General features: G+C 40.1%; 3 protein-coding genes and 1 long non-coding RNA gene across 4 annotated transcripts; 3 read left to right on the top strand and 1 right to left on the bottom strand.

Annotated features, from left to right (window-relative positions):
• Positions 1–14,036: 14,036 nt before the first annotated feature.
• On the bottom strand, positions 14,037–36,193 carry LOC110216947 (uncharacterized). The gene is given in 4 exon segments (XM_078151696.1): positions 14,037–15,135; positions 15,138–15,485; positions 29,326–29,540; positions 36,184–36,193. Coding segments are annotated over 4 exon segments (1,428 nt in total). The 3' UTR covers positions 14,037–14,280.
• LOC110217097 (uncharacterized) lies at positions 29,318–73,550 on the top strand. The gene is given in 12 exon segments (XM_078151695.1): positions 29,318–29,504; positions 36,740–37,217; positions 43,861–43,984; positions 44,741–44,851; positions 52,289–53,148; positions 67,104–67,234; positions 67,913–68,004; positions 68,200–68,373; positions 69,949–70,065; positions 71,776–72,504; positions 72,507–73,483; positions 73,485–73,550. Coding segments are annotated over 11 exon segments (3,777 nt in total). The 5' UTR covers positions 29,318–29,504; positions 36,740–36,821.
• LOC144456780 (uncharacterized) lies at positions 61,363–64,739 on the top strand. The gene is made up of 2 exons (XR_013485875.1): positions 61,363–61,442; positions 63,359–64,739. It is a non-coding gene; the product is annotated as an uncharacterized LOC144456780 (long non-coding RNA).
• Positions 73,551–81,790: 8,240 nt separating the features above from the next.
• LOC110216946 (uncharacterized) lies at positions 81,791–100,362 on the top strand. Its single transcript, XM_020999031.2, has 5 exons — positions 81,791–81,926; positions 84,796–85,305; positions 89,924–90,050; positions 93,292–93,399; positions 95,403–100,362. The coding sequence occupies exons 2-5, from the start codon at positions 84,910–84,912 to the stop codon at positions 96,860–96,862; spliced, it is 2,091 nt and encodes a 696-aa protein (XP_020854690.2). The 5' UTR covers positions 81,791–81,926; positions 84,796–84,909; the 3' UTR covers positions 96,863–100,362.
• Positions 100,363–103,455: the final 3,093 nt, after the last annotated feature.

Here is a 103,455-nt window from a genome sequence, read left to right as displayed (position 1 = left end):
ATTTAGAGACATCTCCACTCCAGATGTTCATATGGACTATTTGTGCCGAACCTGTGGTAGAGCTTTCCAAGCTGGCATTAGTCCTATCAGCCACAGTCAAACACATTGTACCTTGACCCCAACATAGTGATGCCATTTTAGTCCTCTTCAAGCACAACAATCATACCTTTGCTTCACTATCACTATTCCCCTCAAAACATTTTTTCTCCCCAAGTAAATGCTCTCTCTTGTAACAAGTAAAACAAATCAATGTTGTATTGGTTGTTTCTAAAAATATATGTCTCAGTACAGTCCTTTACCTTTCAACCAATAGAAGGGAAATGTTTCATCATCAGTCTTCTGAAGTCATGTTTGCATTGGTCACACGTTCATTAAGTCTTTCAAATTTGTAGTCTGGTACAATATAGTCATTCTATCAATTGTTCTCCTGGTCCTGCTCACTTTACTATATCACTTCCAAGTCTTCCCAAGTTTCTCTGAATTCATCCATTTTTGTTATTTCATAATAATAAAATAATATTCCATTACATCACATCCTTTAATTTGTTTAACCAACCCTCAAATAACGAGTACCCTCTTTTTCCATTACTTGCTACACTTTAAAAAAAAAGGCTGTTATGGATATTTTTGTAAGTATGGAGAAAGGACCCCTTTCCCTCTGTCTTTGATCTCTTTGCGGGGCTATAAGACAAGTACTGGTATGACTAGGTCAAAGGTTATGCACAATTTAGTGCCTTTAAGGGTATAACTCCAAATTACTCTCTAGAATGGTTGGATCAGCTTTGATAAATTGTGAAGAATACTTGAAGATTGAGAGACTTCCCTAATACATAAAAGCACAATTGTTTGAGTTTTTTCCCACCTTATAAACAGGAGTGGTGCAGCCTCAAATAGAATCCCTCACATGAAGACCAGTGCTTGTATCAGCAGAAACCTTACAGGCCCACAGGCCCAGAATGCAACCAAAGGTGCCACGAGCTACATTCACACTCCAAATATGGATCTGAGATTTAGCTACCTGTAAAATTTATCTGTACAATAATTCATTCTTCTGTAAAGCTCACCAGAATATGCATGGACTTTACTTTTGGTTTTGTGTCCACATTTTATTGGTGTGGGGGTAATGATTACCACATATAAATACCACTTATAAATATTCATTTGGACAGCATTAGTTAAGTGCTTGAGAATAGGTACCAGAACTCCCTTACCTTTCTAGCCCTCAGAATTAGCTTCATGCAGTTGGAATACCTAGAATCCCTGGCTTTACTGAAGACTCAGCCCAAGCCCTCCCGAATGAAGACATTCCAGCTCCACCCTTCCACCCCCCAGCCATTAGTGCTTTCCTCTGGGCTTGTGCCTCTGCCCCAGGAATCACTCACAGCTCTGGTAAATGAGCTTTCTGCCTTTTTTTTTTTTTTAACAAGCCTCTTTCCTTGCCAACAACCAACCCATGCACCCTACTCCCAATTTCAAATTCCTCTTTAAGTGTCTTGTTCCTCCTGTGGAATGTAAGCTCCTTGAGGGCAGAGACTATTTTCCTTGCTTGTATTTGTATCCACAGTGCCTGACATGTAATAGCGTCTACTAAATGATTTATATCTCTTTGTATCTCTAAGATAGGAATTCTTAGCGGGGGGGGGGGGGGGGGGGGGTGTTCACACATAAATTTCAGAGGTGCTGTGAACTTGAATGGGAAAAAAAATAACATCTTTATTTTCTTTATTTAATTTCTAACTGAAATTAAGCATTTTCTTCAATTATGAATTTTTTAAAAAACACATTACTCTGCAAAGGAGTTTATAAGTTTCACCAAATTGCCAATGGGTCCATGACATAAAAAAGGTTAACCCCTGATCTAAAGTTACCCTGAATCTATCTATACATATTTAGATATAGATAGATAAATAGATCTGTATATCTGTGTGTGTGCCTCTCTCTCTCTCTCACATACACACACCTTGTAACTGTAGCTGGGACTTACAGAGGATGTAATTGTTTGATTAGAAAAGCACTAGCTATTTCTTCTTCTGGGTCTTGGGAGAAAGTGACTATACCTTCCCAGGAGAGAGGGAAAGGGGAAGAATGAAGCCCTTTAAACAATTTCTGAAAAGAATAATGAGGGAAGGAATTGCTCCAGGGCACTGCCTCCACTAACCCTCCACTGACTCCAATTTCAACTTCTTAAAACCTCTTCCCAAAAGACCTCTGCTGACTCAGTGTCAAAGAAAGATTCTTTTTAGTTCCAATTCATTTACTCTATTCTCTGCTTTGGGGGAACTTAAATAATACATATCAATAAAAAAAACTTTCTATGATTTCTCTTGATCCCACAGATGATAAACTTAATTAGAAAACTAATTTCCTTATGTGTAATGCATCATAGCTTCTCTCTCAGCCAGTTTCCTATATGGAAATGAAATATAGACTATTAATGTATTAAGTTAATCACAGTATTTGCTTAATATTGGCTTTAGAAGCTAACTAAACAGTAGTGCAAAATAGATTATAAAGAAACAGGTAAACTTTGGAATTGATACATGCTTTCCCTAGAGGGAAAGGGAAAAGGAGTGTCACTACCACACACACTACTATAATTCCAAGCAAAGATAGCAGTCCCAGGTGGCCCTGAATTGTTCAGCTTCGATCAGTCCTTTCCTGAACATCTCATCCCTTGTTGGAGGCAATAGCAACCACCATTCCAACAGTCGGCCATTATCTCTTCATCTCAGTCATACCTCTGAGAGACTTAACATTCTTCTCCTTCTGGTGGTCTCCAAAGTTAAAGTTACTTGGGCACAGAGGCAGGGACTGGCTTCGGCTTCCTTGCTTCCACACACTGTCACCTGTGATGGGTCATTCATTGTGGAAGCACAATGAGCTGGCCATGCTTGAACCCCTGGGGCTTCTCCTGAGATTTCAGTTTTTTCCCTTCCTTATGGTTACAGTGATCACCGGTTCTTGGATCAGAATATGGGGAAGGCTATGGGTCGTATACCCTTGCAGTGTTCCAAGAGGCCTTGAGATAAGAATTTCAGGAATGGGAAACAGTCTATGGTAGTTGGAATGTTATGTATAGGAGACACAGGTTGGTTGTAATGCAGAGAAGATGAATGAGAATAATGTGAAATCAGTCCTTAAAGACAAAACAGAGTTCGATTGTAACAGCATCTAAATGCCAGTAATAGGAGCAAAAGTTCCTTAGCAGACACATGACTAAAGTAGAGAGGAAAAACCCTGGGTACATACCAATGGGAATCATCTGCATAGAGATGACACTTTAACCTAGGATAAGATCGGACAATAAAAATAAACTGATAGAAAGGGAGAAGAGCAATTTGTTGTCATGCCAATTTCATCTATGGATTCTCTTGTGATGATATGGTTCATTTTTGTTTTAACTGCCTTTTTTGTTGCTTTATATGGAAATCAGGTTTATAGTCTTCTGCAATACATCTCAGTAAAGTTTTACAAATGTGTGTGCATGCTAAACAGTGTAAGTATTGCCCTTGACTGCAATCTCTTCTTGTCAAATCACTTTCAGTCAAGAAGAAAACTAGATTAGGCAGTTTCTGGGTTCTTCCGACTTCCTCGTTGTGATGATCATTTCATGTTGGTTAAACTTTTGGGGAATGTGTTGCTAAGATTTTTTTACTAGCCCAAATCAGCCTTCTCTCCTTCCTACTTTTTTCTTTTAATCATTTTTCAGCATCATTTGAATATTTCATTTTTAAGATTATATGAAATACCTTCTTATCTTTATGGTATCTTTTAATGTGATGTTGATTTTTTACCTTTACCATAAATTCTACTCAGACATCTGATTCTAATACAACTCCAATATCAGGAACTAGTCACATCCAACCTATTAAGCTATGATCAAATTTTTGTGATGTTTGGTGCTTGCCATGTCAAATGCCTTCTTTCTCTTCTTTTGGAAGAAAGCATTCATGATATATGTATAAGTTCTTGTTTTTCCAGTCTCATTCAACTCCTTGTAACCCCATTTGGGGTTTATTTGGCAAAGATACTGGAATGGTTTGCCATTTACTTCTTCAGCTCATTTTACATCTGAGGAACTGAGGTAAATAGGATTAAGTAACTTGTCCAGGGTCACATAGCTAGTAAATGTCTGTGGCAAGATTTGAACTCATAAACATGAGTCTTCCCGACTTCAGGCCAGACACTCTATCTATAGTACCATATAGCTACCCCACATGTATAAGTATGAACTTTCTAATTTAAAGCCTTTGGCTTCTTTTGTTTTCCAATCCTGAATTATATTTTCCAACATATTATTCACCATCTTGCCATATGTTTAGGGTTGTATTGAAGTAGGTAGGTGTCAAAATATATTTTGACTTGATTTGGATGATATAATCAGGTTTTAAATAGTATTTCTTTACTTGTTTGACCTCTACAACATATGTTGGTACATGAACTGCAATTTCTTCATAGTGGTCTTTCTTTTGGTCATCATAAACACTTCAAAACAATAATGACCAAGTGTCCCATGAAATATTTCTTACTGCCAGTAGCCCATGCTGAAACTAACTCCACAAGCTTCTTTGTATTGCCTCTCCAAAGAGAAACTGAGCCATTTCCCCCACTTAGCTGCAATTTGCCTTTGATTGTGGAAATACAAATATTAGTGATTCAGTTCATTCAATAATATCATTTGTCATAGGATAAAAACCTCACAATTAAGACTATGTGTGGTTAACATTTATAGATAGTCTAAGAACTGTTCAATTCCTAGCACTTCAACTCTGCTCCTAGGAAGCAAAATAGTGCAGCAGAAATTTGGAGCCCTAAGAACTACGTTTTAATCCTGACTCTGCCACTTTGTGACCCTAGACAAGTCATTTAACCCAAGTGAGCCTTCATTTCTGTATCACTTAAAATGTAAAATAATGGGGGAGGGGAAGGGAGAAAGGGAAGGAGAGAATTTGGAACTCAAAACTTTTTTTAAATGAATGTTAAAAATGCTTTGGGTTTGTTTTTTTTTTTTAACAATTGGGGGGAAATCAAATAGTAATTTTTTAAAACTGTAAGATAATGGCATTAGGCCAGATAACCTCTTAAATTCCCTTCCAGCCCAGGGTCTATAATCCCACAATCTTTTCCACCATTCATGCTGCCCTCAGCATTGCTGTGGTTTCAAAAGAGAGCCACACAGAATTAAGGATCATTTTGAATTCTTACTTCTTGCATTGTCATGGCCAAAGACTTTAATCACTTGGCAACCAGTATACTGGCAGTGAGCCTCTCTGTTCCTAGTTGATTGGTGCTCGGAGAATGGACTGTCTTTCACTAGGATCATACTCATAATGATTGGCCTTTCAACACAGTGCTCAATCAATATTCATTGATGGAATGAGTAATTGGATATGAGGAATTCGATATACTGTGGAGATTAATCCTCTTAGGGATCACAACCTTTGTAAATGTGAATTTCTGACATCCTAGCTTACTAAGAACTTTATGAGTTCAGGTAGCAAAGACCTGATCACCCAGAATAGGTACTGGATAGTAAGCTGAAAAGGGACCGTGAGGGATTTGGCAGAGTGGTGGGGTGGGGTCACAGTATTCTAAAATGTTACAAGTGGAAAAGATCATAGAGATCATCTAATTTTAGCATTGTTTAGTGAAGATCAATCAACCCATATTTATTAAGCCTATTTTAGATGCTAGGTATACCAAGACTAAACAAATAAATAAAATGAAACAATCCCTACTCTCAAGAACCTTACATCCTATCAGGGGAAACAGTATGTACACACAAATGTAAGTAAATACATACTAAAAAGTAGTGAGGGAGGGCAACAATAGTTGAGGGGATCAGTAAAAGCTTTGCATAGAAAGCCATCCTTTAGCTGCCTCTTGCAGGAAGTAAGGGAGGATTCTATGAGGACTCTTTGAGATGGAAGTGGGGGGATAGAGTGCATTATAGGATTGAGGGATGGCCAAGACAAATACACTGAAACAGATGGGGAAAAAAAAAACTGCTGAGGTTTAGAGTGGAGCTGTTCAGTCATTTCAGACTCTTCATGACCCCAGGTGGGGTTTTCTTGGCAAAGATGCTGGAGCAGTTTGCCATTTCCTTCTCTAGCTCATTTTACAGATGAGGAACCAAGGCAGCAGGATTACGTAACTTGTCCAGGGTCACACTGCTAGCAAGTGTCTGAGGTCGAATTTGAACTCATCTTCCTAAATCCAGGCCATGCACTACATCCACCTAGCCACCCTAAGGTGTAAATCCCAGTTCTGTAAAGTACTGGCAATGTGTTGTTCACAGGCAAGCTATTTCACCTAAGCATTTCTTCCTACAAAAGTAATTTGTATCATCTACCTCACTGGATTAGTCTGAGGAATAGATTTTGCAAATCCTAAAGAGCTACTGAAATGGGAATTTTTGCAAATGAGGAAATGGAGGTTTACAGAGGCTCATAGTCACATAACTATTAAGAGGTAATCAAAACTGGATCCCAGGTATTTTTTATATGCTGCCTTTCTTTTATTTTAACTCAATATAAATCACTAGTGAGACATGGCAGCCAAAAAATTTACACTAATACAATTACACCATGGAGGAGGAAAATGATATTCCATACAGTCAATGCCTAGGCATACAGTATGTCTAGTACAATTTTCAGCTCTGGGAATATTTTAGGAAAAACATTAACAAGGTAGAGCACTACCAAAAGCCAACCAGGATGGGGAAAGATTTGGAACCCTCCCAGAATGAAAAAATGTGGCACAGTTAATCTAGATGAGGGGTTGGGGAACCCGTGACCTCAAGGCCATGTGTGGCTTTCTAGGCCCCTTAGTTCCTGGCCTTTTGACTGAGTCCAAGTTTTACAAAACAAATCCTTTTATTAAGGTGATTTGTTCAGTTAAAAGGCAGTACTTGGGGACCTAGAGGGCCATACCTGGCTTCCAGGCTGCAGGTTCCCCACCCCAGACCTAGATCAAAAAGAGTCTACATATGATATCCATTTTTAAACATTTGAAGAGCGTTAAGTGGAAGAGTAGACTTGTTTTGCTTGCAAATCACAGAGGGGCACATTTTGGCTCAATATTGGGGAAAACTTCCTTGCAACCTAATCTGTCCAAAAATGTAATGGGATACCTTGAGACAGGTAGTAAGTTTCCCACCAGGAAGGTATCACAAAACTTTGTTAGGGGTAACTTTTTTTTTTAAATAAAATTTTGAGTTCCAAATTTTCTCCCTCCCTCCCCTCCCCCTTCCCTAAGACAGTAAGAAATTTTATATAGGCTATATATGTGCAATCATGTAAGATATTTCCATACTAGTCATGTTGTGAAGGAACAGAACAAAAGGGGGAAAAACATGAAAAAACAGTGAAAATAGTATGCTTTGATCTGCATTCAGATTTCATCAGTTCTTTTAGAGGTGACTTTCAAGTAGACATTCTGCAGAAACATGAAGTGGACAGACAAAAGGACTTCAGTAGTAGCTGTCCTGTTTCTAATATTTGTTCTTTAACTTGTCAATTTAGAGACTACATTTGATCACAGAACCTAGGAGTTGGGATTCGTGAAGTCATCTAGTCCAACTCATACACCAAACAAGAATCTCCTCCATAATGTTCTTGAAAGAAGTCATTTAGTTTCTGTTTGAAGACATCTAGTAATGGGGAACTTACTACCTGTGAAGGCATCCCATACATTTTTTTCCCCGACAACTCTGGATTCTTCTTAAAGACTATGCCAGCAGAGCCTAAGCTCTAGCAGGTCCTACCAAGTTAGAATGGCTAAGTATGGACATTGTTAAAAACCAAAAAACTGGCAATCACCTCAAAATCAGCTTAGTTAAATATTGAGGCCCATCATCGTGTTGACCAGCCACTAGATAAATATTTTTGGCCACATTTAATTCACAAAACCACAAATCAGTGGAGGAGAAGTAATCTATATTTATGGAGGGAAGACTCATATTAATGAAATAGATTTTTGAAAAAGTATTTAAATAAAAGGAACAAAATATGGGGAAATCACACCCAAGAAGCAGTACAAATGATGACTTGAGGACCAGCCTTGCTAAGGGCAGAAAGATCATCACCATGCACTTGGGACATAAGGGAACCGATGGTAAGTGATAGAAGGATTACTTAGGTGAAAAGGGGGAGTCCTGGCCAGAGCTATGTTAGGCTGAGGGGCAGGTGAAATTGTAGCTAAATAAGAAACATAAATAGGGAGTTTTCAGAGGAAGATATTAAAGCTATCTATCGTCATATGAAAAAATGTTCTACATCATTATTGATTAGAGAAATGCAAATCAAAATGACCCTGAGGTACCACATCATACCTATCAGATCGACTAACATGACAAAACAGGAAATGATAAATGTTGGAGATTTGGGAAAATTGGAACAGTAATGCATTGTTGGTAGAGTTGTGAACTGATCCAGCCATTCTGGAGAGCAATTTGGAACTATGCCCAAAGGGCTATAAAATTGTGTATACCTTTCAACCCAGTAGCAATACCACTTCTAGGTCTGTATCCCAAAGAGATCATAAAAAAGGGAAAAGGACCCACATGTACAAAAATATTTATAGCAGCTCTTTGTGTGGTAGCAAAGAATTGGAAATTGAGGGAATGCCCATCAATTGGGGAATGGCTGAACAAGCTGTGGTATATGAATGTAATGAAATACTATTGTGCTATAAGAAATGGTGAGCAGGCAGACTTCAGAAAAACCTGGGAAGACTTGTATGGTCTGATGCTGAGTGAAAAGAACAGAACCAGAACATTGTACATAGTAACGACGACATTGTGCAATAACTGACTTTATAGATTTAGCTCTTCTCAGCAATGCAAGGATCTAAAACAACTCCAAAAGACTCATGATGGAAAATGCTATCCACATGCAGAAAAAGAACTATGGAGTCTGAATGCAGATGGAAGCATATTATTTGCTCTCCTTTTCTTTTGTTGTTTTATTTCTTCTTTGTCATGATTTTTCCCATTAGTTCTAATTCTTCTATACATCACGACTAGTGGGAAAATAGCTTAATATGAATGTGTAAGTAGAGCCTATATCAGATTACATGCTATCTTGGGGAGAGAGAAGGAGAAGGAAGGGTAGAAAATTTTAAACTCAAAATCTTACGGAAGTGAATGTTGAAAACTAAAAATAAATAATTTAAAAAATAAATAAACATACACCTGCTCAGGAAAAAAAATCAAAATCAATTACAAAATCAGTCTGTTAGAGAGGTCAGTCTAGTGTAATGAGGTGCATGAGATCAAGAATCAGAAACTTTGGGGCAGCTAGATGGCACAGTGGACAGAGTACTGGCCCTGGATTCAGGAAGACCTGAATTCAAATCCAGCCTTGGACACTTGACACTCACTAGCTGTGTGACCCTGGACAAGTCACTTAACCCCATTGCCCAGGCCAAAAAAAAAAAAAGAATCAGAAACTTTACTTTGCTACTGACTACTCATTACCTTAAGCCAGCTATGTGACTCTGGAGAGTTTTCCAAATGCTAAAATGAAGGGGTTGTCAAAGATGATCCTGAAGATACTTCCCAATTATAAATCCTATTAACAACTGCAGTGAGAAGAGAATGGAATCTAGTGTTAGAGAAGGTGAGTTTAAGTCCTGTCTTTTGCCCCCTGCCTGGCTTTGGGCAAATTTCTCCACCTGCCTGGAACTCAATTTTCTCATATGCAAAATGAGACTGTTGGACCAGATAACCTCTCAGGCCACTTCCAACTCTACATCTAGAATCCCAGAAAGGATCTTTAATCTCTGGAATGCAAAAACACTACATAGCAAAGGATTCTGGATTATAATAGAGGCATCTCACAAAGGTACCCAGCTCTGCTACCCCATTGTGGAAGACCCTTGAAAATAGGGATTACTGTTTTTGGGAATTGATAGGAACTCCTTTCTGCAGAAAATAGGTCTGATTTTGGAGTCAGAAGGAAGGGATTTAATTTCCAGACCTAATTTAGCATCAGTGAGTCTGGAAATCTAACTTTTGGTTGTAAAGTTCTCCATAAATCCTTAAATAAAAAATAAAAATAAAAAATCGGGAGCTATTATTAAGTTCAATATAAACTGGGTTTTTGTTATTAGTTCACATTGAGTCTGCCTAAGGGCTAGAAAAGGAATCAAAAGTAATACAGGATAATATAAAAAGAACATTGGCTTTGGAATCCACAAAAATTAGGTTTAAAATGCAAACATCCTACCTCCTGTGCTTCCTTGGTCATCACCACTACCTCTTTGGGCCTTAATTTCCTCATCTGTAAAATTAAGTTTTCAACTAATTTAAGGTCTCTTCAGCTCTAAAACATAAAATTCTAAAGTCATTCCTTACTACCTGGAAATCAGGAGACCACTCCTGAATCACAAGCTCTCCAAGGTCTGCTTCACACACACAAGCTATGGCTCCAGGAAGGAGATAAGATAAAACGTATCCACTCTTCCCCTCAACGCAGGGTAGAGAGAAGAGGGATGGTTTCACTACAGTGCCATCTTTGGAATCCACATCATAGAATTACCTCATAATTTCTTCCATTCTTCAGTGTGATGTGGCTGACTTCTAGAAGCCTAGTAACAAGAAGCGCCTTGCCTAAATCTAAATCTGCCCAGTAGCAGGGGGCTCTATCTGTTGACAAGAAAAACTTATTTTCTGTATATGTGACTAACCCCTATGGTTTCTGCCCATAACCTTGAATGTTGCAAGTTAAGTTGCCTGCTTTGTGACCACATCCGTGAACTGTTTTGTAAAGTACCCAACACACCTGTTTTTCCTTTCCTGCCTCCCCTTACACACCTGCTTCCCCTTTCCTGACACCCTTCCCTATGGTTAACTGCCCACGTAAGAGCATACCCCTCAGCCCTAGCTGAGTGCCCAAAACTTGGGTAATTAAGTAAGCGCCTGTTTTATCTCAGGCTGCTAGTGCTCCTAAAGACTAGACCAAGGGCAGAAAGATCACCACCATGCATTTGGGACATTAAGGGACCGATGGTAAGTGATAGAAGGATTACTTAGGTGAAAAGGGGAAGTCCTGGCCAGAACTATGTTGGGCCAAGGGGCAGGTGAAATTGTGGCTAAATAAGAAACATAAATAGGCAGTTTTCAGAGGAAGAAATTAAAGCTATCTGTAGTCATATGAAAAATTGCTCTAAATCCCTACTGGAGAAATGCATCAATAAATCTCTCTTGCCTAGGAGAACCTCTGCGCCCTGAATTCTTTCTGAACAACCTGACTCCAAGCATCTTCTACCTTGTCAAGTGAGCCTCATGGAATCCTAGGATCTAAAACTAGAGGAGCCTGAAGTTTATCTAGTCCAATCCCCTAATGTCATATTTTAGGAAAAGGGAACCTAGAGAAGTTCTGATTTATTCAAAGTCACATAGCCTTTCTGTCACAGGATGAGAAATGAAAATGGCTCTCACCTCTGCTCTGTGGCAGACAGAAGCATGATGATAGTGGTTCCAATATGGGAAAGGGGAAGCCCTGTCAGGCAATCTCTCTTGGGCTTAGTTTCTCTATCCGTAAAACAAGGATGTCAGACTAGTCTCAAAGGTTCATTCCTCTTCCTTCTCTAAATTCTATTAGCCAATTACACAAGCAGTCCCTTATTTTCAACACTCTACTCACTTGATCCTATTTAACAAATAGCCATAGTTCACCTCTGCCACTTTACCCTCTTATTTGACTATTTCTTTGATGATACCAAATACCCCTAAATAAGCAAATGTCAGCAAAACATAACCAGGTGGTTTCATGATGATGTAGCTTCTGTTCATTTCCAGGAATGTATCAAGCAGTAAAATCATGATCTACCTGTCTAAACCTAGGACATTCGACTTCCAAAAGCTTATCCTTTTCTCTTCCAAGGAACACCTACACACACACTACATCAGATCATTTATCCCCACTTTACAGAAAAGGAAAGTAACACTTAATACCAGTTAAGCCCAAAGTAACAAAGCTAGGATTTGAACCTTGGACTCCAGTTTTCTGCCACTCAGAGTTCTGCTAATAATCTCCTGTTGTTGAACGTTGTACACAGTAACAGCAATATTGTAAGATGGAGAACTATGAATGATTTACCTATTATCAGCAATACAATGATCCAAGACAATCCCAAAGGACTCATGAGAAAAAATGCCATCTGCCTTTACAGAAAGAACTGATGTCTTAATACAGACTGAAGCATACTATTTTTCATTTTTTTGTTCGTCTTCTTGTACAAAATGACTAATATGGAAATATTTTATATGATTGCACACGTACAAGCTATATCAGATTGTTTGCCATCTCAGGGAGGAGGGAGGGAGAGGTAGAATCTGGAACTCAAAACTTCTCAAAAATGCTAAAAATTGTTTTAACATGTAACTGGGGAAAAAATTAAAATTTCAAATAAAATATACACCACTTCAAAAAAAATCTCCTGCTATCTTCAGTAGGTAATACTTATGGTGGGTACTGTTGGAAAACATACAGTATGGTGTGCTGGAAAGAAAACTGGCTCTGGAGTCAGAACTGGGTTCAAATTCCACCTCTAACTATTACCACCCTGTGTGACCTAAGGTAAGTCACTCAACCTCCCTGGCCTGGTTCCTTATCTGTAAAATGAAGGGGCCAGAATAGATAGCCTCTAAGGTCCCTTGTAGCTCACAACTATGATACTATAAACACCCTCCTGGTCCTCAGGGAGCTTCCACTCTGATGAGAAGAGACTGTCCCTGCTATTCAGATTGTGAGGAGTGATACATTCATCTCCTTGTAAAGCTGGTGTAGTCATAATCAGAAAGCATTTAGCATGGTCCCCTGTGCAGAATAATTGTCTAGATGTCCTTGGAAAGAGAAATTTCCTAACCACGGAACTTATAATCTACTGGGGAAGCAAAATACATAAATAAAACATAAGAATTGCAAAGTAACAGTTTAAAATATGGACCAAAAAATAGAGTGCCAATTAAATATATAAATGCCGAGGAAATTGGATAAAGTCCGAGTCCGAGTGTCCAACTTGACAAAGGAAGAATGGTTGAAGGGGAAGACCTTGGGGAAGAAATGCATTTTCAGTTAGATCCTGAAAGATGCCACAGATCTAGATTGGCATGAGTGTGAGAAGGAGTGAAATAATTCAAAGGAAGTGGTGCATGAAAAGGCACAGTTGGGTGATGGTCAGTCCCATGCTAGAGACGGTAACTGGGTGAGCTGGCAGCTTGGCATAAGACAGAGCATGGAGAGAGGCAGAAGAACACAACAGAGTGGGAAGCAGATAGAAGGAAATACAGTGCTCCAAAAGCTATTAAAGCTCATAACTGCGCTAAGACTTTTTGGGACAATCTGTACACATATAGTTTTCAACGAAGGACAGATAATGCTGCCTGACTGGCTAGACACGTCAGAGGAAAAGAATGTGTCAAAAGCAGAAAAATATTGTCCCTATCCTCCGAGAGAGTACAATGTACTTGGGGATATACAACACATACATGAAAAACCCTCATGAACATTTCCAAAGGAACTTGTAAGGGTGGGGAAGATGAATGTTTTTGGGTTTCCAGTAGTGAGGGTGGTTTATGTTGAATCTCTAGCCTTTGATATCAGAGGCACACATTTGTGAGATCTGCCAAAGTCACTATTCTCTGTATGGCCGTGGGAGATTTTCCCCAATGTAAACATTAACAGGGAGCAATCCCATTTCTTTTTTTTTAATTAATTTTTAAATTAATTAAATTAATTTAAATTAAATTAATTTTTTAAATTAAACAATCACTTCCATATGCTTTTGAGTTTAAAATGTTTCTCTCCCTTCCTCCCCCCCCCAAGATGGCGCATAATCTGATATAGACTTTACATTTACATACCCCATTAAACATATTTTCACATTAGTGAAGTTGTAAGTAAAAATTAAAACCAATAGGAGGAACCATCAGAAAGATGAAACAAAACTCAACAGAAGGTAAAAATAAGTGATAGCGATTCGACTACCATAGTTCTTTCTTTGGATGTGGACAACATTTTCCATCCCGAGGCCTCTGGAGATGTCTTAGATCCTCATAATGCTGAGAAGGGTTCAGTTTAACAATCTTAGTCATTGCATAATGTGGCTGTTATTGTGTACAAAGTCCTCTTGGTTCTGCTCACTTCACTCAGCATCAGACCATATAAGTCTTTCCAGGTTTTTCTGAAGTCAGCCTGTTCATCATTTCTTATAGCACAATAGTATTCCATTACATTGAGCAATCCCATTTCTTGACTTCATTAGTCCGTTGTGCTAATGAATTAAGTGAAATGACTCAAAGGATTTCTCACCTATATGGATTCTCTGATGTACAATGAGGTATGAGCTCTGACTGAAAGCTTTGCCACATTGATGGCATTCATAGGGTTTCTCTCCAGTGTGGGTTCTCCAATGTACAGTAAGGTGTGAGTTACAGCAGAAGGCTTTCCCACACTCATGACATTTATAGGGCTTCTCTCCAGTGTGGAGTGGCTGATGTTGAATAAGGCTTTGGCTCTGACTGAAGTCTTTCCCACAGTCTTTACATTCATAAGGTTTATTCCCAGTATGGATTCTCTGATGAACAATGAGCAGTGAGCTATGACTAAAGGCTTTCCCACACTCATTACATTTATAAGATTTCTCCCCTGTGTGGATTCTTTGATGTACTATAAGAGATGAACTCTGACTAAAAGACACACCACAAAAATTACATTTATAAGGTTTTTCTCCAGTATGGATTCTATGATGGGCAATAAGGCTTAAGCTGTGATTGAAGCCTTTGCCACACTCATTATACTCACAGGGCTTCTCTCCAGTGTGCATTCTCTGGTGTACAATAAGGTGTGAATTATGACTAAAGGCTTTCCTGCAATCATTACCCATATAAGGTTTCTCTCCAGTATGGATTCTCCGATGCTGACTAAGGCCTGAACTCTGATTGAAGGCTTTTCCACAATCACTACATTGATAAGGTTTCTCCCCCGTGTGGATTCTCTGATATACAATAACATGTGAACTATTACTGAATGATTTTCCACATTCATTACATTCATAGGGTTTCTCCCCAGTATGAATTCTCTGATGCTGAATAAGGCTTTAGTTTTGATTAAAGGCTTTTCCACACACACATTACATTGATAAGGTTTCTCCTCAGTGTGGATTCTCAGATGTTGAATAAGATTTTTGCTCCGACTAAAGGCTTCTCCACACTCAATACACTCATGGGTTTTTTCACCAGTGTGGATTCTCTGTTGTTGAATAAGGTCTGAATTCCAACTGAAGTATTTTTCACATTCACCACATTTATGTGATCTCTGTCCTTTAGGATGTCTCTGATGTATGAGGAGTTTGGAAGTAAGACTGAACCCTTCCTTTGGGCCTCTCTCTTCTCTAGGACTTATCTTGTCCTTAACAATCACTTCCAAGAAATTTCTCTCCTGTCTCTTTCCTGCATGTGCTCCTATCACCTCTCTAGCCTATCTTTCCATTCAGTGGCTTCTCCCAACACGGGCTCCAGAGGTACATCCTTTTGGATACATCCTAGTGTCCATGGGTGTGAGTCTTCTTTGAAAATTTCCCCCTCTGAAGTCTCCTTGTTCAAGTCCGCATTCTTGGTCCTGGCATTGCCATCTAACCAAGAAATAGAAAACATAAATGTCATTTCTTCCAAGTGCTCTAGAAATGCAGAGCTCATATATATCAAAATTGGCTTTGCAGAGGAAGCCAAGATTAATCCAGTTAGTTAGAAAAAGGGAAAATTGAGGATGGATAATTAAAGCATCCAGAAGAAAAATCAGGGAGAGGTAAGGAGAGAAAAGTAACACATGGCTATTTGGGTGAGGAATAAGAAAAGGAAATGGGTCAGAGGGATAATGAGTAGAAGGGAGGCAGAGTGGGATAACCTGAAAGGTAGAAAACTAAGGGAGCAGTTATAGGTGGAGAGGGCAAGAACCCATCTCTCCCATTATACTGACCAGGAGAACAGGATGATTTAATTTAGTCTAGTTCTACTGGCTTCAGGGACACACACACACACACACACACACACACACACACACACACACACACACACACAAATAAGATCAGTGTCCTTGACAAATTTTCAACAAGTTCTTTTAAAAGTTCAGTACAGACAATTGGTCTAGTGCTCCAAAATGTATTTAGACTATCAATAGTTTATCAAGCCAACATTTTAAAAGTAAAGATACAGAAGAAAGAATAGTTGGCATCAGCACTAACAAAGTCCGTATCACTCACTGTGATAGGCTTCCTTTGGGTCCTTTTTGTCCAGAGTTGTATGAAGATCCTGGACCCATAATTCCTATCCTTGCCCAGGCTGGGAGATCATGGCAGTTTTAGGAAACAGAAATCATGCTTATGAAGAAAAGAGATAGGAAAGAAAGGTTAACAGAAACATAGAGCTGTTCTGGAGATTCACAATACAGTATTTAATACATACTTGTTTACTGAACCCAGTATTATGGTGGAGGACAAGGACAAGAGTGAATAAAAGAAAGAAGCATCTAAGACATACTGGCTACTCTCCAACAGTTTTACAGCTAAGATATGATGAGAGCATGGCTAAGACTCCAGAAAAGAAGTAGTCAAAGGATATGAACAGTTTTCAAAAGAAATGCAATCCATCAATAATCACATATATATGTGTGTGTGTGTACATATATATAATATACATACATATATACATATATATGTATACACACACACACATATATTTGCAAGGCAATCGGGGTTAAGTGACTTGCCCAGGGTCATACAGCTAGTAAGTGTCAAGTATCTGGTCTGAGACTGGATTTGAACCTAGCTTCCCCCTATATATTTCTTTAAAAAGCCAAAAATCTGGGGCAGCTAGGTGGCACAGTGGATAGAGAAGCGGCCCTGAAGTCAGGAGGACCTGAGTTCAAATTCGGCTTCAGACCAAACACTTGACACTTACTAGCTGTGTGACCCTGGGCAAATCACTTAACCCCAACTGCCTAAAAAAACAAAAAACAAACAAAAAAAAGCTATAAATCACTAATAGAGAAATGGAAACTAAAAACAACTCTGAAGTTTTACCTCATGCTCTATGTGTCAATAAAGACAACAGAAAATCAACATCGAAAGGGCTGTAGGAAGAAAGACACAGTAATTCACTCTTGATAGAGCAATAATTTATCCAACTATTCTAGAAAACTATGAGGAACACTGAGAAAATGTACAAACTTAGTCACACTCTTTGATCCCAGGATCCCAGTTTTGGGCATATACTCAAAGGATCTCAAATATGGAAAGGTCCCATATATACCAACATATATACAACATCACTTTTGGGGATAGCAAAAATAACAGGAACACTTGGGAAACATATGAAAAAACTGTGATCTATGAATATAATAGAAGAGTAATGGGTAGAAAAAAATAGGTATAAAGAAATCAGAAAAACCATGGCAATACTGGAAAGGAATGATGCAGAGCACAATCAGCAGAACCAAGTGAACTACATATGCAATAACTGTAGTAATATAAATGAAAATATGAAAGGGAAGTTGAATGTTGACATACTGCAGAGACCAATGTTGGACCAGGGAACAAATAATTAAACACATTTTTCTCCTCTTGGTGTGGTCCCAGGAGACTGTTGGACCTGGTGAAGGGGTCCAGAAAGAAAGAGTTTTTATTGGATCTGTTTTAAGTTTTTAATATACTGCTTACATATTTCTGAACTTTCTTATGTGATGTAATGTGGTAAGCAATTATATTAGTTACGTTGCTGGAAGGGCAATTTCTTTTATAATCTAGAATGTTGTTAAATTAATTGTGTCTTCAGAGAAAAGAGAAAAAGGAATGATCGGGGCTGTTGGGCGGCATTCTATAGATGGTCGTCCTGTTTTGTAAATTTTTTTAAGTATTGTAATTTAAGAAATGAGAACTTCCAAGTTTTGTCTATGTTTAAAGGGAAGTTTTAGCTGGGATTATCTGGTTTTCACTTATGGAATTCAAAATTGTTAAGTAAGCTATTTGGAGTTATTGTTTAAGTCAAGCACTAGTAAAAGTATTTTGTGTATGAGAAGAAACTTGGTAATTATGCAAAAAAAAAGGAAGGAGAGGTTTTGTGAAATCTCATAATTCTCATACAGATACCTTTTAACTAGAGAATTTAGGTAACTCAGAATTTTATGGTAATTAGGGAATCGTAAGCTGTTTTTGAGAAAGGGAGACACTTTTATAAAAAAAAAAAGGGGGGTTTTGATAAAATCTTTGATATTCTTTTAGAGGGCCTACTAAATTTCCTTTTGCAAGCCTAGGTATGTTGTGTCCTGGAATACCACAAGAAAGGGCACTGGTTTCTCAAATGTAGGTCTGAAAGGTTCAATACCCCACTCTAAGTTTTTAAGAGGTATGTGTGTGTTAGAAGTGAAAAAGTTAAGACAGCTAAAACATTTTAGCAGATGCTGGAAGTTTTGAGATTGATCATTAAGGAGTTTTTAAAACACCTCCTTACAATCTTGTCACTCCCTTCCCCCACTCCCTCCCTCTGAATCAGGAGGGTTTCTCAGTGTGGGGATTCCAAACAGCCCTGGGTTTTCTTTTTCTCTTAATCCCTTTCATCCCAGATCAGATTAGGAAGAGAGTGTTTTACCCCCCATCTCCCTTGCCTGCAAATTCACCTTTCCCTGCCTGGCTATAGGAAGGAGGGGGAGGGGCAGCAGCTACAGCTGGTATCTTCCAGCACACAGCCATGGGGAGAGAGTAAAAGAGGATGAGTCAAGGTAAAGAATCCAGTTTGCATCTGTACTTGGTAAATCAGCCCATCCTTCTATCAATAATTTTACATGATCTGGAAACACAGTTGTTGCCATTTGAAGTTTATTGTTTATGTTACAGCTAAAACAATTTAGTTATCACTTATGACAATTGTAAGATTGTTGGTTATTGTTTTAATGTTAAAACTTAAAACTGGTAATTGATTACTCTGTGTGTGTTGAAAAAGAGCAGTCTGAGGACTGCCCCTGAGGGGCTAGTTAAAAAAAAAAAAGAGAAAGAAAAGAAAAAGCACAGCCTGTAGAAATTCTAAAGTTAGAGGAGGTGGATGGGACAGCCCCTTCTCTGGGATCCCTGTTGATCCTCCTTAGTTTTGTAAACTTGGCCAAAGAGCTTGTTTGGATCATGTAGTTCCTAAACAAGAAACTTGGCCTTCTGAGAATTTGCAAGTATATAGAAATGACTTCTAATGATTGGCTTTTACACCAAAACAAGTTTAAATTTGAGAAGGAAAGATGTAAAGTGAAATGTCTTATGTATGTGAGTCCTGGTAAATTTGTATTGCTTATTGCAACTCCATGAGAGTAAAATTAACTGTATCTGGCTTTAAGCTGTGATTAGTGAAACTTGCTGTTTGAGGTAAAAGGCTCTTGGGACTATAACTAATTTTGTTTTGAGTTTGAATTTGGGTATAGTTGTCTGCATTAAATCAATATCTGAGAGAAATGCCACAAGAACAGGTGGAGGTCTATACAAAGGGAATGTGATTCATTTGGGAAAAGGCTGAGGGGACAATCTTAGCTTCAATCTAGGATGGGATCCTCCTGGCTCAGTTTCTCCATTGTGTTCCTTTGGAAAGGAATGTTTCCCACCTGACTGTTCCTGAGTCTGGCTATGAGGAGGAACAGATACTGCATGATTGGAGAACTGTGACTCTATCTGAATTTAAACAAAGCTAAGGATGTTTTATCCTGTCATATTTGGTATGTCACATGTCCCTGCTCTTTTTCCTTCTATAGTAAGTTTCTACAATCAGAAGGTTTTGTAAGTACAGTAACAAATTTACTAAAATAATTGATTATGGAACATCTTAGGTTACTATAGAACTGGGACTAGTGTTCCTATGTGTGTTCCGGTATGAGTTAGGGTCCTTTAATTCTTGGTAATGGTATGGAGACAATCAGGGGCTTGTGAGAATGTTATTTTGTTATTTGGTTAGTATCATACTTGTCTAAAGTTTTGTTACAATTAATAATGTTAAAAGAAGAATGGCTTGTGGTTTATTTTGTAAATGCCATCAAAGAAACATGGCATGACTAAAAGTTTAAGATCTTATATGTACAGTGTTAAAATTGATTATTTAATATATTTATGTATGTACTGGAGCCTGTTATTAATCCCTTAGTGAAATCTCATCCTCCTGGTGAGGAAATTAATAATGGATTAATGTAAAGTATAAGACACTGGGTTCTGATGTGAATTTCTTAAACATGACAATTGGTCATGGTTCCAGTTTTGAGTTTGTAAAAATGATCAGGGTTATAAGGACTAGAAATAGTAATTTAAAATTGTGCTAAGGTCACTTTTGTAGGAGAATGGACAGAAAGTTGGTTCCTACAAGAAGACAAGAAGAAGAAGATGCTGAGATGCTGTGCTGGAGATGGCTGGAACAAATACCAAGGACCAGAGGACTTCATTGGCAATGTTCCCTGCCAGACAGCTGTCCAGTCTGAGACCACCCTGATGGTTATTAAGATTTAGTGGGGTGTGAGGAGGCTTCAAGTTGTAAGAAATGAGAGGGGGAATTATAAGAGATGATCTCTCAAAAGTGAAGCCTCCTCAAGGGATCAATAGTTCTTGTTAGTATTTCTTGATTGTTGCTTTCAAAACCCTTCCCCACTCAGACCCTGTTTTTTTTTTTAAAGGCTTAGCAGAAAGAATAGCCCTGCTGCCTTTTCTTGTCTCTGGCATAAGGGGGAAGAGGGTTAGGGAGGAGAAATTGCAGTAAATTTCGGTTTCCTAGGAATTACCTAACTCATGGGAATTTGGCCCTAAACTCCCTCCTGATCACCACACTACTGTTACGTCAGCATTAGGTTTACTAAATAAGGACATGTATGTTTGGATTGGCTATACCCTGTTTCCTTCTTCTTTGTCTTTGAATTTTCGAGCCTAAGAATGTAAGCCCACATCCCCAGCCCTTGGGAATAAGGGATAGTGGTGGGTGGAGGTTTGTTTGCATTAGGGTATATAATCTCATTTCGCTTTCTGTGCCTTGCCTCTCTCCTCCTGGAAGTGTACTGGGGAAGCAGACGCCCCTTCTCTTGAGATTTTAATAAAAAGTAACCTTTGCTTCCACCTTGAGAAGTTTCTGAGTTTAATTGATTTAGAGTGGATGTCCCACACAGTAGGAGTTGGCTATGGGGAACAAGGGTGCAGAACAGGGTATACGGAGCCAATTAGAGTCAATTTTACTTAACTGTTTTTCTTTGTTTCAAAGGAATGGGTCAGTGGAAGTTGGCTGGTATCCGGATATGCCTGTAGTATAAAAAAAAAAGGTATCAATAAAATTTAGGGAATAGAAAAAATTGAGAAGAGCAACTAAAATTATGAATCAGATAAAGAAATCCCCTAAAAATAGGCAGAAATGCTTAAATACTTCACTTAGCAAAGAGTTATAAATAGAAATCGTAAAATTATCATAGCTTATATGTCTGTGCTGTACTCTAGGGTTAACAAAGTTCTTTCTTCATAAATGCCCTGTGAAAGTTATTAAAAGTATAATTAACCCCATTTTTCAGAGGAAGAAACTGAGACTTGAAATTAAGCAACTCATCCAGTTGCCACTAGTACATACCTGTACACACACACACACACACAGACACACACACACAGACACACACACCTCAGAACTAAATTTCAGGACTAAAATTTGAGCCCAAGTTTTCTGATTCAAAGGTCAGTGTTTCTTCCATTTCATCAAGTTGCCATGTTCACAAAGGAATATAGATTTGTTTCTCAATTTCCAAAATATTACCTCTAGTAAATACTATTTTATGCATGAATGAATTATTTTTAGGATGATTAAAATATTACTTTACTTAACAGATGGTAAATACAGGATCTGCATGAAGTCCCTATGTACCTTTAAAATCTTAGGGTTACAGGCAGTCAATTAGTAAGCATTTATTAAGCTCCTAATACGTATGTGCCAGGCAGTGTCTTGGTGCTGGGGACAGAAATACAAAAAAAAAGAAAGAAAGAAAGAAAGAAACAACTCCTATTCTCAAGGAGCTGATATTTTCTCTGGGGGAATAAGCAGAATAGAAACTATTTGTAAAAATAACCAGTCAAAGAAAATTTATTAACATTTAAGATGACTACATAATTTAAAGCACAGCTCTGAATGTTGTTTTAGAGGCTAGGTGGCCCAGTGCATAGATCTGGAGTCAGGAAGACCTTAGTACAAATCCTGCCTCAGACATTTAGTGACTGAGTGACCCTGAAAGTTGCTTAACCCCAGTCTGAGTCAGTTTCTTCATTTGTAAAATGGGAATAATAATAGTATCTACCTCCCTGGGTTGTTGTGAGAATCAATTCAGATTATAATTGTAACATGCTTTGCAAACCTTAAGGCAATAGAAACACGATTTTTATCATTGTTATTTGTATTGTTATGCCCTGTCAAATGTAGTCATTGTGTTGCTAGGTTTTTCTCTGTTACAAAGTGACATTTGTAACTCATCTGTGTGTGTGGCAGGAGGGGGAAATATCCATAAATAACTTTGATATCAAAAGACAACCAATCTTGAGGAGAGAATAACATACACAATTGGGTATGGAAATCTATCTTACTCTTCAGGAAAATAGGGGGAAAGGAGATAAAGTAGGGGAGAAGAATAGAAGGGAAGGCAGATTGGGGGAGGGAGTAATCAGAAGTAAACACTTTTGAGGAAAGACAGGGTCAAAGGAGAGAACAGAATAAAAGGGAGGTGGGATAGGATGAAGGGAAATATGGTTAGTTTTTCACAACATGACTATTATGGAAGTGTTTTGCATGACTACACATGTATAACCTGTATTGAGTTGCTTGCCTTCTCAATGACGGTGGGTGGAGAGGGAGGAAGGGAGAGAATTTGGAACCCAAAGTTTTAAAAACACGTGTTAAAAATTGTTTTTCATGCAACTGGGAAATAAGGTATATAGGCAATGAGGTATTGAAATCTATCCTGCCCTATGGGAAAATAGAAGGGGAAGGGAATAAGAGAAGGGGGGGGGGTGTGATATGCAAGCAGCCTTGGGGGGGGGGAGGGGAGAGATAGGGAGAAAATTTGGAACTCAAAATCTTGTGGAAGTGAATTTTGAAAACTAAAAACAAATTAATTTACCAAAATAAATAAATAAAAAGACAACCAATATGGGTATTTGTTTTGCATGATCATGTATATTTATTTAAAAGCTTTTGTTTTTTCCCTTTTTTCCCCCAATGGAGGAGTGGGAAGAGAAAATGGATTTTTGATAATAGGGAAAAACCCCCCAACAATATTAAACTTTAAAAAAGTATTAAAAATCTATCCAGCTTATATTTTAGATAAGCAAAAAGCCTTACTCTTGAGCCTGTCTTTATGACAACATTATCAATAACAATTGAGGAGGGGTAGGGTCTAAAAGGGAGTAAGGGGAAAGGAGCCATTCTTAAATTAGAGACTTGCCAACATTTATCTTGTTATGAGTGGGCAAAGTCAAGTCTGGACTATTTGTGTGAAAAGGGACTATTCTCTCATTTTTGGTGGAAACTGTCATTATAACTTGTAGCATTACAGAATTTACAACTGAAAAGGACTTTTAAGATTATCATATCAATCTCTTCATTTTGGAGATAAGGAAACTGACTCTCAAAGGGTAGACATAAATTGACCAAAAGTCTAGAGATAGTAAATAGCACTGACAGGAGTTGAACCCAGATCCTTTTAAGGCTAAATCCAATGTTATTACTGTCACAAGATGCTGCCTGTTTAGAAGTAAAAGACAGGATCAGCCTTAATCTAGCTCTAGTAAGCTGTAAATGCCAGCCAAGGTCCAAAAACATGACCTGAACACTGTAAATATTCTTCCCCTCACCAGGTTTAAAGGTTTGAAATTCCCAAAAGGTTCCAGTCCAGATTAACAAAAAGGCCTTTTCAAATGGAAAACTCCCCGAAAGGGTTCTCTTCATTAAAACCGGGAGGCAGCCTCCACTAAAGTCCTCTTCAAATTATTCCAAGGAGAATACCGGTGATCCTGAAACCTGGGCCAGCACCATGTAAACTCTGATAGGTGTACACGTGGTCGGTAAATACAAGCAGTCTGGTGACAGGTTCTGTGTGCCTTTTGAAGACATTCCTAAATTAGGAAAAGCTCATCCCCAGAGGGATGCTCATCAGGGAACCACATAAGCTCAAGAAGACTCTGTTCTTTAGGGTCTCCTGGTGGAAGCAAATCTCTGGACAACGAAATAAAAAACCCCACAGTGCGCTGCGGGAACCCTGAATTTGCACTGCGATAGCAGGGGAGAACGAGGATGAACTTTGGAGCGTTAGCCACTACTAGGAAGGGGCCCCAGGTTGGGACTCTGGACAGTTTGAAGTGCCCAGGGAGGAAAGGTGGTCAGCTGTGGTGGAGGACCGTGCGCTGGACTGAGAGTTAGAAGAGACCAGGAGTCTGCCAGATAATTTCTACCCCTCCCCCCCTCCCGCCCCAGTTTCCTCAAATGGAAAATTTAGATACTTGCATCACCAACCCGAAGGGTTGCTGGGTGAATTTTACAATCCAAGAGAAAAGTGAATTATAGTTACTATTATTATGCACAATTTGGCTGGGGGCCGGGATTACCCCGCCCAAAAAGGATTGGCGGGTGGAGAGGCCCACGTGAAGGGGGCAGGGAGGAAGGGGGAGTAGCTCCTCCCAGAGCTCCTCCCCTCCAGTCAGCAAGGTTCCCCAGCGACCCATCAGCAACACCCCCCCCCCCCCCCCCCCCCCGCCTAGCCGTAGTCCTAGGGATGATGGAGGGAGCCCTCAGACCTCGCCTTCGGGCTAGGAAATCCCCTGGGGGTTGCCACTGCCTCGACCCCGTCGGCCCCAGGTCCGAGACCTCGCTATTCACCGGCTGCGAGAACCCCTGGAGCAGAGGCAGGGAGCCCCCAGTTCCGAGGGACCCCCCCCCCCGGGCACTTCGGGTACAATGGGCAGGCCCAAAGCGCAGCCGAGGGCCCTGCAGACTTCTTTCCTCTGCTCTCTAGGAACGCCGGAGGTCTTCTCCTAGGTGGACTCCCTTGGGCCTCTCCTTCGGGAACTCCCCGCGACCCCCCCCCCCGGGGCTAGTGCACGCGGAGGGGGAGGGTCAACCAAAGGCTAGCCAGGGCCTGCCCTTGTGGGGTGCCTACTCTGTGGGGTGGAGCCGCGGGCCGTCTGTGCTCCGAGGGATGTTAACTGTTCAGTTACTTATAACGCATAATATGTCATTATGGCCATCATCATTCTTTCAGCCAGAAATAATGGTCATTTTCCTATTGATCATTGTGAATTATTACGTTCATTCATTATATTCAGTTATTCGTCTTTCAGCTATAAATATTATTTTCATCATTTTAGTATTCATCATTATGAATATATTCCTTATATTCAATCACATTGTCATTATTATCCTATCAGCTATAAATATATATTCATTATTTTCATTTTATACTCATTGCATTTATTATATTTCATTCTATTCATTATTTTTCTTTCAGCCATAAGTAATATGTTCATTATTATTTTCATCATTTTATATTCATCATTATGAATTATACTCTATTATGTCATATTCAATTATATCCATCGTTTTTCTTTTAGCTATAATGTTTATTATTTTCATTTTATATTCAGCATTATGAATTAAATCCATTCATTATACTTAATTATTCATCATTTTAAAAGTCATAAATATATTCATTATTTTCATCACTATTTTTATATTCATCATTATTAATTCTATTCATCCATTCATTATAGTCAATTATTATTGTTATTGTTAATTCATTTTCAGTTGTATTTGACTCTTCCTGACCCCATTTCAGATTTTCTTGGCAAAGATACTGGAGTGGTTTGCCATTTCATTCTCCAGCTTATTTTACAGATGAGGAAACTGAGGCAAACAGGTTAAGTGCCTGGCCCAGGATCACATAGCTAGTAAGTATCTGAGGCCAACTTTGAACTCAGGAATATTAGTCTTCTAGACTCCAGGCAAAGAGTGCTCTATCCACTGTGCCACCTAGCTGCTGCATTCAATTATTATAGTAATCATTTTTCTGTCTGCTACAAATAATATATTCATTATTATTTTAACCATTATTTTATTTTCTTCATTATGAATCATTCTACTTGTTCATCATATTACATCTGATTATATATTAAGTATTAATACAAATTATGTATATAATATTCTTTTGGCTATAAATAATATAGTAATTATTTTTGTAATTTTACATTTATCATTGTGTTCATCTTTTTTGGCTGTAAATAATATATTCATTATTATTTTCACCATTTTATGTTCAACATTGTGAATTACTATATTCATTATATTGAAATTATGTTTATCATTTTTCTTTTAGTTATGCAGATTATAATACAAGGTGTCCCAAAAGTCTTAGTGCAACTTTAGTAATATTAATAATAGCTGACATTTATTTAGCACCAGATGCTTTACAAATATTATCTCATTTGATCCTTATAACCACCCTGGGAGGTTATTGATAGTATTCTTTTCATTTTATAGATGGGGAAATTGAGGTTAAGTGACTTGCCCAGGGTCACACAACTAGTAATAATCTAAAGCTGGATTTCAACAGGTAGGTCCAATGTGCCACCTAGCTGCTCTTATACTTTCCTTGTCTTCCTTTATTAAGCTGTTGAAAGAACTTGTTAGTTCAAAGCAAAAGGCATTTAAACAGTGTAGCAAAATGACTGACAAAAATATTCCCCAGGAGGACATACATGGAGGACACGGAGGCAAACACTGTATAAGCTACACTTGTGGTCAGGGAACATGAGTCAAAGAGGGACATAGGGTAGGTGGTGGGGAAGACAATAAAGGAATGGGAGTATAGACTAGTGCCTGTAGGGATCTAGGATTCTGTCCTGGTGGGGCCTGAGGAAGGGGCAAAGTAGAACTGAGAACCGAATCCCCAACCTTTCTGCCCAAGGTTAAATAGCTAATTGAAAAAAAAAATAACAACAATCCCAAAATGGGGTCATGGTGGAAAAAGACTGAATACAACTGAAGGGAAATCTCCCCAACTTCAATGGTTCTGGCTAGACTACATTTCATGGGGCATCTTTGGAACTGGGCACCCTCCAATGGGCCACAGATGTTCTGGCTCAGCAGAAAGGTATGGCACTTTGGGATGATACAGAACATATTGGGTGTTCCTTTGGTGACAAGAGGTTAGCTGTGTCAAAGTTGTATCAGAGAGGGCCTGCCACTAAGCCAAGAACTGTAAGGCCTATTCAATAAACCTTAAAGTGAATTAGCCTCTAGACCTCTCTCTTCCAAAATTTCTGATGAAGAACTGTCAAACTTAATTTTTATAATGCTTGTTCATAACAGCTAGAACATATGCTGGCCTACATGAGCTTAAGGCTAGATCACAAAGCCCTTGATAATTACTTCTTTTTCTTCATGTTTCCTTCTTAAGCTTAAGTGAGTCTGAGATCATCATTTCCAGTCTTGGAGACAGCTTTGTAAATTGAAGAGGTATGGGCCCCTCTGTTGGTGCCATTTGAACAAGTAGTCATTCACCCTTTGCTTTAAGACTTCCAAGAGGAGAGGGAGGAAACCCAGAACCTTTCCAGACAGCCCATTCCACTTTTAGACAGCTTTAACTGGGAGGAAGTTTTTCTTGACATTAAACCTAAACTTAACTTCTTTCAACTTCTACCTATTAGTTCTGGTTCTGCCCTCTAGAGCTAAACAATGAGACTAGTTCCTCCTCCAGATGACAGCCCTTCAAATACTTGAAGACAGCTATCATGTTCCACTGAGTTATGTCTTCTTCATGCTACATATGCCTAGTTCCTTCAACTAATCTTCATATAACACAGACTCAAGGCCCTTCACAATCCTGGTAGCCCTCCTCTGGACACTTTCCAACTTATCAACAGTTTTAAATCATGGCACCCATGACTGAACACACTCCCATTTGGGGAGACCTTGGACATCAGCCAAAGCTAATTTTAAATTATTTTCTCCAGGGCTCTGGGGTGGGAGCCAGAGAGCTCCAGAAAAGAGGCTGATTCTCGCTCTCTCTAGAAACTAATACTGAATCTGGTCCCTGCGTGCATGCATATGGAACTTCAGGCCCCTGTAAAACAGAGAGGGCAAGCACTTCAGCCTCCCTGTGCCCATCAATGGTTGTATATGGTTACCTCTCTCCATGCTGCCACAGCTTCTTCACACACATACACACACACACACACAGTGGGCACCTGTTTTACCTTAAGTTTTGGTGAATGTTTAGATTCTATAGAGAGGTATCTCTTTAGTGCAGAATAGGAAGAGGCTCAGGGCTACCATAAAGGATAGGTGTCAGGATCCTTATTCTTTTGGATCAGTAAAAGAACATTACAAACTGCTGATGGATACAGCATTTTGCTGTGATCAGTCTTTTCTCAACAATTCAAGGATCTAAAAGACCATGCTGATACCCAACAAGGGGTGGTAAAAGATAATTGGCATCTGACTTCATTAGTTGCCAAAGGCTGGGGAAAATGCAGTTCCAACACATGGAAATACCAAGAGGCTAACTCTGTCCTAGGCTTCCAGTTGTCTTTGTGACACCCTAAGATAAGGGTTCTTAATCACAAATCTGTGAACTTGCTTTTGTTTTTAAACATTTTGATAGCTATATTTCAATATAACTGCCTTCTTTTGTAATCCCATGTATTTAATTTTACACCTTTTAAAACATGACTCTGGGAAAGGGTCCCTAGGTGCCACCAGACTGCCAAAGGGGTCTATGACACCAAAAGATGAACAACCCCGCCTTTAGGAGAGCCGCAAGAGCAAGCGGCATGTGTGGTTACAGAAGAAGCTGGGGGTGAAACAATCTCCAGCTTCTCCTAGGACTCTGAGACCAAGACTGCTTGACAAAACTTCTATGAAAAACCTGCTGGAAGCCTTTGTCTCCCCCTTCCCTGCAAAGTCACTTTACGTAACTCCAGTTTCCCCTAAATTTGAAGGAGTTTGCATAATCGTCCATCCCCTATCGCTGGACATAGCATTTGTTTCCAGCTTTCTGATGTTAAATATGATGCTGGCTGCTTTAAAGGATCTGGTCCTACCCCCCCCCCCCGTATGTCAAAGACGAGGAAACTGAAGCTCAGGGGAGAGCGCCGTAGCTTAGAAAGGGACAGGTGGGTCCAAACCCCGGTCCTCTGACCGTGCGGCCATCCCTAGGCTTCTTCCCCATTGGACTGCCCCCTTCCCTCCTTCCTTCCAGTTTCCCTTCCAAAAAGCAAACGAGACGCCGACACCTCCTGGGCTGCTAGAGCGTAGCCGGAAGTTGCTGTAGAGCCAGGGGATGACCGCACCCACTTCCGGTCAACCATTTTTTTTAATCCTTCCGTGAGTGGCGGAGGTCTTTGGTCCCGTGCCCTGCCCTTTCCTCTGCCTTCCCGTCGGAACCTTGGAGGTCGCTTACTCGCTATTCCCTGTAAGTGTGGGCCCGGGTCCCGGGGAAGGGGGCACGCTGCAGTGAGGGGGTGTCTGCAGAATTTGCGGCTTCCATCCTGGCTTCAGGGTCGGGTCGAATCACTCTCTTATCTCCCCCTGCCCCCAGCTAGAGTGGGGTGGGGAGGAACTGAAGGAGGGCGGGGGAGGAGCCCCCGCAGGGGTTGCTGGGAGGAGCCACGCTCTAGCTCTAGCCCCACCCCCGCCCCCTCTCCCTCCTCCGGGACCTTAGGTGGAGGCGGGCTTGGGGTGGGTGCGGAGGGACTGACTTCCCGCGTTCTCACGTGTTCACCCCCAGGGACCACAGAAACCGACGTTGTCCTTCACGCTGCCTCCAGTCCTTTGTGGGATCAGAGGGAATCTGTGTTGTGTGTTTTGTAAACCTTGAAGTCGATTTTACGTAGACGTCAGCTGTTATAATTATTACCTGGCCAAAGTAGCTTTACGGAAGTCAATCAAAGAAAGGCAAAAAACTGCATTCAAGGAGCTCACAGTCTAACGAAAGAGACAAAATGCAGACAACGGTACAGACGAGCGTTATATACGGGATGAATTGGAGATAATCGGTAGAGGGAAGACACCAACATTAAAGGAGATTAGGATGGGATTTTGGTTGGGATTTAAGAGATGAGCAGGAAGGATAGTCTAGACTAGGGGAGCAGCCACTGAAAAGCCTGGAGTTTCTCAGTGGGTGAAGGAGGGGCAGGAGAGAGGGAGAGAATTCAGAGCTCAAATTTTCCCCGAAATGAATGTTAAAAATAAATAGTTTATTTTGAAAAGAAAATGCCAGGAGTCTGGAGTTGACTTGGAACAGCAAGGAGACCAGTGTCACTATAGGCAGAGTACTTGGAAGGGAGTGGGGTAGAAGAAGACTGAAAGGGTAGGAGGGGGCCAGGTTGTGAAGGACTTTGAATGCCAAACAGGATTTTAGCCACTGGAGTTTTCTGAGCACGAGGGTGACATGTCAGGTCATCATCCTTTTAAAATCAGCCCCTCCTTTTCTTGACTTCTCTGTTTCAATTACTGGTATCTCCTTACACTTTGGGAAGATTAATTTGAGAGCTGAGTGGAGGATGGATTGGAGTGGGGAGAGACTTGAAGCATTTTCTAAAGTTTGTACTAGAGGGCACCAGGTAATAGATTTCTTGGGCTGTAGAGCCAGAAAGATGTGTTTCTCAAGCTTTAAGCCTCCGTGGCAGTGTGCTAGCCAAAGCAAAATTTTTAAATAATTAAAAACAGGAAACAAAAGACAAATAAATGTAGGAGATAAATAGCATTTTCTAGTGAGATCGAACTGACAAGGAAGATAAAACAGAGAGAATTTTGAATTCTTAGTACTGAGTATTCTTGGGTTCCCTGAACCTGGATCTCCCAAATATTTTAGACTGCCTAAGGGAACTCAGTTTAGTAGATATTTGTTGAGTACCTTCTACATGCAAGTAACTGGTAGGCTGTGATGAAGAAGAGGAGATGACAGGTCCCTGCTTCAAAGAATTTAAATTTTCTGGGGGACTTACTTAAGCTTTCTACACAAATAAATGTAAAAGTACAGAATGTAGTAATTGTAGATTATAAGGCATAATGAGAATCTAGAAGTGGTAGAGACAATTTCCTACTGCAGTGAGCCCTGAGGGAAGAAGTATTTGAACTTCAGTTTGAAGAGTAGTGGTGGACTTGGCCTGTGGTGGCCTGGGAATGGAATGAAAAGTGTTTAGTTAGCTCTTATTATGTGCTAAGCACTAGAAATACAAATAGAAACTTGAGACAGTCCTTACTGTGAAGGAGCTCACATTCTAACTCCAGGGGACAGCACCTGAAGGATGCCCAAACTTCCTGTTCAGTTCCTGGATGGTGGAATAGGCAGATAGTACTTAGGTTCTAAGATAAAGGATCAGGGCAGTAACTGGGGAAGAGAGTTGGGAATAAGTGGTAAAGGACATTTCAAGAAGATAGACCTTTGAGCAAAGACGGGGAGGTGAGAATATACATGATGTACTCAGGTTAATGTCAAATTATGAAGGGCCTTGGCTGCCAGATAAGGAATTTGATCTTTTATATTGCAGATAGTATGGAATTCTGGAAGGTTTTTGAGCAGGGGATCAAATTAATCAGAGCAGATTAGACTTTTTGGAAGAATGTGGAGATTGACAGGTTGAATGTTAGAATGCTAGAGTTTTTGCAGAGGTAAATTGAACAGGAATTGTTAACTGATTGGATGTGGAAGGTGAGAATGATTAGTTGAAGATGTGAAGTTATAGTTTTGGGGAGAATAGAGATATCAGTAACTGAAAGAGAAGTCAAGACCACGAGGAGCTGATTTTCAAAGGATGATCTAGACTTTTGTTTTGGATGTGTTGGTCAGAGAATTTCCCAGGCCAAGGAAGCAGGTAACTGTAGGTTGTGAAGGACAGCCTCTTCTAGAACTTTGGTGTGTGAACATCTACTACACATTATTTTTAGAAGCACATCACTTTAAATCAGCAGCATCTTGTTAGGAAGAACTGGGTTTGAGTCCTTTAACACTTAGCAGTGTGCCGTGGACAAACGCTGCTTAACTTCTCTGAGTCCATTTTCTCATTTTTAAAGTGGGGATCTGCTTCACAGAGCCATGAGGAAAGCATTTTATGAGCTGTTAAACACCGTGTAACATGATTTCTGGTGTGATATCTTGTATTTGTATAGTACTTTACACTTTCACTTGCATTTGTTTCATCTTACCTTCAGGAAATCCCAAGAGATATAGAAAGGGCTTCTCTTCGTTACTAACTCCATTTTAGAAATGGGGAAGTAGAGTCAGAAAAGTCAAGTAATTTATTCAAAATTACGTATCAGATAAGCTGAGAATGGAACCTGTGTCTTCTAAATTGTAGTCCAGGGTTCTCATCATACCATCTCTTTCTGCTAACCCATCTATATTTAAAAGTGGCCTCTTAAAGTATCATATAAAAAGTGTGTCAGATAACTTTACCTGGGTAGAATAAAGCCTAGTTTGGGGAAAAATAAAATCATTCACATCAAGTTTTGAATACTTATTAGAAATAATGTATTTTTGACTTTTTACAATTTGATTTCAAAATACAAGAAACCTAGGGGTGAAAAAAGCACAGTGGGAAAATTCTTGCTCTCGGTTTAGAGGCAGTGATAGATGTATGAGCGGGAAGTTATTGTCATTTCCTGCATAAGCACTCGAGGTACAAGTTCGTGTCCCACTGAAATTACAAAAAGGGCTCATAGTCCGTAAACAGAGACAGAAAATCATAAGGCACTTCACAGAAGCTCGGAAGTGAAGCTCCCCTTGCAAAGGAGCCGAACTTGGGGTTGCTGTCAGGTCATCTTTGATATTAGACTGAAATCCCTTTCTCCCACAGACATCTATCTATGTAGTTGCTCCCAGATTTGTAGTGCAAGTCTGTGGTTTAGCCAATGGTGTCAACATAGATAATTTCAGTTTGCTGTTTTCTAAGTCAGTGTGGGCTTGCAGGGATCCATTTCTATTGAGTTTGACACTACTAGTTTAGATTTTCCCCCAAAAGGCTGCTGAACAAGCATTCTTGTGAGTTCTTCTTTTCACTTCCCAGGAATCTATACATTCAACTTTCCGGTACTATTCTGAGACCTTGGACTCTTAGGGCAGGGAAACACTTAGGGCTGTCAACATCCCCTGCTGCTGTCAGCTCATTGTAATGGTAGGGGTGACAAGATCCGGATATTTTTTACCTTTTCCTCTCCCCTGTTACAACCACATGGCTTTTCCTCCTCTTGTACTACTTCAGGGGCCACATGAACAATTCTTCTGTTTTTTTGTTTTTGTTTTTCCAAGGGGGATGTTGCTCAGGAGCTTCCTGCCCTGCTCTAGAAGTCAGCCTTCTGAACTCTTGAACTTGGCAATCTCCAGGACTGCTATTGCCCAAAGAATCTACCTTTTCTGTCTAAAAGGCCAGATTCTTGAGTAATGCTGCCTAGGAAACTGAAATCCTTTCTCCCTTCCACCAAATAATGGGGTCAGAGAACATCGCACATGAAATCTCTTGAGCACAATGAGCAAGCACAAGTCTGTTTCTATGGGAAATAGTGTTTTTGCTGCACCATAGTTTAGGCAGGGAAAGTACACGCTCTAAAATTTGTCTGTTCAGCCAAGTAAATAGTGGGAAAGCACATGCATTGCCTTTGTACTTCTGCCCCAAGTCAGCTCTTTTGAGTTTCTGGGGGTGAGGGGACAGGAGGAGAGTAGATAGAGGACTTCACACCTCCCACCCCCCCAAGAACACAAGTGTGACATGTACAGTCATCCAGGGTGTTAGGGATCTTTCCCAGTGTTGAGATAGCTAATTTTGATTTGCAAAGTTGAGAATACCATTCATGCCTTTATCCAAGTTATTGGCTTAAAATGTAATACTGTAGAGAACCAGGTATAAGTCCCTGGGGCAACTCTCTGTAGACCTACCTAGTTGACACTGGAGAGCCATCAACCATTCAACTCTGTCTGAATTAATCTGATTGTACTGCCATCTAGCCTACATCCCTCCCATCTTTTGCTTAAGTATGAGATACTTTAACAAAAGCTTTGTTAGCATTTAGGTAAATTATACATACTTTCAGTATTCCCCCAATCTACTAGGTCAGTAATCCTGTCAAAAAAGGTAATGAAGCCTGGATCTGATCTGTCCTTGATGAAGCCAACAATGAAGTGTTCTAGAATTTTTTCCAGGACTTAAAATCAAGTTCACTGGTCTTTAGTTTACAATCTGTTCTTTTCCTTTTGTTGAAAATTGGGCCATTTGTCCTTCTCCAGTTCTGTTATCTCTCTATCCTCTATGATCTTTCAGTGATTCAGTGACCCAGCAGTCACATTGACTAAGTTTTTTTTTAATCTTCTAATTTGGTATTTTTCAATAAACAAATCTATCCTCTCCCCACCCCCATTGAGAAAAAGAAGTATGTATAGTCAAGCAAAGACAGCTCCTAGTTCTTCCAGTGCCTGATGGTGTAGTTCATGAAATTAGGTATCTTGAATCCATCAAAAGCAGGTATGTGTTTTCTTATCTTGGGTATCAACTCCTCATTAGCTGTTTTTCCTTTTTTTCATTTCTAGTATAAAAGATTCTCCTTGACAAATAAAACAGAAGTAAAATTATAATTGAGTAACTCTGCCTTCCCTCTGTCTCAGTTATCCGGATCTCATCCACTCGAAGTGGTTGTCCTGACCCTTCTTTGATCTTTATTCCCCCTGAATACTTAAAGCAAAACCTTTTTCTGTTCTCCTTACTTTTCTGCGTTGATGTCATCACTTTTTTATCAGACCTTGCCACACTTTTGTATTTACCCTTTTGCTTGTCCTTGCTTCTGTCTTCTCCATTTATCTTTTAAAAATATAAGTTGGATGGTTCCGATGACTAACTATGATAGACTTAGCTGTTCTCAACAGTATAATGATCTAAGACAATTCCCAAAGACTCATGATGGAAAAAGCGATCCACATCCAGAAAAAGAACTATGGAGTCTGAATGCAGATTGAAGCATACTATTTTATCTCTCTCTTTTTTCTTTCTTTCTCATGGTTGTTCCCTTTTTTCTGATTCTTCTTTCACAACATGATTAATGTGGAAATATGTTTAATATGATTGTTGCTGCTGTTTGTGTGTCCTTTCTTCTCGAAGAGGACCATGACCTCAGGGAGGTGATGCCATCACATTCAGCTGAATTATGTTTAAGAGAGAGAGGGCTCTGCAAAGTCACTAGCGTCATTTTCTCCTCCAGGGCCATCTGAGTCGAGTGGCTAGATATTGATCAGGACAACTGGAGATGGCCCAGGATGCAGTGGGGGACCTTGGCCTTTTAAGCTAGGGTCTTTAACAGGTCTCAGTTTGACTGAGGCAGCACCCATTCAGTGTTTAATGCATAACAAGAAATGAGGCAAAGAATGGCCTCTTAAAAAAAATTGATCTGGAAGAAGACCCTCAGGATTTCTGCCCAAAACAGAAACAATTGTCATGTACATTAGTTCTGAGCCAGTCAGGGCCCAAACAGTGACCAGGTGGGGCTTAGCCTGGGACCTGTTATTGACCAATCAATGAGAAGCTAAAGTGATTAGTGATTTTGTTTTTCTTTTTCCTTTTTTTTCTTAAAGACCAGCCTTTAATATGATTGTACATGTATAGCCTATATCCTATTGCTTGCCATCTTGGTGATGGGAGATGGGATAAAGGGAGGGAGGAGGGGAGGAAAAGAGGGGGGAAAATTTTGGAATTCAAAATCTTATAAAAGTGAATGTTGAAAACTAACTTTACATGTAATTGGAAAAAATAAAATACTATTAAGTGGGGAAAAAATTTAAAAAAAAAAAGTAAAAATCCAAATTGGTTGGTGAGTTACCTGTATGGCCACATTGATCTCTTTAGGTAATTCTTGTTTTTCTTCCTTTAAATTGTTTCTTATGTCTTAAAATTTGTATTCTCAAGAATTTTGCATCCCTTCTGAGAAGACTTCTGTAGAATTTTAGTCCATGAAATTTTACCTATCTTTCTTCTAAACCCTTTGAAATGTTTTCTCCAGATTTAGGTAGTTTTCGGGTCATGCTATGCCTGGCTTTTCTTTCCTCTGTCACAAATTCTGAGAGAGTCAAATGCAATCAGGAACTGTTGTCTGTCCTGTTAACAAGTTACCAGTGGACATGCTTGCACTCTAAGGGAAGAGATAGACTTATCAAATTGAGCTCCCTTGATTAATTACCCTACCCCATACATAGCATATTGTGGAAGAATCAGTTAGGTGGTTTTCTGATAATTAAGTGAACACAGTTGTGATACTGTGAATAATGTTGAAAGAAGGATATGCTTTTGCAAGACAAGTGATTACCCATTGGCAGAGGCTGGATGGCATGACTTTTGTAAGGAATGAGCATTGTGAGAGCCAGCATGGCTGAGTGGATAGAGAACTAACTGGTCTTGGAGCCAAGAAGACCGGGGTCACATCCTGTCTCAGTTGCTTTCTGCCATTATGAGGGCTGGTCACATAATCTCTTTGCACCTCAGTTTTCTCATCTGTAAAATGAGGGAGTTAGACTAAATAGTGTTGTAAGGTCTCATCCAGTTCTAGATCCATGATCTTATGGGAAATATTATTTTCCTTCCAGTGAAGATAACTTTGTTAGCGTGGACCTGAACTCTCTGCCACTTGGTTATTTCTCAGTATTAACTGTGATTTCTGACATACCTCTAGGTGAAGTCATCCTGGGGCTGAGATATTCAAGACAAAGTTCTGAGACTAGAGGTAGACGCAGGGACTCTGGTGAGAGGCTGTGATGACTGCAGAGGTGAGGAAAGCCAGATGTCTGGCCCCTAAGCTCTTGGGCGTCCAGAAGAAGAGGGACAAATCCCGGGGACCAGGATCAAGCCTGCAGCAGGACAGCCAGATCAGCTGTGAAGTCTTTCGGCAACACTTTCGGCAGCTGTGTTACCATGACACCTCTGGGCCCCAGGAGGCCCTGAGCCAACTGCGTGACCTTTGTGGACGCTGGTTGAGGCCAGACATGAACACAAAGATGCAGATCCTGGAGCTGCTGGTGCTGGAGCAGTTCATCACCATCCTGCCTGGGGAGATGCGCGCCTGGGTGCAGCTGCATCGTCCAGAAAGTGGAGAGGAGGCAGTGGCCATGGTGGAGGACTTCCAGAGACACCTTAATGGACTGGGACGGAAGGTGAGAAGTAGAACCATTCATGGCAGAGTTAGGGTGTAGTCCAGAACTGCTTTCTTAGCAGGTGAAACTACCTTAAAAACAGGAGCCCTCAGTAACCATGGCTTGAAGACATTTTGCCTTCAGGTTTTCTAGAGCAGCTGCATGTCTTAGTCATAAAACCTATATTTGGGTCCCAGCTGTGTCACTTAGCTGTGTATCCTTGAGGAAGCTACACCTCATTTTGTTCTCATTCATCTCTCTATTTATGTTATATTGCATTTTTATTTATTTTGTTAAACATTTCTTAATGACATTTATAAACATTTAATTGTTAAGTTTTTTAAAACTTTATTTTCAGTTCCAAATTTTCTCCCTCCCTCCATCCTCCCTCCCCCATTTAGAAGGCAAGAAATATGATACCCATTCTACATATGAAGTCATGCAAAACACATTTCCACATTAGCTATTTTTAAAATGAGGAGAGTAATACTTTTGTTATCCGCTTTGTAAGATCAAAGTGGTAAGTGCCTAAAACTCTTCATAATATAAGCAGTAGTTATTATGCATAGGAAATGGTTCTTGTAGTAGCTGACATTCCCAGACTCATAGCTACAGAAGCATCATATAGCCAATTTAGCTTAGATATCGTAATTTCCAAAGTAGGAGATTTCACAGTCTGTCTGGAAATGGATGTCTGTGCTTTTATAACAAGTGATAGTACTACCACCGTACATTTGGATAGGAATTTATTTTCACTGAAGACAGTGTGGTGTTTTGAAAAGAATTGTGATATTAATTAAAAACATTTGGGTTCTTGTCTGTGCTATTAACAGTTCCTAGCTGTGTAATCTTTAATAAGTCTCTTAATGTCTCTGAGTCTCCATTTTTTAAAAATCTGTAAAATGGCAATAATCTTGTTGTCCCTATGTCATAGGACATCATAGGGCTAGGAGGAATTTTAAGAATTATCTGTTCCAAGCCTTTTGTGCTATAAAGCTCAGAAAGATTATGACTCATGAGGATAGTGACTGGTAAGGCTTGAAGTAGTGTCAAAATGGTACCTATTTGCAATTATTTTGTTCTCACCCAGACACTGTGAAGTGGACAGGAGTAGTATATTACCTCTGTTTTGTAGAAGTAACTGGGAATTAGGTGGCAAGACTCATTAGTGGCTAAAAGTGGGACTGATGATAACATCTGGCCTTTATATAGCACTGTAAGGTTTGGAAAGTACTATGAACATTAGCTCATTAGTTTATATGGGGGGGAAAGGATCAAAGAAGGGACAGGACATATGTTTGGGGTGGGCTGACAGTAGGGGGACACATTGCCCCATCTTTCTTATTCCTCTTGTTTTCTCTGTGTAGGAGAATGACCTTTGCATTAGACATGACAAAACAAAAATGGTTGACAAAGAGTTGATGCCCAAGATAAGTAAGGAGACAGTGAGAAAACACCCAGTTGCCCTTGATGAATTCTAACCTTGCTGAAATTGAGCTGAACTATGTCCTTGGACGCTGAAAGCACTGGCAGATGTGATTGCTGAGCCACTGTCAGTAATATTTGAAAGATTGTGGACAAAGGGAGACACACCACAAGGTTGGAGAAGGGAAAGTGTCCTCATCTTTCAAAAGGGAAGAAAACAGACTTGATAGTATAGGTCACTGAGCTTGACTTTGACTCCTGGGAAAATTCTAGAATGAATCATTAAGTCCTGATCATTGGCAGACATCTATAAAGAGGGATGGTCATTTCAGAGAGCTAGCTGGCGTGACTTTATCCAGAACTGGCCATGCTAGACTCATCTCATTTCCTTTTTTGACCAGATTACAAAACTAGTAGATGAGGATATGCTGTGCATGTCTGAGCAGGATTGTATTCAGGCTTTTGATAACTATCTCACCCTGTTCTTGTGGAGAGGCCAGTTAGTATGAATAATGAATCCCCTGAAGTGTTCACATGGATTCTCATTTGCACTGTGATGTATGATTATGTAAAATATGGTATTTGGTTTCAGCCCAATGGAAGTATACAGTGTGAATTTGAATAATGCCGTCACTTCAAGGGGTTCATTATTCCAGCTAAACACAGCACCTAGCAGTAGTAGATGATGATGCAGTTTGATCATTTCAGAGCTGGTTGGATGGCTGGCCTCAGACTAGTTGGTTATAGTTAATTGTCATCATGGCAGGAGGTCTCCACTGAAATACCCCATCAAATGAGCCTGTGCTCTTTGACATTTTAATTAATGACTTGGATGCAGCCATAGGAGGCTTATCAAGCTTGCTGATGATGCAAAAGCTAAGAAAGATAGATGACAGAGTTAGGATGCAGAAAGATCGTGACAGGCTAGAACACTGGGCTGAATCTAATGGTAATTCAGTGGGGATATTGTAAAGTCTTGCGTGTGAATGCATGTTAAATTTCACGAATACTGGGTTGAGGAGACATAGTTAGAAGTTGTTCTGAAAAAGGTCTGTGGATTTGAGTGGACTTGATGCTGTGGCAGCCAGAATTCTGGGCTTGGTTGAATGGGGCCTAGCCTCCAGGAAAAGAGAGCTGGCAGTGCACTGGATTCTGGCCTCTACCAGCTGACTTCTCCCTTCTTGGGTTCAGGTCTGGATGCCACATTTTAAGAAGGCTGTTGATATTCTGGGGAGTTTCCAGAGAAGGGCAGTGAGCCAGAAGAGCAGAGGGCCGCTAGTAGTGAGGGCCTCCCCGGGAGGGTGAATTGGTCCAGGGCTAGCCCATGTCCTAGGAGAGTCAGTTGGAGGCAATGGAGATGATTCGCCTGGGGAAGAGAAGACTCAAGATTTCATGGCGTGCTGGGCTTAGAGCCAGGAGGACCTGGTTTAAAATCCTGCCTCTGACACCAGCTGCGTGACCATGAGCAGGTCACTTAACATTTCAGCCTTGGTTTCTTCATCTGTAAACTTAGGGGCAGCTAGGAAGAGCAGTGGATAGAGCACCAGGCCTGGAGTCAGAACACCTGAGTGTGACTCTGACCTTAGACACTTCCTAGCTGTGTGACCTGGGCAAGTCACTTCACTTCTGTTTGCCTCAGTTTCCTGGTCTGTAAAATGGGGATAATCATAGCACCTACCTGCCAGGGTTGTCATGAGGATCAAATGAGATGGTAATTGTAGAGTGCTCAGTACAGTATCTGGCACATGGTAAGTGCTGTTTGAGTGTTAGCCATTGTTGTTATCATTGGGTGGTGTCTCTTCCATCCCCAGATCTGTCGTCTTTGGACACTACAGCCATCTTCAGGTATTTGGAAAGATCATGGAGAAGCCATCAGACCTTTTCTGTCTAGCCCCAGAGGTCAGAACCAGGGACCATGGGGGGAAGTTTGGTGTTAGGAGAAATCCAACAGTTCACTGTCCAGATGTGGAACGTGGGCAGAGGCTGGGTGACACCCCTTGTGGGGTGTGTTCTAGTTGGGATTCCTTCATGTATGTGTTGAACTTGATTTCTGCTGAGGTCCCTTTGAGTTCTTAGATTTGATGTGACGTGAGTAATTCTGTGGAGAGAGCTCCTAAGGAGTTGTCGCTGTTGTGCAGACCAAGCAGCTGAGGTTCAAAGAGATTAAGTGAATGTCAGAGGGGAAATGTGGAAGTAGGTCCTGACTCTAAAGACCAGTGCTCACTGGGCCACATCATTGCCGGAAACCAGAGGTTCTGACTCCCACACAAGATATTTTTCCATTCTAGAAAACCAATATGTGGTATATTCTTAACTCACCAATGCAAAGATTTCTTAAAACGTTAAAACAAAATTCTTTTAATGTTTCCAAGTTCAAAGAGAGTTGGTTTAGTTTAGAAGCACGGAAATGTCCCTTCCTTCCTCCCATTTTTGTCAGGACCATGCACTCTCATAAGTTATTCGCGAAAGTTTTCCCAAACATATTTCTTGTTGTTCAGTCTTTTTAAGTTGTTGTGACTCTTCATCACCCCATTTGGGATTTTCTTGGCAAAGATGCTAGAGTGGTTTGCCATTTTCTTCTCCAGTTCATTGTACGGGTGAGGAAACCGAGGCAAGCAAGATCATGTGACTTGCCCAGCGTTACTCAGCTAGTAAGTGTCTGAGGTAGTTTTTCAGCTCTGGTCTTTCTGACCCCAGGCCTGGTGCTGTATTCATTGAGCTACCAAACATATACAGTACTGTGATTGCAGCAAGGTTCCAGGAAGCAACTAGATTTGGAGAGTAGAGCGAGAAGATAGAATAAGGTATTTTTTTTATATTTAAGCATATAGTAAGTATGGGTAGAGAAGAGATCAGATAGACAAGCATCCACATATATATGTAATGATGAAATATGATCAGTTCAGGATGGTTTGATGGCTGGCCTCAGGGTAGTTGGTTATGGTTTGTCGTCGTCATGGCCAGTCGTCATACAGACAGATATAAATTTTCATTCATTCATTTATTCATAGGTAGCTGTGTTGCATGGCGGATAGAGCCCTGGATCTGAAGTCAGGAAGACCTGAGTTCAAATTGCAGCCCAGATACTAACCATTTATGTGACTCTTAGCAAGCCACTTTAAAGTCTGCCTATCTCAGTTTCTTCATTTGTAAAGTGGGATAATAACAGCCTTTACCTCAGGACGTTGTTAAAGAGACAAAATGAAGGGGCAGCTAGGTGGTGTAGAGGATAGAGCTCTGGCATTGGAATCAAGAGGACCTGAATTCAAATGCGGCCTCAGACACTTGACACTTACTAGCTGTGTGACCCTGGGCAAGTCACTGAACCCCATTGCCTCACAAAAAAAAAAAAGACAAAATAAGATAATGTTTGTAAAGTGCTTTGCAAACCTGTGCTATATAAATGTTAGCTATTATTATCATTCTTATTATATTAAGGGTGGTCAAAGGAAAAACACTGTTGGGGCATGATTTCTTGCAAATGGCAGGCACTCAAAAATGTTAGTTGATATACTTTGTTGTTTTGGGGGGTTTTTTTGCTTTTTTGCTTTTTGCTAGGCAGTTGGGCTTAAGTGACTTGCCCAGGGTCACACAGCTAGTATGTGTTGTGCGTCTGAGATCGGATTTGAACTCAGGTCCTCCTGACTTCAAGGCCAGGGCTCTATCCACTGCGCCACCTAGCTGCTACCTTGTTGATATGCTTTGAATTAAATTACAGTGTAGGGCTAACACCAGATGGTAGTTGTTTGACACCAAAAGTGTAGTCTGTAGGCCTAGCAGAGGAGAAGGTCCACAGTCAGATTCACCTAACCAGGTTCCAAGGAACTGTTTGACCCAGAGTGGGAAGATCCCTGGTCCAGAAACCTGGAAAATGCAGAGGCAGAGTTTCTTTTCTGACATTGCTCCTATACTAAGGCCCTCAGTAAGCCTTGTCATCTCCCTGGGCCTTGGCTTCCTCAGCTGCCCGCTGGCCCACAGGGCTAGACAGTGGTCAGGAAAGTTAACATTTATGTAGTGCTTTAATAAGCTCATACTTTTCCAGCATTTTAAGGTTTGCAAAGTACTTTCCCCTTGACGACCTTGTAAAGTAGGTAGTTGTGAGTGTTGTCATCTTACTTTTTTTGGAAGAGGTAACTAAGAGTAAGAATTGCTCAGGGTCACTTAGCTGGTCAGTGACAGAAGTGAAATTTGACCCCAATTCTTCTTTCGTCAGGGCATGTTCCACTTTGAAGTCTTTAGACTTAGAAACATTAATTGATTTTCATGGCAAAAATTATAACCTCTCCATAAACTTTATTTCCCCTCATTGATATGAGGGCAGAATGAGATAATTGATATGAAAACGTTTTGAAAAATTAGAATTCTATGAATATGACAATAAAAATGGGCATCTGCCTCCAGAAAAAGTAGTTTTCATGTCAGTTTGCTATGGAAATTAGTAGGAAGGAATTGAAGAGGAATCCTGATAATCTCATTACCTGGGTGGAACCATTCACTTTATGACATACACTTTAATCCTGGTGGGGTGTTTCACGCCTGGAATCCTTGCTGCTGGGGAGGCCAAGGTTGATGGATCTATTAAGTTTGGGAGTCTTGAGTTGCGGTGGGGCTAAGGCAGAGTAAGTATGTGTCTGTCACCAATATTATGAACCCTCAGACACAGAGGACCACCAGGCTGTCTAAGGAGGGGTTAACTTGTTCAGGGCAGAAAAACAGCAAGTTTAAGCTTCTGCGCTGATCACTGTTGGGAAAGGACCCATGAATGGCTGATACACTTCCAAGTATGGGTGAGATAGGGAGACCCAGTCTTCAAAGAACAAAATTTCCAGTTATGTACAAAGCACTGTGTTAGGTACTAAAGGAGATATAAAGTTGACATAAAACAGAGTCCTTACCTTTATGTAAGATACAGTCTAGTAGAATCATATTAGCTCATTTATTTGGTACATAATGAGCTATATTTGCTCCTTTTACATTATAACATTCTTTGACTTGGTCTGCCCACAAATGGCCCAGTCAGGTATCTGTCAGGAGTCCAGGTGACTTCTCTAAGTGCCTGGACCCCTTTTGCTGAATAACTCTATCGACCATGACAATCTCCTGTATATTATCTCTTCACTTAGAATGTCTACCAACAGATATGCCACACACCCTCTCCCTCCTCCGTGGTGATGTAGGACATAGCAAGGAGTTGAGCCCTGAAATAATACTTAGAACATAAAGAACTCATTGTTTTCAGGATTTGGTGACATTTGAGGATGTGTCAGTGGACCTCCCCAAGAAAGAATGGAAGAGTTCAGCAGCTGCTCAGAGATTCTTTCGAGATTTGATGCTGGAGAATTATCGGGATGTGGTATCACTGGGTAATGATTCTGTTGACCCACTTTAAAATCTTTATTTTGGGACTTTGTCTTGCTTCATACCTGTTGCTAAATAAAGAGTTTTTGTTAATGCTATTAAGAGTTAATAGGGGGGCAGCAAGTTAGTGCAGTAGATAGATCTCTGGCCTTGGAGTCAGGAGGACCTGAGTTCAAATCTGGCCTCAGACACTTGATATTTCCTAACTCTGTGATCCTGGGCAAGTCACTTAACCCAGACTGCCTCACTTAAAAAAAAAAAGAAAAAGTTAATAGGAATCAGAAAGTTCTAAACCTCTATTTCCAAGGCTTTTCAGGTCCATAGCGAAGTAATGTCCCAGGAAATTATTTCTTAAAACTTTCTGTATTCTTATTGATCCTTTGGAAGCTTTACTTTATACATCAGTGGTTTGACATTCTCTACCCTTGTCCCTTCCTAAAGACCTTATTAGGGTACCCTTTCTCAGCTTTTCTAAGCTAAGTATTTGCCGCTAAGATTCCTAAGTAGTTTGCTATTGATTTTTTCCTACCTAATTAGGAAGGAGAGAATAAAATAAGCTAATTTTGAATCTGGTTCTAAATCATTGGATTCTGCCTCAGTCTTTGTGGTTTCCAAGTCCCCCGTCTGAGGGTCATACAATTCCCTCTTGCTTTCTCTGGGCATTTAATTGCCTTCCCTAGATGTTCTTTCCAGACGTAGGGATTAAATGGATATCTGTGACTCTGCTAATTATTATTCAGTCTCATTTTCTTCTGCACAAGCAGGATTTCCATTTTCGAAACCTACAGGGATCTCCCGGAGAGAGGAAGAACCATGGGGCCTAAATCGTCAGGAACCTCTGGACTTGGAAGGTGGCAGAAGCACCTGTACGGGTAAGTGAGAGAGGACTGTCCTATTCTTACACCTTTATATCTTCACATTTACTTAGTTATTGAATTTTTTTATTTTTCTGGATCAGATGTGATTTCATTAGCATAAAGAACTCCCAATTAGGAAACTGTCTACTAATACAAGGTAATACCTTCTTTGCTCAGAGTCTTTGAGAGTTGCCTGTGGCACTGAGAGATTGTGGTTTGTCCACTCCCACACAGTCAGTAGGTGTCAGAAGTAAGACTTGCAGCCAGATGTTATTGACTCAGAAACAGCTGTCCACATCCACAGTGCTTGTCTGCCTCTTACAAACCTAACCAACAACAAAGACAGATAAATAAGTATGTGTGTGTGTGTGTGTAAAATTAGGCATAAAACTGTTTATGCCACCCTCTGCATTTGACAAAGTAGATTTGAATTAATTAACAATCAAAATAATGAATCTGGTGTCCTTTTTTTTTTTAATTTGGTTAGGCAATGGAGTTAAGTGACTTGCCCAGGGTCACACAGCTAGTAAGTGTTATGTGTCTGAGGCCAGATTTGAACTCAGGGCCCAGGCTCTATCCACTGTGCCTCCTAGCTGCCCCCTCTGGTGTCTTTTTGAAAGTCAATCTCAAATTCAGAATTTTTTGGTGCATTGTGTGTGCCCACATGAGACACCCACAACATAGTGAGACCTTCGTCTAGTAGATAGAGCTGACTTTGGAGTTAGAAAAGGAATCCCTGGGGGCAGCTAGGTGGCCCAGTGGATAGAGCACCGGCCCTGGATTCAGGAGGACCTGAGTTCAAATCTGGCCTCAGACCAAACACTTGACACTTACTAGCAGTGTGACCCTGGGCAAGTCACTTAACCCCAATTGCCTTTCAGAAAAAAAGAAGAGGAAGCCCTGGCTCAGGTTGTGCTCAGGGTTAGGGCTGAGTATAAGGCTATCAGGGATGGAGACCGTGCCTCAGAGTCACGAGGACCTGAGCTCAAGGCACATACTCTTTGGATACATACTGACTGTGGCATTGTCAAGACTTTGAAGCGTTCAGTTCCCCGTACAAGTCCCTCATACCATAGACATTGCAGAATAATTGCTGATCTTTACTGGTAGAGAAAGTTTCTTCACCAAGGAGGTTCCTGCCTCAATGAAATCACAGGTCTGGGCATATACATACATACATACATGCATACGTAGATACATATGTGCCAATATCTAAATATCTCTATAGAGAGAGAAGTGGGAATTGAGAACTACTCTAATGATTTTGCTTTTTTTGCTTTGTACCTTTGATATAGATCTGTTTCCTTTTCTGCTTCGTATGTGTCTTTTTTATGACACTTTAATATTCTGTTATATTAATGCCCCTAACTTATTCAGCCATTATCCATTTAGTACCTTTAAGTCGTTTCCAAGTTTTTACTATTACAAATAAGGAAGTTCTCAGTATTTATTTTACAGATAGGTCCTTTCTGTGGTATTAATTAGGATAAAATTCAGTTTTTAATTCCTTGGATCAAGAGTCAAGATTAACCTAGATTTAGTAGTGCTAGAAGGGACCTTTGAGGCCATCTAGTCCAGCCCCCCCTCACTTAGGAGACTGAAGCTCAGCAAAGTTAGTGATTGGCCCACAGTCACCTAAGTAAGAAGTAGAAACAGAAGGCAGCAGGGTTCGGTGTCCTTGGATTTGGAGTCAGGAGGGACTTTTATTTGGGGCCTTTCTCCAGGACCATGGGCTGATCACGTTACCTCTGAGCTTCAATTTTCTTGTAAATAATAGTAGGCTTAGCAGAGGAATTTGTGTATCAATTGAATTAACATATGTAAAGCGTTTTACAAATCTCTACGTGCCCCATATATGCCAGCTGTGAAGAGTATTGGTTTTAGGATGGCATAAATGGCCGTGCTGCTACTCTGCTGCATTCTTTGGTTCCACTCACAACATGGTCAGAGGCAGCTTGGGGTTGGGCAGAGAACACTGGATTTGAGTTAGAGATCCTGGGTTCAGGACTCAGCTCTATGGCCTCTTGGGCCACTCATCTCACCTGTCTGAATGCAAGGTTCTTTCTCTGTAAAAGGAAGGGGCTGCCATGGATGACACATGAGGTCCCTTCCAGTTCCTCATTCTCTGGTCTTTGTATTACTGGTGTCTCTTCCCCTTTTGCTGCGCCACATGAGTTTTTTATGACTTTTTTACCTGTTTTGTACTCTAATGGCTGTTGTCTTCATTTGTTAAAATCTTGAAAATACATTATTGAGAAATGTCATAGCTCATAAAATCTTAGAATCTGTCAACTGAGAGACAGTTTGGTCTAGTGAGATGAATAGCTAACTTGGAGTTAAAGGACTTGAGTTTGATTCCAGCTACTTTTCTTTCTTTTCTTTTTTAAAATTTATTTATTTATTTTGATTTATCAACAATCACTTTCATAAACTTTTGAGTTTCAAATTTTTCTCCCCCTCCCTCCCCAAGACAGCGTGGAATCTAATATAGTCTCTACATATACATTCCTATTAAACATTTTCATACATTAGTGATGTTGTAAGGAAGAATTAGAATCAACAGGAGAAACCACAAGAAAGAGAAAACAAAACGAAGCAGAAGAAAAATAATAGCAAATAGTGTGCTTCAATCTGCATTCAAAACTCCATAGTTCTTTCTTTGGATGTGGATTGCATTTTCCATCATGAGACTTTTGGAGATGTCTTAGATCCTTGCATAGTCAAGGAGGGCTAAGTCTATCAAAGTTAGTCATTGTACAACGTGGCTGTTACTGTGTACAATATTCTCCTGGTTCTGCTCACTTCACTCAGCATCAGTCCATACAAATCTTTTCAGGTTTTTCTGAAGTCTGCCTGCTCATCATTTCTTATAGCACAATAGTATTCCATTACATTCATATACCACAACTTGTTCAGCCATTCCCCAGCTGACGGGCACCCCCTCAATTTCCAGTTCTTTGCCACCACAAAAAGAGCTGCTATGAATATTTTTGTACATGTGGGTCCTTTTCCCATTTGTATGATCTCTCTGGGATATAGCCCTAGAAGTGCTAATGCTGGGTCAAAGGGTATGCACATTTTGATAGCCCTTTGGGCATAGTTCCAAATTGCTCTCCAAAATGGTTGGATCATTTCACAACTTCACCAACAGTGCATTAGTGTTCCAGTTTTCCCACATCTTTTCCAGCATTTATCATTTTCCTGTTTTGTCATGTTGGCCAATCTGATAGGTGTGATGTGGTACCTCAGAGTTGTTTTGATTTGCATTTCTCTAATCAATAGTGACTTAGAGCATTTTTTCATTTGACTATAGATGGCTTTAATTTCTTCATCTGAGAACTGCCTGTTCATATCCTTTGACCATTTATCAATTGGGGAAAGACTTGTATTCTTATAAATTTGACTTAGTTCTCTTATCAGAAATACTGGTAGTAAAAATTCTTTCCCAGTTTTCTGCTTCCCTCCTAATCTTGGTTGCATTGGCTTTCTTTGTGCAAAACCTTTTCAATTTAATGTAATCAAAATTATCCATTTTGCATTTCATAATGTTCTCTCTCTCTTGTTTGGTCATAAATTCTTATGTTCTCCATAAATCTGACAGGTAATTCCTGTCAGAGTTATTCCTTGATATCCTAGTTTGTTTGTAGTATCAACCTTCATATCTAAATCATGTATCTCTTTTGACTTTATTTTGGTATATGGTGTAAGATTTTGGTCTCTGCCTACTTTCTACCATAGTATTTTCCAGTTTTCCCAGCAGTTTTTGTCAGATAGTGAGTTCTTATCCCGATGCTGGGGTCTTTAGGATTTATCAAACAGTAGATTACTGTGGTGAGTGACTTCTGTGTCTTATGTACCTAACCAATTCCACTGATCCACCACTCTATTTCTTAGCCAGTACCAAGTAGTTTTGATGATTCCAGCTGCGTTTCTTAGGCAAGCTATTCTCCCTAGACCTCAGGCTGCCGATCTGTAAAATGAAGGTAGAGGAGTATATGATTTCTAAGGTCTCTTCTGCCTCTAAATCATATGGCCCTTTTCTGATTTACGAGTCCCTTTTATATTTCTCAAATAACTTCTATTTGAACACCCCTAGTGAAGAGAATTTCATTCTCTCCTGAGGCAGCTCATTCCATACAGCCCTCATTTTTAGAATTTAAAATGCGTGGAAAACTGGCTCCTTAACTTCTCTGAACTAGATTTTTGTTCCTCTCTTTGGAGTCAAGTAGTTCTTGTAGTAGTTGAAGAAATGTATCATGTCTAAGACATCTCCAGAGGCCTTGTGATAGAAAATGCTATCCACATTCAAAGAAACAACTATGGAAGTTGAATGGCTATCATTTTTTTCCCCTTCTGTGGAGTTTTGTTTCCTTTTTGTGATGGTTCCTCCTGTTGGTTTTAATTTTTACTTGCAACTCCACTAATGTGAAAATATGTTTAATAGGAACATAAATGTATAGCCTATATCAGATTGTGCGCTGTCTTGGGGAGGGTAGAGGGGAGGAAGGGGGAGAAAAATTTTAAACTCAGAAACATATGGAAGTGATTGTTGATAAATCAAAATAAATTAATAAAAGAAAAAAAGAAATGTATCATGTGTTTTATATATATATATGTAGAGGGGGGCACAGGGTGAGTTGAAGATGAAGGAGTCAAAAAAAAAGATGAAGGGGTCATATCTGGAGAATAGAATTAAGGGGTGAGAGGGGATTGTACTGGGAGAAGGAGAAAGGGAGAGGTAGAATGGGGTAAATTATCTCACAAAAAACAAAAGAAAAGGCTCTTACAGTGGAGGGGAAACAGGGGGAAGGTGAGAGGGAATGAGTGAAATCTTACTCTCATAGGATATGGCTTAAGGAGGGAATAACATACACACTCAATTGGGGATGGAAATCTGTCTTACCCTACAGGAAAATAGGGGGAAGAAGGGGACAAGAGAGCAGGGGAATGATAGAGAGCAGGGCAGATTGGGAAAGGGGATAATCAGAAGCAAACACTTCTGAGGAGGGACGGGATCAAAAGAAAGAATAGAGTTAATGGGGGGGCGGGATAGGATTAAGGGAAATAGAGTTAGTTTTTCACGACATGTCTACTATGGAAGTGTTTTGTATAACTGCATACATATAACCTATATTGAGTTGCTTGCCTTTTCAATGAGGGTGGGTGGGGAGGAAGGAAGGGAGAAAATTTGGAACCCAAAGTTTTAAAAACACGTGTTTAAAAAAAATATTTTCACATGTAGCTGGGTAGAAGGGGAAGGGCGTAAGAGGAGGGGGGGAGAGATAGAGGGGAGGGCAGACTGGGGAAACAGATATTCAGAATGCATGCTGTCTTGGGGGGGAGGGGTGAGATGAGTGAAAATTTGAAACTCAGAATCTTGTGGAAGTAAATGTTGAAAACTAAAAATAACTGAATTTTTTAAAAAAAGTATCATGTTCCTTTCAAGTCTTATCACTTCCAAGCTAAACATTGTTCCTTCAGTTGTTCCTGATTATGATATAGAAGGGAGTACCCACACCTAACTGTTCTTCCTTTGGAAAACTCTAGTTAAAACCCTGCCTTGGTGTACAAAAGAAAAGAGTTAAGTAAAACCAACCAAAGGAGTGCCTGTGTCTGATGGTTTGATGCAGTGTTTCACGTCCTTGGTCCAATAGCTTTCTCCTGTGGCAGCACTGTTGGTACTGCCTTTAATCTGAGTTCAGCTGTCTTTTAATGGTTTTGCTTACTTTATTGTAAACGTTGTTTACTGCATATCATTCCTGGGGTTCTGCTTTCTTCATTGTCCATCAGTTCTTATAGGTTTGAAAAAGTCCTTGTATTTGTCTTTTTCCTCTTATGGTGCAGTAATATAACATTACATGCATATGCCACAATTTGTTCAGCCATTCTCAGATTGCTGAACACTGATTCCTCCCACCCCTACCTAAATGTTGTGCTTTCACAGAAAATGCTACCATAATATTGGGAAAATGTGAGATCTTTCTTTTTCCCTTTAATCTCCTTGGGGTATGTGCCGGATAGTGGGAATGCTGGGTCAGGGTATTATGACTGGTTTTGTGACTTTCATCGTGTAATTCCAAATTGTTTTACAGAACAGTAGGAGCAGTTTAGTGTATCTGGATGTTTTTATCCTTTTGGCTATTTGATGGGTATGAGGTGAAGCCTCAGAGTGGTTTTCATTTGCATTTTTCTAATAGTGATTTATAGCATCTCAAAAATACAGTTGTTGATAGTTTACAGTTTTCCTTTGAAAAGATTTGTTCAGATCCCTTAACCACTTATTTTTGGGGCAGTGGCTCTTAGTCATATATTTGCGTCAATTCCCAATATATCTAGGATATCAGGCTTTTATTAGAGACCTTAGGATCATAGATCTATAACAGAAAGGACTTTAGAGGTCAATAAAACCTCCTCATTTTGTAGATGAGAAAACTTGAGAGATTAAGTGATCTGCCCAAGGTCATTCAGATAGGAATGGAGCAGAATTTAAATCCATGTGCTCTGATTCCACATCTGGCAATTTTGATGCTTCATGTGATACACACCAGAGCTGAGGTTTGAACCCAGGATTTCTGACTCACAGCACATCAGCAGCCCATGGGATCAGGTAGCACTCTTCAGTCAGCACGTGACATTTCTGTGTCATATTTCCTGTAGGACAGAACTGGGCACTGAGCCCAGGGCTGAGCGTATTGTAGGCCCTGAATAAATTCACTCAAACACTTACTGAGCAACTCGGTGGCATAGTAGATAGACCTCTGGACCTGGAATCAGGGTGACCTGAATTCCAATCTGGCCTCAAGACACCTGCTAACTGCATTATTTTGGGTAAGTCGATTAACCTTTGCCTCAGTTTCCTCAGCTGTAGAAATGGGGATAAAAATAGCACCCACCTCCCAGGTGAGAGGTAGATGTGAGAGTCAAATGAGATGTTTGTAAAATGCTTAACATAGTGCCTGACACATACTAGGCACTATGTCATTGCTATATGTTATCATTATTAGTATTAGTATTACAATAATCATCATCATTTATGTGAGCAAGATATTTGATGGAAGTATCCACATACCTCCTACTCCCACATTGACCAACTTTTCTTGTTATTCTAGTTTAGTTGCATTGACTTTGTTTGTGGACAAAGTTTTTGATCTTGGTGGGTGTTTTTCCCTTTCGTCACACTGTCTCCGTCTAATCCCTGCAGTTTCCTCTGTCCCACTATTGCTGACTGTCTATACCTGTGGCTGTCATTTTTGTCCATTTCTGAACAAATTGCAGCCCTATTTTGCATTGTTTCTGCTGGGTCATCTCATTCCATGCTCACACTATCGATATAAATCCTCTTTTCAGACCTATGGAATTCATGAGTTCCTAGAGCATGTTAATATTATATGATATGCTTCTGTTCCTATTGCCAGAATGTAAATGGTGACAGTTGCATTTTCTATTTTCCAGAAGGTGATAATGTTACTGAGAATGAAAAGTCCACTTTAAAGCAAGAAATTTTTGTTGAATCAGAATCACATAGTAGTTCATCAGAAGGCCTCCAGAAAGATCTTTTCCAGGCATCTAAAGGAGAAGGCCGTGAAAGAGAAAGCATGTTAGAGCAGCCACAAGGAGCACTCCCAGAGGAAGAAGTTAGGAGAAGTGATGGTAATTTTATGGAAGTGATAGTGCAGAATAAGAAAGTCCCTGTTGAAGAGAGAGAAGAGAAATGTAAAGACTTTTGGAAGAGTTTCAGTCTTGTCTCAAGCACTGTTACACAGGAGAAAATTCCAAGGGGACAGAAGTCTTATCAGTGTAACGAATGTGGCAAATACTTCAATAGGAGCTCACACCTTATTGATCATGAGAGAATTCACACTGGAGAGAAACCTTTTGCATGTAGCGAGTGTGGCAAGGCATTTAGCCTGAGCAAGAGCCTTATTCGACATCAGAGACTTCATACTGGAGAGAGACCTTATAAATGCAGTGATTGTGGAAAATCCTTCAATCAGAACTCACACCTTATTATTCATCAGAGAGTTCATACTGGAGAAAAACCCTATGAATGTAATGAATGTGGCAAGGTCTTCAGTTACAGCTCAAGTCTTTTGGTACATAAGAGAACCCACACTGGGGAGAAGCCTTATGAATGTCATGACTGTGGAAAAGCTTTTAGTAAAAGCTCAAAACTAATTGTGCATCAGAGAATCCACACTGGGGAGAAACCCTATGAATGTAAGGAATGTGGGAAAGCCTTCAGTCAGCGTTCAACTTTTAACTATCATCAGAGAATTCACTCTGGAGAGAAACACTCACCTTTGGTCCACTCAGTCTTTTAGATTGTGGAGCTCATGATGGAGAACAGAAGATTTCCATTGTATAAGAAAAAAACTTGTTTTTTGATGAAAACTCTAATCCTATTTCATCCAAAATCCTAAAAATGTTTGCTTTATTCGTCAGGAGATCAGGTGTGAGAGTGTGGATAGTGTGGTCACACTAGTGGAAAATGGACAAGACATTAAAGTTATCATTCATAGCTTGTTTTGTAAATATCTCAAATCCATCCTTTGTTTCTGCTTTATCTCCCCAAGCACATTGTAAGCTGTGCAAGGCCAATCTCCTTTCCTTTCTATTACCAGTGGGTCTTCAGTGTTTTTAAGAGTGTGCTTTATTTTTGTGTCACTACATCAATGATCTGTGATTTTGTCTGTGATGGCCACAGATTGCAACTTACCCAGCAAGTGTTAGTAATTTGCCATGTAAAATTAATTATATTTTTTACCCCAAATGGAGTGGGGGTTCTTTGATAGCAGGGACCACCACTTTCCAATCATATTTACACAGTGATTGACAATAAAGGTCCTCTCTAAACATTTTAATATTAATACATGATATAATTAATATTGTGATTATCCAATGGTGGGCTGCACATCTGCATTAGACTGGGAGCTTTCTGAGGGTGAATGATGTTTCCTCCTTTCTTTCCCAGGATATGTTTATGTATGGAATGGTCACAAGGGATAGACTGACCTTTATGGTAAAGAAGCTTACCTTATTTTAATTTTTGTTATTTTAAAGCATTTATTTACATATTTTTGTTACCTTTATTGTCCTTACCTTATTTTATAGAGCACTTTGTATATTCTGTATCATTGTTCATCTTTATAACCTCAGGCACTTATTGATAGTTGAATTGATTAGATAAAATGTGGGCCCTTCTTTCATGGAGTTTATAGATTTGTAGAGGGATAAGAGACATATACAGAGCTAAATAACCATTACTCCATGAATAGTGCTGTAGAGAATGGGACAGAATTGTTTCAGCCAGAGGTGTCAAACTGACCAGCAGGCCTGCAGAATTCCCAGGTGCATCAGAACCAAATTAACATATATTTGGGAAAGGCTTAAGAAGATAAATAAAAATACACCCTAATGGGAACAAGTGGCTTTCTAAGTGAATATGTGGCTCACAGACAGCGATCCAGTTCTGCTTCGCTTTGACACCACTGCTTTAGACAGTAGCAAAGTCAGTTAAATTTACCTTTATAGGTAATTAAGCTTAAAGATCTTTATGTTGTGGATAACTAGTACTTTTCAGATACTCTGTCTTCTGTTTTTGTCAATGACTCCTGTTACAAGCTAAGCAGATGCTGATCCTGGTTTTACTTTCTCCTCTTCTTCATGATTCCATTTTTCTTCCTCAGGGAAACAGGTGTTATTTTTCTGCTTATGTGGTGCTGTGGGCTTGTCTGTCTGCCTAGTTGGATACAAATAACATATCTATGAACAGACCAAGTTAGAGCACAGACAAAACCCTTTGTCTTCATCATTTCTGATGGCTTAAGGAGAACAGTTACTCTGCATATTGGGACTTGTTATATTTCCAGCGTGGAAATTTGTTGTGCTTGACTATACCTGTTTGTATTGGGATTTATTTTTCTTGCTTTCTTGATATAGGGAGAAGGCGAAGGTGAGGAGAGAATATATTGTTTCATCACCACTGCTGAGACCCTAGCTTCTGCCATACTGTGATGGCTGAGAGTATGGATGGACAGATATCAAATAGGTCTGGACTCAATAGAACAGAACAGTGAGGCTTTCACCAAATGATGATGATACCCCTTGATTAGCAGTCATACCACTTTTGATCCATGGCATTTGTTGCCAAAACAAAATGTATACTAAAACCTCTTTCTTAAGATTATTTCATTTTACCCTAGAAAGCAAAACAAAGCAGTGGGTAAATGTTGCAAAGTGTCAAATTTTGCATCAGAATTGATGTCAGGAAAAGCTTCCTAATGAAGTTTTCCTAAAGTGTAATTAGGAAGAGGTTCTCCACTTTTGGAGATATTTGAATGGAGGCTGGAAACCCATTTGTTGAGTATGTTATAGCAGTTGTCCATTTGCAACTAAATCAAAAGGTTGCTTTTGTCCTACCTTCCTCCCTCTATCCAAACTGCCCCCCCATGGCCTCATCTAAGGTACATCATTGTGGTTAGTGACCCGTATTTTCTGCACCTAAAATCAGGTCCATCACCTGTCTCTGCAGTAAATGTGGGAGTCATGTTAGCTCACTGTTTTTGGAATCATTGCCACCTCCAAGCATCAACATACATATCTCTGGATGTAGAGACTAGTACACCCACATTTTTGTGAAGTATTTGTTGTTCAGTCTGTGACTCTACTTACTTTGGGACTCTGTCTTAACGTCTGACTTGAATCAGAACTCAGAAAGTAACAGTTATCAATGGCTGCTAGGTCCATTTACTTCTGTAAGGTATTTCATTTGTAGAATGGTACAGGCTCACTCCCACATGGATACAAAATGGCCCTCAGTCCTCCTGCAGCAGTAGTAAGTGCCCCAAAAGGGAGCAGAAGGTCATACAACAGATTCTCGGGTGTGGCTGCTCTTTCACCCATTGCTCCTGATCCTGCCTTTCTGGGGAACGTTCTCTACATGGTAGCTCTGTTAACTGTTTGAAGACTGCTAGTGTCAAAGGCTTATAGATTTTAAGCTCCACATCACCCCCCAACCCCCATTTATTTTTTACCAGTTTATCTTGCTTCTCACGATAATTAAGACTGAATTGCAACAAACCTAATGCCAGAATATATTTGGGTCCCAGAAACACATTTATCCAGCTGTCTGAATTTGGGTTAATCTGGGTGTCTACAAGGCATTTTTGTTATTTAACGAACTTGTTTTTTTTTCCTCTCTGCCTCTGTAAAACTGAACCAGAAGTAATCAAGTATCCTTTTAATTAACCTGAAGTAGTAGTGTATATTCAAGAGGATCAAAAAAAAAAATGGGGTTCATGTCGGCTCTGCACTTGCATCTTTGTAAGATAAAATATTTTATCAATAAATGAACAAGTTTTATTCCCAACCCTTAATAAGGATTCCTTCAAAGTATAAAGTCATTCCATTTTTATAATAAATGCTTTTATTTTGGTTAACTAACATTCAAGCAACAGACAGTTTATGAACTATCAGGCCAAATGTTGGATGGCTATCAAAATACCCCATTTCTATTACAGGATACCCCTAAGTCCAGGCCAATGACCCTTTATTTTCTAAAATAAATTTTTGATCTTTTAATACCTTTTAAGGATTGCCAGTTTAAAATATGCTCTGTAAATAATCTAAGGCTCCTGGGCCAGTTATTCTGTGTATTAAGATCCTAAAATGTACCAGCTGTAATCAGGGACGCCAACAGAACAGCTCAACAATCTCCAATAGATGTTGCATTCCCCTCAAAAGTACTGCTACTTTATAATTCAGTAATGCCTTAATAGGTTATTTATGTAACACAAGGCTCGTAGAGATTTTTAACTCCTAGTTAAGTGTTACCTTGTTGCAGATTTTATATCATCTATATTGGTTCCCTCATTTTCCCCAAGTTTGACAAGTTATATGGGGCAAGTGAAACACCCTCAACTACTATTATCCCTGTAAAGTCCATTTTAGGGGAATAAGATCTGGCTTAGGAAACAGCAAAACACTCCAGTAACCAGTAACTTAAGGCAAAACTCAATAGATGCAAAAAAAAATCTCACCTAAAAAACAAGCGTATGGTCCAGTATATCTTGCTCCCTTTTAATATATGAGAATGGCTAAGGCAATTACTTCAAATTAGTTGTTTTCCACATGGTTTGTCTCCAGTCATTGTACAAAGACTATTGACAATACCCAGCTTCCCAACACCATGGAATAGGATTGATTCTATGTTATAGTTAAGGACCCTACACTCCCTTATGCCACACACAGCTTGGAGAGTCATCTACCCAGGGTATCAAATTGGATTACTGATTTTAAAAGGTGGTATCAATGACACAGTATCAAACTAAAGTAGCACAGAGTCTGACACAGGGCATGCAAGATAGATAAAATCACCCAATAATGTGAAACAACTCCAAGGCTTCAAATTGCTACCATATCCCGTCAGCACTGCCTTCCTAGAGACTGGTGTACCATGTTCACATCCTTGTATGTCTTGACAAAAGTCCATGCAAGGATAAGATGAAAAGAACATGTCATCTTCCACAAACCCAGAAGTGGAAAGCTCCCAAACCAACAACCTCTTTAACACTTGTGAATCTGCAAGAGAAAAAAATGCCTGTTATCACAACCTGCAGTGGTTCCTTAAAACTTGTTTCTGGAAGTGAAAACTACAGAGCAAGAGGGAAATCAATTAACTAACAAAAAATAAAGGTGAAAAAGTGGTCTAGAAACATTAGACATTATTACTGCACAGTAACGGTATTGTTTCCCATATGGCTTGTTTCCTCGGCCACAGTTCCAAAAACCCTGAGGAGGTTTAGAATGCATAGATGTAGACAGAAAAGCATTATGGAATGGGACTGTACATCCCAGGGTAAAGCCCTATGCTCCCTTGGACCAGTCGGGCAGAACCTGCAGAGTCAACTACCCGGGGTATCTACTTTGGAATTATGTTTAAAGGGGTGACCATCAAACCGAAAGGTGATAACCGTGATCTGACGAAAGGTTCGTACGTTGTGGACAGGGCAGAGTGCTGGCCTGGCGTCAGGAAGACCCTCTGGTTTCTACACTACCTCTAAGATCAAACTCCCCAACGTAACTTTAAAGCCTTTCCCAAACTGGCTCCAAATTCTTCCCTTTTCACCTATCTAGTCCATATTGTTCATTCCATCTCTCTGCTCCTTTGCACAGGTTGCTTCTTCATGCCTCAAAAAAGCCAAGTTCTCAGATTCCACCTTAAGAATCCCAGAACTGGATGGCCTCCTAAAGTGCCTGGCACGCTGCAAAAGCTTAATACTTGTTCCTTTTCCCACGCCTCCTCTTCCCCCTCCAGCTCTAAACCTTCCACGTATGACTAGTTTTTAAAGGTGAAGGAAGCCCCTGCAGGGCTGTAAGTTTACTTCTAGCCACTGTACCCTGCTCCCCGCCCTTCCATCCGTCCCGCGCCCCCGACTCCGCAGAGTCCTGCACACAGTGAGTTATATTTCAGTCGGCTTTGCTACAGGGTTAGGTTACCGAAGGGCGTTGGCGCCCTTTGGTGGGAGCTTGGGGGCGCCGAGGCCGGAGGAGGCAGCTCAGGATGGTCCAGATCTGGCCAGGGAGATCGCCACGCCCCCACCCTGTTCCTGCGCATGCGCGTGGCCCAGTGTTCCCTTAAAGCAAGTTCTCCTGGAAGGAGGAAGAACATGAGAGGGTGGAAACAAGGCGTGGTGGGAAGGCAGTGAAGGCAACGTCGCTGCTCAGCCATAGCTAAAATATAGCTGTAGGCTAATTTCGTGGAGAAAATTGTACTACGAACCTAAACATTCCCATTTCTACGGGACGGGGAAAGGGGGTGGAGAATGGAAGGGGGAACTCGGAAAACAGCGGCTTCGCCCAAGGGCACGTCTTGGCAGAGAGGGATGGGGTGGCTTCTGTGCACGTGCACATCTTGCGCATCTTGACCGAGGGGAGGGGCAGGTTCTGCGCAGGTGCACACCTTGGAACCTTGGCTTCCAAGGCCGGTGCTGAGCTGCGGGTTATGGGTGTCTGGGTGTTGGGAGATTTTACTGTTGAAAGCTCACCTGCCTGAGAGCTAGAGTGGTGCAAGTAAGTGTCGGAGCAGTGTTCCCTATTGACAGACGTGGCATTGAGTTGAGGGAAACGAAGCTATTCCTTCCTTTAGTCTGGTATCAGTCTGTACCAGAGCACTGACATTCAGTTCAATTCAGTAAGCATTTATTAAGTGCCTACTGTGTGCCAATCACTGTGCTGATCTCTGGGAATGTGAAGAGAAAAATGAGAACAGGTGTCCTCAAGGATCCCATTTAGGGCAGTCGTAAGTTTTTGCGCAGAACAGGAATCTGAGTGACCATTAATCCATCCTCCTCTTATTTAGAGGGGAAGAAGAGAGAACAAGTGCTTGGCTCCAAGACACAAAGGGAGTGAAGATGTTCAGGACCCCTGCCCCGCAACTTCAGTGCTCTACTCCACCCACTGACCAGTCAGACTGAAGGAGAAGCAGGCCTGGGTTGCACAGACCCTGGAGCCTTGCCCATGGTCCCTTCTGGACCAGAGTCCTGAATGCTGCCCTGCCTCCTTTTCAGAGACATGGGAGGAGCAGGCAGAAGTGACAGTCCTGGCACTCCAACCCTTTCTGTGCCCCCCTCCAATTACCTTTCATTTACTCTATTTATTTTAGGTAGTTATTTACATATTGTCAGATCAGGACTAGTTTCTCATTACAATGTGTGCTCCTTGAGAAGCAGAGACTATTTTTGGTTTTTGTTGTTTTTTAATCCCTAGCATTTAGTACAGTTCCTGGTTCATATTAAGTGTTTAATGAATGCTCGTTGATTGTGATAGTTTGGCTAACAGCTTTTCTATTCATCTGTCACTTATTGCTATGGCTAAGACTAACAATATCCCACCACGTGTATCTCTTCCTTTCCCTCTTTTATTAATCAATTACTGTGGTGGAATAGGAGCCAATTATCCCCAATCTCTGTCTTCAGTCCTTAACCATAATCACAGCTCTCTTCACATCCTCTTCTCCAACTTTTGAGAGTTCACCAAGGTTCTGTTGGAGTTACTGTCTCTTTTCTCTCTATATTCTCTCTTTTGATAATCTCATCAGCTCCTAACATGCAGATGAATCACAGATTTGTATATCCACCCCTTCCCTCACCTGACATTTAGTCCCTCATCACCAATTTCCTATTGGAATTTCCAATTTCATATGTCCAAAACAGAACTCATTATCTTTCCTCCAAAAGCCACCTGGCTTATAAATAGAGGCTTTGCTACATATAGGGATACAAATGCAAGCCAATAAGGTATTTCCTTCCCTCGAGGAACTTAGATTCTAACTGGAGAAGAGAACACAAAACTATATATGAAGTCAGTTGCCAACTCTTGCTGTTTCTATCTTTACAAAACCTCTGGCATGTAATATTTTCTCTCTACTGAGTGTCTCCTCACTCCAGTCCATCAATAGTGGCAAAATGATGTTTTGAAAGCATAGATCCAACTGTGTGTTCTGCTCTCAACACCCCCTACCCCACCACTGATTGCATGGCTAATATGATTGTACAAGTATAGCCTATGTCAGATTGCATGCTTTCTTAGGGAGGGGTGAAAGTTTAAAACTCAAAATCTTATAAAAGTGAGTGTTGAGAACTAAAAATTAATTAATTAATTTTTTAAAAAGCTGGACACCGCAACAGTCATCTCCAGTGATTAAGATGGCCCCTTTCTCGTGTTGGGCAAAAGAAGGTGGTCCAGAAGTACAAAAAGAAATTGGGGAACTTTCCATATCATGCTGATGTTTCCCACCCATGATGTGTTTGGTCATCAGCATTGTGGTGGTTAGGTGAATAAACTTCATAACCGGTAGTTCACAGCTCTGGGGCTTAATGTACAGAACTTATAATCATTACTGCTCTGGATTTGTATCAAACTGATTAATACTGATTGGAATAAAATTGGGCTCTAACTGATCACCTATCACACAAGTTATATAATTTCTGGACCTCCATTTCCTCTTTTTAAAAATGAGGTGGTTATGCTAGATGGCCTCTAAAATACCTTCTATCATTAAATCTATCATTCTTACACAGAGTAAATTGAAGAGTGAGAGCGAGAGTACTGGAAAGACTCGCATGGGCTAATGCAAAGTGAAATGTACTGTGTACAAAGTAACAATATTGTAAGATGATCAGCTGTGAATGAGGACTGGATAAAGATGGGTTAGAATACCTACCATATAGTAGGTACTTTAAAAATTCATTTTGACTGATTCTAGGAGGAAAAAAAATTGGGTTAGAATGCTAGCTCTGGTAGATGATGGGGCCAGCTGGCTGGCAGGACTGTACGTAAAACCGAAGTGGGGTCCCAGGCCTCATCCCCATCCCCAGCCCCCTCGCCAGAGAACTGGGAGCCCAGCACCTGGCACTCCCTCTTGCCCCAGTCTTCTGACATGTGAAAATGAACCATGAGTCGCAACCTTCCCCAGATTTCCTAGAGAGCGCTCTGCTGTTGGATCAGCAACCGGAAGTCCGTGTTCACGTGCTTCCGGTGCGGCCATGGTGTTTTCTGGGGAGGAAAAGGCACCCAGGCTCCCGGAGCTCCCTCTCCTTCTCTCTTGGTGAGTCTCGGGATGGGTTCCGAGGACCGGGAGAGGAGGGGTGGAGGCAGGGATGGGCGGGATGGATGGAAGGAAGCTCTCCACTCGGGCGTGTCTTGGCCGCTAGGGCTAGGAGATGGAGAGCAAGGGGAGGGCGCCCCGGGGGCTGCTGGGAGGAGCCACTTCTCCCCACCCCCGCCCCCTCTGGACACTCCTCCAAGGAATCGCGTAAACGGAGTCCATCAGAGTTCGGAGTGGGAGGTACCACTGAGTTGGACCTTCCAAGCTGTATGGGAGTTAAAGACCGCATGGACAGGGCCGGAGAGGACGGAGGCCCATGGTGGGAAGTGGGCGCCTTGCCAGGGTTTGGAGTCAGAGCCAGTGGTGGCTGGTCGGGTTTGGGGATGGGGAGAGGTAGTGAAGGGAAAAGCAGGTCCCTGAACACCAGGGTCGAGAGGCCGTACTTTATGGATCAAAGAGCGGCAAAGGGTCGGGGTAGGCCTGGAAGGGTTCAAGGGAAGTGACCAGTGAGAGACTGAGACAGCCGAGGAAGAAGCTCGGCCAGGTGTCCTCTCCCCGTCCCTGGTTTATGGCCATACTACCGTTGAAGAGAACAGAGAATGAGGAACTGATGAAGGTTGTGGTGATGAATGGAAGAGCAAGAACCATTTTGATGTTGGAGACGTGGGAGGGAGTAATGTGGATGAGTGGGCTGGAACAGGATGAAGTATAACATAGGATTTATTCCAGAAAAGGGGAAAGTAATATAGAAACAGGGATAGACACACACGCACATACATATACACAGAGGTATCATGAAAGAACATGACAAGGAATGGGGAAACCTCAGGTTGACTTTTTGTTCTGACATTAACTTTCTGAGAACTTTTGTTCTAACATTAACCATGGGCAAGTAACTTCATTTCTCTGAGTTTTAATTTCCTCATCTATAAAATGATTGGGTTGGACTAGATGATGTCCAAAGGCTCTGGTAGCTCTAATGTCCTAGGATATTACATTACATACAGAATAGAACACATTAAAAAAAAATGCCCCCAGGTAGGGTGGGTGTTGAGGAGGAGAGGAAAATAATGATTGAATAAGTAGTAGCATGGGTCCAGCTTGTTGCAGTCTTTGAAATCTGAGAGTTTGGACTTGATAACTGCAGGCAAGAAGACTCATTGACACTTCCAGAAAAAGAAGGAAATTACAAAATTCCTTTCTTCTGGGTAAAAAGGAACAATAAAAGACTAGAGACAAAGAAGCCAAATGGTAGTTTTCTGTAGTAACGAAGTGTGTCCTGGTAGTACAAATGTAAAAGGGTAGAGGATCCCACAAGTTGAGGATCTAACAATACAGTAATCCAGGAATTAGATGTTAAGAGCCTGGATGCCTAGCAATCAGGCTTCGCCAGTAGCAGAGCACATACCCTGGATAGCTGCTGGGGATGAACTTAGATTTCTTGTAAAAATCAAGAGTCTCAGAGCTGAAAGGTCTGTCATCTAGTCCTAACCCTGCCAAAATCACACATTTCTACAGTGTTCCTGAGAAGAGGTAATCTGGTAGGACTGGATAAAAATGGGTTAGAATACCTGGCACATAGTAGGTACTTAATAAATTAATTTTGACTGATTCTGGGGGAAAAAAATATTGGGTTAGAATGCTAGCTCAGAAAATAACTAGCTCTGTGACCCTGGGCAAGTCACTTAACCCTTTGAGTCCCACTTCCCTCATTTATAAAAAGAGAGTGATACTGCTTTCAGTACCTGCCTCAGAAGGTTGTAAGGAAGATGTTTTGTAAACCTAAAGTGCTTTAGAAATGGGAGCTATTGTTTCAGAAGCTTTTCTATCAGAGAAAGGCCCTGACTTTTATTACCATAGATACTTGTTTTCACAGCAGACTGCTATGTTAACAGTATTCTTTCTTGTCTCGGTAGATGATACATCCTTCCCAAGCCACTTTGCTGGGGAGAAGCCAGCTGAAATGAGGACATCAGCTCTTAAGTAAAGACAGTAACTACTGAAGTTGCAGCCCTGATTTCTCAAGTCGTGGGTGCCCAAGAGCAGGAGGAGAATCAGTCTTGGAGACAGAGATCCAACCTTTGAGGGAATATCACTACTATTAGTGAGATCTTCCATCAATGACTTGGAGAGTTTCAATATCAGGAGACATATTATGGGACCCATGAGACCTGGAAACATCTCTGAGAGCTCTACCAAAGGTGACTGAGATATGACAAGCACAAAAAGAAAGAGGTCCTGGGTTGGCTGATGCTAGAGCAGTTCCTGACCATCCTGCCAGAAGAGATTCAGACCTGCGTGCAAGTGTTATTGTCCACACAATACAGAGGAAACTGCCTTGTTAGATGATTTCCAGAGACAACTTGATGGATCAGGACAGAAAGTGAGATTGGAGAAGAAAACTACTGATTACTTTGGGAAGTACTAGTCACGTGCTGATTACCCATTTCAGCCAAATATACGATGACTTTAAATGTGAAGCAACCTTCCTTCCTCTTCAGACTTCAAAACTCCAGGGCTCCTTCAGTGTGGGTGCTTCCTCTGCTGATAAAGATCTCAGTCTTCCCAGCTTAATTGATGGCATCTTGTAGTATTCTGATCATCTCTTATAAAGCCTTCCTAAGCTAGATGGATCCATAACAACCCAGCCACTTGCCAGCCTTTTAAACAAAGTGCCCACTCTTTGACAGATCATTGTGCAAGACACTGAGGGAAATAGAATCTAGGTTGGATCCGTTTCCTGCCATTACAAATCTTACACAGTGCATGGGGAACAACTCTGAGACAAAACAGCCAATGATATGCATTCAAGAGGTTTACAGTAGGGTTTTTTAAAACTAATTTTGAACTTAAATACATAAAGACAAAAAAATCCATTTTCATGTACACAGCACAACATAAAAACAAGATTCACTATAAAACCATGAATTTACATTTCAGACTTGACTTTTTTTGAAAAACTATATAATAAGTACTACAAATTGTTTTCAAAGCTACTCTGCTTTCTGTGCTTCTTTCTAAAATTTCTTTTATTCTCTGCTGTGTACTTTTTATATTTTTTCCCTCCTTCCTCACCCCACCCTAGAGATGGCTACCATTAGGCACAAGTATGTGTGTGTGTGTATACATATATGCTATGTATATATAACCATAATATACATACTTCTGTTTATCTTTTGTTTCTATGGAGGCAGATAGCATCTTCCTTCATATGTATTTTGTAGTTGATTTGAGTATTTATAATACTCAAACTGATTTAGTCACCACAGTTCTTTAAATAATATTGCTGTTACTGTATACAGTGTTCTCTTGGCTCTGCTCATTTCACTCTTCATTATTTTATGCAAATCTATGTTCTTCTAAAATCCACAAGCTTATCATTTCTTATAGCACAGTAGTATTCCGTCTTGATCATGAACCACTATCTTATTTAGCCATTCCCCAGTTAACAGGAATCCCCCAAATTTCCTGTTCTTTACCATTACAAAGAGAAGTGCTATCAATACTTTAGAACATATAGGCTCTTTTTCCCTATGCCTCTTGAGAAACAGACCTACTCTTGGTATTTCTGGGTCAAAGGGTATAGAGAGTTTAATAATTCTTTGGGCATAATTCCAGATTGCTCTCCAAAATGGTTGGATTAGTTCACAGTTCCACCAATAGTGAATTAGTGTCCCAGTTTTTCCACATCCTCTCCAACAATTGTTGCTTTCCCCCTTCTATCATTTTAGCCAATCTGATAGATATAAAATGATATCTCAAGGTTTTAATTTGCATTTCTCTAATCCACAATAATTTAGAGGGGTATTTTTTTGGTTTTGTTTTGTTTTTTGGTGAGGCAGTAGGGGTTAAGTAACTTGCCCAGAGTCGTAGCTAGTGAGTGTTATATGTCTGAGGTCGGATTTGAACTCGGGTCCTCCTGACTCTCAGACTGGAGGTCTATCGACTGCACTACCTAGCTGCCCCAATTTGTAACATTTTTTGTATGATTATAAATTCTTTTTATTTCTTTATTGAAAAACTGCTTTTTTATATCCTTTGACTATTTTATTAATTGGGGAATGACTTGTATTCTTAAAGATTTGACGAAGTTCTTTAAATATTTGAGGTATGAGACCTTTATCTCAGAAACTGTCTCTAAACTTTTCCCCAATTTTCTGCCTTCCTTCTGCTCTTGGCAACACTGGTTTTATTTGTACAAAACCTTTTTAATGTCACATAACAAAAATTATCTATTTTACATCTAACTTTGCTATCTCTTGTTTGTTCATAAATTGTTCAACTATCCATAAATCTGAGAGGCAATATGTTCCATGTTCTTCTAATTTTCTTGCGATATTTCCTTTTATATCAACACAGTAGTGTTTATTGAGGTCTGGGCAAGGGAAAGGCTGCTGCTGACAAATTGTGGCGAGGGGGAGGAAAGATGTTCTAAATACTGGTAACAAACAAAACGCTTAAATAGGCCTGGTCTTGAAGTTTGTACTTTTTGGTAGAAGCTGCTTGAATTTTTGCTTTGCTGGCAGAACTTTTGAGCATCTAGGAATTCCTCCAGGGTCCATTGAAAGCCAGAAAAACCTTAGTGGCAGAACTTACTGAAGAAGGCAAATCTTTTTAAGTGGGCAAAGAGTACTTAACTTCATGTCTCGCTTTGATCTTTGGCCCCTCATAATTTTGTTTATTCAACAAACATTTTAGAGACACGTACTACATAGAGGCACTTGGGTTGATGCTTGGAATGCAAAGGAACAAAATGAAATAATCCCTTGTCTTGCAGAAGCTGACATTTTCCTGGGGGGTGGGGATGGGGAGGTGGTGTGTATAAATATGTATAATAGAAGGTGGGAAAGGAGGTGGGGGAGATTATGAGACAGGAAAATTGGAGAGTACACTAAAAATGGTGGGTAGGGGATGATCAGGAAACTTCATTGGAAAAGTGAAACCTGTGCTAGGTCTTGAAGGAAGGTACACGTGGCAGGCATTGTGTAAAGCTTATGTGAGTACATAGAAATGAGAGTTGGTATGCCTAATGGGGAACTAGAAAGGAAGTAGTCTTATTTGGCTGAGACATGGATTGCATGTGTGAGAGTAATATGCAATAAGGGTACAAAAGGAGGTAGGGGCCACATGGTAGAGGTTCTTGACTACTATATGAAGGCACAAAAATCCAGTGAAGAGAGGAATGCTTGAAAAGCAGAATTGGCCAAATGGATGTGCAAAAATTCACAAAGCATGGAGGATCATGGACATGACTGTAAGTTACAGTAGGGTGGATGCCAGTACTAATAAAACTGAGGTAGAAGAAATTATTGCTAGTACAAGTTCCTAGAAGAGCCTAGAGGGGGAGCAATTAAGGCCACGAAGTATTGATAGCTTAAGTCATCTCCTAGATTGGATAATAATAGCATTTATGTGGTACTTTAAAGTTTGCAAAGTGCTTTACAATTATCTCATTTTATCCTATTATCATATTATCTCCATTTTACAGATGAGGAAACTGAGGCAGGCAGGTTAAGTGACTTACCCAAGGTCACATGAGTCAAATATCCTCCCTACCCTTCCCTGTTCTCCATAGTGTCTCTTCTGAGGTTTAGGGGATAGTTTTCACAAAGATTTCCTTACACTCATCCCATATATTTACATTTCCCATTCTCTTCCCAGGTACAAGAAGTGCTTTTGGCAGTGACAGCCATCCTGGAAACAGTAGATGAGGTACTTCCAACAGTATCCCTGAGAGGCTGCTCATCAGCTGAAATCTTCCTAGATCCTTATAATTGTGGGGCTGTGCCATGGCAAAGCTGTAGTCTGTATGGTACTATCTGCACCCTTTCCCTGGGCTTTCATTCCCAGACCTCAACTTCACATTTACCTTGGAATCATACGATATAGAACTTGAAGAGGCCTTAGAGATCATCTCTTCAGCCGTGTCATTTCTCCTTTTGTCCTGTTGAGTATCTTCTTTTCCATCTGCTCTTCAGTGGAAGTCACTGGAACGCTGCTCCATTTCTGTACACATTTGGGTGATTTCCCATTCTTTCTGTCCCTTCCTGTAGCTTTCCACTGTCTTTGCCTTAATTTATTGGGAACATTGCCATAAACATAGGCAATAATTGGGAGACAATTTTGACAAGAGATGGCAATATAGTGAATGGGAAGAGAGTTGAATTTGGAATCAGTGAGCCTGATCTTGGATCCTGGCTCAGCCACTTAATACACATGAGACCATGAGCAATTCGATCACTTTAGTTCTCAGTTTCCTCATTTGTAAAATGAGGGAGCTGGACAAGATGATGTCTGTGGTCCTTTCCAACTCTAAATTTATGATACTAAGAATCCTAATTTCATAAGTCAGTTTGGTAGTAGGGAGGACAATTTTCTAGATACTTATGAATCCACGCTGTGTAAGAAAGACAGCTATCCTCATTTGGGAATTTCAGGTGAGGATTTACTCATGTTTCTTTCTCCTTCAGCTCTTCCTACTCGCTAGATTCCTACCTTTCCCAAAGAGAGGATTCAAGAAGACCAGGTGAAGGTGGTCATGCCTCTGATGGCCAGGGTCTTGGTGAGTTGTGGCTCCCTCTGGCCTTCCTAAGATCCTATGTAGCATATTTCCTCATCTTGAGGTTTCTCAGTCTAATAACAGCCCACCTCAATGTGTGATCCTCATACTAGATAGCATCTTTCACATAGGGTGCTCTCTTGATTTCCCCATATAGACAATCCCGCCTTCATGATGTTGCTTCTGTATCTCATGCAGAAACTGATAGATCAGGTTGTCCCTGGCATAGCAGGAACATGTTGCAGGAGTTGGTGACATCTGAGGATGTGGCTGTGTACTTCACCCAGAAGGAATGGGCAGATCTGGCCCCAGCTCAGAGGGCTCTATACAGGGACGTGATGTTGGAGAGTTATGGGAACCTAGCTTCCCTGGGTAAGGCCTCTCTGCCCCTGTAACTTGGGAACTATGCACTGGGGTATGTTTGCTTCAAGTTCCTTAGTACCTGTAGAAACAGCTGTGTGTTGGCTTGGCAGTCATAATGTTAGGGTATGATTGAGTATGTGTCATGTGGAAGAGAGATTAGACTTGTTCTACTTGTCCACAGAGGGCAGAGTTATGCAGTAAGGGAAAGTTACAGAAAAGCAGATTTCAGCAAGTCATGGAAAAAATTTCCCAATTATAATTCTCTCTAAAAATGGAATTGGCTGCCACCAGAGATCTTGGCTTCCTCATTAACCAGAGATCTTCAGTCAAAAGATGGATGACCATTTGTCAGAGATGTCATAGAGGTGACATCTGTTTTGGTGTAATTTGAACTTGATGTCCTATGAGGCTCCTTCCAGGTTTAAAGTTATGCATGTTATTTAGGTGCATGTCAGAAGGGCTTTTCAGTATAGCTCGTAAATGACCAGTACCAGTAAAGTTGGAAATAGCACTTCACGTGTGATGGAAGCCTTTCAAATTCCATTGAAAAAATAAACCTTCATCTTAAAAGCTTGTGCTGAAGTTTAGTAACAAAAGCAACCCAGGCATTTCCCTGCAGAAAGAATTGTTTCTAGTATTTAGAAAAATGTATCAATATGCAGAGACAGGAAACAAGAATGAAAGAAGACTTAATCAAATAAGATATGTTTTTATTTGATGAACATAGTTTGCATTTTTATAATGCTGTAAGGAATTTGATATTGATAATTTTACTCATTATTTGATTGTTTTGTTGATGTGCATTAAATTTATAACAAAATTACATTTAAAGTGATGAGCAAAGGATAGTTAGAACAGCTGATAAATTATTCTGGCATCATCAGTCCAAGTGGATAGCAGGACTAAATATGAATATTCTCAGGCCAAATTACCTTTTCTCCTGCTCATGTTGCTATGTCTTTGTCTCATTTTTCTTCCTTCCTCATGTCTTTTCCCTTATTTCCTTTTTTGATCTTTTCTTGTGTCTTTTACCAGAATTGAAGTACACAAACACACATATGTATTTCAGTTGTATAATAATAGTTATTTCTTCTGTTTAAATGTGAACAATAGCAATATATATATGTAATACATAGACTTTATATATATACTGTATATATAATACATATATACTTTAGTTATATAATAGTTATATATAGCTATTATTTTGTTTAAATTTGCTTTTATTTTTTGTGGCTCTCACTTTTGTTTTTTCAACATCAGTAACTTTTGAAAGAAAAAAATTCTCCTAGGAGAGGTGATGTTTTCTTACTATTGTTTGAACTTCCTAATACCCTTGACAAAGAGACAACAAAAAGGGAATTATAATTCTAAGGCCAAATCATCCCAACTTCTTTGCCTTAGCCTTTCAGTGGGCATTATCTTGAACCACCCACATAGGAACCCATATACCTTTTTCTCTCTATCTTCCTTTGGTATTTCCTTTCTTCCTGTGTGCAGGAAAACTAGGCTGACTACACTGAATCTTAGGGGAAGTTTTGTGTGTTTCCATTCTTCATTTGATCCTATTTTCTTCCCCTGCAGCAGAACTTCCATTTCCAAAACCTGCTGTTATCTTCCATCTAGAAAGAAGGGAAGGGCCATGGGAGCTGAACTTGCTGGGAGCTCTGGGGAGAGAGAGCCTAATAAGTGTATGTACAGGTGAGAAAGAACCTGCCACATAACTCCATTGCCAAATGTAACCTTTATCCTTTAATAATTGATAAACTAATACATCATTGAGGGCTTCACTGTCTGCTGTGCCTCAAGGTATCATGAAGAAATACCTTCTAGAAACTTTGATATACTTCATAGAAATGAAGAAAATGGGGGAAAACTTTCATAGACAATCTCTCAGATAGAATGTGATTGGGTTGAAATATTGCTGTGGTGTAGGAAACGATGAACTGGTTGATTTAGAAAAACATGGAAAGATGCTATCCACCTTCAGAGAAACAGATGACAAGTGGAAATAAACATGTTACATATATATATATGAGTATATATATGCATATATGCATAAGTTTATAGATATCTCTATATATGTGTGTATGTGTGTATATATATGTATATACATATATTTTTATATATGTATATGTATATACATATATTTTTATATATGTATATGTATATACATATATTTTTATATATGTATATGTATATACATATATTTTTATATATGTATATGTATATACATATATTTTTATATATGTATATGTATATACATATATTTTTATATATGTATATGTATATATCTCCTTAATTAATTGTAGCCTTGTTTGGGTGGGGAGGAGGAAGAGGAAAAAAATAAAGTAAAAAGTACACAGCAGAAGCAAAAGAAAATCTACAAGGAAGCAAAGAAAAGTTGGACAGCTTTGAGAACAACATATAGTATTTATTATATAGGTTTTCCTGAAATGGAAATTTATTGTTTTATCTTGAATCCTCTCTTATGTTCTGCTGTATACATGGCAATGTCTTTTTCTTATTTTGTATTTAAGTTTAAAATAAATTTTAAAAGTTACCAAAAAAAGTTAGTTGAAACAATAAATAATTTAGCAAAGAAAAAAAGGGAGAGAAAATGAAGGAAGCCATTCTTTTATTTTTTCAACTTCTAGGATTTAGGCAACATTGCCCAAATACCCCTGACCATCATGACAAAAGAAATGAAATTCACTTACTCTTCTTGTTTCCTCTCAGAAATGTATTTGTTGAAAACTGGGGGCAGAAACTATATTTTTAAGAAAACTGCTATTGCTAGGGAGTAGCAGAATAATTGCAAAAAAAACTTTACCTTTCTCCTAGTTACAATTCCTACTTCCTTGGTCATGCTTGTTTATTCCTTCCAAGCAGGGACTTCTTTTTTTCCTTGACAATATTTGATTCTTTTCCACAATCCTTAATTCTCCTTTTCATTCACCTTAGTATGCTTCCTTCATTTCCACTTTTCACTTTAATTGGCCCACAGTGCTTTTACATATTTATATAGTTGTAGATATATAGATATACACACATGCATATGTATGTATGTATGTATATATCCATGTGTGTATACATACAAATATACTCAGTATATACTAAGTATGTGTATATATGTATATGTGTGTACGCACACACACACATGCTCAATCTGGCCTTTCTCCTTTCTTTGAACATATGTCTTTGCACTGTCCTTTTGTGCAACTTTCCTTCTTTTGATTTCACATTCTGCAAAGTAAAAAAGCTTGAAACTGGCACTTTCCCCACTGCCACTGCAATAGGCAGTCTTTTCACAGTTTACCATAATTATTAAGCCGTTTTCTAGATTTTGATTAAACTCCCTAATTAAAACTGGAAAAAGGTGACATTTGTATTTTTAATTTTATTTATCAGGATTCAGGACTACAACTGTAAATGATGAAAGAACCCAAAAGCAGGGAATTTCTGAAGAAGTAAAATTCCAGGAAATAACAGCTAAAGGACTCCAAAGAAATATTTTGCTGGTACCTGAATTAGGAAAAATCTATGAGTGGGAGAAAAGATTAAAAGAGCAACAAAGAAATAAAAAGTGGAAGAAAGCAAGAAAAGAAGAGCAAGATTTCATACACTGCATAGTTAAAGATAAGACCCCCAAAGAAGAAAGGGGTCAAAAATGTGAGGAGTTTGAGGAAGGCTTCAATTTCAGTTCTAATCTTGTTACAAATCAAAGAATTTCTAGAGGCCAGAGAGACTATGAGTATGAAGCACATGAAACACAGTTCAACCAGAGTCTTCATCTTGTCAGCCGTAAGAAAATTCACAGTAGCAAACATCCATATAAATGTAATGATTGTGGGGCACTCTTCAGTTACTGGTCTCGCCTGCTAGTACATCAGAGAATGCATACTGGGGAGAAACCCTATGAGTGCAGTGAGTGTGACAAAGCCTTCACTAATAAGAGCAACCTTGTTGATCATCAGAGGATCCACAGTGTGGAAAAACCATATGAATGTGATGATTGTAGGAAGACTTTCTTTTTGAGGAAAAGTTTCATTGGGCATTAGAAGGTCCACAACTGGGAGAAAGCATATAAATGTAATGAGTGTGATAAGATCTTCAGTTGCAGATCAAAACTTCTGGTACATCAACTGGGGAGAAACCCTATGAATGTGATGATTGTGATAAAGCCTTCACTAGTAAGAGAAACCTTCTTGATCATCGAACAATCCATACTGGGGAAAAACCCTATCGGTGTAATGAGTGTGGAAAATTTTTCAAACATAGCTCAGTTCTTATTTGCCATCAGAGGATCCATACAGGGGAAAAGCCTTTTGAATGTAAGGAATGTAACAAAACCTTTGCTACTAAAAGCAACCTTGTTGATCATCAGAGAATCCACACTGGAGGAGAACCCTATGAATGCAATGATTGTGGGAAATCTTTCATTTTGAAGAAGAGTTTTATTGGCCACCGGAGACTCCATAATAGGGAGAAATCTTATAAATGTAATGAGTGTGAAAAGGCATTCAGTTACAAATCTAGTCTTTTGATACATCAGCGAATCCACACTGGGGAGAAGCCCTATGAATGTAATGAATGTGACAGAGTCTTTGCTAATAAGAGCAACTTCACTGATCATCAAAGAATCCACACTGGGGGAAATCCCTACAAATGTAGTGACTGTGGGGTAATGTATATTTTGAGGAAAAGTTTCATTAGACATCAGAGACTACACAATACAGAAAAATGTTATAAATGTAGTGAGTGTGAGAAAATATTTAGTTACCGATCCAAACTTCTTGTACATCAGCGAATTCGCACAGGAGAGAGAGCTTTTAAATGTAATAATTGTGACAAAGCCTTTACTCATAAGAACAATCTCGTTGATCACCAGAGAATCCACACTGGGGAGAAACCCTTTAAATGTAATGAGTGTGGGAAGACTTTCAAACGCAGCTCACATCTTACTTGCCATCAGAGGATCCATACTGGAGAGAAACCTTATATGTGTAATGAGTGTGGAAAAGCCTTTGCTACTAAACCAAATCTTATTGGCCATCAGAGAATTCATACTGCAACAAAGCCATATGAATGTATTAAATGTGGGAAAGCCTTTAGACATAGCCAAAAACCTTACTGCACATCAGAAAATTCACACAAGGGAGAAAACTTTAAAATATTATGAATAAAGCATGCATTCCATTCAGTTCTCAGGTCTTTCCCAGCTCTTATCTTTGTCTACCCCCCCCAATTTTTTAAAATTTAACTTTCATAAGAACAAATATTCAAACATGACCCAAAATAGAAAAAAAAATAAGTGTAAATATAAACACTGGTTATTTGTCTGTTCTTAGAGAAAAGTGAGTATAATAACTTAACAAAGTTGTAGTAATATCATCCTGCTCATTTCCATCACTACTATTTGGATTTAAAATGTTTTCAAAATTTTTTCTACTACCAAGCATTATATTTTCTTTCTCTGCTTCCCTTTCCTTTTGCAAAAAGAAAAAAAAACCCTTGTAAGAAATAAATGTATTCAAGCAAAACACATTCCCACACTGATCTTGTAATAAATGTATCATTCTCCTCAAGCCTGTTACCTCTTCATCAGTGTTCTGGAATTGTAATTGGTTGTTGCACTGAACAGGGTTTTAAGTCTTTCAAAGTTACTTTACAATGTTTTTACAATGTTGTGTAAATTGTTCTAGTTCTGTTCATGTCACTTTGTATCAATTCATATAAGTTCCCAAGTTTCTCTGAAACTTACCCTTGTGTCACTTCTTATGGCACTATGATGTTTCACTACATTTGTATAACAAAGTTTGTTTAATCTTAGCCCAAATGATGCCACTCCCCCATTTATCGATTGGAGAATGGCTTTTATTCTTGTAAGCTGTAATCAATTCCTTATATATCTTAGAAATGAGACCTTTATCAGAGAAGCATGCTGCAAAGATTATTTCCAGTTAACTAGCTCCATTCTTTCCTTATTTAAACTTAATTGACGAAATCCACTTCTTCCTACTATCTTCCCCTTCTGTCTGCCCCCAATCGGAAGATAAAGAAAAACAAAACCCTTGTAGCAAATATATAGCCTCATACTACATACATTCTGATTCCATCACCTCTTGGGAGGTAGGTAGCATGTTTCATCATGAGTCATCTGGAATCTTGGCTGTCATTGTGTTGATAAAAGTTTCCTGCCCTCTGTTTAGGCAGCTAGTTGGCACAGTGGATCATACAGAGTCTGGAGACAGGAAGACCTGAGTTCAAATGTGACTTTAGACATCCACCAGCTGTGTGACACCTGGGCAAGTCATTCAAACACTGTCTGCCTCAGTTTTCCCATATGCAAAATGGGGACAACAATATCATTGATGTCCCAGGGCCACTGTGAAGATAAAATGAAACATTTGTAAAATTATTTGCAAAGCCCAATATGCTACACCGATTCTAGCCATTGTTATTTTTAAAATCATTAATAAAGAAGATGGTGGAAAAAAATGGAAAGCGTTGAGTACCGTTGCTCTAGGTTTAAAGCATTTGGCTTCTCTGCTGTACTTCTTTGCCTCACTTAGAGCCCACTGACAGGTTTATATCTTTTTTTTAAACCCTTTTTAAGGGGCAGTTAGGTGGCACAGTGGATAGAGCTCCAGCCTTAGAGTCAGAAGGACCTGAGTTCAAATCCAGTCTGAGATGCTTGACACTTACTAGCTGTGTGACCCTGGGCAAGTCACAACCCAAATTGCCTCACTAAAAAACAACAACAAAAAAAAATTAAAACCCTTTTTATGATCTAACCTCCATGGTTAGAATTTGCTTTGCTTCAGACTAATCCCTCCCTTAATCTATTCTCTCTTGTTACCTTTTCTTCTGTATTTCCTAAATTTTGGGGAGGTAATATATTTTTGTACCTGTCTCTGTGTGTTCTTTTCTATTTTGACCAGTTATGATAGAAATAAAATTTATCACTTGCTCTCCCTACTGTTTCCTTAGGCTTGCTACTTGTGCATGCAAATTATAAGCTAATTTTCCCTGCTCTTCCTCTCCCTTGCTTCTCTCCAACCACAGTATTCAATCACTCTTTTTTTTGTTTTGTTTTGTTTTTAGGCAATTGGGGTTAAGTGACTTGCCCAGGGTCACACAGCTACTGAATGTCAAATGTTTGGTCTGAGGCTGGATTTGAACTCAAGTCCTCCTGACTTCAAGGCCAGTGCTCTATCCACTGTGCCACCTAGCTGCCCCAATCCTCTCTTTTTTAAATATCAAAACATAACAAAACCATTCCCAGGTTCTCTGTCTATGAGCCCCAATGACAGGATTCTTCGGAGACAAATATATCATCTCTCCATATTAGAATTTAAACAGCTCATCCTTGTTTAGTGCCTTATGATTGCTTGTTTATGTTTCCCTTGATGCCTGGGTTTGTATTTCGGAGTTTCAATGCTTTGAAGTTTTTATCAGGAATATTTAGAAAATTTTTTTATGTCCATTTTTTTTTCTTGTAAGATTAGGCTTTTTTCTGGGTAAGTAAAAGCCTATATCTTCTGTTTTCTGGAATATTTCAATCCCACCTTGTCCTTTACAGTGGTGGCTGCTAAGTCTTGTGTCATCCTGATTATGGCTCCTTGGTACTTGAATTCTTTGTTTCTGACTATTTGCAGTGTTCTTTTTTTTGTTTGTTTTATTTGTTTTTTTACTTGGAAGCTTTGATTTTGGCTATAATGTTTCTGGCAGTTTTTATTTTGGAGTTTTTTTCTGGAGGTGACTGTTGGGTTCTTTCCATTTCCTATACATTGCACATGATTTTCTATTTTGTTTTTGTACTAATATACATACAAATATACATATATATGTTGTTAACAGGATTTTTACTGAGCCAGCCTCTAACCTGAGAATTCTCAGAGCCATACAAAGCAGGCCTAGAGATGAGAGTGCCAGTAATCAAGTAGTTTAATTAATCAATTTCAGAGTGAGGAATATTCCCTTTGCTGAACTAAAAGCACAGATTATATACTTAAATCACAACTGAGGAGGGGGGGGTCGGCAGTGAATTGCCAACAATCATTTGGTGTTTTCCCAGGAGAAACCCATAAGTCCCATGATACAACAATTCTGGAGTCAAGTCTTTGAGGGTTGTGACCACTTCCGCTAAAGTACAGAACCAATCTTTGATTCCATTCATTTAAGGTCCTATGATTGTGAGCATTGTCAGCATTTTTTTGATTAAACAGTTTAAGCTGCATTGTGAGCTGACTCCCAAGCCAGAGAGGCAGCCCTTGAGAAAACTAAAGTATTAGTATATTCATTACACATATATTGATTATTATAAAAATTATAAATTCTCATCTCAATGTATACACACATACATACTTGGCTTAATTTCTTTTTAAAATTAAATTATATAATGGTTTATCAATTTGGTCTTTTAAAAACAGCTGTTTTATTACTTTTTTTGTTTGTTTTCAATTGCTTAGTCTACCACTGATTTTTTAAAATGTTTTTAAAAATTATGCTCTCAATTGGGAGAGCACGGAATGGTTTATTTATTAGATCTATGGAGAACAGAAGAATTAATGACCAAACAGGAGATAGAGAACATTACAAAAACCAAAATGGATAACTTTGATTACATTAAATTGAAAAGTTTTTGCACAAAGCCAATGCAACCAAGAAGGAAAGCAGAAAATTGGGAAAGAATTTTTACAACCAGTCTCCCTGATAAGGGCCTCATTTCTAAAATATATAGAGAACTGTCAAATTTGTAATAATACAAGTCATTCTCCAATTGATAAATAGTCAAAAGGATATGAACAGGCAGTTCTCAGATGAAGAAATTAAAGCCATCTATAGTCATATGAAAAAAATGCTCTAAATCACTACTGATTAGAGAAATGCAAATCAAAACAACTCTGAGGTACCACATCACACCTATCAGATTGGCCAACATGACAAAACAGGAAAATGATAAATATTGGAGAAGATGTGGGGAAATTGGAACACTAATGCATTGTTGGTGAAGTTGTGAAATAATCCAACCATTTTGGAGAGCAATTTGGAACTATGCCCAAAGGGCTATCAAAATGTGCATATATACCCTTTGACCCAGCAATAGCACTTCTAGGGCTGTATCCCAGAGAGATCATACAAATGGGAAAAGGACCCACATGTACAAAAATATTTATATATAGCAGCTCTTTCTGTAGTGGTAAAGAATTGGAAATTGAGAGGATGCCCATCAATTGGAGAATGGCTGAGCAAGTTGTGGTATATGAATGTAATGGAATACTATTGTGCTATAAGAAATGATGAGCAGGCAGACTTCAGAAAAACCTGGAAAGACTTGTATGGTCTGATGCTGAGTGAAGTGAGCAGAACTATGAGAACGTTGTACATAATAACAGTCATGTTGTGTGATGACTAACTTTGATAGACTTAGACTTAGCCCTCCTTGGCAATGCAAGGATTGAAGACATCTCCAAAAGTCTCATGATGGAAAATGCTATCCACATCCAAAGAAAGAACTATGGAAGTTGAATTGTTATCTTTTTTCTCTCTTCTGTTGAGTTTTGTTTCCTCTTTCTGACGGTTGCTCCTATTGGTTTTAATTTTTACTTGCAACATCACTAATGTGAAAATATGTTTAATAGGAATGTAAATGTATAGCCTATATCAGATTGTGTGCTGTCTTGTGGAGGGTGGTGGGGAGGAAGGGGGAGAAAAATTTTAAACTCAAAAGCATATGGAAGCGATTGTTGATAAATCAAAATAAATTAATAAAATTTAAAAAAAGAAAAGTTTTTGCACAAAGCCAATGCAACCAAGAAGGAAAGTAGAAAATTGGGAAAGAATTTTTACAACCAGTCTCCCTAATAAGGGCCTCATTTCTAAAATATATAGAGAATTTATAAGAATACAAGTCATTCTCCAATTGATGATAGTCAAAGGATATGAACAGGCAGTTCTCAGATGAAGAAATTAAAGCCATCTATAGTCATATGAAAAAAATGCTCTGAATCACTATTGATTAGAGAAATGCAAATCAAAACAACTCAGAGGTACCACATCACACCTATCAGACTGGCCAACATGACAAAACAGGAAAATGATAAACGTTGGAGAAGATGTGGGAAAATTGGAACACTAATGCATTGCTGGTGAAGTTGGAAAGCAATTTGGAACTATGCCCAAAGGGCTATCAAAATGTGCATACCCTTTGACTCATCATTACCACTTCTAGGGCTATATTCCAGAGAGATCATACAAATGGGAAAAGGACCCACATATACAAAAATATTTACAGCAGCTCTTTTTTGTGGTGGCAAAGAATTGGAAATTGAGGGGATGCCTATCAATTGGGGAATGGCTGAACAAGTTGTGGTATATGAATGTAATGGAATACTATTGTGCTATAAGAAATGATGAGCAGGCAGACTTCAGAAAAACCTCATGATGGAAAATGCTATCCACATCCAAAGAAAGAACTATGGCGTTTGAATGAAGATCAAAGCATACTATTTGCTATTTTTTTTCCCTTCTGTTGTGTCTTGTTTCATCTTTCTGGTGGTTCCTCCTATTGGTTCCAATTCTTCCTTACAACATCACTAATGTGAAAATATGTTTAATCGGAATGTATATGTATAGCCAATATCTGATTGCACGCCATCTAGGGGAGGAAGATGGGGAGGGAGAGAGAGAAAAATTTAAAACTCAAAAGCTTATGGAAGTGATTGCTGATAATTCAAAACAAACAAATAAATAATTAATAAGGGGGGAAAATGACCATACGGGGTGAACCACTGACTGTGGGAATCAACAATTGGCCTCTAGTTATATTGTTCTTTAATAAATGAGGTTCCCAGTGGGGGGAAAAAATTATGCTCTCAAATTTTTTTTTGGTATCACTGTCACTTCCCATTGACTTCTCTACCTCCCTCCATAGAACCCCCTCTTGTAACAAATGAGTACAGTCAAGGGAAACATGTCTGAAAATATGTGCCCTATTCCTGCATTTACTGTCTACCATTCCTGTGTTGAAGGGCAAGAGGCTTAGTTCACCATGACTTCCTCTGAAGTAATGATTGATCATTGCATTTCTCAGAATTCTGAAGTCTTTCATTGTCGATTTCTTTCACATCATTGTAGCAGTCATTGTATAGTAAATTTGTGCAGTAAAGTTCTCTTGATCCTGATTTCTTCCTCTGCCTAAGCTCTTAGGGGTTTTTTCTTTTTTTGCTTTTAAGTGACTTGCCCCTGAGCTGCCCCCCTCTTGCAAATCTTTTCAGATTTCTTTGTTCCCTTTTATTTGTCACTTCTTAGAGTACAATATGGCAGAATTAAGAGAGGAATTTACAGTCACCACAATAATATAAGGAGAAACAACTTACTATTCTTAGTATAGGTGGTGTTTGTTTTCAGTTGCAGAGATATGAACTAGAGTTGCACAATGAGACATATACTTTCACATGGTCAATGTGTTGGGTTTGTTTTTTTTTTGCTTATCATTTGGTACAAGGGAAAGTTTCTATGAAGGGCTTGAGTCTGTGGGTAGTAATAGGGGTGCAAGGGAAAAAAACCCAGTAAAACATTAAAAAAATACATAGAAGAAAAGAAGGACTAGTTTAGAAAGGGACACAAACAAGGCACTGTTACCATTGTGTTGAATTTGTATTTTTTTTATAAAACAAACAATTTCATAGTTTCATATACAAACATTTTTTGTGTACTAAAAAGTTCATGTTGATTACTAATGTTCATAATGATTAAAAAGAAAAAGTAGATCAATGAACTAAGTATGCATTTTGAAACTAAAAAATCAACAAGTTAACCTCAACATGTGCCCAAAAGAACTCTTGAAAACTGGAGGTGACAGATAAAATGGAAAGGTGAAAGTTTAATTGATAAAACAGCTGTTTTTTTCCTTTAAAATAATAGATAAAACATTAGCTTGTGATTTTTTTAAAAGAGGAATATTAAGTTGCCAAAATAAAAAATTAACAAGGTGAATTCAGAATAGGGGAGAAAATAATTATCAGAAATTACTATACACAATTACATGACAGCCAAACTGAAAATTTAAAAGAAATGGATGCTTAGCTGCTAAAATACAAAATATCAAATTAGTAAAAACAAGCAATAGAACTATTACCTCCATCTCAGAAAAATCAAGCAATCCATATTGAAGTACTGGACACCCCCCCCACCCCCACCCCCGCAGACCAGATGGATTTATAAGATAATTCACTTGAACTTTAAAAGAGCAATGAATATCTGACCCAACAAGGCACTCAAAATTCTTTTATGGCCTTAGGACTAGCTTCTTGAAGTCTCTGCCAACACAATTAAAAGCTTTGTGTGGTCCTATCAAATTGGAAGGACTTTAAACATGGGTCCCGTGATGACCTCTAGGTTTCTTGTCCAAGCACTACTAGTCTACGTAAGTTCAGAGAAACTCATCCCAAAAAATTCCCCTCAGATCAATGATCATGTACAACTCTCAAAGACCATGTACTAAGTTGCAAAGGGCTTGTAGTTTGAGTTTTAGGGAGTATCCACACTGACAGAACTAGGGATTCTCAAAGAATAAACATTTTATCCCTTCTTTAGCACAGTGCCTTTTTTAAAGTAGTGACTTTATACTTTAATTGTTTGAAATTCAAATGAAATTCAATGAAATTGAAATGTTTGTTGAATCAAAGAGAAAGGGAATGGGAACAGAAAATGGCTTTTTGATAACAGGAAAAAAATTAAACTTAAAAAGGCATTAAAAACCTAGCCAGTTCATAAAGTAGATGAGCTAAAAGCCTTAGTCTTGAGCCTGTGTTTATGACATTATCGACAACAGCAAAAGAGGAGGAGCAGGGTCTGAATGGGAGCAAGAAAAAGGGAGCCATTCTTAAATTAGAGACATGCAAGCATTTGTCTTGTTATGGGTGGGCAAAGTCAGGTTTGGGCTATTTGTGAGAAAACAGAGTATTCTCTCATTTTTGGTGGAAATTGTCCTTATAACTTGGCTTTAAAGGGTTTAGTTTAGCATCTGGTCCTACCTCCTCGTATGTCAAAGACGAGGAAACTGAAGCTCAGGGGAGAGCGCCGTAATTTACAAAGGGGCAGGTAGGTCCAAACCCCGGTCCTCTGACCAGGCGGCCATCCCTAGGCTTCTTCCCCATTAGACTGCCCCCTTCCCTTCCCCTTCCTTCCCTCCTTCCCTCTTTCCTTCCTTCCTTCCTTCCTTCCTTCCTTCCTTCCTTCCTTCCTTCCTTCCTTCCTTCCTTCCTTCCTTCCTTCCTTCCTTCCTTCCTTCCTTCCTTCCTTCCTTCCTTCCTTCCTTCCTTCCTTCCTTCCGTCCTGTTTGCCTTCCAAAAAGCAAACGAGACGCCGACACCTCCCGGGCTCCTAGAGCGCAGCCGGAAGTTGCTGTAGAGCCAGGGATGACCGGCACCCACTTCCGGTCAGCCATTGTTCTTTTTATCCTCTCCTGAATGGCGGAGGTCTACTGTCTTCTGCCCTGCCCTTTCCTCTCCCTCCCCGTCGGGACCGTGGAGGTCGCTCAGTCGCTGTTCCCTGTAAGTGTGGGCCCGGGTCCCAGGGAAGGGGGCAGGCTGCAGTGAGGGGGCGTCGTCAGGCTGTGCGGCTTCCATCCTGGCCTTCAGGGGGCGGGTCGAATCACTCCCTCCTCCTACCGCCCCCCCATTGGAGTGGGGTGGGGAGGAACTGAAGGAGGGCGGGGGAGGAGCCCCCGCAGGGGCTGCTGGGAGAGCCACGCTCTAGCTCTAGCCCCACCCCCGCCCCCTCTCCCTCCTCCGGGACCTTAGGTGGAGGCGGGCTTGGGGTGGGTGCGGAGGGACTGACTTCCCGCGTTCTCACGTGTTCACCCCCAGGGACCACAGAAACCGACGTTGTCCTTCACGCTGCCTCCAGTCCTTTGTGGGATCAGAGGGAATCTGTGTTGTGTGTTTTGTAAACCTTGAAGTCGATTTTACGTAGACGTCAGCTGTTATAATTATTACCTGGCCAAAGTAGCTTTACGGAAGTCAATCAAAGAAAGGCAAAAAACTGCATTCAAGGAGCTCACAGTCTAACGAAAGAGACAAAATGCAGACAACGGTACAGACGAGCGTTATATACGGGATGAATTGGAGATAATCGGTAGAGGGAAGACACCAACATTAAAGGAGATTAGGATGGGATTTTGTCTGGGATTTAAGAGATGAGCAGGAAGGATAGTCTAGACTAGGGGAGCAGCCACTGAAAAGCCTGGAGTTTCTCAGTGGGTGAAGGAGGGGCAGGAGAGAGGGAGAGAATTCAGAGCTCAAATTTTCCCCGAAATGAATGTTAAAAATAAATAGTTTATTTTGAAAAGAAAATGCCAGGAGTCTGGAGTTGACTTGGAACAGCAGGGAGACCAGTGTTACTATAGGCAGAATACTTGGAAGGGAGTGGGGTAGAAGAAGACTGAAAGGGTAGGAGGAGGCCAGGTTGTGAAGGACTTTGAATGCCAAACAGGATTTTAGCCACTGGAGTTTTCTGAGCACGAGGGTGACATGTCAGGTCATCATCCTTTTAAAATCAGCCCCTCCTTTTCTTGACTTCTCTGTTTCAATTACTGGTATCTCCTTACACTTTGGGAAGATTAATTTGAGAGCTGAGTGGAGGATGGATTGGAGTGGGGAGAGACTTGAAGCATTTTCTAAAGTTTGTACTAGAGGGCACCAGGTAATAGATTTCTTGGGCTGTAGAGCCAGAAAGATGTGTTTCTGAGATCACCAAGCTTTAAGCCTCTGTGGCAGTGTGCAAGCTAAAGCAGTTTTTAAATAATTAAAAACAAGGGGAAAAAAAAGACTAATGTGACAGAGTATGGGATCTGGACACTTTCCCCACTTGGATTTTCCCACGAATTTCAAGAACCCAGTCCCTGAACCCAGATCGTTGGCAGTTTGTCTGAGGCATCAGGCTCGTCCCAGTATAATCCTTTCAACTGTCCTTTCTTTGTGGCTCCTGACCCCAGTCCAACCCTTTATTCTGTTACCTTTGACCCCGTTCCTGAAATTTCCCATACATTTCAGTCACTGGTGCCTCCACCCAAGGCATCTGGCCACCCCAACCTACCTTGAGTACTTAATTAGTTTACTTGACACTTCTTATTCCCATCCAAATCTTCCCACAATATTTTTCCCTGTAAAAACATCAGTCTTGTCCCTATCAAATTTGAAGACTCACTAGGAATCTCTCCCACTTCAACCTGTATTTTAAAAAACTGACTACTTGGACTAAAAGAAGGCTTGAGTGGTTGAATTCTTTCAAGGCAGACCCAAACCCTTTACCCTTGCATTTCAGGGCTCTGAAGACCCTTACACCTCAACAAATGCATCAGATAAATTACATTTTCTAGTAAGATCAAACTGACAAGGAAGATCAATTGAGAGAAAGGTTTTGAATTTTTAGTACTGGGTATTTTGGGGTTCCCTGAACCTGGATTCCCCAACTATTTCAGATGGCCTAAGGGAACTCAATTCAGTAGATATTTGGTGAGTACCTACAACAGGCAAGTAACTTGTAGGATTTGATGAATAAGAAGAGGAAGAGGAGATGACAGGTCTCTGCTTCCAAGAACTTAAATTTTAAAAACAGAAACAAAAAACAAAAACAATACTTAAGGCAGCAAGGTGGTGCAGTGGATAGAGCTCCAGCCTTAGAATCAGGAGGACCTGAGTTCAAATCTGGCCTCAGACACTTGACACTTACTAGCTGTGTGACCCTGGGCAAGTCACTTAACCCCCTCCCCCGTTGTCTCACCAAAAAAACAAAAAGAAAGAACTTAAATTTTATGGGGGACTTATGTTTTGTACACAAATAAATGTAAAATGACAGAATATAATAACTATAGGAAACTATAAGGTATAATGAGAATGTAGAAGTGGTAGAGATAATTTTCTACTGCAGTGAACCTGGGAAATCCTGAGGGAAGAAGTAGCATTTGAGGGCCAATTTGTTTTAATATTTTTTTAATTTGCTTATTTTAAGTTTTCAACATTCACTTCCACAAGATTTTGAGTTCCAAATTTTCTCCCCATCTCTCCCCCCACCCCAAGATGGCATGCATTCTGTATACCCCTTCCTCTAATCTACCCTCCCTTCTGTCTTGAGCTTCAGTTTGAAGAGTAGTGGTGGACTTGCCTTATGGTGGCCTGGGAATGGAATGAAAAAGTATTTAGTTAACTCTTATTCTGTGCTAAGCACTAGGAATACAAATAGAAACTTGAGACAGTCCTTACTCTGAAGGAGCTCACATTCTAACTCCAGGGGACAGCACCTCAAGGATGCCCAAATAATATTATTTTTCCTTCCAGTGAAGATACTTTGTTAGCCTGGACCTGAACTTTCTGTCTCTTGGTTATTTCTCAATGTTTACTGTGATTTCTGACATATCTGTAGGTAAAGTCACCCTGGGCCTGAGATATTCAAGACAAAGTTCTGAGACTAGAGGTAGAATCAGGGACTTTGGCTGATTGAGTTTCAGCAGCAGCCAAGTTCTGGTGAGAGGCTGTGATGACTGCAGAGGTGAGGAAAGCCATGTGTCTGGCTCCTCAACTCTTGGGCGTCCAGAAGAAGAGGGACAAATCCCGGGGACCAGGATCAAGCCTGCAGCAGGACAGCCAGATCAGCTGTGAAGTCTTTCGGCAACACTTTCGGCAGCTGTGTTACCATGACACCTCTGGGCCCCAGGAGGCCCTGAGCCAACTGCGTGACCTTTGTGGACGCTGGTTGAGGCCAGACATGAACACAAAGATGCAGATCCTGGAGCTGCTGGTGCTGGAGCAGTTCATCACCATCCTGCCTGGGGAGATGCGCGCCTGGGTGCAGCTGCATCGTCCAGAAAGTGGAGAGGAGGCAGTGGCCATGGTGGAGGACTTCCAGAGACACCTTAATGGACTGGGACGGAAGGTGAGAAGTAGAACCATTCATGGCAGAGTTAGGGTGTAGTCCAGAACTGCTTTCTTAGCAGGTGAAACTACCTTAAAAACAGGAGCCCTCAGTAACCATGGCTTGAAGACATTTTGCCTTCAGGTTTTCTAGAGCAGCTGCATGTCTTAGTCATAAAACCTATATTTGGGTCCCAGCTGTGTCACTTAGCTGTGTATCCTTGAGGAAGCTACACCTCATTTTGTTCTCATTCATCTCTCTATTTATGTTATATTGCATTTTTATTTATTTTGTTAAACATTTCTTAATGACATTTATAAACATTTAATTGTTAAGTTTTTTAAAACTTTATTTTCAGTTCCAAATTTTCTCCCTCCCTCCATCCTCCCTCCCCCATTTAGAAGGCAAGAAATATGATACCCATTCTACATATGAAGTCATGCAAAACACATTTCCACATTAGCTATTTTTAAAATGAGGAGAGTAATACTTTTGTTATCCGCTTTGTAAGATCAAAGTGGTAAGTGCCTAAAACTCTTCATAATATAAGCAGTAGTTATTATGCATAGGAAATGGTTCTTGTAGTAGCTGACATTCCCAGACTCATAGCTACAGAAGCATCATATAGCCAATTTAGCTTAGATATCGTAATTTCCAAAGTAGGAGATTTCACAGTCTGTCTGGAAATGGATGTCTGTGCTTTTATAACAAGTGATAGTACTACCACCGTACATTTGGATAGGAATTTATTTTCACTGAAGACAGTGTGGTGTTTTGAAAAGAATTGTGATATTAATTAAAAACATTTGGGTTCTTGTCTGTGCTATTAACAGTTCCTAGCTGTGTAATCTTTAATAAGTCTCTTAATGTCTCTGAGTCTCCATTTTTTAAAAATCTGTAAAATGGCAATAATCTTGTTGTCCCTATGTCATAGGACATCATAGGGCTAGGAGGAATTTTAAGAATTATCTGTTCCAAGCCTTTTGTGCTATAAAGCTCAGAAAGATTATGACTCATGAGGATAGTGACTGGTAAGGCTTGAAGTAGTGTCAAAATGGTACCTATTTGCAATTATTTTGTTCTCACCCAGACACTGTGAAGTGGACAGGAGTAGTATATTACCTCTGTTTTGTAGAAGTAACTGGGAATTAGGTGGCAAGACTCATTAGTGGCTAAAAGTGGGACTGATGATAACATCTGGCCTTTATATAGCACTGTAAGGTTTGGAAAGTACTATGAACATTAGCTCATTAGTTTATATGGGGGGGAAAGGATCAAAGAAGGGACAGGACATATGTTTGGGGTGGGCTGACAGTAGGGGGACACATTGCCCCATCTTTCTTATTCCTCTTGTTTTCTCTGTGTAGGAGAATGACCTTTGCATTAGACATGACAAAACAAAAATGGTTGACAAAGAGTTGATGCCCAAGATAAGTAAGGAGACAGTGAGAAAACACCCAGTTGCCCTTGATGAATTCTAACCTTGCTGAAATTGAGCTGAACTATGTCCTTGGACGCTGAAAGCACTGGCAGATGTGATTGCTGAGCCACTGTCAGTAATATTTGAAAGATTGTGGACAAAGGGAGACACACCACAAGGTTGGAGAAGGGAAAGTGTCCTCATCTTTCAAAAGGGAAGAAAACAGACTTGATAGTATAGGTCACTGAGCTTGACTTTGACTCCTGGGAAAATTCTAGAATGAATCATTAAGTCCTGATCATTGGCAGACATCTATAAAGAGGGATGGTCATTTCAGAGAGCTAGCTGGCGTGACTTTATCCAGAACTGGCCATGCTAGACTCATCTCATTTCCTTTTTTGACCAGATTACAAAACTAGTAGATGAGGATATGCTGTGCATGTCTGAGCAGGATTGTATTCAGGCTTTTGATAACTATCTCACCCTGTTCTTGTGGAGAGGCCAGTTAGTATGAATAATGAATCCCCTGAAGTGTTCACATGGATTCTCATTTGCACTGTGATGTATGATTATGTAAAATATGGTATTTGGTTTCAGCCCAATGGAAGTATACAGTGTGAATTTGAATAATGCCGTCACTTCAAGGGGTTCATTATTCCAGCTAAACACAGCACCTAGCAGTAGTAGATGATGATGCAGTTTGATCATTTCAGAGCTGGTTGGATGGCTGGCCTCAGACTAGTTGGTTATAGTTAATTGTCATCATGGCAGGAGGTCTCCACTGAAATACCCCATCAAATGAGCCTGTGCTCTTTGACATTTTAATTAATGACTTGGATGCAGCCATAGGAGGCTTATCAAGCTTGCTGATGATGCAAAAGCTAAGAAAGATAGATGACAGAGTTAGGATGCAGAAAGATCGTGACAGGCTAGAACACTGGGCTGAATCTAATGGTAATTCAGTGGGGATATTGTAAAGTCTTGCGTGTGAATGCATGTTAAATTTCACGAATACTGGGTTGAGGAGACATAGTTAGAAGTTGTTCTGAAAAAGGTCTGTGGATTTGAGTGGACTTGATGCTGTGGCAGCCAGAATTCTGGGCTTGGTTGAATGGGGCCTAGCCTCCAGGAAAAGAGAGCTGGCAGTGCACTGGATTCTGGCCTCTACCAGCTGACTTCTCCCTTCTTGGGTTCAGGTCTGGATGCCACATTTTAAGAAGGCTGTTGATATTCTGGGGAGTTTCCAGAGAAGGGCAGTGAGCCAGAAGAGCAGAGGGCCGCTAGTAGTGAGGGCCTCCCCGGGAGGGTGAATTGGTCCAGGGCTAGCCCATGTCCTAGGAGAGTCAGTTGGAGGCAATGGAGATGATTCGCCTGGGGAAGAGAAGACTCAAGATTTCATGGCGTGCTGGGCTTAGAGCCAGGAGGACCTGGTTTAAAATCCTGCCTCTGACACCAGCTGCGTGACCATGAGCAGGTCACTTAACATTTCAGCCTTGGTTTCTTCATCTGTAAACTTAGGGGCAGCTAGGAAGAGCAGTGGATAGAGCACCAGGCCTGGAGTCAGAACACCTGAGTGTGACTCTGACCTTAGACACTTCCTAGCTGTGTGACCTGGGCAAGTCACTTCACTTCTGTTTGCCTCAGTTTCCTGGTCTGTAAAATGGGGATAATCATAGCACCTACCTGCCAGGGTTGTCATGAGGATCAAATGAGATGGTAATTGTAGAGTGCTCAGTACAGTATCTGGCACATGGTAAGTGCTGTTTGAGTGTTAGCCATTGTTGTTATCATTGGGTGGTGTCTCTTCCATCCCCAGATCTGTCGTCTTTGGACACTACAGCCATCTTCAGGTATTTGGAAAGATCATGGAGAAGCCATCAGACCTTTTCTGTCTAGCCCCAGAGGTCAGAACCAGGGACCATGGGGGGAAGTTTGGTGTTAGGAGAAATCCAACAGTTCACTGTCCAGATGTGGAACGTGGGCAGAGGCTGGGTGACACCCCTTGTGGGGTGTGTTCTAGTTGGGATTCCTTCATGTATGTGTTGAACTTGATTTCTGCTGAGGTCCCTTTGAGTTCTTAGATTTGATGTGACGTGAGTAATTCTGTGGAGAGAGCTCCTAAGGAGTTGTCGCTGTTGTGCAGACCAAGCAGCTGAGGTTCAAAGAGATTAAGTGAATGTCAGAGGGGAAATGTGGAAGTAGGTCCTCCTGACTCTAAAGACCAGTGCTCACTGGGCCACATCATTGCCGGAAACCAGAGGTTCTGACTCCCACACAAGATATTTTTCCATTCTAGAAAACCAATATGTGGTATATTCTTAACTCACCAATGCAAAGATTTCTTAAAACGTTAAAACAAAATTCTTTTAATGTTTCCAAGTTCAAAGAGAGTTGGTTTAGTTTAGAAGCACGGAAATGTCCCTTCCTTCCTTCCATCTTTCTCAGGAAGAAGCACTCACATTTGTTATTTGCAGCAAGTTTTGCCAAACATGTTTCTTTTTGTTGTTCAGTTGTTTTCAGTCATTCTGACTCTTTGTGACCCCATTTGGGGTTTTCTTGGCCGAGAAACTTGCGTGGTTTGCTTTTCATTCTCTAGCTCATTTTAAAGATGAGGAACAGAGGCAAACAGGGTTAAGTGACTTGCCCAGAGTTACTCAGCTAGTAAGTGTCTGAGGCAGTATTTGAACTCAGGTCTTTCTGACCCCAGGCCTGGTGCTCTTTCCTCTACACCACCAAACATACAGTAATGTGATTGGAGCAAGGCTCCAGGGAGCAACTAGATCCAGAAAATAGGGTAAGAAGCTAGAACAAAGTGTTTAGTTTTTTTTGTATTTGATTATCCAGTAAATATGTGGTAGAGAAGAGATCATATAGATAAGCACCCACATATATATGTAATAATGAAATTTGATCACTTCAGACATGGTTTGATGGCTGGCCTCAGAGCAGTTGATTATGGTTTGGAGTCATCAAGGCACTTTGACTTGGCCTGCCCACAAATGGCCCATTCAGGTATCTGTCAGGAGTCCAGGTGACTTCTCTGAATGCCTGGACCCCTCTTGCTAAATAGCTCTACATGACTCTGCTCTTCTGCTGTGTGTTATCTCTTCCACACCCACTTAGAATGTCCACCAGGAGATGTACACACATCCTCCCCACCATTAGTAAAGAGTTGAGCCCTGAAATCATACTTAGAACATCAAGAGCTTGTTGTTTCAGGAATTGGTGACATTTGAGGATATATCAGTAGACTTCGCCAAGAAGGAATGGAAGACTTCAGCACCTGCTCAGAGGGCCTTCTTTCGAGATTTGATGCTGGAGAATTATCGGGATGTAGTATCACTAGGTAATGATTCTATTGGCTTACCTCAAAATCTTTATTTTGGGGCTTTCTCTTGCTTCATGCCTGTTGCTAAATAAAGAGTTTCTGTCAATTCTGCTAAGGGTTAATAGGAATCAGAAAGTTCTAAACCTCTATTTCCAAGGCTTTTCAGGTCTATAGGGAAGTAATAATAGGAAATTATTTTTTAAAGCTTTCTGTATGTAAAAATTTATTGATCCTTTGGAAGCTTTAATTTATACATCAGTGGTTTGACATTCTCTATCCTCATCCCTTCCTAAAGACCTCTTTAGGGTACCCTTTCTCAGCTTTTCTAAGCTAAATATTTGCCCCTAGAATAGTTTGCTATTGATTTCTTCCTACCTAATTAGGAAGGAGAGAATAAAATAAGCCAATTTTTTCCTTTTTTTTAATTTTTAAGATGCTTTTAAAACTTTGGGTTACAAATTTTCTCCCTTCCTCCCTCCTTACTCACCTTCATTGAAAAGGCAAGCATCTTAATACAGGTTATAGATGTGTAGTCATGCAAAACACTTCCATAGTAGTCATGTTGTGGAAAACTGAGTATATTTCCCTTCATCCTATCCTACCCCCCATTTATTCTATTCTCTCTTTTGACCCTGTCCCTCCTCAGAAGTATTTGCTTCTGATTATCGCATCCCCCAATCTGCCCTCCCCTCTATCAACCCCCTACTCTCTTGTCCCCTTCCCCCCTTATTTTCCTGTAGGGTAAGATAGATTTCCATACCCCATAGTGTATATTATTCCCTCCTTAAGCCAAATCCTATGAGAATAGGATTCACTCATTCCTTCTTAACTTCCCCCATTTCTCTTCCACTGTAAAAGCCTTTTCTTGTCTGTTTCATGTGAGATAATTTACCCCATTCTACTTCTTCTTCTTTCCTTCTCCCAGTATAATCCTCTCTCACCCCTCAATTTTATTTTCCAGATATCACCCCTTCATCTTCAACTCAGCCTGAGCCCTCTATCTATCTATCTATCTGTACATACATACATACATATAATTTTTTTCCCTCCCACTACCGTAATACTGACAAAGGACTCATGAATTACAAATATCATCTTTCCATGCAGGAATGTAAACAGTTCAACCTTAATAAGTCTCTTATGATTTCTCTTTCCTGTTTACCTCTTAATGTTTCATTTGAGTCTTATATTTGAAAGTCAAATTTTATATTCAGCTCTGGTCTTTTCCTTAGGAATGCTTGAAAGTCCCTTATTTCATTGAATGACCAGTTTTTACCCTGAAGGATTATACTCAGTTTTGTTGGGTAGGTGATTCTTGGTTGTAATCCTGTCTCCTTTGCCCTCCAGAATATTATATTCCGTGCCCTGCGGTCCTTTAATGTAGAAGCTGCTAAATCTTGTGTTATCCTGATTGTATTTCCACCATACTTGAATTATTTCTTTCTGGCTGCTTGTAATATTTTCTCCTTGACCTGGGAATTATGGAATTTGGCTGCAATTCCTAGGCGTTTTCCTTTAGGGATCTCTTTCAGGAGGAGATCTGTGGATTCTTTCAATTTCTATTTTGCCCTCTGGTTCTAAAATATCAGGGCAGTTTTCCTTGATAATTTCTTGAAAGATGATGTCTAGGCTATTTTTTTGATCATGGCTTTCAGATAGTCCAATAATTTTTAAGTTCTCTCCCCTGGATCTATTTTCCAGGTCAGTTGTTTTTCCAATGAGATATTTCACATTCTCTTCTGTTTTTTCATTCTTTTGGATTAGTTTTACAGTGCCTTGATTTCTCATATAGTCACTAGCTTCCAATTGCTCCATTCTAATTTTTAAGGAAGTATTTTCTTCAGTAAGCTTTTAGACTTCCTTTTCCATTTGGCCAGTTTTGCTTTTTAGGGCATTCTTCTCCTCATTGGGTTTTTGGACTTCTTTTGCCATTTGGGTTAGGCTATTTTTTAAGGTGTTATTTTCTTCAGTATTTTTTGGGGTCTCCTTTTAGCATCACTCTCAGTTGTTCCTCTGCTTCTCTTACTTGCTTCTCAAAATTCTTTTTGAGCTCTTCCATGGCCTGGGACCAATTCATATTTTTCTTGGAGGCTTTGGATGTAGGAGCTTTGGCTTCATTGTCTTCTTCTAGTTGTATGTTTTGATCTTTGTCACCAAAGTAAGATAGTATAGTCTGATTCTTTTTGAGCTGCTTGCTTATGATTCCAGCCAGTTACCTGAGTTTTAAACTCTTTGTTAATGTAGGGGTCTGTTTCCAGTGTGGAGAATGTACTGTCCCAAACTTCAGGGGTTTTGTGCAGCTCTTTTCAGAGATAATTCTAGGGACCTTTAAATTTTCAGTCATTCCAAGGTGCAAAGTGTTTACTCCTTTCCTGTCCTGTGCTTTGCTCTCTGAGTGACCACAAGCACTCTTTTTTGTCTTGGAACTGTGAGGAGGATTTGCTCTTCACAGCCACTACAAGCTTCACCACGCCAGTGCTCCTCCTCGCCCCGGGATCACCACCCGAACTGTGACCCAGATGCAAGCAATGGGCAAAGCAAGAGAATCCTGCACCAGCAGAGAGATCCCTGCAATCCCCCTCTGATCAGCCATTCGATTCCCCCTCAGTCTGTGGGTGGGAAGCTCAAGAGGCAGCTACAGCCCTGGGGGTGAGCTCTGGGAATGGGGCTGGGACCCTGAGCTTCTCTCTCACCGCAGAAACAGACTTTTCCCACTGACCTTCTGAATTGTCTTTGACGTTCGTGGGTTGAGAAGTCTGGAAACCACTACAGCTGCCTGTGATTCAGTCCTCTGAGGCCTGCTCCAGGTTTGCTGTGGCCTGCGCGCCCACACCAAATTGAGTTCCTCTCCCAGCCTGGCGCGATAGACCTTTCTGATTAACCGTCTAGGTTGTCTTGGGCTGGAAGTTTGTTTCACTTTGTCTTTTTGTGGGTTCTGCTGCTTTAGAATTTTTTAGAGCCATTTTTTATAGGTATTTGGAGGGATTTTGGGGAGAGCTCAAGCAAGTCACTGTTTTTACTCTGCCATCTTGGCTCCACCCCCCAAAATAAGCCAATTTTGGATCTAGTTCTAAATCACTAGATTCTGCTTCAGTCTTCTTGGTTTCCAAGTCCCCCGTCTGAGGGTCATACACTTCCCTCTTCATTTCTCTGGGCATTTAACTGCCTTCCCTAGATGTTCTTTCCAGACGTAGGGATTAAATGGATATCTATGACTCTTCTAATTATTATTCAGTCTCATTTTCTTCTGCACAAGCAGGATTTCCATTTTCGAAACCTACAGGGATCTCCCGGAGAGAGGAAGAACCATGGGGCCTAAATCGTCAGGGACCTCTGGACTTGGAAGGTGGCAGAAGCACCTGTACAGGTAAGTGAGAGAGGACTGTCCTATTCTTACTCCTTTATATCTTCACATTTACTTAGTTATTGAATTTTTTTATTTTTCTGGATCAGATGTGATTTCATTAGCATAAAGAACTCCCAATTAGGAAACTGTCTACTAATACAAGGTAATACCTTCTTTGCTCAGAGTCTTTGAGAGTTGCCTGTGGCACTGAGAGATTGTGGTTTGTCCACTCCCACACAGTCAGTAGGTGTCAGAAGTAAGACTTGCAGCCAGATGTTATTGACTCAGAAACAGCTGTCCACATCCACAATGCTTGTCTGCCTCTTATAAACCTAACCAACAACAAAGACAGATAAATAAGTATGTGTGTGTGTGTGTGTAAAATTAGGAATAAAACTGTTTATGCCACCCTCTGCATTTGACAAAGTAGATTTGAATTAATTAACAGTCAAAAATTGAGTCTGGTGTCTTTTTGAAAGTCAATCTCAAATTCAGATATTTTTGGTGCAGTGTGTGTGCTCACGTGACACACACACACACATAATGAGACCATTCCCTAGTAGATAGAGCTGACTTTGGAGTTAGAAAAGGAAGCCTTGGCTCAGGTGTGCCCAGGGTTAGGCTGAGTGTCTTATACTTATCCAGGGATGGAGAGCCTGCCTCAGAGTTACGAGAACCTGAGTTCAAGACATACTCTTTGGACACATACTGACTGTGGTCTTGTCAAGACTTTTAACCATTATCTAATATCTAAATTATGCATTATCTAATATCTAAATATTTCTGTAGAGATAGATATAGGAATTTAGAACTGCTCTAATGATTTTGCTTTTATTGCTTTGCATCCCTTAATATAGATCTATGTTTCCTTTTCTGCTTCATATGTATCATTTTTATGACACTTTAATAGTCTGTTATATTAATGCCTCATAACTTATTCAGACATTACCCATTTAGTACATTTAAGTTGCTTCCAAGTTTTTACTATTACAAATAAGGAAGTTGTAAATATTTTTTTACAGATAGATCCTTTCCATGCTGTCTCTTCCCCTTTTGCTGCACTATATAGAATGTTATGATTTTTTTCTGTTTTCTACTGTAATGGCTATTGTCTTCATTTGTTAAAATGTTGAAAGTACATTATTGAGAAATGTCATAGCCCATAAAATCTTAGAATCTGTCAACTGGGAGACAGTTTGGTCTAGTGGGATGAGTAGCCAACTTGGAGTTAAAGGACCTGATTTTGATTCCAGCTGCGTTTCTTAGACAAGCTATTCTCCCTAGGCCTCAGACTGCCCATCTATAAAATGAAGGTAGAGGAGTATATGGTTTCTAAGTTCTCTTCTGCCTCTAAATCTTATGGCCCTTTTCTGATTTACAAGTCCCTTTCATATTTCCCAAATAGTCTCTATTTGAACACCCCTAGTGAAGGGAATTTCATTACCTTTTAAGGCAGCTCATTCCATATAGCCCTCAGGTGAGAGGTAGATGTGAGAGTCAAATGAGATAATATTTGTAAAATGCTTAACATAGTGCCTGGCACATAGTAGGCACTATATCTTTGCTAGCTATGATTATTATTATTACTGTTATTATTATCACCACCATCATTATGTGAGCAAGATATTTAATGGAAATATTCCCACACCTCCTACCCTAGTGTTGATCATCTTTTCTCATTATTCTAATGTAGTTGCATTGATTTTGTTTATGGACAAAGTTTTTGATTCTGATGCTTTTCCGTTGCATCATGCTCTGTATCTAATCCCTGTAGTTTCCTCTGTCCCACCACTGTTGACTGTCTACACCTGTTGCTGGCAATACTGTCCCTTTGTGAACAAATTAAGCCCTATTTTGCATTGTTTCTGCTGGGTCATCTCATTCTCTGACCACGTCATCGATATAAATTCTCTTTTCAGACCTATGGAATTCTTGAGTTCCTAGAGCACTTTAATATTATATGATATGATTCTGTTCCTATTGGCAGAATGTAAATGGTGACAGTTGCGTTTTTTATTTTTCAGAAGGTGATAATGTTACTGAGAATGAGGAATCCACTTCAAAGCAAGAAATTTTTGGTGAATCACAATCACATAGTAGTTTATCAGAAGGCCTCCAGAAGGATCTTTTCCAGGCATCTAAAGCTGGAGAAGGCTGTGAGAGGGAAAGCATGTTAGAGCAGCAACAAGGAGCACTCCCAGAGGAAGAAGTTAGGAGAAGTGATGGTGATTTTATGGAAGTGATAGTGCAGAATAAGAAAGTCCCTGTTGAAGAGAGAGAAGAGAAATGTAAAGACTTTTGGAAAAGTTTCAGTCTTGTCTCAAGCACTGTTACACAGGAGAAAATTCCAAGGGGACAGAAGTCTTATCAGTGTAACGAATGTGGCAAATACTTCAATAGGAGCTCACACCTTATTGGACATCAGAGAATTCACACTGGAGAGAAACCTTATGAATGTAATGAATGTGGGAAAAGCTTTAGACAGACTTCTCAGCTTATTGTACATCTGAGAATCCACACAGGTGAGAAACCCTATGAATGTAATGAGTGTGGAAAAGCTTACCGTCATAGCTCACATCTTATTCATCACCAGAGACTCCACAATGGTGAAAAACCTTATAAATGTAATGAATGTGTGAAAGCCTTCACTCAGAGCTCTCAACTTATTGATCATCAGAGAATCCATACTGGTGAGAAACCCTATGAGTGTAACATGTGTGGTGAAGCCTTTAGTCGGAGTAAAAGCCTTATTCGACATCAGATGCTTCACACTGGGGAGAAACCTTATAAGTGTAATGAATGTGGGAAAGCCTTCTGTTCTAATAGGAATCTTATTGATCACCAGAGAACTCACACTGGGGAGAAACCTTATCATTGTAATGAGTGTGGCAAGGCCTTTAGCAGGAGCAAATGCCTTATTAGACATCAGAGCCTCCATACTGGGGAAAAACCTTACAAATGCAGTGAGTGTGGGAAGACCTTCAGTCAAGGTTCTCAACTTATTGATCATGAGAGAATTCACACTGGAGAGAAACCTTTTGCATGTAGTGAGTGTGGCAAGGCATTTAGCCTGAGCAAGAGCCTTATTCGACATCAGAGACTTCATACTGGAGAGAGACCTTATAAATGCAATGATTGTGGAAAATCCTTCAATCAGAACTCACACCTTATTATACATCAGAGAATTCATACTGGGGAGAAACCCTATGAATGTAATGAATGTGGGAAGGTCTTCAGTTATAGCTCAAGTCTTTTGGTACATAAGAGAACCCACACTGGGGAGAAGCCTTATGAATGTCATGATTGTGGAAAAGCTTTTAGTGACAGCTCACAACTAATTGTGCATCAGAGAATCCACACTGGGGAGAAACCCTATGAATGTAAGGAATGTGGGAAAGCCTTCAGTCAGCGTTCAACTTTTAACCATCATCAGAGAATTCACTCTGGAGAGAAACACTCACCTTTGGTCCACTCAGTCTTTTAGATTGTGGAGCTCATGATGGAGAACAGAAGATTTCCATTGTATAAGAAAAAAACTTGTTTTTTGATGAAAACTCTAATCCTATTTCATCCAAAATCTTAAATATGTTTGCTTTAGTTTCACTGAGAGATCAGGTATAAGAATGTGGATGGTTTGGTCACAGTAGTAGAAAACTTTATCACTCATGGTTTGCTTTGTAAATATCTCAAATACATTCTTTGTTTCTGTTTTATCTCACCAAGCACAGTTTAAGCTCTGCAAGGCAAATGTCCCTTTATTGAGACTGCTCTCCTTTACTGCCTACATCAACCACTTGTTTGATTTACTTTCCTGTGTCTCTTGGCTACATGTCTGTTTCTTTCCATTTCTCCACTATTCTAGGCCAAACACTTAGAATATTTAATTAAACTTTATTAGAGTGGGTGATCCCTCCAGGTGGCCTATCTCCTGTATCAGACAGGGAGCTGCCCATATTTTGGGGTGGTATCTCCTTTCCTTCCTCCCCTCAAATACTTACTTTTCGTCTTTTTATTCCCTTCTGTTCAGGTTCTGTAAAATGGAGCCCCAAACCTATATTCTGGTAGAAACATTCTCCACTTCCTTTCTCAGACCTGGTTGGTCTTCAGTGTTTTTAAGAGTGTGCTTTATTTTTGTGTCACTACATCAGAGATCTGTGATTTTGTCTGTGACACCCATAGATTGCAACTTACCTGAAATTTAATAGACATCTTAGAGAATTTTGTGATGATCAGAAAGATTAAGTGACTTGCCCAAGAACACACAGTGTCAAGAGGCAGGATTTGAACCAGGATTTCCTGACCCCAAGTCTAGCACTGTCTACTACCATGCTTGTCATCTGACTCAACAAATGTTGATAATTTGCCATGTAATTAATTATATTTTTTACCCCAAATGGAGTGTAGGTTCTTTGATGGCAGGGACTACCCCTTTCCCACCATACTTAGGCAACAATTGACAATAAAGGTCCTCAATAAACATTTAAATATTAATATTAATACGTGATATAACTGATAGTGTGATTATCCAATGGTGGGCTCCACATCTGCATTAGACTGGGAGCATTCTGAGGGTGAATGATGTTTCTTCTTTTCTCTCCCAGGATATGTTTATGTGTGGAGGGGTCACAAGGGATAGACTGGCCTTTATGGTAAAGAAGCTTACCTTATTTTTTTATTCTTACTATTATTTTTTAAAATGTATTTACCTTATTTTATAGAGCACTTTGGATATTCTGTGTCATTGTTTCATCTTTATAACCTCAGGCACTTAATAATGATAGTTGAATTGACTAGATAAAACATGGGCCCTACTTTCATGGAGCTTATAGATTTGTAGAGGGATAAGAGATATGCACAGAACTACAGTGACCAATAGTCCATGAATAGTTCTCTAGGGAAGTAGACAGAATTGTTTGAGCCAGAGGTGTCAGGCTGACCAGCAGGCCTGCGAAATTCCCAAGTGCCTTAGAACCAAATTAAAATATAATTGAGAAAGTTTTAAGAAGATAAATAAAAATATACCCTAATGGGAACAAGTGGCTTTCTAAGTGAATATGTGGCTCACAGACAGCGATCCAGTTCTGCTTCACTTTGACACCACTGCTTTAGACAGTAGCAAAGTCAGTTAAATTTACCTTTATAGGTAATTAAGCTTAAAGATCTTTATGTTGTGGATAACTAGTACTTTTCAGATACTCTGTCTTCTATTTTTGTCAATGACTCCTGTTACAAGCTAAGCAGATGCTGATCCTGGTTTTACTTTCTCCTCTTCTTCGTTATTCCATTTTTCTTCCTCAGGGAAACAGGTGTTATTTTTCTGCTTATGTGGTGCTGTGGGCTTGTCTGTCTGCCTAGTTGGATACAAATAACATATCTATGAACAGACCAAGTTAGAGCACAGACAAAACCCTTTGTCTTCATCATTTCTGATGGCTTAAGGAGAACAGTTACTCTGCATATTGGGACTTGTTATATTTCCAGCGTGGAAATTTGTTGTGCTTGACTATACCTGTTTGTATTGGGATTTATTTTTCTTGCTTTCTTGATGTAGGGAGAGGGCGAAGGTGAGGAGAGAATATATTGTTTCATCACCACTGCTGAGACCCTAGCTTCTGCCATACTGTGATGGCTGAGAGTATGGATGGACAGATATCAAATAGGTCTGGACTCAATAGAACAGAACAGTGAGGCTTTCACCAAATGATGATGATACCCCTTGATTAGCAGTCATACCACTTTTGATCCATGGCATTTGTTGCCAAAACAAAATGTATACTAAAACCTCTTTCTTAAGATTATTTCATTTTACCCTAGAAAGCAAAACAAAGCAGTGGGTAAATGTTGCAAAGTGTCAAATTTTGCATCAGAATTGATGTCAGGAAAAGCTTCCTAATGAAGTTTTCCTAAAGTGTAATTAGGAAGAGGTTCTCCACTTTTGGAGATATTTGAATGGAGGCTGGAAACCCATTTGTTGAGTATGTTATAGCAGTTGTCCATTTGCAACTAAATCAAAAGGTTGCTTTTGTCCTACCTTCCTCCCTCTATCCAAACTGCCCCCCCCATGGCCTCATCTAAGGTACATCATTGTGGTTAGTGACCCGTATTTTCTGCACCTAAAATCAGGTCCATCACCTGTCTCTGCAGTAAATGTGGGAGTCATGTTAGCTCACTGTTTTTGGAATCATTGCCACCTCCAAGCATCAACATACATATCTCTGGATGTAGAGACTAGTACACCCACATTTTTGTGAAGTATTTGTTGTTCAGTCTGTGACTCTACTTACTTTGGGACTCTGTCTTAACGTCTGACTTGAATCAGAACTCAGAAAGTAACAGTTATCAATGGCTGCTAGGTCCATTTACTTCTGTAAGGTATTTCATTTGTAGAATGGTACAGGCTCACTCCCACATGGATACAAAATGGCCCTCAGTCCTCCTGCAGCAGTAGTAAGTGCCCCAAAAGGGAGCAGAAGGTCATACAACAGATTCTCGGGTGTGGCTGCTCTTTCACCCATTGCTCCTGATCCTACCTTTCTGGGGAACGTTCTCTACATGGTAGCTCTGTTAACTGTTTGAAGACTGCTAGTGTCAAAGGCTTATAGATTTTAAGCTCCACATCACCCCCCCAACCCCCATTTATTTTTTACCAGTTTATCTTGCTTCTCACGATAATTAAGACTGAATTGCAACAAACCTAATGCCAGAATATATTTGGGTCCCAGAAACACATTTATCCAGCTGTCTGAATTTGGGTTAATCTGGGTGTCTACAAGGCATTTTTGTTATTTAAAGAACTTGTTTTTTTTTCCTCTCTGCCTCTGTAAAACTGAACCAGAAGTAATCAAGTATCCTTTTAATTAACCTGAAGTAGTAGTGTATATTCAAGAGGATCAAAAAAAAAAATGGGGTTCATGTGTCGGCTCTGCACTTGCACCTTTGTAAGATAAAATATTTTATCAATAAATGAACAAGTTTTATTCCCAACCCTTAATAAGGATTCCTTCAAAGTATAAAGTCATTCCATTTTTATAATAAATGCTTTTATTTTGGTTAACTAACATTCAAGCAACAGACAGTTTATGAACTATCAGGCCAAATGTTGGATGGCTATCAAAATACCCCATTTCTATTACAGGATACCCCTAAGTCCAGGCCAATGACCCTTTATTTTCTAAAATAAATTTTTGATCTTTTAATACCTTTTAAGGATTGCCAGTTTAAAATATGCTCTGTAAATAATCTAAGGCTCCTGGGCCAGTTATTCTGTGTATTAAGATCCTAAAATGTACCAGCTGTAATCAGGGACGCCAACAGAACAGCTCAACAATCTCCAATAGATGTTGCATTCCCCTCAAAAGTACTGCTACTTTATAATTCATAATGCCTAATAGTTATTTATGTAACACAAGGCTCGTAGAGATTTTAACTCCTAGTTAGGTTACCTTGTTGCAGATTTTATATCATCTATATTGGTTCCCTCATTTTCCCCAAGTTTGACAAGTATATATGGGCAAGTGAAACACCCTCAACTACTATTATCCCTGTAAAGTCCATTTTAGAATAAGATCTGGCTTAGGAAACAGCAAAACACTCCAGTAACCAGTAACTTAAGGCAAAACTCAATAGATGCAAAAAAAAATCTCACCTAAAAAAAAAAACAAGCGTATGGTCCAGTATATCTTGCTCCCTTTTAATATATGAGAATGGCTAAGGCAATTACTTCAAATTAGTTGTTTTCCACATGGTTGTCTCCAGTCATTGTACAAAGACTATTGACAATACCCAGCTTCCCAACACCATGGAATATATGATTTCTATGTTATAGTTAAGGACCCTACACTCCCTTATGCCACACATAGCTTGGAGAGTCATCTACCCAGGGTATCAAATTGGATTACTGATTTTAAAAGGTGGTATCAATGACACAGTATCAAACTAAAGTAGCACAGAGTCTGACACAGGGCATGCAAGATAGATAAAATCACCCAATAATGTGAAACAACTCCAAGGCTTCAAATTGCTACCATATCCCGTCAGCACTGCCTTCCTAGAGACTGGTGTACCATGTTCACATCCTTGTATGTCTTGACAAAAGTCCATGCAAGGATAAGATGAAAAGAACATGTCATCTTCCACAAACCCAGAAGTGGAAAGCTCCCAAACCAACAACCTCTTTAACACTTGTGAATCTGCAAGAGAAAAAAATGCCTGTTATCACAACCTGCAGTGGTTCCTTAAAACTTGTTTCTGGAAGTGAAAACTACAGAGCAAGAGGGAAATCAATTAACTAACAAAAAATAAAGGTGAAAAAGTGGTCTAGAAACATTAGACATTATTACTGCACAGTAACGGTATTGTTTCCCATATGGCTTGTTTCCTCGGCCACAGTTCAAAAACCCTGAGGAGGTTTAGAATGCATAGATGTAGACAGAAAAGCATTATGGAATGGGACTGTACATCCCAGGGTAAAGCCCTATGCTCCCTTGGACCAGTCGGGCAGAACCTGCAGAGTCAACTACCCGGGGTATCTACTTTGGAATTATGTTTAAAGGGGTGACCATCAAACCAAAAGGTGATAACCGTGATCTGACGAAAGGTTCGTACGTTGTGGACAGGGCAGAGTGCTGGCCTGGCGTCAGGAAGACCCTCTGGTTTCTACACTACCTCTAAGATCAAACTCCCCAACGTAACTTTAAAGCCTTTCCCAAACTGGCTCCAAATTCTTCCCTTTTCACCTATCTAGTCCATATTGTTCATTCCATCTCTCTGCTCCTTTGCACAGGTTGCTTCTTCATGCCTCAAAAAAGCCAAGTTCTCAGATTCCACCTTAAGAATCCCAGAACTGGATGGCCTCCTAAAGTGCCTGGCACGCTGCAAAAGCTTAATACTTGTTCCTTTTCCCACGCCTCCTCTTCCCCCTCCAGCTCTAAACCTTCCACGTATGACTAGTTTTTAAAGGTGAAGGAAGCCCCTGCAGGGCTGTAAGTTTACTTCTAGCCACTGTACCCTGCTCCCCGCCCTTCCATCCGTCCCGCGCCCCCGACTCCGCAGAGTCCTGCACACAGTGAGTTATATTTCAGTCGGCTTTGCTACAGGGTTAGGTTACCGAAGGGCGTTGGCGCCCTTTGGTGGGAGCTTGGGGGCGCCGAGGCCGGAGGAGGCAGCTCAGGATGGTCCAGATCTGGCCAGGGAGGTCGCCACGCCCCCACCCTGTTCCTGCGCATGCGCGTGGCCCAGTGTTCCCTTAAAGCAAGTTCTCCTGGAAGGAGGAAGAACATGAGAGGGTGGAAACAAGGCGTGGTGGGAAGGCGGTGAAGGCAACGTCGCTGCTCAGCCATAGCTAAAATATAGCTGTAGGCTAATTTCGTGGAGAAAATTGTACTACGAACCTAAACATTCCCATTTCTACGGGACGGGGAAAGGGGGTGGAGAATGGAAGGGGGAACTCGGAAAACAGCGGCTTCGCCCAAGGGCACGTCTTGGCAGAGAGGGATGGGGTGGCTTCTGTGCACGTGCACATCTTGCGCATCTTGACCGAGGGGAGGGGCAGGTTCTGCGCAGGTGCACACCTTGGAACCTTGGCTTCCAAGGCCGGTGCTGAGCTGCGGGTTATGGGTGTCTGGGTGTTGGGAGATTTTACTGTTGAAAGCTCACCTGCCTGAGAGCTAGAGTGGTGCAAGTAAGTGTCGGAGCAGTGTTCCCTATTGACAGACGTGGCATTGAGTTGAGGGAAACGAAGCTATTCCTTCCTTTAGTCTGGTATCAGTCTGTACCAGAGCACTGACATTCAGTTCAATTCAGTAAGCATTTATTAAGTGCCTACTGTGTGCCAATCACTGTGCTGATCTCTGGGAATGTGAAGAGAAAAATGAGAACAGGTGTCCTCAAGGATCCCATTTAGGGCAGTCGTAAGTTTTTGCGCAGAACAGGGATCTGAGTGACCATTAATCCATCCTCCTCTTATTTAGAGGGGAAGAAGAGAGAACAAGTGCTTGGCTCCAAGACACAAAGGGAGTGAAGATGTTCAGGACCCCTGCCCCGCAACTTCAGTGCTCTACTCCACCCACTGACCAGTCA

Source organism: Phascolarctos cinereus, unplaced genomic scaffold, assembly GCF_003287225.1.
Source record: "Phascolarctos cinereus isolate Bilbo 61053 unplaced genomic scaffold, phaCin_HiC Scaffold_4;HRSCAF=312, whole genome shotgun sequence".
NCBI classification, from domain to species: Eukaryota; Metazoa; Chordata; class Mammalia; order Diprotodontia; family Phascolarctidae; genus Phascolarctos; species Phascolarctos cinereus.
This window is presented reverse-complemented; position numbering and strand designations above follow the sequence as displayed.

What these genes read in the sequence shown, in the direction of transcription:
- LOC110216946 (XM_020999031.2), top strand. Translation starts at nt 84,910, where the DNA reads ATGACTGCAGAGGTGAGGAAAGCCATGTGTCTGGCTCCTCAACTCTTG. An exon ending in TTAATGGACTGGGACGGAAG is followed by an intron (nt 85,306 to 89,923) that starts GTGAGAAGTAGA and finishes TTGTTGTTTCAG; the next exon opens with GAATTGGTGACATTTGAGGA. An exon ending in TCGGGATGTAGTATCACTAG is followed by an intron (nt 90,051 to 93,291) that starts GTAATGATTCTA and finishes CTGCACAAGCAG; the next exon opens with GATTTCCATTTTCGAAACCT.